This window comes from Mesoplodon mirus, assembly GCF_964341445.2.
Source record: "Mesoplodon mirus genome assembly, chromosome: X".
Classification (NCBI taxonomy): Eukaryota; Metazoa; Chordata; class Mammalia; order Artiodactyla; family Ziphiidae; genus Mesoplodon; species Mesoplodon mirus.
Window position 1 is genome coordinate 138,849,680 of NC_138981.1, and position 101,593 is coordinate 138,951,272.

At 55.7% G+C, this 101,593-nt stretch overlaps 5 protein-coding genes across 9 annotated transcripts; 3 read left to right on the forward strand and 2 right to left on the reverse strand.

Moving 5' to 3' along the window:
- Positions 1–11,689: 11,689 nt before the first annotated feature.
- On the forward strand, positions 11,690–24,599 carry PLXNB3 (plexin B3; the record flags this gene model as incomplete). Its single annotated transcript, XM_082610883.1, has 33 exons — positions 11,690–12,724; positions 13,142–13,321; positions 13,963–14,091; positions 14,177–14,277; positions 14,806–14,935; positions 15,097–15,253; positions 15,342–15,450; positions 15,530–15,644; positions 15,757–15,882; positions 15,977–16,093; positions 16,377–16,470; positions 16,553–16,722; positions 16,967–17,118; positions 17,398–17,503; positions 18,216–18,346; positions 18,600–18,776; positions 18,890–19,082; positions 19,203–19,433; positions 19,519–19,913; positions 20,077–20,177; positions 20,256–20,479; positions 20,615–20,793; positions 21,056–21,122; positions 21,389–21,716; positions 21,828–21,931; positions 22,018–22,156; positions 22,483–22,661; positions 22,826–22,986; positions 23,202–23,349; positions 23,761–23,825; positions 23,894–23,969; positions 24,092–24,166; positions 24,455–24,599. The coding sequence occupies 33 exons, from the start codon at positions 11,690–11,692 to the stop codon at positions 24,557–24,559; spliced, it is 5,799 nt and encodes a 1,932-aa protein (XP_082467009.1). The 3' UTR covers positions 24,560–24,599.
- A 1,769-nt stretch (positions 24,600–26,368) lies between these two features.
- Positions 26,369–30,805, forward strand: SRPK3 (SRSF protein kinase 3; the record flags this gene model as incomplete). Its single annotated transcript, XM_082610885.1, has 15 exons — positions 26,369–26,490; positions 26,562–26,692; positions 26,811–26,919; positions 27,050–27,137; positions 27,437–27,524; positions 28,091–28,197; positions 28,280–28,445; positions 28,551–28,576; positions 29,037–29,166; positions 29,250–29,489; positions 29,582–29,682; positions 30,060–30,167; positions 30,238–30,307; positions 30,388–30,480; positions 30,621–30,805. The coding sequence occupies 15 exons, from the start codon at positions 26,369–26,371 to the stop codon at positions 30,803–30,805; spliced, it is 1,764 nt and encodes a 587-aa protein (XP_082467011.1).
- Positions 30,806–31,113: 308 nt separating this feature from the next.
- On the reverse strand, positions 31,114–39,410 carry IDH3G (isocitrate dehydrogenase (NAD(+)) 3 non-catalytic subunit gamma). Of its 2 annotated transcripts, XM_082609670.1 has the most exons (12): positions 39,275–39,410; positions 35,664–35,702; positions 34,952–35,049; positions 34,514–34,626; positions 33,296–33,356; positions 33,063–33,195; positions 32,800–32,933; positions 32,438–32,540; positions 32,200–32,346; positions 31,768–31,862; positions 31,624–31,684; positions 31,114–31,320 (listed from the first exon to the last, which is right to left on the reverse strand). In XM_082609670.1, the coding sequence occupies exons 1-12, from the start codon at positions 39,353–39,355 to the stop codon at positions 31,219–31,221; spliced, it is 1,167 nt and encodes a 388-aa protein (XP_082465796.1). In that variant the 5' UTR covers positions 39,356–39,410; the 3' UTR covers positions 31,114–31,218. The 2 variants fall into 2 exon arrangements, with proteins under 2 accessions (XP_082465796.1, XP_082465797.1); XM_082609671.1 differs by lacking the exons at positions 35,664–35,702; positions 39,275–39,410 and adding an exon at positions 35,309–35,438.
- A 250-nt stretch (positions 39,411–39,660) lies between these two features.
- Positions 39,661–43,581, forward strand: SSR4 (signal sequence receptor subunit 4). 4 transcript variants are annotated; one of them, XM_082609672.1, is made up of 6 exons: positions 39,661–39,795; positions 41,651–41,769; positions 42,589–42,663; positions 42,820–42,909; positions 43,135–43,233; positions 43,426–43,581. In XM_082609672.1, exons 1-6 carry the CDS (start codon positions 39,729–39,731, stop codon positions 43,528–43,530), a joined length of 555 nt encoding a protein of 184 aa, XP_082465798.1. In that variant the 5' UTR covers positions 39,661–39,728; the 3' UTR covers positions 43,531–43,581. The 4 variants fall into 4 exon arrangements, with proteins under 4 accessions (XP_082465798.1, XP_082465800.1, XP_082465799.1 ...); XM_082609674.1 differs by having other exon boundaries at positions 43,168–43,233; XM_082609673.1 differs by having other exon boundaries at positions 39,666–39,795; positions 41,654–41,769.
- Positions 43,582–46,944: 3,363 nt separating this feature from the next.
- On the reverse strand, positions 46,945–76,863 carry PDZD4 (PDZ domain containing 4; the record flags this gene model as incomplete). The annotated part of the gene is given in 10 exon segments (XM_082609050.1): positions 46,945–49,041; positions 49,208–49,318; positions 49,554–49,655; positions 50,055–50,117; positions 50,733–50,831; positions 51,229–51,341; positions 51,344–51,418; positions 52,445–52,446; positions 52,448–52,698; positions 76,804–76,863. Coding segments are annotated over 10 exon segments (2,433 nt in total). The 3' UTR covers positions 46,945–47,484.
- Positions 76,864–101,593: the final 24,730 nt, after the last annotated feature.

Below are 101,593 nucleotides of genomic sequence, written 5' to 3' on the forward strand. Positions count from 1 at the left end.
AAGAAGGGACAGGTCGGGGAGAAGGTGCTGCCTGATTAGTGCTTGCTGGGCCCAGGCCCTTGGCCCCAGCGGAAATGATGAGTAAGCGCTAGGAGGGTGTGGCTGGCTGAGAGCTCCAGACTGGAGGTGGTCCGAGGGTGCATTGGCCAGCAGAGAGGCAGCTGGTGGTTGAAGAGACGCATGGACGCGAGATGCTTGGTCTCTCATCTGTGGGGATGGGAGATAGACTGTGTTTTCTCTGAGTTTTTTTTTTTAATTTTTTTTTTGGCTGTGTTGGGTCTTCATTGCTGCGCACAGGCTTTCTCTAGTTGCGGTGAGCGGGGGCTACTCTTCGTTACGATGTGCAGGCTTCTCATTGCGGTGGCTTCTCTTGTTGTGGAGCACCAGCTCTAGGTATGGGGGCTCAGTTGTTGTAGCACTCAGGCTCAGTGGTTGTGGCTCACAGGCTCTAGAGCGCAGGCTCAGTAGTTGTGGCGCAGGGGCTTAGTTGCTCCACAGCATGTGGGATCTTCCCGGACCAGGGCTCGAACCCGTGTCCCCTGCATTGGCAGGCGATTCTTAACCACTGCACCACCAGGGAAGTCCCTTAGCTGAGTTTTGAGGTTAGGATTTGTTCCTGATCCAGGACAAGTGGCAATTTGGAGGGTTAGGAGCTGTTCCTCCATCTCTTCCCAAGATTGTGCAAGTCGTCACTACCTGATAATAAATCCTTTTTTTTTTCAACTTACAAAGCTAGAATGGTTCTGTGGTCTGCCACCAAACCCTAATTGATACAAATGGAAACAGACATACCCAGCTAATACCATTCAAAAGGAAGTTAGTGGAGAGAAATTAACATCAGACAAAGTACACCTCAGGGCACAAATCATTATTAGGAATAAAAGAGGTTGCTGCCCAATGATTAAAGAAATAATCCATTCAGAAGCATTAACCATTGTGAATGTGTGTGTAGCTGCCTAATGACAGAGCCTCAAATGTACAGCAAACAAAAAAGTAGCAGTAAAAGGAAAAATTAATAAATTAGTAAATTCACCACCGTAAATCACACTACCTCTCACTCCAGTTGGTAGCTCAAGCAGACAAAAGTAGGAAGAATATAGCACAAATTGAACACGCTTGATTAACAGACATCCCCAAACTAGAGACTACACACTTCAAGTTCACCTTGAACACTTAATAAAACCCACCATGTTCTCAGCCACAAAACAAATCTCAGCAAATACTAGAAGAATGCGTATCATACAGATCATGTTCTCAAACTGCAATAGAATAAAATCATAAATGGATAATAAAACTGAAATTAAGTCCTCCCATATGTTTGAAAATTTTAATTTACAAATTTAAATTTAAAAATACACTTCCCGGGCTTCCCTGGTGGGGCAGTGGTTGGGAGTCCGCCTGCCGATGCAGGGGGCGCAGGTTCGTGCCCCAGTCCGGGAGGATCCCACGTGCCGTGGAGCGGCTGGGCCCGTGTGCCATGGCCTCTGGGCCTGCGCGTCCGGAGCCTGTGCTCCGCAACGGGAGAGGCCACGGCAGTGAGAGGCCTGCGTACCGCAAAAAAAAAAAAAAAGTAAAAATACACTTCCCAATAACTGATTTGTCCAAGAAGAAATACAATGAAAATCTAAAAAAATGTTAGAACTGAACAACAATGAAAACGTGACATTTGAAAACGTGTGGAGTGTAGCTCAAGCAGTACTTAAGAGTAAATGTATAGCCTTAAAAAAGTAAGCTAAGCCCCAACCCAGGAAGTTAGAAAAACCACAGTAGAATAAACCCAAAGAAAGTAGAAGGAAGGAAATCACAAAGACAGCAGAAATTAGTGAAATAGAAAAAACAAAGATCAATAAAACCAAAAGTTGGTTCTTTGAAATTAGTAAAATAGACACAAGGCTCTGGCAAGAATGAAAGGAGAGGAAAAGAGGGGTAGAACCATGGATACCACAGCCCTTTCCAACATAATGAGAGACTCTGGCTTAAGCGTGGGAGCTTGGACACCTGTGCAAGAGGCTGCTAGATCACATATATTTCAATTATATGTATGTGTATATATATATATATATATATATATATATATATATATATATAGCAGCTTTATATATATGAAGCTGCTAGATGCTCACATCTTTACCCCACCTCATGCAGAAGACCAGACTTTATTCTCTGGCAAGTTAGAACAGAGGGTCTTTGGAAATGCAGATTAAAGCCACAGTGATATATCTTTTTATTCCCATCCACTGACTGACAGAAGTTAAAAAGTCAGACAATACCAAGTGTCAGCAGTGATGTGGAGTAGCAGGAACTCGTACACTGTGGTGGTATACAAACTGGTACAACCGCTCTGGAAAACAATTTGGTGTTATCTAGTAGAATTAAAGATGTACATATTTATGGCCTAACAAGGTCACCCTTGGGCACACCCTAGAGAAGGTCCTTCACAAATACCCCAGATTACATGTACAGGTCGTTCACAGGCAGCATTGTTTATAATAAGCAAAAGCCAGAAAAAACCCAGGTGTCCATTAACAGGTGAATAAACAAACCATGTTGCAGTCATATGATGGAAAACCATTCAGCAATAAAAATGAATAAACTCCAGCTAGGTGTATCACACTCAGGTGCATGTCACAAATGTAATATAGAACTAAAGCAACAGGTTACAGAAAAATACATCCAGTATGATTCCATTTATATAAATTCTAAAAATATAAAACCAAACTATATATATTGTTTAGAGATGATGCATATATGGGACAAGTAAGAAAAGTAAGGAAAGGCTAGTGGTTGCTTATGTCAAGGGAGGAACAGGGTATATGGGGCCTTCAAAGTCATTGGGAATATTGTCTTCTGGTTGACAGTAGGGACACATGTAGCAACAAAGGATACAATAAACAGAGTAAAAAGGCCTCCTACAGAACGGGAGAAAATATAAGTCACATATCTGATAAAGGGTTAATATCCAGAATATACAAAGAACTACTACAACTCAACAACAACAAATCAAATTACCTGATTAAAAAATGTGCGAAAGGACTTCTCTGGTGGCACAGTGGTTAAGAATCCGCCTGCCAATGCAGAGGACACAGGTTCGAGCCCTGGTCTGGGAAGATCCCACGTGCTGTGGAGCAACGAAGCCCATGCGCCACAACTACTGAGCCTGCACTCTAGAGCCTGAGAGTCACAACTACTGAACCCACCTGCCACAACTACTGAAGCCCGCAAGCCTGGAGCCTGTGCTCCGCAACAAGAGAAGCCACCACAATGAGAAGCCCACATACTGCAACGAAGAGTAGCCCCCGCTTGCCGCAACTAGAGAAAGCCTGTGCGTGGCAACGAAGACCCAACGCAGCCAAAAATAAAATAAATTAATTTCTTAAAAAAGATTTAAAAAAATGTGCAAAGGCCTTGAATAGACATTACCCCGAAGATTATATACAGGTGGCCAACAAGCACATGAAAGCATGCTCAGCATCACTAATCATCAAGAAATGTAAATCAAAACCACAATAAATTACCTGACACCCATTAGAATGGTTACTATTTTTTAAAAAAACCAAAAAAAAAAAACCCCAGAAAACATCAAATAGTGTCAAGAATGTGGAGAAATTAGAAGTCTTGTGCACTGTTGGTGGGATTGTAAAATGGTGCAACTGCCATAGAAGATGATAAGGAAGTTCCTCAGAAAATTAAATATAGAACTACCATGTGATCCAGCAATCCCACTTCTGAGTATATATCTAAAAGAATTGAAAGCAGAGCTATTTACATATCCATGTTCATGGCAGCACTATTCACAATAGTCCAGAGGTAGAAGCAACCTCAGTGTCCACTGACTGATGAAAGGATGAACAAAAAGTGGTCTATACACAAAATGGAATATTATTCCTCCTTAAAAGGAAGGAAATCCTGCCAGATGCTACAACATGGCTGACCCTTGATGACATTATGTTATGTGAAATAAGCCAGTCACAAAAGACAAATATTGCATGATTCCACCTATGTGAGGTCCCTAGAATAGTCAAATTTATAGACACAGAAAGTAGAAGGGTGGGTGTCAGGGGCTGGGGAAAAGCAGAGTTGTTTAAGGGATATAGCATTTCAGTTTTGCAAGATGAAAAAGTTCTGGAGATCTGTTTCACAACAATGTGAGTGTACCTAGCACTGCTTAACTGTACACTTAAAAATGGTTAAGATGGTAAACTTTCTGTTATGTTTTTTTACCACAATAAAAAAAACTGACTCAAGAAGAAACAGAAAACCTGAACAGTCCCATAATTATTAAAGAAATCGGCAATGTAATTTAAAATGTATGGCTAGAGGGGCTGGTGGCTGCAAAAACAAGGAAGGCCTAGAGAGTTTTACAGATGTATTCCATCAAGCCTTTAAGGAACTGGTAACCCTTGTGTTAGATAAATTGTTCCAGGGAACAGAAAAAGAGGACATGCTCCAAAAACAACAGCAACAAAACCAATCCAGCCAATACACCATGACAAAGTTGAGTTTAGCCCAGAAAATGCAAGGGTGGTTTAACATTAGATAATCAATTAACACAATTTAACACATTAACTGATGAGAGGAGGAACATTCTGTCATCAACTCAGTGCTTTTTCTGAATGCATTTGATAAAATTCAACAGATAGCAAACTAGGACTGGAAGGGAACTGCCTTAATCTCATAAAGGTGTCTATAAACACCCTCTGCAAACATCTTAATTAATGATGAAACCTTAAGAATATTCTCTTTGCTTCCATTCAACCTTGTACTGTCCAGGGAAGTAAAGTGAGAAAAAGAAACTGTACTTAAAAGGACTGGAAAAGAAGAAACAAAACAGTCATTCCTCCCAAATGGCATGACTGTGTAAGTAGAAAACCAAAAAGAATCCACAGGGGACTTCCCTGGTGGCGCAGTGGATAAGACTATGAACTCCCAGTGCAGGGGGCCTGGGTTTGATCCCTGGTCAGGGAACCAGATCCCACACGCATGCCGTAACTAAGAGTTCACGTGCCGCAACTAAGGAGCTGACAAGCCGCAACTAAGGAGCCCGCCTGCCACAACTGACACCCAGCGCTACCAAATAAATTAATTAATTTTTTAAAAAGTCACCTTCCTTGGAAAAACATCAAAAGAATCCACAAAAAGAATCCACAAAGAATTATTAGCCCTAATACAAGCATTTATGAGGTTGCTTGATACAAAATCCATACGCCAAAGTCAATTCCGTTTCCTTTGTTGTACACCGGACACTAACACAATATTGTAAATCAACTGTACTTCAATTTTTTAAAAAGTCAATTGTGTTTCTATGTACCAGCAACACAATCAGAAAGTGAATTAAAAAGAAGATAGCCTTTATAATGACATAAAAAAGCAAGTCCTGGGACTTCCCTGGTGGTCCAGTGGCTAAGACTCCGCACTCCCAATGCAGGGGGCCTGGGTTCGATCCCTGGTCAGGGAACTAAATGCCGCATGCCGCTACCAAAAGATCCCCCATGCCACAACGAAGATCCCTCACGCGGCAACTAAGACCCGACGCAGCCAAACAAATAATAAATAAATAAATAAAATTTTTTAAAAAGCAAGTCCCTAGTAATAACTCTAACAAACATGTGATGTTCAAGTCCTTAGGGGAAAATGTATTGAAAGGATCTTAATAAATAGAGAGAGATGCTATGCTCAGAGATGGGGAAATGATATTTTAGAGATGACTAGTCTTCAAAGGGATTCAAAATTCAACAAAATCTCCATTTACCTCTTCAAAAAAGTCCCAACAGTGTTTCCTGGAACTTGACAAGCTGTTTTTGAAACTTCTAAGGAAAACTAAAGGGCCTAGAATAGGTGACAGAATTTTGAAAGATGATGATAAGGAGGAGGAGGGGGGAAAGGAGAAAGAGAAAGGGAACAAAGGGAGTGACCGCCTCCCGGTATCAAGGCTTTGCTTTTAAAGCTGTAGTAAGTAAACCAGGGGTAGACAGGGAACTACATTCAATATCCTGCCATAAGCCATAATGGAAAAGAATATTAAAAAGAATGTATATATGTGTATAACTGAGTCACTTTTCTGTACCGCAGAAATTAACACAACATTGTAAATCAACTATACTTCAATTAAAACATTAAAATAAAAAATAAGACGGGGGGACTTCTTAACAGTGGTTAAGAATCCGCCTGCCAATGCAGGGGACACGGGTTCGAGCCCTGGTCTGGGAAGGTCCCACAGGCCGCGGAGCAACGAAGCCCGTGCGCCACAACTACTGAGCCTGCGCTCTAGAGCCCGTGAGCCACAACTACTGAGCCCGCGTGCTACAACTACTGAAGCCCGCGCGCCTAGGGCCCGTGCTCCGCAACAAGAGAAGCCACCGCAATGAGAAGCCCGCGCACCGCAATGAAGAGCAGCCCCCGCTCACTGCAACCAGAGAAAAGCCCGCACACAACAACGAAGACACAACGCAGCCAAAAAACAAAAAAAAGTCCAGCGAGGCATCACCATTTCACACCCATTGTATTGACCGAAAGTACGAAACACAAAGTAAAAGTACTAAGTCCAAGTGCTGGCGAAGATGAGGAGAAACAGAAATCAATGTCTATAGAGTGGCAGTGGGAATGTCATGTGGGCCATCAGCTTGGAAAGCGATTTCTCCACCCCTGGCAATCTCGGAGCGCACGTGCCCTATGACCCAGCGAGTCCCGTTCCAGCATCTAGAGAACCCCGCCCTCAGCAAGGCTGCCTCCCCACCCCTTGCAGGGATACTGATGGATGGATCCCATGCAGCTGGACGAATGGGCCATCCACATGGATCGGCACAGATACATCTCCAAAGGCCAACTGCGAGGGGAAGGAGCCATTGGCAGAAGGAAAACAGCAACACGATTCCCTTTGTGTAAGATGTTAAAACTCACAAAGCTTGCAAAGGTCCTTCACGGTTTCCACTGACTTCAGACTAGGGGCTGCCTGTCTTCTGCCTGGGACCGGTGGACGCGGCCCTTGAAGGCCATACACATACATACTTATCAAAAATTGTGTTGCCTGGAGACATTTATTTTCTTCTGTGGAAAGGTAGGACAAATGTTCCCAGCCCTGGGACTGAAGGCGTTTGTCTTTCCCGAAGCCACCAAGGACACGTGTGTGCTGGGGTGGAGGCCGAGGAGGGACACGGTGGAGGGGAGGGGCCCAGCTGGCCATGAGGGGGACAGTCCTTCCTGTCTTAGTGTTCAGAGACCCTCCCCCATCACTCTCCAGACAGCCTGCCTCTCCCGGAGCTTCTAGATCCCTCCATGGCCCCTTCTTGGGCATTTGGCCTTCCCCCTTGGGGGAGGGGCTGTAGCCCTCCGGATCTGCTGGGCCTTTAGGTTCAGCGTCGCTCACCTCCCCTGACGCCCCTGGTCTCCCAGTTCCCTCTTGTGACTCCCACCCACCCCCAGTGCTCTTCACCCTGAGCCAAGCTTCTCACGCTAAGACCCCACCAGCTCCATTGGCCATCTCCTCCTGCCTTGTGGGCCCCTCAGTCCTCCCCTTCACTGGCACCCCTGCTCCATAGGGAGTGATGCCCCAGCAGAAAGAGCCCAGGGATCTCCTGGATCCTTCTGTGTTCGCCGCCTACACCCTGTCCACCGCCGTGTCTCCTGGGTCCTGCTCCCCCTCTCCATGCCTACAGCCACCCCTGACCCAGGTTTCCCCCGTGCTCTCCACCCCGGGCCACCAGCTTGCACTTGTTCAAATGCAAACCTGTTTGCCAGCCCATGGCGAGCTAAGTCCAAGTTCCTCCAGACTTGCTCACCTCTGCACCCTTGAAGCCCACCTCGACCAACTTGTGCTCCAGGTAGGAGAAAATGCCCTGTGGGCGTGTCACCTGCAGGCTTGGCCTCGGGCAGTCCCCATCTCCCTTCCTGCCCAATGTCTGCTGCCGTTCATGGTTCAGGGCCTCGTGGCCTGATGGTTTAGGGCAGGGACCCGCGGTTGACTCTTAGTCTTACCACTTACTAGCCCTGTGACTTTGTGCAAGTTTCCTAACCTCGCGAGCCTCAGTTTCCCCACCCGTGAACCAGGGGAAATAACTGCACCCCCTCTGGGGTCATTGGAAGGACTAAATGAGTTCACGTACACAGAACACTTAGACCAGCCCTGGTACATTGGAAGATGACAGTAGGAGTAGCACCGTGTGGTTCAAGGTCAGCTTAAACCTCACTTCCTCTGTCATGCTCTCCATGGTGCCCTGAGCGCCCCTACACTTGACTCCCCCTCCTTGGTGACCCACAGTGCCCTCCACAAATGGGCTGTCCTGGCAGTGGGGTCTCATCTGTTGGCAAGTAGTTCTGCCCCTGAGACCCGGGAGACTCTTGGGGCAGGTGGCAGTGGGCTTTGTCTCTGAACGGTGCCAGTGCCAGGGCCTAGTCTGGCGCTCAGTCAGAGCACTTCATGGAAGGCTATGGAATGCCCGCTTACCCCCAGCCCCCCATGGGAGGGCACCACGCTCCCTCACCTCCTCCGGGCAGGTGCGCGGCCGGCCCTCTGCCATGCCCACCGAGGCCGGCAGAGGGCACCAGTGCCCTGCCCTGCGCCGTCGGGCAAAGGGGTGGGCGCGGAGGGGCTGGGCTGCCCGGGCCACCCAGGACAAGTCGGGCTGGGAGCGATTGCATTGTGGGGAGGGAGGCTGGGGCTCCTCCGGGACGTACTCTTGGCACCGCCAGCTGCTCCTCGGCCCGGCCGGCGGCCCACTCAGGTAGGCAGGAGCCGGGGCTGGCTAGGGCGCGAGGTGCAGGGGCCGCCGGGTCGGGGTGGGGGGTGCCGCCTGGGGGCCGGGAGAAGCCAGGGGTCCGCAGGCCGACTAGCCCGAATCAGGCAAAAGGGCTTAGGCGCCAGCCCCAGTCCTGAGACGACACCTCCTGATGCCTGGGGGCCCGGATCTCCCCAACCCCGGCCAAGGGGTGGCCCTGGTGCTGGGAGGTAGGGCTGCGGCTGCTGACCCCAAATGCGAGAGCTGGTGCCTCCGGCCACGGGGCAGGGCACGGGGTAGGGAAGTGGCCCGCCTGGCTCCCCGCTCCTACAGCCACCCAACTGGCCCAGCCAGGTGGCAGCGAGCCCTGCAGCTGTCACCTCACCCTGGAGCCTGCCTGCTGCTACCGCACCCCGTGGAGGAAACGGGGAGCCTGACTCAAGTACACCTGTTCCCACACCTCGGGTCACGGCCTGAGCCCTGCCGCCTTGGTGTGCGGACGGTGCCCTCTGAGTGGGGCAGAGGAGCCGGCTGCCAGCTGCCACCCCACACGTGAAGGGGGAGATCCAGACCCATCCTGGGATGGTATTTCCCCGAGCGAGCAGGAAGGGGACAGCCTGCGACCAGTTGCCAAGTCTGAAGCTAAAGGCTGGGTTCCCGCCCCCTCCTGTGCATCCTCTATGCCTCAGCCCCCTCCAGAAGCATCCTCCGCTGGCACCAGACTGTACCTGGCACGACTTTGCCAGTCCCTGGGGGTGGGGGGGCGTGGGGGGAGAAGGTCTCCCAGGCGGGTTGCCTTGGCCAGTCTCTTCCCTGCCCCCGGCCTGGACAAAGGCAGGCATTGAGGGTCAGGACTCGCCTCCAGCCAGGCGCCAAGGCTACCGAGGGTGAGGCCGGCTATGCAGGGGCGCAGGGCCCTGGCCCTCGCAGGGGGGCTCCGTGGCCCACTCTGCGCCCTTCACAGGGACCCCGGGGGGACATGGGGAGGAGCACGCTGGCTGGCATGGAGCGGGAGTGGGGGACTGGCTGTGTGGGTCTCATTTTTCTGGCTGAAGGAAACCCTGTCCCTTTGTCCCCAGATCCCAGGGGGTGTCGCTCTGGGGGTGGGGAGTGGCAGGGAGCCCCCTGATCAGAACAGCCTGGATGGGGATAGGAACACCAGATAGCGGGTCCCTGGCCTGGGCCTCTGGACAGAGGGGACATTGTTGGCGTGGAGGCAGGGCTGCCTTGGCCCGGCCACTATTGACAAAGCTGCCAGCTGTGGTGGAGCCCGGCTGCCAGGCCTCGGCACCCCCCCAGCCTCCCTCCTCCCCCGGGGTTGAGTGTGAATGGAGCCAAGCCTTGACTGTCTCCCTCCTAGTCAGGACAATGCCCCCCACAGCCATCCTGTGCCCGTCACCACTGCCCCGGGAGACGCCTCTGCTGCTGCCCTTCGCTGCGGTAAGTGCCTGAGTCCTACGTCCCCAGAGACCCCCCTCTGGGGCAGGGCAGGCAGGTGAGGAGCGCAGAGGAGCCTGGAGCCCGGGCTCCCACGCGCTGCGCCTCCAGCTGTGGGCCGTCTACCCCTCACCCGCCGCAGACACTGCCGCCGATACCAGGGTCCAGAGGAAACGGCCCTGTCCCCAAGCCAGGCCTGACCTTCCTGTCTGTATTCCCAAGATAAGGGCCCAGGGGCATCCTCGGAGCTCTCCCCGCAGCTGGCACGCCCATGGGGGCCGGAGCTGGCAGGCTGCTGAATGACAGTGGGCCCACTCCTGGCTGGCACGCGCCCACACGGCCAGCTGTGCGGGACCTTGGCTCAACTCGGGACCTGGCTTCTACCCCATCTTTGTGGCTCTGTGCCGGGGTCAGGAGGAGGGAGGCGTGAGGGGCCATCACGGCCCAGGGACTCGTGGTGCGTGTCACCTGGGCACCGCAGGAGGCTGCTGGGCAGCGGCTGCTAACGGCCCCTGGCCGGGAGGTGAGCTGGAAGGCGAAGCAGAACCCCTGATCGGAGCCTCCTCTGGAGTCTAGGGCCCCGCCCTTCCCCTCAGGGCTCAGCCTTGGGGGCGAGCTACCTCCAGTCTGGGCCCCAAATGGGTGGGGAAGGGAGCCCATGCCCGGCTTCTGGCTAGAACTTTCTTTCAAGCTCTCCTCTCCCCTCCCACCCTCTCTGGCTGTCCTCTTCTCACTCCCCCCCCACACACATTAACCCTCCCCGTGCCAGTCCCGGTGGACCCTGGCTTCCGGGGCTGATGGGGCAAGGGACAGGCCTCCCCCAACCCCCTGCACCCTGGGTTGTCTCTTGGTGTCCCCTAACTCCCCCATCCCCGCTCTGAGCACCCCCAGCTCAGTCTGGGGCCCTCCCAGCCCTCTGTTCTCCTCTGCCTCGGCCCTGGCCACCGGCCCCTTGCTTTCTCTGGGGCAGGCAGCGGGGTGTCTGGCTCTCTCTCTTCCGCTGGCTTCCCAGGGCAGGTTTTCTCTCCCACCCTCGCTGGCCCTCAGGCCCTGGTCTCTGGGCTCCTGTCCCCTTTCCCCTCACCCTCCGCCACTGGGGAAAGGCGCTCCCCGCCCTCCGCCTCCACCTCCCCACCTCTCCCCTGCCCTGCTCTCCTTTCTGTGGTCTCTCCTCTCTCTGTCACTCAGTCCTTCTATTGGTGTTCTGGTGGCTTTTCAGGATCTGCCCCCTTCAACAATCTAGATGCATATAAAGTAGAAGATGAAGGAAATTCCTCGCGCATGCGTGCACCCCGCCCCCATCTCCTGGGGACTCTCCGTCCCCCCTGTCCCTGTCTCCCTCTGACTCTTTACCTCTCCTCTCCCTCTGCTTCTCCCTGCCCCCGCTTCCTGCTGCTGTCTCTCTGCCTCTCCGTCCTTCTCTCCCTCCCCTTCTGTCTCTGTCTCTCCTGGATTCACCTTTTTCTCCTGCCCCCTCGTCCTCCATTCCCACGGCCACCCTGACTCGTGCCTTCCTGCCCGGCCTCCCCCAGGGCCCCGCGATGGCGCCCCGGCCTCCGCTGGGCACCTGCCTGCTGCTCGTGCTGCCGCTGCTGTGCCCTCTACTCACCCCGACGCGGGCACACCGCTTCCCGGCGCCCAATACCACCCTCAACCGCTTGGCGCTGGCGCCAGGCCGGGGTGCGCTCTACGTGGGCGCGGTGAACCGCCTTTTCCAGCTCAGCCCCGCGCTGCGGCTCGAGTCGGTGGCCGTCACAGGCCCGGTCCTCGACAGCCCCGACTGCGTGCCCTTCCGGGAGCCGGCCGAGTGCCCGCAGGCCCGGCTCACCGACAACGCCAACCAGCTGCTGCTGGTGAGCGGCCGGGCCCGGGAGCTGGTGGCCTGCGGGCAGGTGCGGCAGGGAGTGTGTGAGAAGCGGCGGCTCGAGGATGTGGCGCAGCTACTGTACCGGGCCGAGGACCCCGGCGACGGGCAGTTCGTGGCCGCCAACGCCGCGGGCGTGGCGACGGTGGGCCTGGTGGTGCCCGCGCCGGGCCGGGACCTCCTGCTGGTGGCCAGGGGCCTGGCGGGCAAGCTGTCGGGCGGGGTGCCACCCCTGACCGTGCGCCAGCTGGCTGGGCCACAGCCCTTCTCCAGCGAGGGCCTGGGTCGCTTGGTGGTGGGCGACCTCTCCGACTACAACAACAGCTACGTGGCGGCCCTCGCTGACGCTCGCTCAGCCTACTTCGTCTTCCGCCGCCGCGGGGCCCGGGCACAGGCCGAGTACCGCTCCTACGTGGCTCGGGTCTGCCTGGGGGACGCTAACCTCTACTCCTACGTGGAGGTGCCCCTCACCTGCCGGGGCCACGGCCTCATCCAGGCCGCCTCCCTCGCCCCGGGCGCCTTACTGGGGGCGTTTGCTGCCGGCCCGAGGGGGGCTCAGGCGGCCCTGTGCGCCTTTCCCCTGGCCGACCTGGACGCGACCATGGAGCGGGCCCGGCGCCTTTGCTACACCACGGGCGGCCGGGGCCCCGGCGGCACGGAGGAAGCCACCGTGGAGTACGGCGTCACATCGCGCTGCGTCACCCTGCCGCCCGTGAGTGGCTGGGCCCGGGCCTCACCCCTGCCCTCTCACCTGAGGCTTTCTGCACCGCCACCTGGCAGCGGCTCCCGCCTCTCCCGCGGCCTCGTGTTACCCGGCCTGCCACTCCGGCCCTGTCCCTCTGTGGACCTGCAGCATCTCTCTGACCAGGGCCAGGGCTGCCACACGTAGTCCTGGTCGAGGGCAGCTGGACGCTCTCATGTGACAATCACCTGTGACCTCTGCTTTAGCGGATGTCAAGGAGGGGCCGCTCGGTCTGAGTCTCCTCGGCCAGTCTCTCCCTCTCTGCGGGGCAACCTTGGGCTCTTCTCACCTGCTGCCTTGCCGTCCTGTGCTGACTGCAGATCTGGGCCCAGGGAAGGTACGTCGTGCCTCTTCCGGGAACTGATTCTCCCCTCTCCGCCCCTGCAGGACTCCCCCGAGTCTTACCCCTGTGGCGATGAGCACACCCCGAGCCCCATTGCGGGCCTCCAGCCCCTGGAGGCGGGGCCTCTGCTGCAGCTCAGAAACTCCATCAGCGCAGTCGCAGCCCTCCAGGCAGACGGACACACAATAGCGTTCCTGGGGGACGTCCAGGGCCAGCTGCATAAGGTAAGGGCCTGATGAAGGCGGGGCGGGCCTCGGCCAGACCCCCGGTCCCAGCCTCAATGCTGCCAGGCCGGGCCCGGCCTCAGTGGCCTGACTGCATGCGCTCCTGCCCTGTGGCGGCTCACAGAAGCCCCGTGAGCCACGGTTTCCTTCCACACCTCTCGGCCTGTGTCCTGCTGGCAGGTCGGAAAGCCAGGCCACACACTGATGGCGGGTTCTCAGATGTGTGGCTTAGGACACCTCCCGGGCGGCCCCCACTTAGGACGCCTCCCGGGCGGCCGCCGCTTCTCCAGCCGGTGACAGGAGACTCTTGCCTTTTCATGACCTGCTTGTCTCCCCACAGCTGCCCTTCCTCCCCTGGCACCCAAGGGCCCCACCCAGGGTGGCTCGGCCCCCCTAGCTGGGTGAGGCTGGAGCGGGGAGGCAAGATGGGCAGGCTGGATGCCCGTGGGCCTGCCCCACCCTCCATGGCATGGCCCGGCCACCCTGGGCCGGCAGGAAGGGGAGACAGCTCCGTGGGCCGGGATGCTCCCCGGGAACCCCAGCCGGGACAGCACCTGCTCTGAACGGTTAGCCTGTGGCCATCTTGAGAGCGGGCCTTGGCTCGGCGGGCTGGTCCAGCCCTGCCCTTGTCCTCCCCCCAGGTCTTCCTCAATGGCACCCGAGGCCAGGTGTACCACTCACAACAAGTGGGGCCCCCGGGCTCAGCCATCAGCCCCGACCTGCTGGTGGACAGCAGCGGCAGCCACCTCTACGTGCTGACTTCCCAGCAGGTGAGGGCTGTCCCGGGGGGGGCAGGTGAGCACACGAGGCCCAAGGCCCTGCAGCCACCACCTCCGTACCCCGCCGCCTGTCCAGGTGGACCGCTTACCCGTGGCAGCCTGCCCCCAGTTCCCCGACTGCAGCAGCTGCCTCCAGGCCCGGGACCCCCTGTGCGGCTGGTGTGTCCTGCAGGGCAGGTGAGTGGGGGCCGCTCCCGGAGCACTTCTAGGTGGGCCAGGAGGCCGGGTCACGTCCCCGAGGTGGGACGCAGGGCCGTCGCTGAGTTCCCCCATCCTGCCCTGCGTGCCAACCGAGAATCTGGTGGGCATACCCTTCCCCCCACTGCCCAACCTGTCCACTTCTCCTCCCCCCAGCCCCCTCTGGGCCAGGCCTCTGTCACCTCTCTCAGGTGTCCCCTGGCCCACTCCAGCTCCTCTCCAGCCCACGCTCCACACGGCAGCCTCAGGATTCCCTCACGGCAACCCTAAGTCAGGTTCACATGCTCATGTCCACAGCAGCAGCGCCCCCCTCGCTCACAGGCAAGGCCAAAGCCCGCGCATCGGCCGTGAAGCCATGTGTGCTTGGCCCCTTCCTCTCTGAGCAGAGTCCCTCTCACCCCCACTGCTAGCTGCGCTCCAGCTGGGCCGTCCTCCCAAGCCCCTTGCCGCCAGTCACCCAGGGAGCCCGAGTCCCACACAGGGACCCAACAGGCCCCTGCCCCACAGGTGTACCCGCAAGGGCCAATGCGGGCGGGCAGCCCAACCCAACCAGTGGTTATGGAGCTACGAGGACGGCCGCTGCCTGCACATCCAGAGCCTGCTGCCGGCCCACCATCCCCGCCAGGAGCAGGGCCAGGTCAGACGCCTGCCGCTGCCTGCTGGGGCGGGGGCTGCCCCGTCTTCCTTCTCTCCCGCTGCCTCTGCTCCCAACCCTCCCTGCCCTGGATCCCTCTCCCTCGGCGGGCTGGGCCCCCCAAGAAGCCCCCGCCTGCTGTGCTTTCCTCGCATGCGTCCCAGGTCACCTTGTCTGTGCCCCGGCTGCCCACCCTCACCGTGGACGAGTACTTCCATTGTGCCTTTGGGGACTATGACAGCTTGGCTCATGTGGAAGGGACCCACATAGCCTGTGTCACCCCTCCCCAAGACCAGCTGCCACATAACCCTCCAGGCACAGGTGAGGGGGCCCCGGGGCAAGGGGCGAGGGCAGGAGCCGGAGGGGCAGGAGCCACATGACCGCCCCTGCCACCACCATGCCCTCCCAGAGCACATCACCTTGCCCCTGGCCCTGATGTTCGAGGACGTGGTCGTGGCTACCACCAACTTCTCCTTCTACGACTGCAGTGCCGTGCAGGCCTTGGAGGCGGCTGCTCCGTGAGTGCCGGGCCCGGCTGCTGGGTAGGGGTGGTGACTCCCGATGGCGCCCCACCTGAGCAGCCCCCCGTCCCCCCAGGTGCGGTGCTTGCGTGGGCAGTCTCTGGCGGTGCCACTGGTGCCCCCAGAGCAGCCGCTGTGTGTATGGGGAACGCTGCCCAGAGGGCGAGAGGACCATCTACAGTGCCCAGCAGGTACGTGGGCCCAGCCTGCCGGCTTCTCTTCACCTCTGTCGTGGACCCACCCTACCCCGGGCCCGCCTAGGCTCCTCGACTCCTGAAGCACTAAGGGGTCTCCTTCCCCCAGGCGGACATCCAGGTGCGGGGCCCAGGGGCTTGTCCCCGCGTCGAGGGCCTGGCAGGCCCCCTCCTGGTGCCTGTGGGCTGGGAGAGCCGTCTGGCCCTGCGCGTGCGGAACCTTCAGCATTTCCGGGTGAGCATTCCGGTGGGTGGGGGACAGGGACAGCGGGGGAGGGGCAGTGGTCGCAGCTGACAGTGTCCAGGATGCTGACAGAGCCCACCCCCAGGGCCTGCCTGCCTCCTACCACTGCTGGCTGGAGCTGCCTGGAGAACTGCAGAGGCTGCCGGCCTCCCTGGAGGAAGTGGCCGGGGACGCCGGCCTCATCCACTGCCAGGCCCAGCAGGTGGGCAGCTGCCCCATAGCCTCACCTGCCACTGGACGCCTTCTGCAGCCCTTGCTTGTCCTGGGCCCTCAGGGGCTCGCCCCGTTCAGCCTGTCGTCACTCATGAGGCCTGCTGTGGGCAGGCCTGGGCGTGCACAGGAACGTGGTGCCCACAGCCCCTGCTGGGAGATGCGGGGGCCCTGAACAATGGCACCCATTCTGGAAGGAGCATCCTGCAGGAGGCGGGCGGGGCTCAGGGGGTGTTCCGAGCTGGGTCGGGCCTGACCCCGCCCTCCACCCACAGTTCCAGCCCTCCATGGCCCAGCGGGAGCTCCCAGTGCCCATCTACGTCACCCGGGGCGAGGGCCAGAGGCTGGACAATGCCCGCACTCTTCATGGTGAGCCTGGGGGCGGCACAGCAGGCAGGGCAGGGTGTGCAGCCCGGGGAGGCACCTCAGCGCACCACCTGACCTTTCCTAGTGACCCTGTACGACTGTGCCGTGGGCCACCCCGACTGCAGCCACTGCCAGGCGGCCAACGGGAGCCTGGGCTGCCTGTGGTGCAGCCACGACCAGCCCACCTGTCGCTATGGGCCGCTGTGCCCGCCTGGGGCTGTGGAGCCGCTGTGTCCCACACCCAGCATCCACACGGTGAGCCCCCAGCCCTCTCCCATGGCCCAGCCTCTCACCTCCTCCCCCATCCCCCATCTCGGTCTGCCTGGCCCCACCCTGCCCCCCACTGTCTTAGCTTTACCAGGGTCAGAGCAGCCCTGCCCCAGGCCCCCAAGCCCTAGCAGCTGTGTCCCACCTCGGTCGGGTTGGCTGGCCAGGCACCCCCCCACCGCAAAAGAGGAGCGGGTTGGGGGCATCCCATCACCACCCTTCCCTGTTGCAGATTGAGCCCCTGACCGGCCCCCCTGAGGGCGGCTTGGCCCTCACCATCTTGGGCTCCAACCTGGGCCGGGACTTTGCTGACGTGCAGGACGCTGTGAGCGTGGCTGGCCGGCCCTGCAGCCCTGACCCCTCTCTCTACCGCATCTCTGCCCGGTGAGGCATCCTGGCAGCCAGGGGCGGAGGGACGCCCTCCCAAGGAGGCCCTCAGAGACGGGCCGCCCAGAGAGAAGGGAGGCTCGCAGCCAAGAAACGTGGGCCCGGGTCAGATACGCCAAAGGAAGATGAGGCCGGGGGAAGGGAGGGAGGGGCTGGCAGCGAGAGGAGTGGAGGGGGTGGGCTCTGGGCAGCGGCTGGCAGGCGGCCTGTGGCTCCCGACGGGCGAGGGTCCGGCCCACGGGGGTCCTGAGCAGCTATCGGGCCTTCGCTCTCCAGGATTGTGTGTGTGACATCTCCTGCCCCCAACGGCACTGTGGGCCCAATCCAAGTGGCCGTTAAGAGTCGGCCACCGGGCATCTCAACCCAGCACTTCACCTACCAGGTCAGTGCCTACCCTGGGTGGTCCCCACAGAGGGGGTAGTAGAAAGAAGGGGCAGGAGGGCAGTGACACCTACGTGAGGATTTCCAGCTTGACCTAAGGTTAGTGGGAAGTGTCGCCTCATGTCCAGGAGGGAAGCCACGTGATCCGAGTGATTGTTCTGGCCACTGAGTGGACGGTAGGCTGGGGGCAGCGGCGGGATGGTGAGGACGCTGCCCACCGGCCGCTGTCCAGGAGGGAGGCAAGCAGCGGAAGCAGTGAGTGCAGAGGCCGCCGGATGGCCAGGAGGACCACTCCAGGACGCAGAGCTGTCAGGACTTGCTGCCCACCTGGCTGCCTGGGGGCAAGGGGATGGGGGAGAGTAGGGATGCCTCCAGGCGCCAGCCTGAGCCCTCGAGACTTGCTGGGGCCAGAGAGCCCGGGGTGGAGCAGTGGGTGCAGGGGCAGGTGCAGCACCCCAAGGAGGTGACTACTGGATCTTAGGGCTTAGAGCTGGGGGGAGGGGGGCCTGGGAGGTGCAAGCCGCGGCAGAGGACGGGGAGACGCAGTGAGGAGAGAAGAGCACCCCCTGGTGGGGCAGGGCGGCTGGCAGGAGAGCTGCGGGGCTGCAGAAGCTGGGCACAGGGCTTCCGGAGGGAGAGAAGGGTTAGCCGTGGCCCAGGAGGCAGAGCTGAGAAGTGGGCCTCCACGTGCCCCAGCTTGCCCTGTCCCCCAGGACCCCGTCCTGCTGAGCCTGAGTCCCCAGTGGGGCCCCCAGGCAGGGGGCACCCAGCTCACCATCCACGGGCAGCACCTGCAAACGGGAGGCAACATCAGTGCCTTTGTGGGCAGCCAACCCTGTCGTATGTGAGTCTCTCCTCCTGGCCCCAGCTGGTCGCTGTCAGCTGGGGGTACTCCCTACGGGCCCCAGTGTCCCCTTGCGTACAATGGGGGCGATGAGCTCAGGGCTCCCTAAGGCCCCCGTGAAAGTCCCAGGTTCACGGCTTCCGTGCCCACCCCAGGGGTCTCTGCCCTTGGTGAGGGAGGCAAAGCAGGCCTCTGGTGGGGAGGCCGGGCTGAGGCTAGAGCCCAAGATGCCAGACACCTCCCCACCCTGCAGAAGGGAGCCAGTGTGTCCTGAGGCCATCGTGTGCCACACCACGCCCCAGGCCAACCCAGGAGAAGCTGTGGTTCGAGTGGTCTTCGGCCGTGCCCAGCGCACGCTGCTCGCCAGCCCCTTCCACTACACCACCGACCCCCAGCTCGTGGCGGCAGAGCCCAGCGTCAGCTTCCGGGGGTGAGGACCTGATCCGCCTGGGGCAACCTGTGCACCCTGCCGGGAGGGCGGGGAGCCTGGACTGAACTGCGCTGCCTGCTGCCCCGGTCCTGCTGAGTGCTATCCTGGCGCAGGGGCGGGCGGCTGATCCGAGTCAGGGGCACGGGCCTGGACGTGGTAGAGCGGCCCCTGCTGTCCGTGTGGCTGGAGGCCGTGGAGGAGACGGCTGTGGCGGTGCAGCCCCGGGACCTGAACCCCAGGAGGAGCTGTCGGGCCCCCGCCGCAGCCCCCCAGGCTTGCACCCAGCTTGAGGGGGGCTTGCTGCAGGTGAGGACGCGCCAGCAGGGGACGCCGTGCCCCGCGAGGGGGTGGGGCGGCCCCCACGTCCCTGGGAGCGAGCGGGGAGCCCCAGCTCACCCTGCCTCGTCCTGGCCCACCATCTCGCAGTGCTCCACCGTCTGCTCCGTCAACTCGTCCAGCCTCCTCCTGTGCCGGAGCCCTGCAGTGCCGGATGGGGCCAGCCCCCGGCGCGTCTTCTTCGCCCTGGACAACGTGCACGTGGACTTTGCCCGCGCCAGTGGGGGCCAGGACTTCCTGTACCAGCCCAACCCCCGCCTGGCCCCCCTTAGCCGCGCCCGCCCCTACCGCCTCAAGCCAGGCCACATCCTGGACGTGGAGGTGAGGCCGTCTGCCAGCCGCCGCTGTGCAGGGGCTGCGGGCACCGGCTGGGTGACTCGACTCAGGCCCCGGCTCTGGCTTCCAGGGCGAGGGTCTCAACCTGGGCATCAGCAAGGAGGAGGTGCGCGTGCACATCGGCGACAGCGAGTGCCTGGTGAAGACGCTCACGCTCACCCACCTGTACTGCGAGCCGCCCCCGCGGGCCCCACAGCCCACCAACGGCTCCAGACCCCTGCCGCAGTTCGTGGTGAGGCCGGGCCCCAGGTGCCGGGCTGGGCGGGCGGAGCGCTGCAGGCCGGCGCTCAAGAGCCCTGCGTCCCCACCGCAGGTGCAGATGGGCAACGTGCGGCTGCCACTGGGCCCCGTCCAGTACGAGGCTGAGCCCGCGCTCTCTGCCTTCCCCGAGGAGGCCCAGGCAGGCCTGGGTCTGGGTGTGGCCGTGCTGATCGCTGCCGTGCTCCTCCTGACCCTCATGTACAGGTGAGGGGGCCGCCCTGCCGCGCGCACACCCACACCAACTCCCCTCTTCACCTTTGGAAAGCGTGTCCCACGGCAGGCCTCTGTGCAAGCGGCCATCTTGGCTCGGTGGCCTCGGCCCAGGCAGGCCTGGTCCCGTGGCTGACACCTGGCCCCTGGACCGCAGGCACAAGAGCAAGCAGGCCCTGCGGGACTACCAGAAGGTTCTGGTGCAGCTGGAGAACCTGGAGATCGGCGTGGGCGACCAGTGCCGAAAGGAGTTCACAGGTCGGGAGAGGGCGGTGGGGAGAGGGTAGAGGGCAGACCCGGGCCTGAGCTCACACCTCGGTGGCTCCTGGCCTACAGACCTGATGACAGAGATGACTGACCTCAGCAGCGACCTGGAGGCCAGCGGGATCCCCTTCCTGGACTACCGCACGTACACCGAGCGCGTCTTCTTCCCCGGGCATGGCAGCTGCCCACTGCAGCCTGCCCTCGAGGGGCCCGGGGAAGAGGGCCGCCGCACGCCAGTGCGCCAGGGCCTCATGCAGCTCTCCAAGCTGCTCAACAGCAAGCCCTTCCTCCTTACGGTGAGGGCCGCGCGGGCAGGCAGCGGGCCTGGGCGAGGAGGCGGGCCAGGCGGCAGGCGTGGGCTCAGGCGTGGGAGGATGCATGGGGCGCAGGGCTTCCCGGGGTGAGTGCCAGTACCCCGTCCTCCCGCCTAGCTCATCCGCACCCTGGAGGAGCAGCCCAGCTTCTCCCAGCGGGACCGCTGCCTCGTGGCTTCGCTGCTGTCCCTGGCACTGCACGGCAAGCTCGAGTACCTGACCGGCATCATGAGGACGCTGCTCGGAGACCTAGCTGCCCACTACGTGCAGAAGAACCCCAAGCTCATGTTGCGCAGGTCGGCCTTGGCCTGAGCGGCCCCGGCAGCAGGGGAGCTGGCTCCGTCCAGCCTTGGCCTGGCGTGGGCGGGGCTGGGAAGCCCCGGGAGGCGGGCTGGGTCCGGAGCCGCTGGTGGGGAAGCAGATGGGCATCCTGAGCGGCGAGCCGGGCACAAAGGGTGGCCAGGTGGAGAAGCTCTGCCTTCCCGCTACCGCCTGCCTCAGCCTGGAGACAGGGTGGCCCTGCAGCAGCCCCTCTGACCCGGGGCCCGCTCCCTGCAGGACGGAGACTATGGCGGAGAAGCTGCTCACCAACTGGGTGTCCATCTGTCTCTACGCCTTCCTGAGGGTAAGGGCCCCTCTCCCCTCACACCATTCTGGGGCTGCTGCCTCTGGCCTCACTGATCTGTGCCCCCATTCCGCCAAGGGGCCTCGGGCTCAAGGGTGGGGGGATCGGTGAGGGGAAGGCTACAAACACTTGCCCGGGCTGGATGTGAAGCGGAGGCTGCTGTCGTTGCTTGCCCTCCACCCTCGCTCCGTGCCCCGGGCCACCCCTCCCTGCCCACACCGCCCACCAGCCCCCCGGCTGACGCCAGCCCTTCCTGGTGGTTGCAGGAGGTAGCGGGTGAGCCGCTCTACGTGCTCCTGCGGGCCATCCAGTACCAGGTGGACAAGGGCCCCGTGGACGCTGTGACAGGCAAGGCAAAACGGACCCTGAATGACAGCCGCCTGCTGCGGGAGGACGTGGAATTCCGGCCCCTAACGCTGATGGTGCTGGCTGGCCCAGGGGCTGCTGGGGCTGCGGGGGGCAGCGCAGCGCAGCGCGTGCCCGCTCGGGTGCTCGACACGGACACAATCACCCAGGTCAAGGAGAAGGTGCTGGACCAAGTCTACAAGGGCACCCCCTTCTCCCAGAGGCCCTCAGTGCACGCCCTAGACCTCGGTGAGAACCTACCCCTCCTGCCCCGCCCGAGGCTCTTTTCACCTGTGGCCACTCGGCTCTGCCCTACGGGAACAGGCTGTGGGCTGACCGGCTTCCCTGGGTCCCCCCAAGAGTGGCGCTCAGGCCTGGCTGGTCACCTAACCCTGTCGGACGAGGACTTGACCTCAGTGACTCAGAACTGCTGGAAGAGACTCAACACCCTGCAGCACTACAAGGTGCCGGGCAGGTGGGCGCTGGGGGCAGACTCCCGCCTTGGGGTCCACCAGGGAGGGAGCCCAGCCTCTGCTCCCCTCCCCGCCAGGTCCCGGATGGAGCCACGGTGAGGCTCATCCCCCGGCTGCACAGCGGAGGCGCCGTCTCCCAGAGCCCGGCCCCGAGCTGCCCCTCTGGGGAGAGTGAGTCCCGAGGCCCAGCCATGCCAACCTGCCCCCGAGTTCGAGGCGGGCAGGCTGGAGTCCTGGTCACGCCGTCTGCCGTGTCCGGGTCTCCCCAAACCTCGCCAGCAGGGAAGCCACAACTCCAGGCTGAGCCAAGGGCCCGGGGTGGGTGGACGAGGGCGGCAGCGCGTCCGGGTCGGGGAGCTCCAGGGCTGCGGGGTGCTGAGCCGAGCGAGCCCCTGGGCTGCCACCCTGTCCTCCACATCTCTCTTACCCTGCCGCCCTCGGCGCCCCCCACCCTGCCCCAACTCACCAGGGAAGTAGGCTGGGCCTCCCTGGCCAGCGGCACGAGGGTGCAAAGGACTGAGGCCCGGCTTCTGTGCCCTCAGACGTCCCCACGCTGGAGGACGGTGAGGAGGGTGGGGTCCACCTCTGGCACCTGGTGAAAGTCACTGATGAGCCAGAAGCGGCCAAGGTGCGACGCAGCAGCCTGAGGGAGCGGGAGCGGGAGCGGGCGCGGGCCAAGGCCATCCCGGAGATCTACCTCACCCGCCTGCTGTCCATGAAGGTAGGTGGGCCGGGGAGCTGGGCCCCCGGGGAGGCTCAGCAAGGGCACCCCAACCGAGCTGGGGTGACGGAGCGGCCCCACCCACCGAGGCAGGCCGCAGCTGGCCGCGGCTTCCAGGCCCACACACGCTGCCCCCCCCCCACCGCCCATGCCCTGCCTTCTAGGGCACGCTGCAGAAGTTTGTGGACGACACCTTCCAGGCCATCCTCAGCGTGAACCGGCCTGTGCCCATCGCTGTCAAGTACCTGTTTGACTTCCTGGACGAGCTGGCTGAGAAGCACGGCATTGAGGACCTGGAGACCTTACACATCTGGAAGACTAACAGGTGCCTCGCCAGCTGCCCCCGTGCAGAGAGGACGCTGCCAGGGCGGGGGCAGTAGGGCCGGGACGGAAGCCCAGGCCTGGCGGCCTTTGCCCTGGGTTCCCGGCTGCCCCCACACGGACTCGCAGGCCAGCTCCCCGCGCAGCTCAGGGCCAGGGACCAGGCTGAGAATGGGAGCTGGGCAGCCTGCTCATGTCGCGGCTGGCCCGTGTCCCCAGCCTACTCTTGCGGTTCTGGGTGAACACCCTGAAGAACCCACAGCTCATCTTTGACGTGCGGGTGTCGGACAACGTGGATGCCGTCCTCGCCGTCATTGCCCAGACCTTCATGGACTCCTGCACCGTCTCGGAGCATAAAGTGGGCCGGGTGAGGGCAGAGGGAGAAAAGCTGGCGGGGGAGCCACGGGGACTCGGAGCAGAGCCCTGGGGGGGGCTGGGGGGGGCACAAGTGGCACAGTCAGAAAGACAGGGGGGCTTCCCAGGTGGCGCAGTGGTTGAGAGTCCGCCTGCCGATGCGGGGGATACGGGTGCGTGTCCCGGTCCGGGAAGATCCCACGTGCCATGGAGTGGCTGGGCCCGTGAGCCATGGCCGCTAAGCCTGCGCGTCCGGAGCCTGTGCTCCGCAACGGGAGAGGCCACAACAGTGAGGGGCCCGCGTACCGCAAAAAAGAAAAAAAAAAGAAAAAGAAAGACAGGGCAAAGAAGAGAAAGAAAAAAAAAAAAAAAGACAGGGCAGAGCTCCCCAGCTCCCGCTCACGCCCACCCCTGCCCGGAACAGGATTCCCCCGTGAACAAACTGCTCTACGCCCGGGAGATCCCTCGCTACAAGCAGATGGTGGAGAGGTAGGTGTCAGGGCGTCACGGATGAGGGAATGGGTGCTGCCTGCCCCTAACTCTGTCCCCTCCTCCAGATACTACTCCGACATTCGCCAGAGCTCTCCGGCGAGCTACCAGGAGATGAACTCGGCTCTGGCCGAGCTCTCGGGGGTGAGGCCCGGCCCAGAGGGTGCGCCCTTCCACACCTGGGGTGGGGGGTGGGGGCAACAGGGAAGGGGGAGGCTTGGCTCGAGGCCCGGGCTGGGGCCTCAACCCCCATGTGCTGCCCCCAGAATTACACCTCCGCTCCCCACTGTCTGGAAGCTCTGCAAGAACTCTACACCCACATCCACAGGTACTACGACCAGGTGAGGCCCGGGGCACTCTGGGGGGAGGGGCACGCCTCCGGAGCCCGGAGCCCGGAGCCCAGAGCCCAGAGGGAGGCCCCAGGAGTCTCCCTGGGGGTGGGAGGAAGTGTCCAGGCCCAATCTGGGCAGAGGAGAGGAAAGGCCCAGGTTGGGGAAGGGGCTCGGCATCCGTCCAGATTCCTCAGGGAGGTCTGGCTCCCCAGGCTGCTACTGAGATGGAGCCAGGGCAGGGCGGCAGGTGGCTGAGGGCCAGGGCCTCAGATAGGATGGCCTGCTCTGCCCTGGTAGATCATCAATGCCCTGGAGGAGGACCCTGTGGGCCAGAAGATGCAACTGGCCTGCCGCCTGCAGCAGGTTGCTGCCCTGGTGGAGAACAAGGTGACTGACCTGTGAGTTGGGCAGCAGCAGGATCTGCCATCTCAACGCATTCTCCCCCAAGACCCAGGAGGAGCCCTGGATGGAGCCGGCAACACAGGAGTGGCCGGCAGAGAGCGGGAGGGGCTCCCTGCTGCCTACCACCACCACCCCCGCCCCCTCCGCTTCCCTCCTTCCCCGCCTGGGCTTCTAACTTATAGCCATCCTTTCTCCCTCCCCCTTCCCCACTGTATTTATGTGCTTGCTGGAGCATCACATCTGGAAATAAAATAAAAATGTCTTTTTAGAAGAAGCCCAATGCCCAGCCCCACCTTCACCTGTGAGTCTCTTCAGTGCCCCAGCACAGCCCTCCCCTCGGCCCACGGCTACAACTTCTGCTACCTGAGAAAAAGAGGACTCCGAGGCCTTGCTCTCCTCCCTCCCCTGAGCCCTGCGGGAAAGGTGCCCCTGCCCTCCCGCCCCCATCTATGCCTACCCCATCCTCCCAGTCCTTTCCTTGGCACAGGGACGGAGAACCAAGTGTCCCCAATCACTGCCAGGCCCCCTCTGCTTCCTTCTGACTCTCTGACAGTCCCCAGCTGACATCCTGGATCCCCTCTTCGCCCCCCATTCCCTCCTGGGAGCAGCCAGTGTTCTTTCTAAAGAGCCAAAGTGCCCACTGGTCTCTGCCGGAACCCCACAGTAGTGCCCACAGGCTCGGGGGGCTCCTTGGCCACCCAAGGCCTCCCCTCGTCTTCCCCACCCATGCCAGCCACGGAGGTCTCCAGCCCATCGTGCTGCCTCCCTGGAGGCTTCCCCGCCCACCCCCTTTCTGGGGACCTGATTCTTCTTCCTGGTCCCTTGGATGGGGTCCCAAGGTCACAAGCTCCAAGGGCTCTCTGCCTGACCCGGACATCTCTGCCACTAGCCCACTAGAGCTGTGGGCTTACTTGCTTCCCACTTGAGGGCCCACTTGCTTCCCACTTGAGGGCCCGAGGGCGGGGCCGGGAAGGACAGCTCCCCACGTCTCCTACGTGGACATGTGCATGTGTTGGAGCCAGTGAGCAAGGCAGGGCTGGGCCGCAGGGAGCCAGGAGAGACCGTGCAGCACTAGAGTCCCAGGCAGGTAGTCACCAGGCTGTCACTCAGGCCTGGCACCTCTGGTGGGAAGAGCTGCCCGCAGCTCACGCCCCTGAACTTTGCCTGGCCAGGGCCCCCAGCAATGCTACACTGAGGGACAGGAGGGCTCCAGCCTGTCTTGGGGATCAAGGAGCCATCGGAAAAGCGGGAACCCAGCTGAGAGTGGGCAGGGAATGAGGTACCCGCGGGAATGGCAGGGATCGCCTCTGGGAAGGCTCCCCCAGGGGCCAAGCAGGAAGCCAGAGAATGTTCCCAGAGTGTCGCCGGCACCCTAGGGCATGTGAGAAGGGGTGAAAGCCCGGCCTGCCTTGCCTGCAGTGCCCTTGTGTGGCTGTCCCCATCAGCGGGCTCTGGAGTACAGAGATTCAGTCTGAGGACCAGGTCACCGCCACATGCCCACTCAACGGTCCCCTCTTGCCAGCCCTGAGGTGCAGGGGCTTAGCCTGGGGCCCGGGTCATCACATCCCAGCATGGGTGTCCCCCTTGGCCCTGGGGTGCGAGGGAGCTCACTGTGGAGGATGTGTCACACCGTGTCCGTGGAGTGGTGCCCTCTGCCAGCCCTGGGGGGGCGGGGGGGCTCGTCCTGGGGGCTGGGCCCTCCAAGGCCGCTGTCGCCGCCCCCTCCCCGCTGCATACCTTGCCCACAGCCGAGCAGCTGGGAGGCTATTTATAAAGGCGGGTGAGATCAGCGGCCGGCCGAGGCTATAAATGCGCAGGCCGAGGCTGGGCCCCACAGGAGCAGCCGCCCGGGGCGCCGGAGCCGCGGGCAGCGCTGCCAGAATGAGCACCAGCGCGGTGGGCGGCGGCGGGGACAGTGGCAGCAGCAGCAGGTAGGGCTCGGCCTGGGCGCCCGGGGCCCCTGGCGCCTCGCGCGCTCACCGCCCGCCCACCCCACCCACAGCTCACAGGCCTCCTGTGGGCCTGAGTCCTCAGGCTCCGAACTGGCCCCCGCCGTGCCGGCGCCACGGATACTGCAGGGGCTGCTGGGCTCCGACGACGAGGAGCAGGAGGATCCCAAGGACTATTGCAAGGGTGAGGCCTGGCCTCGGCGCCGCCTGGGAGGAGGGGGCCAGGGCCGGCGGGGGCCGGGCTGTCCCAGGGCACGGGGAAGGCAACATCCCCACCGCGCCCTACGGGCTCCCTTCCCCAGGTGGCTACTACCCAGTGAAGATCGGGGACCTGTTTAATGGGCGGTACCACGTGGTGCGCAAGCTGGGCTGGGGCCACTTCTCCACCGTCTGGCTCTGCTGGGACATCCAGTGAGTGCCCCCTCCACCCCCCGAGGCCCAACGCCAGCTGGGGTCCTGCCCTCGGGCACCGTTGAGGCCATGGTGATGGCCCCGTGGGTCTGGCCGGTGCCGGCAGCCGACACAGGTCTCGGTGTTGCAGGCGCAAGCGCTTCGTGGCCCTCAAAGTGGTGAAGAGCGCAGGGCATTACACGGAGACAGCTGTGGATGAGATCAAGCTCCTGAAATGTGTGAGGCGCCTCCCCTACCCACTCACAGCGCCCCAGGAGCCACCCAGGGCCTGGCAATGTGGGTGCAAGGCCTGCCGGGGCTCCGCGGGGGGGGGGGGCGGGGCTCCCGGAGGGGCAGGATCCAGCTGGCTCCACGGAGTGGGAGGACCCGAGGAGCGGGCAAGGGCGGGCCGGCAGCCTTTCTTCCAGCGGGGCCCAGCTGGAGCGGGAGGGGGGCCCCCACCCCGGAGGGGCCGCCCGGGGAGCAGCTGGCGAGGGGCAGGTTGCAGCCGTCTGTGGCCCCTTGGCTTTTGCTCCAGGTCCGAGACAGTGACCCCAGTGACCCCAAAAGAGAAACCATTGTCCAGCTCATCGACGACTTCAGGATCTCAGGGGTTAATGGAGTCCGTATCCTTTGTAGGCTGAGCAAGCAGTGTGGCAGCGCAGGGGCCAGCTGGCTCATGCCTTCCCAGCTCCTAGGGCCTCAGTTTGCTGATCTGCACGATGGGGGTTTATCCCTTCCAGTGACACTGTGAAATATCTCCATCACCACTATGGGGATTTGTGTTTCTGTGTGGGGGGCAGGGAGCGGATAACCAGGTTGGCACTGGCTATCCACGGGCGCTGCTGGGTTACCCCCAAGTGGGAGGGCCCACCTCTGTGGCAGTGCCTTCCCTTTCAGGGGGCTGTCCGTAGGCTCTTTGGCAGACTTGGGCATAGGACTGGGGATGGGCTGAGAAACCTGTCTATTCCTCCAGTGCCCTCTCCCTAGGGTGACCACAGAAGGTACTGTCCCAACTGGCACACCTAAGAGTGACAGGGACACTAAGACACTGGGATGGTAGCAATACCGGGACCTCCCAGACCCAGCTCTGCACTGCCTGAGGCTCGTTGCTCCCCCGCCCCAGCTGAGGGTGGGCAGGGCCTGTGCCCCAGCTGCTTGCCCACTGACTGCCCTTCACTCCCGTCCCAAGACGTGTGCATGGTATTGGAGGTCCTAGGCCACCAGCTCCTCAAGTGGATCATCAAGTCCAACTACCAGGGCCTGCCCGTGCCCTGCGTGAAGAGCATCGTGAGGCAGGTGAGCATCACGCGTCCGGCACGAAGAGCACAGCGAGGCGGCCTGGGGAGGGCTGCAGGAGTTCAAGAGTGGCTCTCCCCAGGTGCTGCACGGCCTGGACTACCTCCACACCAAGTGCAAGATTATCCACACAGACATCAAGCCTGAAAACATCCTGCTGTGTGTGGGTGATGCCTACATCAGGCGCCTGGCTGCTGAGGCCACAGAGTGGCAGCAGTCAGGGGCCCCGCCCCCATCCCGTTCCACAGGTACCAAGAGCCTGCGTGGGGCGGGGCGGGGCCTGTGGGCCTCAGCCCCTGCCTGAGTCTCGGTTCCTTTCTGTCACTCCATGCTCTGCCTGCCCCACCCCCCAGTCAGCACTGCCCCCCAGGAGGTCTTGGTAAGTGGGGGCACCCCTCTTCCTCGGCCTCACCTTCCTCAGCCTCTCTGGTTCCACCCCTTCCCTGCCTCTCCACCCTCCCCAGCACTCCTGCAGTGGCACTTCCAAGAGGCTGGGTGGCCTGGATGCGGATGATACGCAGAGTGGGCCACGTGCCCCAAACTGCCCTGGGTGGCTGCTGGGCTCGCCCCCGCCTCAGTGGAAGGACACTGCGTCGGAGGCTGGGAGGGGCCGGAGCTGCCCCTAGGGGAGGCTGGCACCCACAGGCAGGCCTGCTGGTTCTTCCCCAGCCTCAAGCTCTGGGGAGTGGCGGGCAGGAGGGGAGACAGGAGGTGGGTGAGGGGGCGGTGCCACGTCTGGTGTCCCTGGAGCCCCCGGGCCCGCAGGCCACGGGCAGAGGCTCGGGCTGCTCAGGGGATGGGTGACGGGCACCCCGGAGTGACCCTGGCTCTAACGGCAGACCGGTAAGCTGTCCAAAAACAAGAGGAAGAAGATGAGGCGCAAACGGAAACAGCAGAAGCGGCTGCTGGAGGAGCGGCTTCGGGACCTGCAGAGGCTGGAGGCCATGGAGGCGGCGGCCCAGGCCGAGGGTGAGGGGCCAGGGGGGCGCAGGGCCGCCTGGCACGTGCCGCAGCGGCATCTGCTCACACACCACCTCCGCCCGTCTCCCCAGACTCTGGCTCAAGACTAGAGGGGGGCAGCGGCTCCACCTCCTCTTCCGGCTGCCACCCTGGGGGGGCCGGGGCCGGCCCCTCCCCGGCCTCCTCCTCCCCTGCCCCCGGGGGCAGCCGCAGCCTCAGCCCCAGCTCCCAGACCTCAGGCTTCTCGGGCTCCCTCTTCTCCCCCGCCTCGTGCTCCGTCCTCTCAGGCTCATCCAACCAACGAGAGACCGGGGGCCTCCTGTCACCCAGCAGTAAGTCAGGCAGCGGCAGGCAGCATGCGGGCGGGGCCGGGCAGGGCAGGGCCGGGCCAGCTCAGTCTCTCTCCCTTCTCTTGCTTCCCCAGCACCATTTGGTGCCTCCAACCTCCTGGTGAACCCCCTAGAGCCCCAAAATGCAGACAAGATCAAGATCAAGATCGCAGACCTGGGCAACGCCTGCTGGGTGGTATGAGCGGGCACCCTGCTATGAAGGAGGCGGCACAGGCCCGTCTCCAGGGCTCACCGAGCAACCCGCTTGACCAGACCCCTCCCCGTGTCTGCCTCAGGCCGCAGTCCCAGGGCTGAGCCGAAACCAGCACCGGCCCCGCCTGGTCAGCAGAGCTGGGCCCACGGCAGGGGGTGGGGGGCCACAGGGAAGCGGCCAGCCTCAGCCTTAGGTCGTCTGGCCAGACCCTCGGGACACCTGGGGACGCTGAGGCTCAGAGTGAGCCCCACTGTGCTCCTTGGGTGCACGGCCCAGAGGAGGTGGGAGACGAGAGGGGGGCCAGTGAGGGGAGGCCAGCCATGGCCCCAGCTCCTCCCCAGGGCTCCCCTTGCCTGCAGCACAAGCACTTCACCGAGGACATCCAGACGCGGCAGTACCGGGCCGTGGAGGTGCTGATTGGCGCCGAGTACGGGCCCCCGGCCGACATCTGGAGCACAGCGTGCATGGTACATCCGTTTGGGCTACCCCGCCCAGAGCTGGCCCACCGGCCGCAGCCTCACCCTCTCCCCCTTCCAGGCCTTCGAGCTGGCCACTGGCGACTACCTGTTCGAGCCACACTCCGGAGAAGACTACAGTCGTGACGAGGGTAGGGGGAGGCAGGCCCTGGGCTCGGCCTCGGGGTCTCCTGGCCGCCCGGCTTCCTCCCAGCCCCCTGTCTATTCACAGACCACATCGCCCACATCGTGGAGCTGCTGGGAGACATCCCCCCGGCCTTTGCCCTCTCGGGCCGCTATTCCCGGGAGTTCTTCAACCGGAGAGGTGGGGCCGAGCGGGCTCAGGCCACCTGGATGTAGGGGGCGGGGCAGGGACCTTGGGTTCTGAAATAGGGGGAGCAAGGGGTCCCAGATCAGAGTCCTCCCTGGTGGAGCCTGACCTAAGGCCCACCGGCCTGCCCCCAGGAGAGCTGCGGCACATCCACAACCTCAAGCACTGGGGCCTGTACGAGGTGCTCATGGAGAAGTACGAGTGGCCCCTGGAGCAGGCCACGCAGTTCAGCGCCTTCCTGCTGCCCATGATGGAGTACCTCCCCGAAAAGCGGGCCAGCGCGGCCGACTGCCTCCAGCACCCTTGGCTCAATCCCTAGGCCCGGCTGGTGCTTTGGGCAGCTTGGGGCGGTCCTGGCTGCCCCCGGCCCCCAGCCCTCAGTGCCTTCAGGGAAAGCAGGACAGCTCCGCCCCACCCACCCTGCTGAGTGCGAGCTTTCTCACACCGCCCTCGCCCTCGCCCTCAGCAGGGCAGACAGATACCAGGGCCAGGCCTGCCTTTCAGAATTCGTTCTGCTCCCAACCCTCACAGAGGGCCCTCTGAATGGGAAGCGTGCTGCCTGTTTTCTTAATAAAGTGTGACTGAAACACCAGCGTCCTGGAGTGACAGAAGCACGCGGCCAAGGGCTGGGGCAGAAGTGGGTTTATTCTGGGTCCACCCACCAAGCCAATTAGGGTGCTGGGGGCACGAAGGGGATCTAAAAGGGTGGGCCAAGCCAGTCCCGGGGACGGCCTAGGCCTCCACGGCCCGGCCGTTGATGACGCGGATATGGCGGATGATGTCCTGGATGGCTTCTGACGTGGTGCCCTGGCCCCCGATGTCTGGGGTGTGCATCTGCAGGAGACGGGCAAGCTTGGGCACACAGCGGGGCTCGGCCAATACCTGTGCCCTAGCCTGCAGGCAGCCCAGGGCTGCCCACAGTGCCCCGTGGCCTGCAGGGGCTGGAAGCGCCACCAGGAGGGCAATAATACCAGCTAACGCCCCAAAGGCCCACTCTGCCTGGTACAACCCCCCACCTTGGGGGCAGCACAAAGTGCCGGGTTACCATTTCCAGCCCCTCAGTCGTCCTATCAGCTCAACCCGGGCTGGGGTGGGAGTTGGACAGGAGGCAGGTGGGGGGGGACGGGGGAGCCTCACATTTTCATTGTCCATGGATGCCAAGACGGCCTTGCGGATGGAGGTGGCGTAGGAGTGGAGCCTGAGAAAGAAGGGCAGACTTCGGTCCTCGCGGCCTTGGGTGCAGGCCGGGGGCCAACGGCCCGGCATCGAGAAGCCACTTACTTGAGGTGATCGAGCATCATGCAACTTGCCAGCAGCGTAGCCGTGGGGTTGGCGATGTTCCTGTTGGCGATACTCTTGCCTGTGTTCCTTGTAGCCTGGAAGAGGCGAGACGAAAAGGAGGGGGCTGGGAAACACAAGAACGTCGAGTGTAGACTGCATTTGTGTCAAGTGTCCAGAACAGGCAAATCCAGAGACAGAAAGCAGATGACTTCGGTGCCAGGGGCTGGGAAGGGGGAACAGAGAGTGACAGCCACAAGTACAAGATTTCTTTGGGGGGTGATGAAAACATTCTGGAATTAGAGAGTGGGGATGGTTGCACAACTCTGAATATCTTAGAAACCAATAAATAGTACACTTTCAGTGGGTGACCTAGAAGTATGTGAGCCATAGTTCACAAAAGCCAGTGGCCCTGGCACTGCTGGTGGCACTCACCGTCTCAAACACGGCATACACGTGGCCGTAGTTGGCCCCAGCTACGAGGCCAGGGCCCCCAACCAACCCCGCACAGACGTTGTTGACGATGTTGCCGTAGAGATTGGGCATCACCATGACATCGAACTGCTGGGGCCGGGACACCAGCTGTGGGGCAAGGAGGGGACAGCCAGCACCTGGAGCATGGGCAGCCCCGGGAACCCAGGGCAGGGGCCGCGCAGCATGGCAGCCTAACTACCTGCATGGTGGTGTTGTCCACGATCATATTCTCGAAGGTGATCTGGGGGTAACGGGCTGCCACCGCCCTGCAGCACTGGAGGAAGAGCCCATCGCCCAGTTTCCTAAGGGGGACGCAGGACACCAGTTTGGGCACTGCAACCGTCAGCTAGAGGGACGGGGCGCGCAGATGCCACAGAAGGCTGGGTTCTAAACCATAACCAGTGCCGTCTGCAGGATGGGCAGAATCCCATTCCACCTCCCCTAGGCGTGCACTGCGGTGAGGCCACAGCTGGGAAACGGGCAACAGGGCATAGTCCCGGGCCCCGAGTCCCAGAGAGCAGGCCCAGGCAGCAGCGCGGAGGGGCGAGGTGGGGGGCATACATGATGTTGGCCTTGTGTACAGCCGTCACTTTCTTGCGCCCACTCTCCTGGGCCAGTTTGAAGGCATACTCAGCAATGCGCAGGGACTTGGCCTCGGTGATGATCTTCAGGCTCTCCACCACTCCTGCCACACTCTGAGAAGGGGACGAGGGAAAAGAGACCCACATCCTGTCTGAGCCTGCCCTCTAGCACGAGGTTTCCCTCGGGCATGGCCTTCCTGACCACCGCCCTAGCCGAGCTCATGCCCAGCAACACGCCCCCACCTCATGCTCCAGGCTGCTATACTCGCCCTCTGTGTTTTCCCGGACGATGAGGATATCTATGTCCCGGTGCCGCGTCACCACTCCCGGCAGGCTCTTACAGTGGATGACGTTGGCGTACAGGTCCAGGCTGGTGCTAGGGGCACAGAGGGAGAAGCAGCCGGCAAGTGCAACGTCTCTCTGCTGGCACTACCCCCACTCCCGCCAAGCCCCCACCCCGTGCACCTGGCTCTCACCGAAGGATGTTGTTTCGGGATTTGTGGGATGGCGGCAGGTTATGGTTTGTTTCAATATTGCCTGCAGGACAGAAACAAGACCAGCAGGCTGGAGAGGGTGCCCCAGGCTCAGCTGTACCACCATATTCCCCTTTCTGACCCAGGGGATGTGTGCCGAGGGTGACTCCAACAGAAGAACACAACAGCTTCTGGCGGCAGAAGTGTTTCATGGAACACTCTAGCGTAACTTGCAGCGTAAACCCCATGGGGGCAGAGGGGCACGTGTGTCTGTGCATTTGGTTTACTGATAGGCTCCTGGCACGTAGCATGCACTCAATAAATACTGAACGAATGAATGAATGAACAGGGGTTGGCATCTGGCCAGAAGGTCTTGCTAGACCCTGGGCGGGGAATGACAAGGCCAGGGTCTAGCTGGACAGAAAGTGACCACTCTTGCTTACTAACAGGCTGGTGGCTAGGCTGGCACCAGCAAGGGGACCTTGGCCAGGGTTAGTGTCAGGCCCTGCGTCAATGAAGCACAAGAGCTCCAGCTCAGAGGCAGGCGGGGGTTGCCTTGAAAAGACCACAGCTTCACCTTGGCTGGGACCAGGGCACCCAGAGGGCCAGCAGCTGCTGAGAGAAGGCAGTCAGAGGGTGCCAAGTAGAGAAGGGCTTTCTCAGGGCCCCCAGGGCCGCCGGCCCTCCAACTCACACCCTGCCTGGACTTCCTTCACCCAGAGTGCCTTGGGCACCCTGTAGTTGACATGGCTGCCCCCCCACCCCCGTGACTGCACGGCCTGGGGCTCTAGCCGGGTTCATCTCTGCTCACTCACTCCTCACACAGAGCAGGTAATGCTCTAAAGTTTGCAGAATGAGTGATGGAAACCGTTTAAGGACCTGGATCAAACCAAGGCAAACTCAGAAAGGGTAAAGCTCCCATCGGTAACATCCACCGCTGTGCCAACTGGAACCAACACAGCAGGCAGAGGGTTAGAACTGCATCTCTGTGACACCTGGTTTGTGAAGAAAGACTCTGAGGGTCAAAGCTGACTCCAGCAGAGAGGGCTGCCTCAGGAGGGAAGAAGCGGGTGGAAGGGAGCCCATCCCCGGACGGGCTCCCGCAGAGCCTAGTGCCACTGAGATCTCAGAATCGCAGCATCAATGGGGCCGCAGGGACAAGTGTCAGCTTGGAGGTGAAAGGAATCACGTGCGGTGCCCCATCCTGGCCCCCGAGCTCACCCTTCAGGGCCACGCGGTTCCGCCGGATGGCCATGATGGCGTTTCGGATGTCCTCCTCGTCGGCATTGGAGCTCACATGCACCTCTTCGAAGTCCACAGGCACACACGCATGCCTGGGGCAGAGCAGGGTCAGGGCGGCGGCCCCAGGCCTCCATCTGGGAAGCCTGCCTGGACCACTGGGTGCAGAGGCCTCTCCCCTGCTGCTGCCCACCCTGCCCTGGCTCTGGCTGAGGGGAGACTGAGCCCACCTGCGCCAGCTGACAGGCGTGCACTTACACTCCACAACGCTGTTAGTGGGCCCGGTTCCACCCTCCCCATGCTCGGGCCAGCCTGGTAGGATCGCAGACACTGGGACAAAAGGCCTCCCACCACTGGCTCACTGCCCCTCTTGTCACAAAGTTCTCAGGGTCCCCCTGGCTGGGCCCAGGGGCTCTGTACCTGAACACAGACTTGACGTGCAACATGAGTTCTGGCCCGATGCCGTCCCCTGGGATCATGGTGACCGTATGCCGCCCACCATACTTAGCCGACGGGGGCTAGAAGGACGGGGAGGCCTTCAGTTCCCTTCGTCCCTCCAGCACTGACCCAGCAGGAAGGCCCACTGGGAGGCGCCAGCTTGGGGTACCACACCCCTACACCCTGCCCCACCCACCCCAGACAGGGCTGCTCACGGCGGGGGACACTCCTGGGTCACGAGGACAACAGCAGAAACAGGCCCCGTCCCCACCTGGACTCGGGTCAATCCCAAAGCAACTAAAAGCCCCAACCTAACAGGCAGATGAGAAGAACACTCACAATTGTTTGTTGCTAGAGGCGGGACAGGAAGGAAGAAGACACAGATCAGCCAAGGTTGGAGGAACAAGCTTTGTTGGGGAATGGGGCTGTTTCCCTGGGGCGCTGTCTAGCACGGTTCAGGGGAGAAGGGGTGGGCGAGCTCTGGAGACTGCACCTCAGGGGGAGAGACACAGAAGGGCAGGGAGCCCAGAGGCACGACACACACGTGTGCACACGCACACACACACCTCTGCACCCACGCCTGCCTGTGAATGCAACTGCATGTGCCTGTACACACATGCCTCTGCACACACAGACGGGCACACGTGAACATCAACACACGCACGTGCATGCACACACTCGGGTGGGTACTTACTGAGAAGCTCCTCCAGGGGGCTTCATGGGCACCTAGAACCTGGCAAAGAGAACCCAGATGCCAGTGGTTGCTGTCTAGCCCAGAAAGCCAATTTGGCAAGGGCCAACCAAGCTCCTGGCAGGGAAGGCAAGCGTCCCCACCACGCCCAGACAGGCCCTGCACCTCACCCGTGCACCACTGTCTAGCGCACAGCAGCACACAGACCGGCCCGTCGGAGCACCGCGGAGGGTCGTTACAACCCTTTACACCTCCTTCAGGTCCCTGGTCAGTTTTTTTAAAAATGTTTACATCCCCCTCCCCACCTTTTGTTGTTTCTGGTCTTCTTCAGCCAATTATTCCTGCTCAGTGATTTCCTGTAACTTGGAAAAGTTGGCACGCCAAATGTAGTACAATAGGGAAGTCGTGATAAACCACTGGGCCACAACGACCATCATTTACATCATTTTTAAAATCATGTTTTCTTACTACAAAAGCAACATATGGACAGAACTCGAAGCTCAGAAGGAAGAAGATAGCCCCCAGCCCCCGTCCACCCAGAGACAAGCACTGCTGGCACGGTGGGGAACGGCCCTCTGGAATCAGAAGTCTAAAAATGCAACCATTTTCAGCAGAATAGCAGATGCCAATCTTGCAGAAGGTTTTCATGAAGGATTGCAAAACTGCTTCGTGGCCTACATGGATGACAGATGTCCCCACCCCCAACTTGAAACAGCCGCACTTGGTCACATCGGTGCCACACCCGACAGCTTCAGAGCAAAAGCCACCCGAGCCAAATGGGACAGGTGCTCAGAGTGACCTATCTGGAGTCCCCACACTTTCCTGGAAGAAGCAGCCCATGTCCCAGCTCCCACCGCAGCAGGGCTACAGGCCCACACACTTTCCTCCCTGTTGTGCCCCACCTGGGTGCCCTTCAATCCAGAGACAGGGGCAGGGCCAAGGTCCTCCTTATTGCTTGGGAATGCCCTGCCACTTGCCTGCTGGGGCAGCAGCAGATCGTTCCAGCCAATGGCAAAGTCACTGTGGCCATTTTCCAAAGAGCCATGCCTTCCTGCTAGAAGTCTAGAAAGCTCAAGCAGAGGCTGACCGCCCCATCTGGGTCTCCCTGGCTGGTATTCACAAGGCTCCCACTTGCACAGAGCTCTGGCAGCACAGGGTTAGGAAGGGGGTGACTAATAGGACAAGAGGCCCTGGGGGTTTCTGCTGATCCATGGGGCCCCCGGGTCTGCAGCCTGACGCATACTTGGGGCTTTTCTGTTTCCCTTCTAGCAACTGTCAATATCTGGATTCATCTTATCTGTAGGCTCTCAATACAAACTTGTAGATGGTGTTTGTACTGAGACTGCCTTTCCTCCAGGAAGCCTTCCCTGATGCCCTAAGGCTGCTGAGCTGTTGGTCCCCCCGGGCTCCCAAAGCCCTACCCACCCCACTCCCTTCCCCTCAACCACAATCTCCCTAGGTTATCGCTGCTGTGCTCCCTCTCCAACCCGTAAACCCCTGAGAGTGGACTCCATGTCTGTCTGATCCCCTACTGTCACCCCAAGACCGAGCAGAATGCCTGGTCCAGAGCTGGGACACAAAAAACATTTACTGAATGAATGAGCATATCAGAAAATGAAGGAAGATATGACGGGCTTTGAGGCTAAGGAGATCTCGGTCCAAATCCTCCATCTACTACTCTTGGTGGCAAATAGCTTAACCTTGCTGAGCTTCCCACCCTTACCTGAAATCCACAGAATAGAGGAGCCTACTTTATCTGACTGCTGGAAACGTTAAGCAAGAAGAGGTATGCAAGCTGTTCAGTCACTAGAAGGGCACACAGGGCTATGCAAAAGCATACGCCCCCCCCTTTATCCCACCAGCCCCTCAGGCCAGTGTTCAAGGCTGCTGGCCAGTGAGGGGATGCTGGGCTGACCCCTACAGCCCGGAGCAGTAACTCCTCCTGGGTTTCAGCCCTGTGAGGTCTACTGGCACCTGGCAGGTAACCTGGCCGTGCCGGCGAGCCAGCACTCACACCAGGCCTGGCCCTGCATCTGCGCAACCACACCCCACCAGACCCTGGACCCCATCACTACCACCAGGGCTGAACCTCTCTCACCTGGTCCCAATGCTAGATGTTCCATCCAGCTTTGGCCAAAGACCCGGAGAGCTCTCAGGATAGTGACTTCCCTGACCTCGCTCTAGACATATTCAGGCACCTTCCTTCAGGAGGTTACAAAGGTTCTGTGAAGCTACCTATCAAAGGAGCCCAGTATGAGGCAGGATGGGATATATGCATCGCTGTCCAGCTTGTTCATCAAGCAGGAAGGTGGGCTGTTACCCTCGTCCTTTGATAGTGCCACAGAAAGGAGTCCAGAATGGTACGTGTCCCAGCCTAAGGGCTCCCATGATCCACATTTTAGTGAGGTTTCTCTCTTCAGCATGTTTCTGTTGGATCAAGTACCAATGGTGGCTGCATGTTTTCCCACGAGGTCCCAATTAGTGGGACCAAAGATCTGGGCTTCATCTCTAAAGGTTCCCATACCCAGGACAACCAGTCTCAGGGCAAGGCATTGCCCACCTAGCAACCTTTCACTGCCCCCCATCCCTGCCCCAATATGGACACAAGCACACACACAGGGGGAAGTCAGGGAGGAGATAGGTGTCCCCACCAAGATCCTACAAGAGCTTAGCTGCCAGGGACCTCTGGAAAGCCTCTGGTGAGCAAGTGGGAGAAGTCAGCATTTTAAACATAATTTCATAAACCAGAAGCTGTTACAGGGCAGTCTTCCCCAGGGATCAGAGGGGGGTAGCATGGCCGAAGACATGTCCACAAGTAGTGTCAGCAAAGTCACAGAGTTCTGGAAGGTCAGAGTTGGGTGGATCCTTTGCGACTGAGGAGAAATTGAAGCCCAGAGAGGTCAGACCTCTCGTCCCTCAAGGCCAGTCCTGACTCGATGACGCTTCAGATGGCTTCCAATCCACCCAAGGACTAAATTATCCTCATTCAAGCGTGTCAAGAGAGAGGAATCAGACCTGAATAACCAAGATCCTCAACAGAGAACAACGGAAGCAAAGCCCTCGCGGCCTCCCAACCCGCCAGCTTCAAGAATCCTAGCTCCTTCCCATTCCAGGCGCCTGCGGTGGGGGGTGGGGTGGGGGAGGCTCTGGGGCACCGGCAAAGTCCGATTCGCCACCTCTACTGGGAGAGGTGGCAAAGCGGTCCACAAAAGGGAAACTTGAAGAGGAAGGGCGGCCAGGAACCGATTCCCAAGAGGGCAAGAGCAAGGCGGGCCGGCCACGTGACCGCCTTGGGGGGGGGTTCCCACAAGGACACTAGGGAGGTGACATTCCCCCCCGGGGTCCACTCTCCCCGCCCGTCGGGAGCTCCCCCGCCACAAGATGCAGACCCCTGAGAAGCCAGACCAGAATCAACTTTGGCTAACCCCTTCACTGACAGCGAAGGTGGCCAATCAACCCTGGCCCGCAGCACTCTCCCCTCCCCTCACGGGACCCGCAGCCAATCGGGCCCCAGGGCGCTTCCAGAGCGGCGGCCGCCGGCCTAACCCTGGCGAGGTGCAAGTACCCCTCAGCGAGCGCCGCGGCTGTTCCCGTGGCCCGCTCCTGCTTCTCACCTCCCAAGGACGGCAGAGGAGGGCCGGCCTGAGCACTGCCTTCACAGCGCCGCCCGCGGCCGTCACCACCTTCAGCGCCATAATGGAAAGTGAGAAACGCCGCAGGTTCCGACTCGCAGATGCCGCTATCGCGAGAGTTCAGCGGGGCGCGAAGTCCCGGGAGGGGGCGTGGTCCTGCAGTGCGCACGCACACGGCCGCGCCGGTTTTCACGCCCTCTTCCGGCGCGGAGAGCGCCGCCGCCGCCGCCGTCGCCGTCGCCATCTTGGGGGGGAGGGCGGCCAGCTGGGCCCCTGGTCCGGGGAGGGGACACGTCAGTGCCGCCGGCGACGTCACAGGCCCGCCCGGCCCGCCGGCCCCTGATTGGCTGCTGCGGCCGCTTACGCGTCGCGCTTCCTCGTCTGCTCCTCGTGTTCAGGGGAGTCGCTCTCTTTTTCCCTCGGCAGAGAAGAGGTGATGGCGGCGCTGGCATCTCTCGGCGCCCTGGCGCTACTCCTGCTGTCCGGCCTCTCCTGCTGCTCAGGTAGCGGCCTGGCCGGAGCTCGTTTCTGGCGAGCCTCTCACCCACGACTGGTGGTGCGTGGGGGGAGGAGGGGTGCGGGCGAAGCGGGGGTCTGGGCTTTCTTCCTCAGAGAGCAGGTGGTCTCTGGTCGCGGCAGCCGAGCCCACCACGCGCTCCTGCACCACACACGTTTACCAAGCAGCTGGGCTGCTGGGAGAAACAGCCTAGTCTGTTCCTCGTCTGCTCCCGCGAGGAAGAGTCCCAGAGCCTCTCCCGTGCGCCTGGCCCCAGCTCCAGCAGGAAAAATGACACACGTCCCTGCTGCCACTCCAGGAGCTCCCGGTCCCGGAGGGGGGGTCAGACAGGAGCAAAGCTCTGCAGCGCCGGGCGATCGGAGCGAGAAACTGGGCCGGTGGGGAGGAGCCACCTGACCCGGTGCGGTGGGGCCAGGCCTCTCCAGGAAGAGAGCTCTGAGTGAAGAGGGAGCAGGGACGGTCCAGGCAGAGGGGCCCGGAGTGCGGGCGAGTTAGAAAGGAACTGAAGAGGGAAAGATGAGTGGGCCTAGAGTGCCTAGATCAGGCGGTTGATTTGTTTCCCCTGAGTCCTTGCTATATCCTTATAGGGTTTTTCAGCGGAGTCAGATGGCTTCACATTCTTGAGAGGTTGTTAACACTTAGGGGCAGGGTTGAGGTCAGACCGGAGTCCAGAAGTTTGTTTAGGAGGCGGTCCTTGCAGGAGCCCACCCCGGGCCCGGGGGCCTGGACTGGGTCAGGGCCACTTTCAGTGCATTCACTTTACCTGCCCTACTTCAGGCCAGCGCTCTTGATGCCTGCAGTGTTTCACCAGCCTAACTGGCCTCCCCGCCTGCACCCTGCTCACCTGTTCCTCAGGAACTCCCCCACGCTATAGCCAGTGATGCCTGGAAAGGACAGACCTAACTATAAAGCCCCTCTGTGCTCCCCCGTGTCCACAGGAGAAAGGTCAAGTCTAGCAGAGCGTGGAAGGATCTGGGGGATGTGGCTCCTGAGAACCACCTCCCACCCATGTTCCCAGGCATCTTCCTCCCACCATTCCAGTCCCACAGCCGCCTCTGACTGCTTCAGCCTAAGTCACGGCCCTGCCCGGACACCACATTTGGAGAGCAGTTGGCGCCTTGTGATTTAGGAAAGGCACCTTTCCTTCCCTTTAGCTTCTAGCAGTGTGGCGATGACTACGGCAGCATCCTTTTTCTCAGTGCAGCCCTGTTCAAGGGGACAAGTTATGCTTTTGGACCCAGACTCTCTGCCATTTCTTTCCCTCTGGAAACGCTGGGGCCAGTCGTAGCCTTCTGTCAACTGTCTGGGGCAGAGACCCTTTCCTTCATATCAAAAGCCCCTGTAGGTTGCCAGCAGCACCATGCTTTGTGCAGAGGACGCCTTCAGTAAACTGTCCAGAGCCATGCATGGCTCTGAATTGAGGTCAGCCTGGCCCCCCCTGGGCTTCTAGGGTGCTCCAGGGCAGACTGCATCCCTAAACCATTGCACGGCTTCCCTGTCTGCAGGTCCAGGCACAGACTCGAGTTGTGCAGTGAATTCATGCAGCATGCCCCCGCCCCCCGCACACTCACCTGTTCTGCCTGTACGTTGAGGTTCCACCTGTACAAAGCCTTCCTATCTCCCTTCCCCTGCCTTCCTTCAAGGCCATCCCACCCCTCTTTGACACTGTACTTCTGACTGATCATTTGGATCTGTCTCCCAGACCCCACCTGGCAGGGTCCAGAGGGCCCTTTGTGTTCTCAGCTGATGAGCTCTGGGAAGTGGGGTTAGGGTGGCCCCTTCTGCCCCTAAGCCAGCAAGCACAAGCCAGGCCTTAGCCGTTCATCTCTGCCTCTCCACAGCAGAGGCCTGTGTGGAGCCCCAGATCACCCCTTCTTACTATACCACCTCGGATGCTGTCATTTCTACTGAGACTGTCTTCATCGTGGAGATCTCCCTGACTTGCAAGAACAGGGTCCAGGTGAGGCAGTGGGGATTCAGCCAGGAGGGTGTGGGGGCGAGAGGTGAGCAGTGAGCCTGAGACCTTGGGCCCTCACTGGTAGTGGATGGGGTCAGACCTGGGGGTCTGTGTGGACGGGGAGAATCAGGGTTTTGATTCCCAGGTGTAGGAGAGATGAGGGCACAGCCAGGCCAGATTCTAGCAGATATTTAAAGAACATTCCCCTCACCTGCCTGCTCTGCTGCATCTATGTGCGGTGATATAGACAGACACCTTGCTGTGTGTGGAAAGAGCATATGTGTGAAGGGAGAGACAGCCAGGCTCAGCCCCCAGGCTCCTGCGTCCCTTTACTGGTTGCTCTTTGCCGAAGTGTGTGTCCACATGTGTGTTTCATCATTTCAAGACCAAGCAGCCCTGGCCTCAGCCTCTGCAACCTAAAGGCCCAGAGAAGGAAGGAAGTTGGGCCCTTTTAGGTACAATCTTCCTTAGGCAGCTCACTGGGTGTCCGCGACCGTGATACCCCCTTCCAGGCTCAGAGAAGAAACAAGAACATTTCACTCATCCTGCCCCTGTTCAGTTAACAAGCTTACTGTGGGTTAGGGAGGCCAGGCATAGGGGAGATGTGGCCCCCAAGGAGGGAGACAGACGTGGAGTGTCGTGGCAGGCTGGCCTCCGTGGTTCCCGCGCGGTACCCCCGCCAGACACACCGCAGTCCCCAGCTGTGCCCGGCGGCCTCCTTACCCACACACAGGCCAAGGGTGCTACTGTGGGCGGCAGGGCGGGGCCTCACCGGCAGCCAGAGAGGGGAGAAGGTGACTCTCCTCTTATCCCCTCCCCCAGAACATGGCTCTTTATGCTGACGTCAGCGGAAAACAGTTTCCTGTTACCCGGGGCCAGGACGTGGGCCGATACCAGGTAAGAGATGCTGTGATGGGGTCACTTTCGCGGGAGGCCACCCGTTCACGGGTGTGGCTTGAAGACCGGGCCAGCAGGGCTGGGGTTCTTGAATTCGATGCGCTGGCCGTGGCTCCATGTGCGCTGCCCACCCCCTGCCGAACACACCCCACCCAGGTGTCCTGGAGCCTAGACCACAAGAGCGCCCACGCAGGCACGTACGAGGTCAGATTCTTTGACGAGGAGTCCTACAGCCTCCTGAGGAAGGTGAGTGTCCCCGAAGGCCACCCAGGCCTGCGGTAGGGGGGGCATAGCCCACTGCCCCAGCTGGCTCCACCCTGAGGTCCCCTCTCTGACTTGGAGCAGGATGGCCGGTGGGTGCCTTCCTGCCCACCCACCCCACCTGGCCCTGTGCCTTCCGTGTCGCTCCTTCACCCGCGTTTCTCCTTCCACGACTCTGGCCGGTGTTCCTGCCTCTCCCACCCCACCCAGCATCGCCCCCTCACCCCAGCACCTCCCTCACAGGCTCAGAGAAATAATGAGGACATTTCCATCATCCCACCTCTGTTCACAGTCAGCGTGGACCATCGGGTGAGTGGCCGGAAGGGGCTGGCCCGGCCCAGGGGAAGGAGGGAGCAGGTGGCAAGCCTCGCCTTTTAGTGAGAGCTGGGGGCTGAGCCAGGTGGACCAGTGTGTCTTCACGCCCCAGAAGGAGGGTGGCTGGAGTGGCTGGCCTTCTCACCCGCCCTCCCCCGAGAATGACTTTGGTCTCCTTTTTTGCAGGGCACCTGGAATGGGCCCTGGGTCTCCACCGAGGTCCTGGCCGCTGCCATCGGCCTGGTGATCTACTACCTGGCCTTCAGTGCCAAGAGCCACATCCAGGCCTGAGGGTGACACCCCCCACCCCGCTTGCTTCTTTCAATAAACAATTACCAGCTATCCCAGCACCAGGGCTGTGTCACACACACACACACACGGGCAGAGCTGGGTGACCGGCATCCCTCTGCCTGCCTGGACGGCACAGGCACTGAGTGGGGGCAGGTCTGGAGGTCCCCTTCCTCCTTGTGTACGTTTGCTTTACTCTTGGCCATTGTTAGCACTCCCTTCTCAGCCCCCAGTGAAGCCTTCGGGACCTAATACCCAGTGCCCACCGTCTCCCAGGGCTGCCTGCCTGGTTCCAGGTGGGGCACGGGGCTGTCTCTCCCCTCCGCCCCCCAATCTCTGGCAAAGAGGGGCCTTGTTCTCCTGCCCTCGCCCAGCCTGCCTGGGCCCGCTTAGGGAAGGACCCTCTGACCACCTGCCATTTCAAGGGCAACTGCCCAGGGCAAGTGACGTGGGGAGCTTCCCCGAAAGCCAGCACTGAGCAGTGCACGTAGCCACAGCCCCTCCTGGCCTTCGGAAGGGCTCTCGTGCTTGGAGTCCTGGGCAGGAACCACACACTGAAGTACTTCCTGTGCTTTTCCCGGGGGGCACAGCGAGCGGCCCTGTGGAGCTTATGCGGTCGAAGCTACTACAGGTAGCTGTCCAGGGGGCTGGTCCTTCCAAGCTCTCCACTCCAGCGTCGTGCCTCCCAGGGTGCTGTCACCTCGTGTCGGGTGGGGCACGGAGAAAGGCACAAGAGAGAACCCGGACCCCTGGGCCTCCAAGGAGCCCATCGTGAGCCCTTTCCAGTTCGGCTGTACCTTCCCTCCTAGCGGACCCTCTCTCAGCACCTGATGTTCTCGAGACACCGGGCGGGCGTCCCTGTGCAGGCTCCATGCTCCACGTCAACCCGCAGCCCTCCCACCAGCCCAGTTTCCCTGCTACCACCTAATGGCTGGAGAGGTGGGGGGCCCTAGGGTTCAAAGGGGCTGCATGCAAATCCCAGGGGAGCCCTTTCGCAGCTGCACAGGTTTGCTCAGCTGTGACCAGGCTTCCTCCAGGGTGTCGGTGAGGGGTCATTGGGATCAGCGTCCAAAGAGAGACAGCTGTGTGAACAAGTCTCCAGGGAGGCTGCACCCAAAAAGGAGGCTCAAAGCCTTCGTGAGTGGGCGGGGGTCTCCTCTGGGCTTTGTCCTCCACGGGAGTGTGGAGGGACCTGCCTGGGGACCTCCAGGCTAGGGGATGCCAGCCGTTCCCTGCCCCACACCCTCAGTCCAAGCGAAGCGGGTCAGCATGGGGTGGCTGGCAGGAATAGGGAGGCTCTGGGGAAGAGCCCCGTCCTTGCTCCCAAAACGGGCACAACAGGAACCATGGGGCCCCTGAAGACCAAGCCAGGCGAGAGCTGCTGGCTGAGGCTTTCTGCATTCCAGACAGGGCTGCTGGGAGCTCAGGTGGCGCCTGCTGGCTGAGCACTGCTCCTCCTCCTATTAAGGGGGAAAGTGGCAGCTGTTGGCCACCCAGCGGCTCTTTTTGATCCCAGCTCCACCACTCCACCCAGTTAAGTCACTGGTCCAGTGCTGTCACTGGTCCAGTGCGCCGGTTGCCAAGGGCTTCCAGATCTCCTGGTGTCAACATCTCCCCAGAGCCAGTGAGAGCCAAGCCCCAGCACCAGCTTTCACATAGCCAAGGGACCCCAGGATCCAGGCCTCTCCTGGCCCCCACCCCAGAGCAAAAGTGAGGTACTTCTAGAGCCATCAAAGTGAGCCCCCAGCAGCCAGAGAGGGATGCTCAGGGAACAGGTGGCCTTAGTCTCCAACTCCAGCCAGTTTTCTGCGATGGGCTGGGTCCTTGGAACCCCATCCTTCACAGGAGCCTATATGGAGTGTGCCCTCCCGAGGAACCGGGCTGGTCACGAGTTGATGTTCCTAGCCCCCAGCTCCAGAGGCCTCTGAGGGATAAGGAAGGTGGTGTCTCGTGTTTGTCCCTTTTCATCAACAAGCCCTTTCCTCCCTTGAAGCCACTGGTGTTCTGTGTGACATGCTGGGTCTTCCCTCCCAGCTGTTCAGACAGCAGGGCACTCAGCTTCTGGGAACGCAGGCTCAGGTTTCTTGCTCACGCCAATCTCAGCAAACTAGCAAAATTAACAAGAGGTCTACATTGCTCTTTCAAGAGAATTTTTAAATGTATCCTCACCCACTTAATGTGCTGGCAGCGTCCTGTGTCTTTTCAGGAGACTGAGCGCCTACTCAAGGGCTCACCACACAGACGGCACCCCTGGAGTTGCCAGTCTTTGGGGCCTTGGCCCCAGCCAGGACTTAGCAGAGTTTCTGGCATTGAGCAGGTGCCCAGTGGTTTGCTCTGCTGAATGGAACCGCTGAGAGTTCCCGCAGCCACCTGGTACTCATCTGGTCAAAAGACACTTCTTTGCATCTTCTGAGGGCTAGGCACTGTGGGGTCCCCAAACAGGGAAGGAAGCTTGTGCCTTCCAGAAGCCTATTGGCCCGCTAGGGCATTCCCTGAGCTGCATGGCAGGGAGAGGGTGGAACCACTTCTCTATGACTCTGACCAGAGCAGGGGTGTTGGCCTCATGCACGTGCCAGCTCCAGGCTCAGTCGCCAGTCCTGAGACAGGTCTCTGCCATCCTTCCTGCACCTGGGCACCACCCTTGTGACCGTGGCAGACCTCTGAAATGATTCTCGTGGCTCTGTCCCTCCTCCCAGAGTGCTGGAGGCTGACTTCGGAACACCTTGCTGTTGCTCAGCTTTCCCCTGACCCGCCTGCCCCCCCGCCCCCACCAGCCCCTGGTGCTGGAGAATGAACACAGGAGGCCAGGAGTCACCCTCGAAGGCAGCTTGCTTTATTCTCACGATGCCGGCAGGGGGCGGGGGTGAGCAGCCTGTCAGCCTTCCATCTGAGGCTCTCTGAGCCGGGAAGGGCCCGGAGGCCAGCTCTCACTAATGCACAGGTCCCTGAGGGCTGCCTGGCCCACACTGGCAAAGTGGGGCACAGGGCATCTTCTCCCCAGTCAGCCCACCTGGCAGGGCCCGCCTGTCACTCAGCTCCAGGCCGCTCCCTAGCTCTGCGTGGGTCGTGTCACCAAGGTCTGCTGCTACTCACGGGACTTGGCTTCTGGACCCCTCATACCACTCAGGAGAGAAGCCGAGCTCCAGAAGGCGTCTGGCACAGCCCTAGGCTCGCTTCCTTCTTCTTGGACGGACACTGACCCTTCAGTCCCCGCAGTCGCCGGGAAGGAGGTGACCTCCAAGGTGAGCCTGGCAAGCCACATCGGAAGCTCCCAGTCCCCACACCTCAGAGCGGAGGCCACCTGCAAAGCTGCTTCCCATTCTTGCCTTCATTCCCCCACCTCCCCTCCCCCCTCCCCCTCCCTTGCTTCCCCCCACCCCACCCTCCTTCCCAGCTATCACTCGGGGATTCCACCTCTGTCAGGCTGCCTGAAGGAGCTGCCAGCCCTCAGAGCAGGTCCACAAAACAAACAAACCAAAAAAACAACAATTGGCAAGCACAGAAAAGGAAAAGAACCACAAAAATCAGGGTTGCCTTTGTCTACAAGTAACGGACATTCTCTTGTGCTTAGGACAGTCTTCTTTGCCTCTTCTTTTCAGTGGACTTCCCTGTCCCCAAGTGCCCGCGCTGAGAGCACTCTGGAGGGAAGTGCATGTGTCTGTGTGCGTACATGTGTCTGAGCTCGTGTCACACACACACACGCCTACGGCTGAAGGGGGGACCGATACGGGTCTGCCCCAGGACCAGCTGTTGATGTGGTCGCTGTACTTGGGGAGAAGGAAGTCACCGATGGAGAGAAGCGTCCCTCCTCCTTCAGGGGCTTCTGTCTGGTAACAAAGTCCCACGCACACACACAGACACACGCTAGAGTCTACGGGAGAGCAGAAGACGGGGTCCCGGCAGGCTCAGTGGACCTGGGCCAGGGCGGAGGACCCGTGCCCCGGAGCACAGCTGGGCTCAGACAGTGGTGACAGAGAGCAGAGGGTTGTAGACCCGCTTCCCATCGGCTGAGCGCGTGCCGTGGGCCAGCATCTCCTGGATGGTGATCCAGTTGTCCAGGATCTTCTTGTTCCGCTTCTTCATGGTTTTGCGGTGGCTCAGGGCGATGATGTTGAGCTCAGCCTTGCTGTCGCCGCTCTGCTGCTCCCGCAGGCACTCCAGCCGGCTCTGCATCATGAACTCGCGCCGCTTGCGCTGCTCCCGGGCACGGAGCAGGTGCTGCTTCCGCTGCTCTTTGCTCCAGTAGCGGCCCATCTTCATCTCGCTCACCGCGTCGTCGTCGGTCGTCATGCCGCTGCGCTCCTCCCGGATCTTCAGGGCCCGGGCCTTTAGGAGGCGGTCCCGCACGGGTCGCTTGGCCACATAGCGGGTCCCGTCGCTGCGCACCTTGACCTTCCACTCCATGCGGGGCGCATCGGTGGCCACCGCCGCCACGCCACCCACCCGAGGGCCACTGGCCAAACTCAAGGGACCGTGGCCCAGCTCTTCCAGACCGCGCGGCGGAGCCAGCTGCATGCAGCTGTTGTAGTGCTCGCCTTCCTGGCCCTGGCCACGGTGGCGCCGTGACAGGTAAGGGCTGCCTTCGGGGCCCACGCGCTCCAGGGTCACCCCCGTCTTGGGGCCGCGGCGGGCCCGCTCCCCTAAGTGCTGTCTCCGGCCCACCTCGGGATCCCGGGAGAGGGATCGGAACGTGGCGGGACTCCCCTGTGGAGGGGCAGCCTTGGGGTGGGCGGCGCCAGGGGGTCCGGAGGGGGTCCGGTTCAGGTTGGAGTTGTCCCCGGCGGTCGCCCGCCTCAGGGGGTTCTCGGGCAGGGGTTCCGCCAGCAGCGGAGTGCTGCGGCAGCTCTCACCCGTGTTGTAGGCGCTGGTGCTGTCCTTGTCCGACTTCTCAGGCAGCTCGGAGATGTCAGACAGCTCATGCTTCTTGGGCTCCCCGGCCCCCAGGTCGTAGAGGCTCTCCTCCTCCAGCAGCCAGGCCTTCATGCAGCGCTCCCGCAGCTGTTGCATCTTCTGCGCCCGCAGGATGTTGCGGCACTTGAACTCCAGGTGTCGCAGCTCCTCCTCCAGCACGGCCACCTCGTGGCCCACGCTCTCGTTGCGGTTGACATCCAGGGCGCCGTTGCCGCCGGCGGCGCGGGGAAAGAGGAGGCCCAGGGGGTTGCCATTCTCCAGGTGGCACTTGATCTCTAGCAGCTCGCGGTAGCGCTCGTACTCCTCATCCGTGAGGCCCGGCACGTCGCCGCCACCCAGCCCTGCGCCCTCGGCCAGCAGGGAGTCCATGCTAAAGTGGAAGTCGCGGCTCTGCAGGGCGTCCCCTTGCAGGCCAAACTTGCGCAGGGGCCCGGGCGTGTTGGCGGTGCTCAGGGGCTCGTCCCCTAGCAGGTCGTGCTCGGAGCTCTCCTCGTTGCGTGTGCTCTCATCCGTCCGGCCCACGCCGCTGTCCAGCTCCTGGCTGTTGCTCAAGCCCGGGCCCGCATCAGGGGCCCCTTTCTCCTCTTCGTTTCCAAGCTGGAGCTGGAAGATGAGCCCCTCTCAGTCTGGGACCCACCAGTGGGGGCGCCGTGGGGGGAAGGATGGAGATCGGAAAGGCTTTCGGGTCTGGTCCATCTCCCGCAGCCCCCCAAGCCTCTCCTCCGTCTTGCCCTCCTGCCCGCCCTCCCCGCCCTTCTTCCTTCCTCACCTGCTGGGCAGGGGGGGATTTCAGCTTCTGCGCCTGCAGGTCCCTCTCATTCTCAGAGCCAAAATCATCCAGGAAGTCATCCCGGTCACTGTCCTTCCACCGCTTCGCCAGCTGCAGAGACAGGCCCGTGCTGTCCCCACTGCCTTAAGGACCTCCGCAGACAATGACCCCACTTGCGTCTAGGTCCCAGCCCCCTCAGCCATCAGAGGCCACAAAGGGAAATGGGCTCCGGACACCCACCCTCCATCAGTGCCAGGTTGCTGGCATGTTTGCGCCCTAGTCGGCAGCTTTCAAGACAGAAAGCCCCACGTCAGGGGACCCAGGACGCCCTACTGGGCACACACACCTGGCTCTCAGGCCGGGCCACCAGCAGGGAGATGTTGGTATTCTCCTCCTGGCTCAGGATGGCCACTGCTTCTTCCCGGTTCTGGACGTCCACACCATTTATCTGTGGCAGGCCAAGGGACAATCAACGAGGACACCAGGGCTGGCTCTGGGGCAGGCTCCAGTTGAGCTACAGGGGTCCCCTCGCAGGGAGCTCCGAAGCGAGCACCCTGGGCCAGGACAGGCTCTCGAGCTCTGGCAGGATGGAGACAAGTGGAAGGTGCCGGGGGCGAAGACAGCCTGACCCACACAAGAGCACATGTGCTGGTAAGGGGCCCAAGCAGAGACGCCAGCAGAGCCCGCAGGCACACGGGAGCCACCTGCGTGGTTGTGCAGGAGGGAGATGAGTCCTAGCCCTGGTTTCAGGCATGGCGGGACGCCCGGCATCGGGCTGGGCTCTGAGCAGGAGAGAGCTAGAATTGGCTAAGGAGAGCTGGGGGCGGGGCCTGCCTGCCCTGCTCACCTGGATGATGCGGTCTCCCTCGCGGATGCGGCCGTCTTTGGCTGCGATGCTGTTGGGATTCACCTGCAAGGCACGCGCATCATGGGGACTCGGCCCCCTCCCTAAGGTGCCCGTCTGGTAGGAAGGGGCAGCCGCACCTCAGAGGCCCCAGTGTGAACGGAGGGCTGATTTTTTGAGCATGGCAAAGTATGGGAAAGTACCCAGCACCTGCCAGACGGATGGCGGAGAAGAACCCCTGTGATTAATTACCAGCAGGGCTCCTGAAGGACGTGGCGGGAGAACACAGCCTGGCCAGACCACATCCTGCCTTACCCCGCAAGGCCCCACTGTTCCACTACGGGCACGGGTCTCCTGGGGACGACTGCCTGGCTGGACACACGGCGAAGCCGCTGGCTGCCCTGGCCTCGCCGACTGGCAGCCTCCCTGTGACGCTAAGCTGCCTCCTTTTGGGCAGCCTCAGAGCCCTGGGCAGCGTGGCAAGGCTGTGAGCATAGGATGGCATGGGAGTCTTCATGTGCCACACCCTGCCTCAGCACCTGCCACCGTGCTGCCCCGGCCCCCTCATAGGCGCTGTACAGATGGGCATCCAAGTCCAGCTGTCATGTCCCAGCACACAGGAAGGCGCATGGAGCGCCACTGCCTTCTAGAAGGTTCCAGTCCCCCGTCCCGCCTTCATACCTCTCCAACGTAGATGCCCAGGTCCTCCTCGTCATCCGTGCGGTAACAGACCATCAGGCCCAGCTTGTCCCGGTGGCTGGTTTTATACAGCTCCACCTCCTGCCACAAGGGGGATGGACAAGCAGAGGGAGAAGCTGCAGGGACGGCAGCATCCGCCCAGCCTAACCCCCGGGACCGTGTCACCTGAGCTGAGTTTCCAAAGGTCTCTCTTACCATCCCAAATGGCACGAGTGTCCTGTGGTGTCCCCTACCGGGAAATGCCCAAGACACACACAAGACACACACGACGCACAGCATACAGACATGCGTGGGACATACTCACCAGCACACACTGACAGAGGGACATCACCCGTGCCCTCCCCAACTCAGCCCAGTTTGGCCCTTGAGCCCTTGAGCCACGCGTGGGAAAGGGCCGCGAGGCCCAGCCGCCTGGGGGTTCGGGAGCCAGGCCTGAGCTGGGCTACGGGCTGGCGCCCAAGGCTGGCCACCAGCTCACCTCATACTCCAGCTCTTCCATATGGTCTGCCTCTTGCGGGCCGCCCTCCATGAACTCCGCCGGGTCATAATACTCATGGCTGATGGGGGGGCTGCCCAGGAGAAGCGGGGCGTCAGGCCAGCCATCTGCTCCCCTCTCTCCCTAGCCCCGGCTCCCAGCTGGCGGGTCCCAGTGCACTCGGCATGGAGCCCTGCTCGGGGTGCAACCTCGGGAGGTGGCGGCCCAGCTACCTCTTCTGTACCCCCTCCTTCTGAGCTACATGCATCGATGCAAAGACCAGGAATATTTCTTGAACAGGAGTGCGAGGGCATCTGCAGCGAGGACCCAGGTATGCCTAGCTCTCCCCGCCCCGCCCTGTCCCATCCCATCCCACCCCATCCTGTCCTGTCCGCTAGCTCAGACTCCTCTAACCATGCCAGCCAGCAGGGACCGACTTCTCCAAACTGCGGATGCCCCTCCCACCTGGCACTGGCCCCACTCATGCAGTGCCCCCAGGAGTTATCCAGGCCCTGGAGGATTGCTGGGGAGTGGAAGAGGGCCCAGTCTCTCTCCAGGGGCGGCCCTCCTTGCCCCGAGGCTAAGCTTGGCTACTGCCAGCCCCAGGCCTACCTCTCTGTGGAGGAGGGGATCCCGGGACGACCTCCCTGCCGCCCGGGGTGAGTCTAGCGAAATGAGTCAGCGTTCACACAGTCATGAGCCACCAGGCCCGGATGAGAGGCCCTTCTTCCGAGCAGGCCAAAGAAAGAAGCCGAAGAGATGGAGGAAGTTCAGAGCAGGGAGAGGAATGGGACAGACAAGGATGCAAGAAGATTCAAGGGGTGATGCTTGTGAGGCAGAAGACGATGGGGCGGCAGAGGAGGAAAAAGGATAGAGGAGGAGCTGAGGACCTCAACCTTCCGGCAGCAAAGTCCCGGGACGGTCCTCCCTTGGCCCTGGGGGTAGATACAGTGGGGAGCCTGCATGTCAGGACCCCCAGGCCCATTCACCAGCTGCTGTCCAGCCAGAGGCTAGAGGCCCAGAGATTCCTGAGCCCAGGGGTGAGACGGTCAGCTCTGGAGGCCAAGGAGCCTGCATCCTGCCCGGGGGCAGCCAGTCGGGGTCTCTCTGCCACGCCCAGAGCTGCGACAGTGTGGCCTCTGGGTGGCACGGGGCAGCCACCCCAGGTGGCTTGCCCTCTCTGGAGGCAGGGCCCGGGGCCCTCCTGAGGGCGACTCACAGCTCAGACGGGACGTACGGCTCCAGGATGACCATGGGCGGGGTGGGTGGGCGCAGCTTGCCCAGCGCCATGATATGCTCGAAGGTGATGTCGGTCTGAGTGCCACTGTCCACCAGCTGCAGGTCGTGGGAGGAGCCATCCCCCCGTAGGCGGGGACTGCGTCTCAGCACCTGGATCACCAGGGGCTCCTTGGAGGCACGCAGGGCCTCCAGGGTCTGCTCCTGAGACAGCTTGGAGAGCTCCTTCCCGTTCACCTGCAGCAGAGACATGACATGTCCCCGTGAGGACCCGCTGAGGCCCTGCTTACCCCTGGGCGCCCTCATTCCCAGGTGAGCCCCACTTCTCAGCCCTGCCCCCACATGGCGCCACGCCCCGAGGGCCGGGGAGCCTCGCCCTAGATACCCTTCGGCCGTCCTCCTCCTTCAAGCAGCACTGAGGCCAGAGCTGGTGTGAGAAGATCACGGGGAGCCCCCTTGGCAATGACCGAGCATCTGCTGGGATCATCCAACATATCAAGGTGGGAGGGAGACCTTGACTCCCTTCTGCCGACAGGAGTCAGTCAAAAAATGGGTTCAGGTGGAAGAGTCCAGAAGAGCAAGAAGGCTCAGAGGACAGGGTCTCTGTCCTCAAGGCAGCAACGACTCACCACAGAGAAAAGGCCAACACACACCAAGCCTAAGAGAGGTGCTGAGGAAGTGGCCCTTACAAGACCACTGTTGTCCCAGTCTTCAATTCTCACAGTGCCATCCCCTCCCCGGGAGTCTCCGGAGAAGGGGTTCTTCACAGAGATGCCCAATGCAATTGCAAGATCATGTCTTCCGGGCTGCAAGGAACAGGCCAGCCCTGGATGTCATTCCAGGAAGACGGGCTGTCAAAGGAAAGCACAAGGAGTCCTAGGGACCCCTGGCCAGCCAGTGGCTCCTCTGCTTCATGGAACCCAAATAATCACCTTGCTGCTACTTGGTTATGTCCTTGTAGATAGTAGTTTCAGTTTTTAGGTTCCCCTCTCTGTAATCTTCACATGGTCAGAAAAGATTTTTTAAATCAGGTTTGTCTAATTATAAAAAAAAAACAGTTTCGTTGTAGAACATTTGAAAAATACAGAAAACCGTAAGGAAGAAAACAAAAATCACCCACCATCTCAGGGATGTAAAAGCTGTGAATGTGTTGGCATATTTCATTCCTGCTCTTTTTTCAATTTGTGACTGCAGGCGCCCCGATGCCTGGAGCACGCCAGGGTGCGCGTGGACCATCCGTTATGTATTGGCTTGGTCCCTACTGTCCATCACTAGTGGTTTTCAATTTCACTATAAAGAAGTTTGCAGAGACACAATTTTTGTATGTTCTGTACCTATTTTCTATGTATATCTTTGTGTAATCTATGGTTGTTACGTTAGAGAAATTTTCCAAAAGTGGAATTATTGGATCAAAGGGTATCAAGGAAACAGCTTGTCGACCAAGAAGGTATTAGTTGGAAGAATGTGGTCAGCACAGCCCAAGAGGATCAGGACAGCCGGAGAGGCTGCAGTTATAAAGCGGAAGAGGGAACGGAGCCCGCGGGGCCTAGTGCATGGGAGAAAAGGGCTGGCTGCTGATGTGTATTTGGGGAGGCATGTGAAGGGTGGACTGGCAAAGGCTGGGCATCAAGGGAATGTGAGGACTGGCCTTGAAGCCCTTAGCAGAGCTAAAACTGTCAGGAAATGCTTGAGGCAGCATTAAACACAGCCAGTATCGACCTTTCAATGGAACAAACTTACAACTAAATGAATTTTATTAAAAACAAAGGCAAAAGCAAACACGCATGTTCCTTATATAAACACCAATATTTAACATTTAACTCAACCCTCACGATTCATTAAGAAAAGGAAATTCAATAATGTCGGGCAGATGTGACTACAGGAAAAACTACCTCCAATGAATCTGGCTGCTTTCAGAACTTTGAATAAAAGAGAAGTCAGTTTTACTGAAACCATTTCCTCTAAGATCAAGAACAAGACAAAGTTCTCCACTCTCACCACTACTATTCAACATAGTTTTGGAGGTTTTAGCCACAGCAATCAGAGAAGAAAAAGAAATAAAAGAAATCCAAGTCAGAAAAGAAGAAGTAAAGCTGTCACTGTTTGCAGATGACATGATACTATACATAAAGAATCCTAAAGATGCTACCCGAAAACTACTAGAGCTAATCAATGAATTTGGTAAAGTAGCAGGATACAAAATTAATGCACAGAAATCTCTTGCATTCCTATACACTAATGATGAAAAATCTGAAAGAGAAATTAAGGAAACACTTCCATTTCCTATTGCAACAAAAAGAATAAAATACCTAGGAATAAACCTACCTAAGGAGACAAAAGACCTGTGTGCAGAAAACTATAAGACACTGATGAAAGAAATTAAAGGTGATACAAACAGATGGAGAGATATACCGTGTTCTTGGATTGGAAGAATCAACATTGTGAAAATGACTCTACTACCCAAAGCAATCTAAAGATTTAATGCAATCCCTATCAAACTACCAATGGCATTTATCACAGAACTAGAACAAAAAATTTCACCATTCGTATGGAAACACAAAAGATCCTGAATAGCCAAAGCAATCTTGAGAAAGAAAAATGGAGCTGGAGGAATCAGGCTACTGGACTTCAGACTATACTACAAAGCTACAGTCATCAAGACAGTATGGTAGGGCTTCCCTGGTGGTGCAGTGGTTAAGAATCCACCTGCCAATGCAAGGGACACGGGTTCGATCCCTGGCCCGGGAAGATCCCACATGTCACAGAACTACTAAGCCCATGCACCACAACTACTGAGCCTGTGCTCTAGCACCCATGAGCCACAACTATTGAGCCCACATGCCACAACTACTGAAGCCTGCGTGCCTAGAGCCCGTGCTCTGCAACAAGAGAAGCCACGACAATGAGAGGCCACACACTGCAAAGAAGAGTAGCCCCCACTCGCCGCAACTAGAGAAAGCCTGCACGCAGCAACAAAGACCCAACACAGCCAAAAATAAAAACAAATAAATAAATTTATTTTAAAAAGACAGTATGGGGCCTCCCTGGTGGCGCAGTGGTTGAGAGTCCGCCTGCCGATGCAGGGGATACGGGTTCGTGCCCCGGTCTGGGAGGATCCCATATGCCGCGGAGCGGCTGGGCCCGTGAGCCATGGCCGCTGGGCCTGCGCGTCCGGAGCCTGTGCTCCGCAACGGGAGAGGCCACAACAGTGAGAGGCCCGCATACAGCAAAAAGAAAAAAAAAAAAAAAAAAAAAAAAAAAAAAAAGACAGTATGGTACTGGCACAAACACAGAAATATAGATCAATGGAACAGGATAGAAAGCCCAGAGATAAACCCATGCACATATGGTCACCTTATCTTTTTTTTTTTTTCTTGCGGTATGCGGGCCTCTCACTGTTGTGGCCTCTCCCATTGCGGAGCACAGGCTCCGGACGCGCAGGCTCAGCAGCCATGGCTCACGGGCCCAGCCGCTCCGCGGCATGTGGGATCTTCCCGGACCGGGGCACGAACCCGCGTCCTCTGCATCGGCAGGCGGACTCTCAACCACTGCGCCACCAGGGAAGCCCTGGTCACCTTATCTTTGATAAAGGAGGCAAGAATATACAATGGAGAAAAGACAGCCTCTTCAATAAGTGGTGCTGGGAAAGCTGGACAGCTACATGTAAAAGAATGAAATTAGAACACTCCCTAACACCATACACAAAGATAAACTCAAAATGGATTAAAGACCTAAATGTAAGGCCAGACACTATCAAACTCTTAGAGGAAAACATAGGCAGAACACTCTATGACATAAATCACCGCAAGATCCTTTTTGACCCACCTCCTAGAGAAACGGAAATAAAAACAAAAATAAACAAATGGGACCTAATGAAACTCAAAAGCTTTTGCACAGCAAAGGAAACCATAAACAAGACGAAAAGAGAACCCTCAGAATGGGAGAAAATATTTGCAAATGAAGCAACTGACAAAGGATTAATCTCCAAAATTTACAAGCAGCTCATGCAGCTCCATATTAAAAAAACAAACAACCCAATCCAAAAATGGGCAGAAGACCTAAACAGACATTTCTCCAAAGAAGATACACAGATTGCCAACAAACACAGGAAAGGATGCTCAACATCACTAATCATTAGAGAAATGCAAATCAAAACTACAATGAGGTATCACTTCACACCAGTCAGAATGGCCATCATCAAAAAATCTACAAACAATAAGTGCTGGAGAGGGTGTGGAGAAAAGGGAACACTCTTGCGCTGTTGGTGGGAATGTGAGTTGATACAGCCACTATGGAGAACATTTTGGAGGTTCCTTAAAAATCTAAAAATAGAACTACCATACGACCCAGCAGCAATCCCACTACTGGGCATATACCCTGAGAAAACCATAATTCAAAAAGAGTCATGTACCAAAATGTTCATTGCAGCTCTATTTACAATAGCCAGGACATGGAAGCAACCTAAGTGTCTATCGACAGATGAATGGATCAAGAAGATGTGGCACATATATACAAGGGAATGTTACTCAGCCATAAAAAGAAACGAAATTGAGTTATTTGTAGTGAGGTGGATGGACCTAGAGTCTGTCATACAGAGTGAAGTAAGTCAGAAAGAGAAAAACATACACCGTATGCTAACACATATATATGGAATCTAAAAAAAAAATGGTTTTGAAGAACCTAGGGGCAGGACAGGAATATAGACGCAGACGTAGAGAATGGACTTGAGGACATGGGGAGGGGGAAGGGTAAGCTGGGACGAAGGGAGAGAGTGGCATGGACATATATACACCACCAAACGTAAAATAGATAGCTAGTGGGAAGCAGCCGCATAGCACAGGGAGATCAGCTCTGTGCTTTGTGTCCACCTAGAGGGGTGGGATAGGGAGTGTGGGAGGGAGACGCAAGAGGGAGGAGATATGGTGATATATGTATATGTATAGCTGATTCACTGTTATAAAGCAGAAACTAACACACCATTGTAAAGCAATTATACTCCAATAAAGATGTTAAAAAAGAGAGAGAGAAGTCAGTTTTTGAAATAAAATGCCAAATATAGATGGTGATCATCATTATAAATATTTTCTTTTGTTTTTAATCCTAGAGTGACTATCTTTTGTATCTTAAACTACCATGTTTCTTCAGTCCCTTGGAATACTTATTAAAGAATCTCATTGTGTGAACTTTAAATAAATAAATAAAAATAAAAACAAAGGCAATGAGTCCTCCAAGCTCATGGCTTTCTCATTATTTCACTACACTTTTATCTGGTCTAGTGTGTCTGGAAGGAGACACCATAGGACGGTGTGCGACTGAGCATGTCTTCCCATCCCCGCGTTCAGTGACATCGGGCTGGTGGCCATGGTAGGAGTATTTACACCACAGAAATCGACAAAGGCTCCAAATGAGGGCTTTGGGTTTCAGAACATTTACCGGCTCCCCACTGCCCTTAAGTCAAGGGCCCCTGTAAGAAGCAGAAGGGCCAAGGGCCAAGAGCTGTGCTCAGGATCTTTGACCGGGGTTGGCAGGGAGTGGGGGGCGTTTCACATTTTCACCATGTGCAGTGGGACACTCAGGTGACACTGGGAAACACAGGGATGTATTTCTCCCTGGAAACGTTACCCAGCAGCAGCGTTGCTATGGAAACTGGGCCCAGGCAGTGGGAGGGGAGTGCAGGGTGGTCTGGGATGTCAAGAGGGGGATGGGCACAGAGCAGATCGAGGCCACCAGAGTGATGCCCCTGACAGCCCAGCAGCCTTCCCCTTGACCCACGTGGCGCCGAGCAGAGGCAGACCTCTGGGTGTGGAGGCTTGGAGCTCCTGGGCCACTCCTGCAGCAGTCACGATGGGCCCCAAGAGCTAATGAAGGTGTGTGGGACCAGGACAGGTAAGACAGGAGCCCTCCCAGAAAGGGTGAAGGCTACCAACAAGATGGGGAAATGCGGGGCAACGGGCAAGGCAGTGCGGGCCCCGGCACTCGGTAAGGATCCAGTATTCTGGCCCTTGTCCTCACTCACCCTACGGCCATGAAGAAGAGAAAGACTCGCGTGCACCGGCAAAGCCACCATTCAAATGGCCCTGCTCCAGTCCCAAAATGTCTGAACCCAGGCCAGCTTTCCTTCAGAGTCTCCCTCAAGCTAAGGCCACCGTCTACACATGCCGGGGGGCACTCCCCACCTACCCAGCTGCCACTGCTGTAAACCCACACCAAGCAATTCAAAATGGATCAAAGTCCTAAACGGACTGAGCTTTAAAACTACCTTGGAGGCGAGAGAACAGTGTCTTTATGATGCTGAGATACAGAAGCAATTCTTTCTTTCTTTTTTTTTTGGCCATGCCTCACGGCATGCAGGATCTTCGTTCCCTGACCACGGATCAAACCTGGGCCCTGGCAGTGAAAGCAGCAGTGAAAGTGACGAATCCTAACCACTGGACGGCCAGGAAATTCCCTTAAGACAAAACATGGGCAAACAAGAATGGAAAAGATAAATTTGACTATGTTAAAATGTAAAACTTCTGGACAACAAAAGACGCCATAACTACAGTGAAAAGATAGGACAGGCTAAGAGAAGATCCTTACAAATGCACAGAACTGATACAGGATTATCCAGAAAAAAGAACTCCTACAAAACACTGGGAAAATACAGAACTCAGTAGGAAAACAGGCATTCCAGGAAAAGGAAGCCTGAACCCACCCATAAGCTTGAATTGATGCCCCTTCGGGACGCTGAGAAGTGAGCAGCGTCATCTTAATAGCTGAGCACTAGAAAGAGCTGAGGGTCAGCGTTGGTAGAATGGCTCCAAAAATTGTTGTATAGTCATACATGTGGTTTGTGACAACACACCTGCTTATGAATAGCACACATAGTAGAAAACGTGCCTCAGATGACAAACCTGGATCCCCGCGGACAGAGGAGGAGGGGAATGGGGTCAGGGGTGGGAAAAACACTGAGGCCAGCAAGGCCCACATCGAGGCTGGGGGCAGTACACGCGCGTGCTGACATCATTTTGGATGCTTCTACTTTCCCAAGTTCAGGATGCTTATACTTTCCCCAGCTCAGGAAATATTCCAGAACATCTCCACGTGGAGGAGAAGCCAGGGGGAGGGAGGCCAGCTGGGGAGCTCTTGTCACGCATTAGGATGTGGAATGGGTGAGACTTGGGGACGTGGGAGCACAAAGGTTTCCGGCCCGGGTGGCTATAATACTGGCTTGGATGCCAGGACTATTATTACTAATAATAGCTACAAACCATTCACTAACGGGCGACCGCGCCCCATTCTGCTCTGAGTGCTTTACAGCCAGTACACTATGAAACACGCACTACGGGTATGTCCACCTCACAGGTGAGGAAACTGGGGAGGTTAAGGGATTCACCGGACAGGCCCACCACGGTCAGCATCTCAGGCTGGTGAGGGGCAGGGAGCATGCTCAGCCGGGACAGCTTCGAGAAGCCCCCTCCTTGCTGTATATATAGTAGGGGCCGGGGGCGTGTGGGTGGTGGGTACCCATGGGGGGAAGGGTGCGGAGGAGTGGGGTGAGAAGACAGGGCCTCGGCTGAGGTGGGGGGCTCTGGGCTGTTGGTCTGGGTAGGGGCGTGGGCTGTGGTGGGATGGCTTGGTGGCAGTGGGGGTAGGTCTAGGATCCTGCATTGGACCCTCTTCTCCTTGCAGAGGGTCTTCTCTGGCGCCCTCCCCTCGCCACCTTCCCCCTAAGCACTCCAGCCAAGCTTATTCATTTCTTGGGCTCCCTACTCTCGCCCGCTCACACACCCTTCTTCTTGCCGCTTGGACACCTGCTCATCACCTCCCGCCCCCCTCCTGTCACCCACACTCACTTAAGGCCAGGTGCCCAGGCGTGTCCATTCCGAGCCCAAGAGCCACTCAAGGCCTAGCAACCACCCAGGGAGAATGCCGAGCAGGGGGTCTGAGGGTGACTCGCCTTCCATCAGGCTCTGGAGGCCACCCGAAGGCCTGGCCGGATACACTCACACCACACCTCGCATGGACCTGGGCTCAGCTTCACCAGGAACCCTTCTGGTTCAGGGAGAGCAAATACTTGCTCGCTGAGCCCATTGTCAGGAAAATCAATTCGAACATGCTGCCCAAGGGGACCGCCCTGTGGACCACAGCTCCAACCCAGACCCAGCTGGGCTGGAAGTCACTTTGCTTCCACTGAGGACTCTGCAGAAAGGTGCGCTTGCCTTGCCGGGGGGGCGGGGACCTGCGCCTCAGAGGCGCCTCTTTGCCCAAATGTGGCCCAGGTGGCCCTCCCCCTCCCCTCGCTGAGGGCCTGATTCCCGTTTACCTGGAGATCCTTGCCCTGGAAGCAGCTGCGAGCCTGGGCTGGGGCGCGGGCTGGACAGGTCCCTGGAGTAGCAGCCGCCTCCAGACCCCCCCGCACTGCGACCCCATCACAGACCACACACTCTCAGTCTGAATGTTACCCCAGAGCATAAAACGGTAAACTTGCTGGAGGAATCTGTCAATAACTATAAAGAACCTTGAAAATGTTCATCATACCCTTTGATCCAGTAAATTGACTCTAAGTAATAGATCCTAAAATAATCAGAATCGATATTACATGAATCACAAGGGTGTTCAGAGCGGCATTCATGATGTTTTTTATGGCGGTAAAATACACCAAACGTAAAATTGACCATTTTAACCATTTTCAAGTGTACAATTCAGTAGCATTTGGTGCATTCACATAGCTGTGCAACCATCACATCTATTTAATTCCAGGATATTTTCATCCCCTCAAAAGGAGACCCCCTGCCCATTCTCTCCAAATTCACCCCAGGCCCTGGCACTCACCAATCTCCTTTCTTTGCCTCTAGACATTTCATAAATGGAATTCTACAACAGGTGGTCCGATGTGTCTGGCATCTTTCCTCAAGCATGTTTTCTAGGTCCATCCATATTACAGCCGGCATCAGCACTTCATTCCTCTTATGGCTGAGTAATATTCCATCATATTCCAAACTACTGCATTGTGCGGAGAGACCGTTGATACCTCAACAGACATTGGTTTGCTTCTACCCTTTGGCAGCGGTGAACATTTGTGTACAAGTTTTTGAGTCCCTGTTTTCAAATCTTTGGGGCCATATGGTCATTCTACATTTAACTTACTGAGATACCAGCATTATTTTTAATGCCCAAAACTTTACAACAGTCTTAAGCACAAGTGTCTGCCTCGAGACTTCCCTGGTGGTCCAGCAGTTAAGACTTTGCGCTCCCAATGTGAAGGGCCTGGGTTCAATCCCTGGTCAGGGAACTAGATTCCGCACGCTGCAACTAAAGATCCCGCACGCCGCAGCTGAGACCCAGAGCAGCCAAATAAATAAATTTTTAAAAAGTTTTAAAGGTGTCTGCCTCATCGAAGTGTACAGCTGCCCTACCAGAGTTTTCCAATAACAAGCCTGTTTCTCAAAAAAGATATAAAATGGCATGTGAACTATGACGATTGCCATGTAAAGTATATGTTTATGGAAAAAGACTGGGAAAGAATATATAAAACATTGTTCGAGGGAAATGGAAATCTGAGAATTTGCTTTTTTCCAAACTTTATATACCATGGCTAAATTGTTTTTTGAAAAAATGTTTACAAACTTCAAAAAAAATAGCATTGGTGACCCCAGTTCTGAGAGCGTGGATCTCAGCACGTGGGAGGCAGCTGACAGGTGAAGGCGGGGAGGAAGGTGTGAGCCCACGGAGGCTTCATGATGCTACAAATGTGCCAGCTCAGAGGTTGCACGGGGGCTCACAGGGCTTTGAAAACTATTTGTAATGGATGTGCCCCTTATGTATATTCATTGGTACGTGTGTAAGTATAAATTATCACACAATATCTTCTTTAAAGCCTGGAAGGAGGGACTTCCCTGGTGGGGCAGTGGTTAAGAATCCGCCTGCCAATGCGGGGACATGGGTTCGAGCCCTGGTGCGGGAAGGTCCCACATGCCACGGAGCAACTAAGCCCGTGCGCCACAACTACTGAAGCCCGCGCGCCTAGAGCAACAAGAGAAGCCACCACAGTGAGAAGCCCGTGCACCACCACAAAGAGCAGCCCCCGCTCGCCACAACTAGACAAAGGCCGCGCGCAACAACGAAGACCCAACGCAGCCATAAATAAGCAAATTTTTAAAAAAATACAACAGGGCTTCCCTGGTGGCGCAGTGGTTGAGTCCGCCTGCCGATGCAGGGGACACGGGTTCGTGCCCCGGTCCGGGAGGATCCCACATGCCACGGAGCAGCTGGACCCGTGAGCCATGGCCGCTGAACCTGCGCATCCTGAGCCTGTGCTCCACAACGGGAGAGGCCACAACAGTGAGAGGCCCGCGTACCGCAAAAAAAAAAAAAAAAAAAAAAACCAACAATCTAGCCTGCGCTCTGTTTCCCTGAGGCCCCAGGCTCGGGGGCAGTGGGCTGCTTTGTGCTTCTGCTCCTGGGCAGCCCCTGCAGGCGGTACAGCCTCTGGGCTCAGGCCCCTCGGGAGCAGTGGCGATGAAGTCACGTCAGACTTCACATCCAGATCCGATCTGAGGAAGCTCGGGACGTGCTTTCTGGCCCAGCTGTCCCCAAGACGGAAGGGGCAGCTCCCAGGAGCCTGGAGACCCGGAGGGAATGAAGGAGGCCAGATGGGGGCAGAGCCTTCACCCCAGGACCTCCGGCCTGGAAGGTGGGGGAGATGAATCACAGCCTCCACCCCTAGGAGAGGTGGCCAGGAGGGTCCCATGCCCACCCCACAGAGCATCAGGAAGCTGGTTCTGCAAGGCTGGAGAAGGGCCTTGTCATGGGGCTGCCAGCTGGTCTCAGGCCTGGGACAGGACAGAGCAGACACCCTCCCGCCCCCCATTTCCCCCATGCCCCTCCCCGTCACAACCACCCCCCACTGGCTCTAGGACTGCCTTCGCAGAGAGGGTTCTGCGGGTGGCCGAGGAGTGGGCCCTGAGCTCCCCCAGCCCAGTGTCTGAGCAAAGGGCGGCAGGAGGCCCCTGGGTGTGGATGCACTGACCCACGAGGTGCCAGCCTACGAGGTGGGGAGCACAGCCAGCAGGCCCCCAGGTCTGCCTTCAGAGGGAGGCCGTGCCCACCCCAGCCCCTCAAGGTAGGCCAGGCCCTGGGGCAAGGCCCCTCACACCAGCGGAGGGCAGGTGCCTGTGGTGGCAGGGAGTGAGGTGAGGGTGGGAGGGGTGTGGGAGAAGAGCTGAGATACAGCTGGCTCACAGCTGACACACAGCTGACACACAGCTGGCTCAGGGACTGCCTCAACCCAAGCTCCAAAGGAGGACTGTGAGGCAGTGCAGTGGGTATGCGAAGGCCTTTCGAACAATCCAGGGTGTTGGGGGGTGAGCAAGGAACAGAGGGCCCCCAGCGTCAGAGGCTGAACCCGGGCAGGGAGTCTGGGTGCCTGGGCCACTTGCCACTGCTCAGGCGCTGAGGGGGACCCTGGGGGACACCCAGTCCCTTATCCCCAGGGGGCCGAGGACAAGGGATTCCTGGCACAAGCCCATGCTGTGCTGTCTCCCCGGGGCTTCTCCAGGGATCAGAGAGACATGGGAAAATGAGCCCAGGAAGGGAGGGGGAGTGGGATTTCCTCGCCCCCTCACCCCCACCCCGCCATGCCGGGTTGCCCTTTCGGAAGCTGAGAGGCAGCCTGCTTCAAGCTGTGGGCAGAGGCTTGAGCCTGGTGGGATCCAGCACACAGCCCCTCCCACAAGGGTCCTGGTTGGAAGGTAGGAGGGAAAGGGGGGGGCAAGGCTGCAGCTCAGAGGGTCCACGGCAGAGCGCAGGAGGTGAGGTCAGTACATGGGGTGTCGGTGCACCAGTGACCCTTCCAGTCCCTGGTCAGCCAGGAACCACTGGAGGGAAGAGGGCATGTGTCCCCGAACAGGGCATTTGAGGACAGGCCCACTGCTGGCTCAGAGCCCAGGCTCACCGGGCACCGGCAGAAAAGGACGAACAACCTTGGGCAAGACAGAAGTGATCCCCACGTTATTTGGGGAGACCAGTGCCAGGGCAGAAATGAGCGAACAGAGCCTTGAGTTCGGACGGGGGCTGCTTTAGATAGAACGCACAGGGACAGCCTCTCTGGTGACATTTGAACTGAGACCTGAAAGATGACAAGGAGCCAGCCACGCTAGGGACTTCGAAGAACACTGCAGGCAGTGCTAAGCCCTACGATGGAATGACTTAGCGCTTGCTGGAGAATAAGGCACGTAGGGGACAGGGCGGAGGCAGGGGACAGACCGGCAGACAACTGCAATGGCTCAGCTCAGGGGGTGGTAGTGGAGACGGGGCTGCCATGAGCTGCTGCTGAGCTGCGGAAAATGACCAAGGAACCGTGAGGGAAGAGGGACAACGAACAAGCACAGGAGAAGATGCTCAGCGTCCTTCATCACGAGGCAAATGCAAATCAGAACCGCAGTGAGATATCCCCTCGCACCCACTAGGATGGCTGAAATACAAACACAGAAAATAACAGTTGATGAGGATGTGGAGAAATTCAACCCTCACACACTGCTTGTAGGAATGTCAACAGCAGTGGACGTGGAAAACTGTCTAGAGTTCCCAGATGACCCAGCAGTACCACGAGAATTGAAAACAGGCACCCAAACAAAAACTTGTACACAAATGTTCATAGCAGCACTATTCTTTTTTTTTGTTGGCCACCCCGTGCAGCTTGCAGGATCTTATTTCTCCGACCAGGGATTGAACCAGGGCCCCAGCAGTGAAAGTGCTGAGTCTTAACCCCTAGACCGCCAGGGAATTCCCAGCAGCACTATTCTTTTTTGTTGTTGTTTGGCTCTGCGTTGGGTCTTCGTTGCTGCGCACGGGCTTTCTCTACTTGCGGCGAGCGGGGGGCTACTCTTTGTTGCGGTGTGCGGGTTTCTCATTGCGGTGGCTTCTCTTTGTCGTGGAGCACGGGCTCTAGGCGTGTGGGCTTCAGTAGTTGTGGCTTGTGGGCTCTAGAGCGCAGGCTCAGTAGCTGTGGCGCACGGGCTTAGTTGCTCCGTGGCATGTGGGATCTTCCCGGACCAGGGCTCGACCCCATGTCCCCTGCATTGGCAGGCAGATTCTTAACCACTGCGCCACCAGGGAAGTCCAGCAGCAACCTACATTGTCCACCAACAGATGGATAAACATAATGTGGTAACATCCACCCAGTGGATTATTCCACCATATAAAGGAATGAAGTCCTGCTACCTGCTACAACGTGGATGAAAACAGACCAGCTGAGTGAGAGAAGGCAGGCACAAAAGGCCATGTACTGTATGATTCCAGAACGGGCAAATCCATAGGGACAGAAAGTAGATGAGTGGTTGCCAGGGGCTGGGGAAAGGGAGAATGGGGACTGCCGGCTTAATGGTGTGAAGTTCCCTTCTGGGACGACGCACATGCTCAGGAACTAGCCGGTGGTGACAACTGCACCACCCTGTGATGTACGCAATGTCACTAATGGCAAACTTGATGCCATATATCTTTTCCCACAACAAAAATTTAAAACTGCTGCCCGGATCCCGAGACCACCGGTGCCCTTACAGAGGTGAAGACCACTGGAAAAGACGCAGGGGTGGGGGGGAGGGGCGGGACCTGGGGAACTTGTTTAATCAATGCAAATCTTGATCTCTGATTTGAAGTTCCTGAGACCTGCAGACATCCCCAGTGTCCCCACTCTACTTACACGTATCCCAAACCAAGCCACCAAACCAGGTGTCATATGACCACTGCTACTGAATTCGAGCAGGGATTGATTGTTCTTGACTTAAAATCATGAGATGGAGGCTATCACCTGGGGATTGAGTGTAGCAGAGGAATAAGAGGCCCAAGGAGACCCTAAGGCACCCTGACATCGAGCAGTTGAGGAGACACAGAGCTTAAGTCAGCCAGAGACAAGGAAAGCTAAGGAGGGAACCTGGGCAAGACAGCGCACCAAGGCCGGGGAGGATGGATTGGATCAGGATGCAGAAGGGTCCTCAGGATTTGCTATAAGGGGGAATCGGGGAGGGGGACACCCAGCCGACCTGTATAGATAGACTCAGCCTTTGGGAGCTTTTGCAGAGAATGGGGTGGAAGCGCCTTGGGGCTGTGGCTCGGGGTTGTGGGAGAGTGCTAACGTTTGGGTTTTACCAGGTCAGACGCCTGAGAGCGTCTGAAAGCTTGATGGGAAAGGTAGGTTCAGAAGAGGAAAAAATTTTAAATGCCAAAGAAAGCGAGGAAAAGACCTGCAGAAGGTAAGGCAGTAAGAGAGGGGAAGGGAACACGGGGGCAGGAGGGAGGGACACGGCGGGGGGGGTGCAGCAGAAGGGATATGGGTGTCAGGTGAGACATGGGGGCTGACTAGGGGTACATGGGGGCAAGAGGGGACTCGGGGACAAGGGGTCAAGCAAGAGGAACGCAGGAAGCTCCGTGGGCAATCGCGCTCCCGCAGGGGCCTGGTGGGCGAAGCTGGAGGCACGGCCCCACCCCAACCCCCGCTGCGGAGCGGCGGCGCCCAGGGAGGCGGGGGGCGGGGCCCAGGCTCGCTCGTCCCGCCTCCCCGGGCGCGGAGCCGCAGACAAAGAGCGCGCGGCGGCGGCGGCGGCGGCGGCGGCGGCGGCGGCGGCGGCGGCGGCGGCGGCGGCGGCGGCGGCGGCGGCGGCGGCGGCGGCGGCGGCGCGAGCTAGGCTGGCCGCCCGTAGGCCGCGTCTCCAGCGCCAGTCTCCAGCGCCAGCAGCCGGCGCAGCCCGACCAACCGGCGCGAGTCCTCCGCCCCAACCTCTCCGTCCCCCCTCCGTCCCCCTTCCGTCCCCCTTCCCGGCCGGGGCGGGTCTCCGGACCCCGCCCTAGGGGGCCTGGCGCGACTGGGCCGGAGGCTCCGGGTGGGAGGTCCTCGCCGTACATGTTGCCAAATGCTCTGATCGGGAATCTCTGAGCGGGCGAGAAGAGGGAGGGTAGGCTGAGAAAAGAGCCCTGGCCCGGGTAACTGGGGGTCCCGCGGGCCCCACGGCTCCCCAGGAGGTCTAGGGACCTCCCCTTTCACCCAGGGTAACGCGAGGGGGAGGGGGTTAACGACACAATTCTAGGGGCGCCCACGATTGGGGTGAGTCTCCCAACCCCACCCTGCGGATTGGGAAACCTAGGCTAGGCGAGAACACAGACCGGAAGTTAGTCTCTGCCCTGGCGCCCCGTTCCACCCGCTATCTCAGCTCTGCTGTCGCGAGTGTGCAAGGAAACCTTGGACGCAGCCGTGTCTGGCTCAGCGGGACCGAGAAAGAAGAAGCCAGGCAGGCTCTGTGCGCTCCCATCTTTTCAGTGGCCCAGCAGAAGTCCTCATTCATGTGTTCCCATCTCTGGAGCTTAAAAATTGTCAACCCACAGGAACGTTGGCGCATCTGACCGTGGACATCTGCATTCCCCTCACCCGGCTCTCCCCCGAGTGCACATTCCACCGCACCTGCTCCCTGCTCTCTACACACACACATTCCCAAGCAAAATGCTGGCACCAACGCTCTCCACACACCCCCACCCCCCGGGAAACCGCGACACCCTTAATGTGCTCAGGGATTTAACACTGACGCAGTCAGCACCTCTGCATCTCTCCAATTGTACTGTTAATGCCCTTATAGCTGTTTTTTTTTCTTTTTTTTTTTTTCAGATCCAGGATCCAGTCAAGGATCACACACTTGGTCACTAGGTCTCTAGTCTCCTGTAATCTAGAACAATCTATGCATTTAAAAAAAAAAAAACCTTTCATGACACTGACCTCTTGGAAGAGTCTAGGGCACTCGCCTTGTAGAAAGTCCCAGTGTGGATTTGCCCGCTTCCTTCCTGGTTAGATTCAGCTTAGGTGTTTTGAGGACAGCACCGCCCAGGACAGGCTATGTCTTTCTCCCTCCCCGCACAGGGAGAGGAGGGGCAGGGGGCCGGGCTGCCCACCGTTAGGGAGGCTCGGTTTGATCACCTGGTGTCTCCCTTGTAAAGTTGCATTTTCCCTCCCTAATGCACAAGTAATCTGGGTGACACCTTGAGACCCAGTGACTATCTTTTCCCCAACAACCTTTATCTAACGGTTTTACCATCCAAGGATGATCCCCAACTGGATGAATTGCATTGGTGGCTGCAAAATGCCTTAATTTGTTAGAATTCTAGCAGGGACACAGCACTACACGCCAACATGTGACTGGCCCAGTGAATGGCATGCCCCCAGTTGAGGCTGCCTGGACAAGCCATACCGTCCACCCCCAGAACTCTGTGCCCACTCTTTCTGCCCAGGGGCAGGAGCGAGAGAAGGAAGAAGCACAGGAAGCCTTCATCTCAAAGGACTTTTTAGTAGTTTGGGGCTGGTGTGTGTATCTGGGTACCCATGTGAGCTGCCTGTAGGTTGGTAAGGATGTGTGTGATGGGAAGAGGCTCGGTTAGTTGCACGTAGCCTGGAAGAACAGATTATGTCCCTTGGGGCCCCACCTGGTCAATTATCCCTGGAAATTGATTTGATAGGTGTGAGATGAGGCCTCCCCCCTCTTATTTGTAATAAACTCACTTCCTAGGTGATATTGACATAATTTGGGGCTTCACTGATTTATCCCAAGTCCTGAGCGAGGTCCTAGCTACTCAAAGTGTAGTCTGAGGACCAGCAGCATGGGCATCCCCCGGGAGGTTGTGAGTAATGCAGAATCCCAGGCCCCACCCTGGACCTGCTCAAGCAGATCCTGCATTTTAACAAGGGCCTCAGGGCAGAGTCATGCTGGCCCAGAGCACCCCCTTGAGGAACCAGGGAGGACTTGCACACACCTTGACAGGATTCAGACCACAGGCAAGTGCTTCAAAGGGTCTCTCCTCCCCGCTCTCACTCCACAAAGGGGAGTGGGTGGGTGGTGCCCATGGGGCAAGCAGAAATCTGATCCACCTGCCCTGGTCCCCTGCCTTTCCAGGGAAGAGCAGGCCTCTCGGGCACCTCTGAAGTCCTGCCTGCAGAGAGAGGCTGGGAATGAGGGATGCCCCACATGCGGCCAGTATGGAAAAGCAAAGAACTTCCGGAGGTCATCATTAAGATCAGTCTTTGGGACTTCCCTGGCAGCGCAGTGGTTGAGAATCTGCCTGCCAATGCAGGGAACACGGGTTCGAGCCCTGGTCTGGGAGGATCCCACATGCCGCGGAGCAACTAGGCCCGTGAGCCACAACTACTGAGCCTGCGCGTCTGGAGCCTGTGCTCCGCAACAAGAGAGGCTGCGGTAGTGAGAGGCCCGCGCACCGCGATGAAGAGTGGCCCCTGCTCACCACAACTAGAGAAAACCCTCGCACAGAAACGAAGACCCAACACAGCAAAAATAAATAAATAAAGGAGTTCCTTAAAAAAAAAAAATCTCAAACCCTTTAAAAAAAAAAAAGATCAGTCTTTGGGTGTGTGCTCACAGCTTCCCAGGCACCTTGGATGATGATGGAAAACGTCCTCCCACCCACCCACCTCTGGGCTAACCTGGCTGGCCCAAAGGCAAGCTCCCTGTGTCGCAGTAATCAAAATGATATCCTTTATGGAGTGCTTTTCATTTTCACTGCTCAAAGCAAGCATGAGGAAGAGACAGATTGCGCTACAAAGAGGCGAGACGCCTGTCACACCCAAAGCCGGCTCTGAGCCGCAGCTTCTAGATCTTTCTTCTTTTGACTTGGCTCACGTGCAAAAGGACCAAATGTGCCTCCACCTTGGCATGTGTCCATCGCCCTAAGTAATCTTATACGTTACACTTCACAACTCAGGGCGCCTCTGTTTTTCTCCTCCTTCTTTCTTACTAGAAAAACCCTCAAAATAATATTGGACATTCTTCTGTCACTGGACATTAATTGTGACATGTTCATGAGGAATGCCTTCTCCATCCAATTTCCATGCCTTAATGCCTGACCAAATGGCCTGATGGCAGCAACTCCACCCCCACCCAAATGAGATCCCAGGGAACCCAGTGCCGCTGATTTCCCAATGGCAATGACCCCGGGAGGCAGGCGCTCTTTATTCCCATAGAGCAGGTGAAGAAACTGAGGCACTGAGCCAGTGAGCCGTCGAGTATCCCCACACCACACTGTCTTCCCTGGCAGGGATCCTGAAGTAGAAGGAAAGAAAGACCCACTCAGCCCCACCAGGGGCTCCTGGTGGGCTAAGAGCTCTCACGTGCTTTTCTTCCTTTGGTAGGTGTACATGTGTTTCTTGTTTTTAAAGCTTTACTGGGGTATCATTGCCATATGATCAACTGCACATATTTAGAGCGTACAGTTTGAAAAGTTTTGATATAAGGTGTACATATACATCTGTGAAGCCATCACCACAATCAAGATAGTGACCATTTCCATCATCCCCCAAAGTGTCCTCGTGCTCCTGTCTGTGCTCCCTCCCTTCCACCCATCCCTGCAAATACTTTCTGTCACTATAGATGAGTTTGCATTTTCTAGCATTTTTCTATCAATGGCTCAGACAGATCCACGTCATGGGGGTCATGGTGTCAGAGAGAAGGACACAGGCCCGGCAAGCAGGGACAGCAGGAAAGGCTCTCGGAACGTGCTTCTGTGGTCTCAGTGTTAGGTGACCAGGCTACCTCCCTTTCTGCCCTTTATGACCTGGCTTCTTCCTCTTCCTCACAATATGCATGACCCTCCCTCACTCAGGGTCATTTCCAGATTTTTCAAGCTCTCCCTGTGCCCCTCCATGCCCCCAGCGCCCACACTTGGTTAAGTATCCTTGGAGGACAAGACTGGGATAACAGAAATGGAGCTGGGGTTCTGACATGCCTCACTTAAAGTGCCTGTGATAGACCACGTCAGTAGAATCAAGGGCCCAAAAACCACAGGATCATCTCAAGAGCCACAGAAAAAGCATTTGACAAAACCTAACAACACTTCATGATAAAAACACTCAAACTAGGAATAGAAGGGAACTTCCTCAACCTAGATGTCATAGATGAAGAGCATCTATGACAAACCACAGCTCACTTCATACTCAGGGGTGAAAGACTGGAAGCTTCTTAGATCAGCAGCAAGACAAGGATACCCACTCTCACCACTTCTATTCAACATTGTACTGGAGGTGCTAGCCAGAGCAAATAGGCAAGAAAAAGAAATGAGAGGTATCCACGATGGAATATTACTCAGCCATAAAAAGGAACGAAATTGGGTCATTTGTAGAGACGTGGTTGGATCTAGAGACTGTCATACAGAGTGAAGTAAGTCAGAGAGAGAAAAGCAAATATCATATATTAATGCATATATGTGGAACCTAGAAAAATGGTACAGATGAGCCAGTTTAGTTTGCAGGGCAGAAATAGAGACACAGATGTAGAGCACAGACGTATGGACACCAAGGTGGGAAAATGGTGGGGGCGGGGGTGTGTGTGTGATGAATTGGGAGATTGGGATTGACAAATGTACACTAATATGTACAAAATGGGTAGCTAATAAGAACCTGCTGTATAAAAAATAAATAGAATAAAATTCAAAAAAAGAAAAGAAATGAGAGGTATTCAGATGGAAAAGGAAGTAAAACTATCCTCTATTTATATATAGGAAATCCTGAAGAATCCACTCAAAACAACTATTTGAGCTAATAAATGAGTTTAGTAAGGTTGCAAGATACAAGACCAATATAAAAAAATCGATTGCATTTCTATACAGTGGCAATGAGAAAAATGAAAAGGAAATTAAGAAAACAATTCTACTTACAATAGCATCATAAAGAATAGAGTACTCAGGAATAAATTTAACAAAAGTGCAAAATATTGGCGAAGGAAATTGAAGACTCAGGGAATTCCCCGGCGGTCCTGTGGTTAAGACTCTGCGCTCTCACTGCAGAGGGCCGAGTTCAATCCCTGGTCAGTCCCTGGTTGGGGAACTAAGATCCCACAAGCGACGCGACAAAGAAATTGAAGATCCAAATAAAAAGGCATCCCATGTTCATGGGTAATACTCTCCCAGATTCAATGCAATATTCAATGCAAATTCAATACATACTTAATGCAATATTCAATACAAATTCAATGCAATTCCTACAAAATCACAGCTGGTTTTTCTGAAGTTGACAAGCTAATCCTAAAATTCATATGGAAACTCAAGTGACTCAGAATAGACAAAACAATCTTGAATAGTACAAAGTTGGAAGACCCACAATTCAAAAGTTACTTACAAAGCTCTAGTAAAAGCAATGTGTGGGGCTTCCCTGGTGGCGCAGTGGTTGAGAATCTGCCTGCTAATGCAGGGGACACGGGTTCGAGCCCTGGTCTGGGAAGATCCCACATGCCGCGGAGCAACTAGGCCCGTGAGCCACAACTACTGAGCCTGTGCGTCTGGAGCCTGTGCTCCGCAACAAGAGAGGCCACGACAGTGAGAGGCCCGCGCACCGCGATGAAGAGTGGCCCCCGCTTGCCACAACTAGAGAAAGCCCTCGCACAGAAACGAAGACCCAACACAGCCAAAAATAAATAAATAAACAAATGTGGGGTTAAAAAAAAAAAGCAATGTGTTACAGGCATAAAGATAGACATTTCTCCAGAAAAGATATGCAAATAGCCAATAGCACGGGAAAAGATGCCCATCAGGAAATGCATATGATGTCCCCTCAAACCCAGTAGGATGGCTATAATAAAAAACGTGTGTGGGGAGGGTGTGGAGAAACTGGAACCCTCATACACTGCTGGTGGGAACATAAAACGTAAAATTGTGCAGCCCTTGTGGAAAACAGACAGCTCCTCAAAATACTAGACACAATTACCATAAGATCCAGCAATTCCATTTCTGGGTATATACAAAAAAGAATTGAAAGCAGGGACTCAAACAGATATTTGTACACTCATGTTCACAGCAGCACTGTTCACACTAGCCAAAAGGTGGAAATAAGTCAAATGTCCATCAATGGATGAATAGATTAATATTATGTGGTATAGCCATACAATGGAAAATTACTCAGTAATAAAAAGAAATTTAGTACTGATAACATGCTACAACATGGATGAACCTTAAAAACACGATAAAGGAAAGAAGTCGGACAACAAAAGGTCACGTATCGTATGGTTTCATTGAGATGAAATGTCTGGAACAGGCAAGTCCATAAAGACAAGTAGATTAGTGGTTGCCAGAGCCTAGGAGGTATTGGGGGAAATGTGACTGCTAATGGGTGCGGAGTTTCTTTTCAAAGTGATGAAAATGTTCTGGAATTCGATAGTGGTAATGATTGCACAACTCAATGAATATACTAAAAAACCACTCAATTGTATGTTTTACAGGGGTATGTGAATTACACCTCAATAAAGTTTGTTTTTTTTTTAAGTGCTGTGAACTATCGGGAGAAAAGGGTCTGGAACTCAAGACTAGAATAAGAGACTTGGGACTTCTTGACCTGGGTGTCAGAGACCTCTGGGGATCTAGGAAGGGGCCCCAGGGCGCCCCAGCAAAAGGAAGCCACATGGCAAGTGGTGTAGGTGTACTTGTGCATTTCTCTGGGCTGAACTGTATCCCGGTGGGGTTCCTTATTTTGGTAAGGTGCAGAGGCCACAGGTGGGTGTGGACAAGCCATGGAGAAGCCTCTCTGAAGCTGAGAAGCACCAGAGTTTAAGCGGGGGGCAGGCAAGGGGTCCTGGAAACTGACTGGTCTTCTGGGACAAAAGCTTCCCTCCCCTCTGAAAAGAGGCTGGGACCAGGAGAAGCTCCCTGCTGCGCCTGGGACGCCAGCCCCCAGACCCAGAGTCATCTGGGATAGTTAATGGTTTTCCCTGCTCTCCAGATTTTTTTAAATTCAATTCGTTTTTGTCTTCCCTTTTTTTTTTTTTTTGCGGTACGCGGGCCTCTCACTGTTGTGGCCTCTCCCGTTGCGGAGCACAGGCTCCGGACGCGCAGGCTCAGCGGCCATGGCTCACGGGCCCAGCCGCTCCGCGGCATGTGGGATCTTCCCAGACCGGGGCACGAACCCGCGTCCCCTGCATCAGCAGGTGGACTCTCAACCACTGCCCCACCAGGGAAGCCCCTGTCTTCCCTTAATTTTAAAGGATAGTTCCTTTTTTAAAACTGCATCCATACTGTATAGCACAGGGAACTCTACTCAGTACTCTGTAATGACCTATATGGGAATAGAATCCAAAAAAGAGTGGATATATGTATAACTGATTCACTTTGCTGTACACCTGAAACTAACACAACGTTGTAAATCAACTGTACGCCAACAAAAATTAACTTAAAAAGATAAATTTAAAAAGTAAAATAAAATAAAACTGCATGCAGTCTCGGATTCTGTCCAAACTTCTGCAGGAGCTTTAAAAGGGAGCAGCATCCCCGGGGACTGGTCAGTGAGGGCTGCAGATGAGGAAAAGCAGAGGCGGCTGGCCTGAGGCCGCCCTCCTCCTGGGGAACTACTTGCCCAGGGCTTGGGGCTCTCTCTCCAGGAGAAAAGCCTGGCCCGGGACTTTCCAGCCCAGGTTCACCTCAAGCCTTCCTGCGACATGAAGCCTCCCTGAGGGCCGTCCCAGCCAGACCTGTGGCAGCCTCCCTGCCACTGCCCATGGGGAACCCGAAGGGTCACAGCAGCGTCGCCTCCCAACCATGGCTCATCTCGGGCCTGCAGTGCAGCGCAGGTTGCCCTCCACTTTCCACACATCCCCAAGGGACTGGCCTTTAACGAAGCACTACATCAATCCCTCTGGGAGGAAGTCAAGAGCCAGCCTCTTAGGATTCGCTTGCCATTTGATAGAATGATTCCAAGAAAGGAAGCAATGAGGACGGGATCCCACGGCCTCATCAACAAACCAGTCCACCTCCCGCCGGTAGCCCTGGTGCCCACTACTGGGATTCCACGGGACTGCTCGCGGTCCAGGCTGGGTCATTCCCGAACCTGATCCCATGATGGGGAATGGCAATGGCCAGGCAAGATTTCCAAACAGCTGGAACGAGAGATGGGAGGAAGCACGAGGCGGGGTGGGGGTGGCGGAGGCGGAGAGAATGGCAGAAAGAAGGCGGAGGGCCGAGAGCGGGGAAAGCAGAGGGCCCGCGCGTCCCGGGAGACCGGCCCGAGAGAGCGGACGAGGAGCGCCGCCAGGCTAGGCAAGATTCCCGTCCTGCCCTCCTCCCCTCCAGCCCAGGACGGTCAGAGGCTCTCAGCACGAATGCAGCACTCCCACGGGCTCCCCAATCCCCACCGCGCCCCGGCTGACGCCTGTAGGGGTGCCCCCTTTTCTTCTAAGGAGACCCCATTCCCCCAGCCAACACCTCTCCGACCTGCACTTGCTCCCCAGTCCGGACCAATAAACCCAGAGTAGAAACGTATACCTTGTCTGCGCCCGGTCTGCCCCTGAGTCCCGACTCCCTCTAACCTTGAACTCCCTCCACAGAGCCCTGCGGGCGTCTCAGACCACGCCACCCGGGACATTTCTCTGGACAGCTCTCAGAGCGCACACAGAAAGTACACACACGCAGGGCCGGAGGAGCCTCCGCGAACACACAGACGGGGCACAGGCACGCACTCACGAAGTCACGCCACGCACAGGCAAGGAAGCCGAGCTCCGGGTCCGAGAGCGCGACCTGGAGTCTCCCCTCCCTCCCCGCCGAGCACTGCCCGGTACACGCCCCCCACCGCCCAAGACCCCAAGGCCCTGTGGGGCCTAGGGCAGGCCGGGCACCGACTCCCGCAGACTGCCCTTCTGGCAGACCCGGCGACAGCCACTCACCCGAGGCTCCCAAGGGCTGGGAGCCCACCGTTTGTCTGGGCAGGGCCGGAGCGGAGAGTACGTGCGGGGGTAGATGCCTGACCCTGGCCAGGCGGCGGCGGGGTCCCAGGGCGGCCCGCGCGCTCCAGTACCCCTGGCCCACGGGGACCTGGATTTGCCCCACCCGGACCTGGATTTGCCCTGCCCCACCCCACCGCGCCGCGGCCGCCCCGCTCCCTCCTCCGCCCTAGGTCCACCGGGGCTAGCGAGTGCAGGGAACGGAGGCCGTTGCTATGCAACCCCCATCCCGCGCCGGCGCCGGCAGCAACGCGTTTCCCGGCTCCCGGGCCCGGGGTGTATGCGCACAGGACCTGGGCTGAGCCCAACTTCCCGACCCGGGCCGATCTGGACCCAGGGCTCGCGTCCCAATCAATGTACTCCGGGCGAGCCAGGGAAGCACCCCGCACCCCTACCCCCGCGCAGGGACCCCCCATCTTTGCCTGGTTCCCACGGAGCACCAACACGCAGCAGCCCCAGAAACTGAGGGCGAGGATGGCTCCCTACCTCTTCCTCTTCGAGCCCTCGTGCCCCTCCACCCGGCCCTCCACCCGGCCCTCCACCTGGCCGCCCTCCCCCCGGGTCAGCTCTTCCCCAGGTGTCGCCCACGCCCCTCGCCCCAGCTGCCCAGCCGCCCTACCTGAAGCATCACTTTGTACTGCTCCTCCGGTTTCTGGACCACGCACATATTACATCCCATGGTGCTGGCCGGCGAGGGAAGGAGGGCGGGAACGGGAAAACGCCTTTCACTGGCCCGTGCGCGGGACCTCGGGTCCCGGCCCAGGGCCGGGGGCCATACCCTAGCGCGGGGGGCGGGCTGCCTAGCGGGGGAGGGGGGCACGCCCCCAAGGGGGGGGCAGCTCCACGCCCCTCGGGTTAACTCTTAGCTGGCTGAGGCCAGGCGCGGGCATGCTCCCTTGCACCCGGCCAGGAAAAAAAGGGCAGCGGGGGATGGGCGGGCGCGCCGGGCGTTGCTTGGCTACGGCCCCCCAGGAGGCGCGGGGGCGCGCCAGGCCACTGGGGACCGTCAGGGGCCGTAGGCCGCGCGCCTCCCCGCCCGCGGGGCCCGCCGCTGCCGCTGCCGCTGCCGCCTCCGGCTCCCGCCCATGGCCACCAGCCCCGGGAGCCCGGCCCTCGCGCTTGGCGCCGCGGCCCGGCCAGCCGACTGGGGGGCGGCGGCGCGGCTGCGGCCCCCGCCCGCGGCCCAGGCCCGCGCCCGCGCTCCCGCCTCGCCCGGCCGCGCTCCCGGCGCCTGCTCTCGGGCCCGCAGCCGGCCCCGCGATCTCCAGCTCCCGCCCGGGACGACGGGCACAGCGCGCGCGCCCGCGGAGGCGGCGGGGGAGGGGCGCGGGGACCGGGCGCAAGCGCGCGGGAGAGTGGAGCTGGGCTGGGTGGGAGAGCGAGCGGCTGGAGGCCGCGGGAGCTGGCGCGGAGAGCTGTGGGCGGGGCCTTGACGGGGTTGGAGGGGGTCCCCGGTTCCCCGCGATCCCCGGCGTCCGTCTCCGAGCACCCGGCACAGTTTGTGCCGCCCGCCCTGTACCAGCCCGGGAGAAGGGGATCCTGTTTGGAGCAGCGCCTCCCGGGTTCCCCCAGAGAGCTCAGGGCCTCGGGAGGGGGGCGCGATTTCAGACCCTTTCCCAGTTCCTCCGCGCCGCATCCCGAATGCCTCTAGCCCTCCGTCAGGTTGCCCTTTAATGAGTGCTCCTCTCCTTCAACTTAGCCGTTCTCTCGTTGTCGTTGGAATGGACACCTTTGTTAAAATTTTAAAACAAACAAATATTTTTTAATAAGAAGGAGAAGAAAAAGAAAAAAGCGTGAGGTGGGGTGGGTCCTGGGGAGAGCCGACTAAGGGGCTTGGGATGCCCTGGGGCCCCGGCGCGCATGACTGGGCCCCCTGGGTCCGCTGCCTACCTGTGTCTCTCAGCCACAGCCTGCGCTCAGGCACACCGCTTTAACGTTCCCTCCATCTCTACCTCTTCTCTCCACAACCTGTCCTGCTCTCTTCTTGGACAAGCCTGGAGAGGGAAAGCCTGGGAAGCAGCATCGGATTGAGGGCTGGGTTCCCATGGGGTGCCAGGAAGAGCTGCAGAGCCCAAGCCCTCTGGCTGCAGATCACTTGATTAAATTGTTGCATGCTTCATTTCCAGGCTTTGGCAAGTGATAAAATCATTAACCACACAGGGCCGAAGGCCCCTCCAAAGCCCTTCATTCCTCCCTGACTCCTGGTTTAGAGAACAGGAATCAGGAAGGGTGGGCCTGCCTGGAGTCTGGAAAAGGAATGTGGGTGTTCCAAAAAGCAGACCTTGAGACAAGACAAGGGCTGGTGTACAGGTTGCATATGTCAGAAAGTGGTCTCAGGGGAATGAGAGCCATTCTAAGCATACATTATCAAGTTGGTTGGCACTTGAAGCTGCTAGGACTTGACTCTGCTAGGGGCTGGCTGGATAGAATTGCCTGCCCCGGACCCAAAGAGGAGACTGACACACCACAGAAGACCACGAGCCCGGTGGCTTAAAACAACAGAGACGTATTCTCTTCATAGTTCTAGAGTCTCCAAATCCAAAATTAAGGTGCTGGCAGGGCCATGCTCCCCCTGAAGGCTCTAGGGGAGGGTCCTTCTTTGCCTGTGCTTAGCTGCTTGGTGGCTCTTAGCCATCTTTGGTGTTCCTTGACTTGTAGCTGTATCGCTCCAATTTTTGCCTTCATCTTCATATGACCTTCTTCCCCATGTGTCTACCCTGTGTCTGGGTCCAACTTTCCTTCTTCTTTACAAGGACACCAGGGAGTTCCCTGGCGCTCCAGTGGTTAGAACTCTGTGCTTTCACTGCCGTGGGAAGCCATGCTGCGTGGCAAAAAAAAAAAAAGAAGAAGAAAAGGCACCAGTCATTGGACTTAGGGCCCACCCAAATCCAGCATGACCTCCTCTTAGCTTGGTCACATCTGCAAAAACTCTAATTCCACATAAGGTCACATTCACAGGTACCAGGGACTGGAACTTGAACTTTTGGAGGACGTAATTCTACCCACTACACATCAGCAAGTCCAGATTCCGAGCCCGCAGAAATGGACTCTGCCTCTTGGTGGGAGGAGCGACAAAGTCACACTGGATAGGAACGTGAGTGTCTGTGTAGACCCACATGGGAGGGCTTTGTGGACATTTTGCCATTGACCGTACCCTCCTCCATCACCCATTCTAGATTTTCCTCACCCTCAGAAGGCATCTCCACGGGTCTAGGTGATTTTCATGGAGGACTGAACCAGATCTTTATCCACCACAGGTCAGAGCGTTTCATTGCTTTCCCCTTGTCAGGCCACCAGCGTGCAATCGCCTGTTTACAAACACCGAGAGACACCCTAGCGAATCCGTGTGTCACGGACATACTTCTTGCTGTCTTGCTAGCTTGTGATGTACCAGGATCCACTGCCCTGCCAATACAGCAATCTCTTCTTGAGTGGATGGTCCCTGGGTACGAGGAGCTCACAGTGACCAGATGGTAGGTTTCATTTCAAGTTCTGCAGAGCCCTTACCGTGAGCCCTAATGGAAGCAGTACCCGCCACCCCAGAAACCAGGACCTCTGGCTCAGGAGGGCCTAAGATTTCAGAAATGGGGAGCACAGATTCCCCAGATGGGTCACTGGGAATCAATGGGAGAGCAGCCAACGCTACTCTCATTCCTTGGTTCACAGCACCATGGATTCTATCTACTGGGGACACAGCACCACAGCACTATGTATTAACCATTAACTCAGTGCATTCGTCACGTTATGAGGTAACGCTCCCCAGCCCCACAGGGTGTATTCCCTGAGCTGACATCTTTGCTGAGCAAGACCACTGGCTCCCATGGTCATGTGCCTATTGTCACACCTCCTTTCTCGGAAGAAGAGTCCCTTACTCTGAAGCACTGTTACGTGGCATACTACGTAAGCCCTCAGATTGCTGGCAGACACGCTACGCACAGGAAGGCCAATCCACATCTGGAGTACAACCCATTACCGCCCCTTCCAGTGTGGAAGGAGCCCAGTGTAATCACCCTGCCTCCAAACAGCTGGCTGGTCCCCTGGAGGAATGGCATCACATTGAGGGCTGAGTACTGGTCACTGCTCCAGCGGGTTGGGCGCTCAGTGGTGGCAGAATCAGCCTCCTTGGTGAGAGGAAACCCTAACTCTTGGGCCTTGGCAGAACCTCCAGCCTTTCCACTGCGGCCACTGCCTTCATGGGTCCAGGGCACCGTGGAGAAAGGCCAGCTGACCTCCGCAAGGCAGAGACACAGGACCCACACCCTCTTCCCACGCACCCCTTTCAGTGTGCTAGCTAGCTCCCAGGCTCTTCTCCAAATCTTCTAGTCTTTGACTGTGATATTGTGAGTTATGATAAGAAATATATATACTTGGTCTTTGTCCCTGTTTCTGGCACAGAGCTCCTAAAACTCTTGGAATCTCCTAAGTGATGAGAGCTATAAAAGTGTCTTTATTAAGTGAATGAGGTGACTTTGGGACCCCACCTGAGGATGGGGGATGGTTGCCAGGGGAACCAACCAGGTGATTAGAGGGTTGGGATTTTCACTTTCTCCCCCCCCTGCGCCTCTGGGGAGGGGAGAGGGGCTGCAGGTTGAATCAATGGCCAATGGCCAGTGATTTCATCAATCATGCCTGTGTGAAGAAGCCTCCATGAAAACCCACCAGGACTGGGTTCAGAGAGCTTCTGGGTTGGTGAACACATGGAGGTGCTGGGAGAGTGGCCCCTGGTGAGGACGTGGAAGCTCCGGGCCCTTTCCTCAGGCCTCGCCCTGTGCATCTCTTCCATCTGGCTGTTCCTCAGTTATATCCTTTTATGATAGTCAGTGATCTAGTAAGTAAAGTGTTTCTCTGAGTCCTGTGAGCTGCTCAACCAAATTAATTGAACCCTCAGAGTGGGTCGTGGGAAGCTCCCATCTATAGCTGGTCAGTCAGAAGCACAGTTGACAACCTGAGCTTGCAGATGGCATCTGAAGTGGTGGGGGGCAGTCTCATAGTCTCGTGGGACTGAGCCCTTAACCTGTGGGGTCTGATGCTATCTCCAGGGAGACAGTGTCGGAATTGAGTTGAAGTATAGGACACCAGCTGGTGTGCAAGAATTGCTTGGTGCTGGGGAAAACCCCACCCCCACCCCTTGGAACTGGGTGCAGAGCCCTTTCTACTGACCCAGTCTTACTCGCCCTGGGTCCCTGACCAATCAGTTAAGTTGTTTTCCATGGACACCTTTAACTCAGGCCATAGCTCTCTCTACCAAGTGGACGGCCAAGTGTATTGCTCACTGGGGGGATTTCCCTCACCTCTGTCCCCGAGGGCCACCCTGAATGGGACCATAGTGAGACAGCAATCCAGTTTTATTAGTACCAACGTAATGCGGTGACCCGTCCATGAGCCGGGCCTCAGTGCTTCCCCGCCACGGGTTAGTCACAGGGAACCTCCGCCCATGAGCCCACAGGTGTGAGCTGAGGAAGAGTACAGTGTGACATGTGGGGTCTTGACTACCTGTCCATGTACCTGACCCATGTAGCCTTGGGCCCCAGTTGGGCCTGGTCTGGAAGGTGCGATCTCCATTGGATCGTTGCTGTGTCTGCCAGGCCGCAGGGCTCAATGGGTCTGCCAATACTCAGCTCGTGATGGGCAGCTCTGGTTACACAGGCACTTGATACCCTGGCACCAGGCTCTAAGTCTGGACCACGGCCCAGTAGCATGACAGCAGCTGCTTTTTTTTTCTTTTTTCTTTTTTTTTGGCTGCGTTGGGTCTTCGTTGCTGCATGCGGGCTTTCTCTAGTTGCGGTGAGCGGGGGCTGCTCTTCATTGTGGTGCGAGGGCTTCTCATTGCGGTGGCGTCTCTTGTTGCAGAGCATGGGCTCTAGGCGCGCTGGCTTCAGTAGTTGCAGCACATGGGCTCAGTAGTTGTGGCTCACAGGCTTAGTTGCTCCACGGCACGTGGGATCTTCCCCGACCAGGGCTCAAACCCACGTCCCCTGCATTGGCAGGCAGATTCTGAACCACTGCGCCACCAGGGAAGTCCCAGCAGCTGCATTTTTGAGTGGTGAGTAAGTCTGCCACAGAAGATATGGCCTTGCTTCAGACCTTTATGGGTCTGTACTGGGATCCTTCTACAGAGGCTTCCCACAGACTCCCCCCAGCATCATTATCTACCATGGACAGATCCCCTTGAGCCTTTAGACTGGCTGCATCTTATAGCCCTAGTGGCCTAGCAGCTTGCACTGCAGCCCAGATCTTCTGCAGGGCCCTTTCTTGCTCTGGACCACTCTCAAAACAAATGACACCTGTGCATCTCAAGACCTGCTTATAGACATTCTACCAATTCAGTGATCTACCCAGCATCATGCCAAATAAACCCCTTTTCTTGCTTAAGGTAGAGTCAGTTTCTTCCTGCAATCAAAAAGTCCTAACATGCAAAACCCTCTGAGAGTGTGGGAGAGGAAGATCAGAGACAGTCGATCGATCAAGGAGCAGCTACTTTAATCTGAGCTCAGCAATTCAGCAATGAGGAGGAGGGTGGAGGGATGCCCCAGCACGGAAGGAGGGCAACAGGTATGGCAGGCAGCCAGGCTGGAACAGAACAGCCGGCTCAAGAGACAGACATGGTGAGGGCAGTCGCCACCATAATCTCCATGGCCATTGCAGCATTCTTTAACCTGAAGACCAAATACCAAGGTGAGCCAGCCCAGGTTCTTATCTGGATTGGTCCTATCCTGTGACTCTGTGTTTCTTTCCCTCCATGCCCTGAAGCTTGGTCCTGCGGAGGACACCATGTCACCCCACAGAAAGTTTGCACTCCAGCTCACCCCTGATTGCTGCAAAGAGGTCAGGAAGCCAATCCCCTATTTTTCCAGTGGATGTACGGTCCCTGCCTGGTCCTCACCCCAGCCCTGCCATATGCCCAACTGGGAAGCCCTGTTTCCCAGTAGTCACTCATGACCTTGTCCACTGACATCCCCAGAAGGGAGCTCCCAGGGAAGCAGAGGCCAGACCACAACCCAGAAACTGTCCAGCTTCTCATCTCTGGAGAGTCTGGACTCTTTGCTGTCTGTCATCCTAGAATGAAGAGATTGCACTCTCCTAATTCTTTGTGTTTGCCACTCTATTTTCCACTGCTCGTGTCTTTGGTGTTGTAAGCCAAAGAAGTCATCACCAAACGCAAGGTCACCTAGATGTTCCTCTAGTTTATCATCTTCTAGGATTTTATAGTTTGGCATTTCATGTTTAGGTCTACGATTCATTTTGAGTTAATTTTTGTGAAAGGTATAAGGTCTGTGTCTAGATTCATTTTTTTGCATGTGGACGTCCAGTTGTTCCAGCACCATTTGTTGAAAAGATTATCCATTCTCCACTGAATTGCCTTTGCTCTTTGTCAAAGCTCAGTTGACAGTAGTTGTAAGGGACTATTTCTGCTATTCCATTTTGCAAAACTGAAAACCCTGTTGATGACATGGAGGAAGCAAATGGTGGGCCCAGGGGGCTTCTCATGTTCTATATGAGAACATGTCTTGGCTCATGGGAACATAGGTATTTGCTTTTCTAGTTTTGTTCTGTTGTTTTGTTTTTTTAATTCAGATGCACAGAATTGGATTACTCACTATCCACCAAATTTGTCCACTCAAGGCCCACTTTCATTTTGTTTATTTTAAAAATAAGCTTATTAACACCTACTAAGCCAACACCCAACCCTGACACAGGACCGTTACCAGTAACTTATGTATACCATCCTGACCCCGCCTCCCCCATGCCACACAGTGACCAATAGGCCACAGTTGGATTTATCATTCTCTTGCTTTTTAAAATTGGGAAAAAATATGTATAACACAAAATTTGCCATTTTAACCGCTTTTAAGTACAATTCAGGGGCATTAATTACACTCACAGTGTTCAACCATCACCATATCTCCAAAACCCTTTAATCGCCTCAAACAGAAACTTTGTACCCATTAAGCAATAGCTCTCCCTTCCTGTCCCTGAGCCCCTGGTAACTTCTATCTACTTTCTGTCTGTATGAATTTGTCCATTCTAGATATTTCATATAAGTGGGATTGTATAACATTTGTTAGTTTATTAGTATTATTTTTTAATTTATTATTTTTGTTTGCATTGGGTCTTCGTTGCTGCGCACGGGCCTCTCATTGCGGTGGCTTCTCTTGTTGCAGAGCATGGGCTCTAGGCGTGCAGGCTTCAGTAGTTGTGGCATGCAGGCTCTAGGGCGTGCGGACTACAATAGTTATGGCTCACGGGCTCTAGAGCGCAGGTTCAGTAGTTGTGGCACACGGGCTTAGTTGTTCCATGGCATGTGGGATCTTCCCAGCCCAGGGACTGAATCCATGTCCCCTGCATTGGCAGGCAGATTCTTAACCACTGCGCCACCAGGGAAGTCCCACGACTGGCTTACTTTACTCAGCATAATGTCCTCAAGTTTCATCCATGTTGTAGTGTGTGTATCAGAACTTCATTCCTCTCTATGGATGAATGGTATCCCATTGTACGAATGGACCACATTTATTCCTCTAGTTATCTCTCCATGGACGCTTGGGTTGCTTCTCCTTGTTTTATCATATATGCTTTCAGTTTAGCTTATTTTTGAACTTTATGCAAAAACTATCTCATCTGTAGTCTTCTGTGACTTGCTTTTCTCCCCTCAACATTATATAACTAAGACTTTTCCCCATGATGTTTTTTGTAGCTATAGGTAATAGGTAACAATAGGTAATAGTGCATAATTTATCTACCCATTCTCTTGTTGAAGGGCATTTCAGTTGCTACCAGTGGGTTGTGTGCAGTCTCCTAGTATAGTGTATGGAAGTTTCTCTTGAATATGTGCACATATTCAAACCAACAGATGAGGCCTAGTTGTTTCCCAAAGTGGTCCCGCCAGCGCACCCTCCCACTAGCAATGTATAAAAGATCCTTTGGGATCTACATCTTCTTCAACTCTTGGTATTTTTGCCAGGCTTGTGGGTGGAAATGGTCCCTCACTATGATTTTGCATTTCCCTGATTACTGATGATGGAAGAAATGTTCACATACTGAGGTCTGGGGAAGTCATTCTGGCTTATGCATGAGTGCATTTGAATTTGAGGCTAACTAAAACAGCCTGTTTGTGGCCTATCGAACATACGTTGTCCATCTGCTTTATTAAAGAAAAGGGTGGGGCCTCCCTGGTGGCGCAGTGGTTGAGAGTCCGCCTGCCGATGCAGGGGATACGGGTTCGTGCCCCGGTCTGGGAGGATCCCATATGCCGCGGAGCGGCTGGGCCCGTGAGCCATGGCCGCTGGGCCTGCGCATCCGGAGCCTGTGCTCCGCAACGGGGGAGGCCACAACAGTGAGAGGCCCGCATACCGCAAAAAAAAAAAAGAAAAGGGTGCATTGACCAGAAGTAAAGAACGTCAGTGATAAAAATATGAAATGCCTCCCCTCCTAGAACTCCTTTGATTTGATAAGACTCCCTTCCCAGGTGCCAAGGCCATACGGACTCGCTGTGTACGTGCTGGTCTGTTTTTTTCTTTTTTTTAAACCTTGAAGGAATGTATCCTTGACTTGTTTGATGTTCTTTGTTCTGACAAGTTCTAAAACTGTGCTGAAAACCATGCCTCTCTGGAGCAGTTTCTCAGAGTTATATGAGAGGCTGTCTTCCAGGCTAGAGTCCTCAGTTTGGCTCAAAAAAACCTCTTTTCTATTCCTATTATAGATTGTTTATTGATTATTTTCGTCGACACTAGTGAGGCAAATATTTTCTTCCGTGGTTTCTTGGCCATTTGCATTTTCTCTTCTATGCTACACCTGGTTTTGACTTTTGCCTTTTTTTGTATTGTTTTCTTTTTCCATTTGCTTACTGATTTGTAGGAATTGTTTGTATATTCTGGATACTAACCCTTTGTCAGTTACAAATATTACACATATTCTCTCTCAGTCTGTGGCCTGCCTTTTCACTTTCTTGAAAGAGTCTTTGGTAAACAGAAGTTCTCAATTCTAATGTAGTTAAATCTACCAAAAAAAATTTTTTTTTTAATATATTTATTTATTTATTTATTTTTGGCTGCATTGGGTCTTTGTTGCTGCGCGCGGTCTTTCTCTAGTTGCGGCGAGTGGGGGCTACTCTTCGTTGCGGTGCTCGGGCTTCTCATTGCAGTGGCTTCTCTTGTTGCGGAACACGGGCTCTAGGGCGTGCGGGCTTCAGTAGTTGTGGCTCGCGGGCTTAGTTGCTCCAGGGCATGTGGGATCTTCCCGGACCAGGGCTCAAACCTGTGTCCCCTGCATTGGTAGGCAGATTCTTTTTTTTTTTTTTTCTTTTTTTGAATTTTATTTACTTTATTTTTTTATACAGGAGGTTCTTATTAGTTATCCATTTTATACATATCATTGTATATATGCCAATCCCAATCTCCCAATTCATACCACCACCACCACCACCCCACTTTCCCCCTTGGTGTCCATACGTTTGTTGTCTACATCTGTGTCTCTAGTTCTGCCCTGCAAACCGGTTCATCTGTACCATTTTTCTAGGTTCCATATATATGCGTTAATATACAATATTTGTTTTTCTCTTTCTGACTTACTTCACTCTGTATGACAGTCTCTAGAGGCAGGTGGATTCTTAACCACTGCGCCACCAGGGAAGCCCCCAGAAAAAATTTTTTTAAGGATTAATGCCTTTTATGTCTGGTTTAAGAAGTCTTTCCGTACCCCAAGGTCAAAAAGATACTTGCCTATATTTTCTTTTCTTTTCTTTTTTTTTTTTTTTTTTGGCGGTACACGGGCCTCTCACTGTTGTGGTCTCTCCCGTTGTGGAGCACAGGCTCCGGATGCATAGGCCCAGCGGCCATGGCTCATGGGCCCAGCCGTTCCGCAGCATGTGGGACCTTCCCGGACTGGGACACGAACCCGTGTCCCCTGCATCGGCAGGCAGACTCTCAACCACTGCGCCACCAGGGAAGCCCTACCTATATTTTCTTATATGAATTTTAAAGTTTCCTTTTTGACATTTAAATTGTTATTTGCTGGGGACTTCCCTGGTCGTCCAGTGGTTAAGACTCCACGCTTCCAATGCAGGGGGGCGTGGGCTCGATCCCTGGTCAGGGAGCTAAGGTCCCACATGCCAGGGGACGTGGCCAAATAATTAATTAAATAAATAAAATTGTTATTTGCTAGGCAAGCCCCTGCTCATTCATCTTCTTCAGGGGTGTTTTACCTAGTCTTGACCTTTGCTGTTTCGTAAAGCCAACAATAAACCAAATATATAAACCTAGTAAAGAGAGTATAGAATGAAAACTTTTGAAGACAAGTGCAAAAATTCTAAAAAGATAAGCGAGTAGATTCCAGCAATATACCAAAAGAACGAGATATTATGTATGACCAAGTAAGATCTAGTCCAGAAATACAAAGGTAGTTCTGAAGCAGGAGATAGATGGGCCCCAGGCTGAACAGTTTCTCCCCTGTGGAGGGAAACTCCATAATAACAGAAACTCCATAAAAACAGGATGGTGGAGGAGGCTGGCCCTGCCCAGATAAGAGATAAGAGGCCACATATTCGCATTCCCGAAGTCAAGGAGACCTCCCTGACTACACATTCTCAGAAAGGCTCCTTGGAGGTCAAAAAGGGAGGGGGTGCCACCCCATAGTACGTAACGCCAACTATCCATAGGCCTCTTCCCTAGAATCCATCTTGGCTAAGAGATGCATACGTACACATGGGAGGACCCTGAGTTATACCAAATATGGACTCAGAACCAGGCAAAGCAAGACGACTGGCCAGAGGAAACCTGGAAGAAATGCCCCATAAAAGTGATTCAAACCACCACGCGGGCGTGACTCTCTGAGCCCGCCCGTGTGTCTATCCACACGTACTGTACTCTTTTTCCTCCTAATAAACACTTTACTTGCTTCACTATTTTCCTCCTCTATGTGGAAATTCACCTACACAGCTGACGGGCCAGGGCCTTGTCACTGGCCACTGGTCCCTGGTGGTCTGGTGGTTAGGGTTCAGCTCTCTCACTGCCGCTGCCTGACCTCAATCTCTGGCCGGGAACCAAAGCCCTGCTTCAAGCCGCTGCAGGCCGAGGCCACCGGAGATCAGTTCAACATTAGAAAGTCTTTTCATAGAAATCATTACTCAGCAAATTAGAGGAAACAACTTAATCACATCAGTCGGTGCTAATAAGGCATTTGATCCAATTCAACGCTCATTCCTTTAAAAAAGTACGAGGTAGATCTTATACTAGTGAAATAAGACAGAAAGAAAAAGACAAATGCCATATGATATCACTTATATGTGGAATCTAAAATATGACACAAACTTATCTAGGAAACAGAAACAGACTCACAGCCATAGAGAACAGACCTGTGGTTGCCAAGGGGGAGCGGGGATGGGGGAGGGAAGGATTGGGGGTTTGGGATTAGCAGATGCAAACTAGTATCTATAGGTTGGGTAAACGACACGGTCCTACTGTATAGCACAGGGAACTATAGTCAGTATCCTGTGATAAACCATAATGGAAAAGAATATGGAAAAGAATGTATATATTCGTATAACTGAATCAATTTGCCATACAGCAGAAACTAACACAACATTGTAAATCAACTATACTTCAATAAAATAATTTTTTTTTAAAAGTGCAAGGCAGTGAGACAGCGTTTTGACTCTTCTGGTGATATCACAAAAGCAGTAAGTTGCATGGAACCCCCCCAAAAAAAACTTCCATTTTCAGCAAAACTAAGAGACAGATCTCCTCAGCCCCAAGGCAGTTAGAATTCGCGTCGTGCAGAGTCCACAGTGAGGCGGCCCCACCCTGGCGTGTCCCAGATAGACCAGCGCACTCTGTCCAAGTAGCGAGATGACTCTGTGATGGTAACCCTATGTCCCTAACTACAGCAAGAGCTATAGAACCTGGGGAACATTGGGAGGAGGCGGACCGAAGCCACACAGGGGATACTTGCAATTAAAGGGTAAAGAGCGGAGAAAAGCAGCCAAGGGGCAGAAAATCTCAGAAAACACCAGAAACAAAATACACTTCTGTAGGTGAGGGGCTCATCCTGACGTAGTAATCCTAAAGCAGGAGCTTGGAGATGGGGGTCAAGAGAAAGGAGAGAGCAGAAGCCACGCTGCGGGGGGAGGGGCAGGGTGCAAGGAAGACTTGAAGAATAGCAAATTGGCCCAGTGCCGGCAGAGCTCAGAAAACACTAATTTATCAATATCTTCTCCTACGGTTAGTGCTTTTTGTGTCCCAACTAAGAAACCTTTCCCAACTCCGAGATCATAAAGATGTTCTCCTGTCGTCTTCTACAAGTTTTGTTATTTTGCCTTTTATTTTTAATTTCCAGTACAACTGAAATTGATTTTTGTGTATGTTGTCAGGCAGTGGTCAAGATTTTTTTTTTTCTTAAAAGAGAAGAAAAAGACTCTTCCAGGTTGAAGATGCTCTGTAGGGTCTAATCACGAGGTCCAGGTTGGTTTTCCAGATTGTTATTTTTAACAATGCCAGGAAGCTGACCAAAGTACTCTCTTCCTTTAAAAAGACACTGCATTGAGATGCAAGTCTCTTTGCCGCCAGGGCATTTGCTTCTACAGACTGGGTCTTGGGCACTTTTAAGTTTTAAGCGAAGTCCTCCAGGAGTAAATGCATCTCGTGAGTTCCTGGGGAGGGGGTGTGGTGGGTGCCCTCGCTTTGACTATGCTCCACTCCTCTAAGCACTCAAGTGCATTGAGATGCAAGTCCTTCTGAGGGCGGAGGCATTTGCTTATCCATATTGGGGCTTGACCATTTTTCAATTGTAAGGGGGCCGTTGGAAATTCTCTGGGCCAGATCACAATTCCTTCCTGGAGGAAATGCACCTCCTGAGTTCCTGGGGGAGGGGCTGCTGTGGAGTCTCTCGCTTTGGCAAACTTCAATTGACCCTTCCTCTCCTTGCTGCCTGGGGTCCCACCTTCTCTCAAAGTCCCCTCAGCCCCCATCTTTACTGCTGCTGCTGGGGAAGGCTTTGCAAAAGCACCTCTGTTCTTGGGAAGGGTGGTGACCCAAAGGGATGTGGAAGGTAAATGCTTCTTTACCATCTTTGGGTCTCTGGCTGGGCCTGAGAATAAAACTGACACAAGACACATTAACAGGAGGCGAGCATACACATTCTATTAAATGTTTACATGTACCTGGGAGCCTTCACAAGAGAATGAAGACCCAAAGAAGTGACCAGAACGGGAAGCTTTTCTACCTTTTAGACACAGGCATGTTGCATTTGTGAAGAATTGACAAGAGAAAGGGGTTTGGGCTTGGGTGGCAAGTAGTAAAGAAACAAGTCGGAATACTAGGGTGAGACTCACAAGGTCTGTGCAGACTTCCAGGCCCTCGCGCCCGTCCCTGGTGCACGGAGCCACTTTCGTGGAGGCGGGCTAGCTCCTGCTCTCAGGAAGAAAAAGGCTCAGTACATTTATGACCTTTCACTTTCCTGCCTGGTGGTTACAACTGAGGAAAAGTTCAATGAGAAGACTTTTTTTCTCCATGTGGATATTCAATGAACGCATCTCCATTGAAGCAAAAGTTGCCCTTTCTCCCTGGCTGCGAAGTGTGTTGGAGAAACATAACTAAAAACAAAATCTCCCAACCTGGAACACCTCTCCACAAAAGCAGAAAAGATAGAAAACGGTGTAAAAAGCCTGAAAACAGAATGATCTGTGCAAACGCAGGCACCCTGCCCGAGGGATGCGGAGACAGAAGGAACATCTCCACAGGGGTGGCCGACAACAGCCCCGCCCCCCACCTCCCGCACTCGCTTTTGCCATTTGGAGTCTGGTCGGCTGAAGTCAGACCCCTCTCCTTTCAGGAAGCTGGGAGGTCTGCAGGGCCAGCGTCTTCCTTAATTACAATTCAAAAAGACGCCCCCAGACCCTGGAGGGGGGGAAACATTCCTGAGTTGTGAGAATGACCGGACGCTTATTTAGCCATTAAAAAGATTTACATATATTTAAAAAGACAGAGGGAGAAATTCTGAAAGAAAATGTCTAGGAAGGGGAGCCTCTCACCTTATCTTCTCCCAGGAGAATTAAGGCTCTTACTCTTAATTTGTATTTGTCCTTACAATCGCCTCCCTGTGTTCCTATGAAATAGTAACATTACAATATTTCATTATCTCCATTGTCCTCTTAACTTTTTCTGGGCAAGGGACAAGTTGCAGATGCCTAAATAGCCAGACGTAAAAATACGAGGCAAAACGATTATCAGAATTACAATAGGATGACAGACACCATGGAGAACTGTATGGAGATTCCTTAAAAAACTAAAAATAGAGCTACCATACGACCCAGCAATCCCACTACTGGGCAGATACCCTGAGAAAACCATAATTCAAAAAAAGAGTCATGTACCCCAATGTTCATTGCAGCACTATTTACAATAGCCAGGGCATGGAAGCAACCTAAATGCCATCAACAGAGGAATGGATAAAGAAGATGGGCACATACATACAATGGAATATTCCTCAGCCATAAAAAGAAACGAAATTGAGTTATTTGTAGTGAGGTGGATGGACCTAGAGTCTGTCATACAGAGTGAAGTAAGTCAGAAAGAGAAAAACATATACCGTATGCTAACACATATATATGGAATCTAAAAAAATTTTTTTAAAAAGGTTCTGAAGAACCTAGGGGGCAGAACAGGAATAAAGACACAGACGTAGAGAATGGACTTGAGGACATGGGGAGGGGGAAGGGTAAGCTGGGACGAAGTGAGAGAGTGGCATGGACATATATACACTACCAAACGTAAAATAGATAGCTAGTGGGAAGCAGCCGCATAGCACAGGGAGATCAGCTCGGTGCTTTGTGACCACCTAGAGGGGTGGGATAGGGAGGGTGGGAGGGAGACGCAAGAGGGAGGGGATATGGGGATATACGTATATGTATATATAGCTGATTCACTTTGTTATAGACACAGCAAAGCAAACACAACAATGTAAAGCAATTATACTCCAATAAAGATGTTAAAAAAATAAAATTTAATTTAAAAAAATTACAAAAATTACAAAATTACAATTACAAAAATTACAATTTCACAATTCAGTACCATATTTGCCTCGGAAGAGAACAAGCTTTAAATACATCATACCAATGGGGAAGGGTTAAATCAGATTCTTGGGAAGCAACGCGCATTTTCCTTCTTCATAGATTAATTTTACTAGCTGTTATGACCTCTTTATTAACTGAGCTTTCGAATGGTTAACTATTTGAGTATTATTTTGAAGTTCCTTACAAAGTCTTGTCCAATCCAAGTCTAGAGTAGCTTAACTCTGGAGTTTTATAATTTAAATTTTTAATTAAGAGTTTTTCTTATAAGGCCCAATACCTTTCTCCTGAGTTTTCATCAAATATATAGGTAACATCATATGTACACCAATTTAGGCCCCTCTGTAATTGTTCTATCTCTCAAATACTGTGTCTCATATGTGGAATACAAAGACACCCATGGCCATCATCCAAGTCTTAGGTGGCACCAATTCAAGGACACAGATGGAACTTCCAGTGTTTGACGTCCATGGCCGTATTTGTTTTTAGTCTTGGGACAAACAAGTCCCTTGGGCCATTTTTTTCATGCATCAGTCCAAATCAATAGTATTATAACGTTAAGTCAACTACATCTCCCTGAATAAAAGTCAACCTTTGTTTATCCCTCCGTACTGGGATTGGGGGAGCTTGTGTCCGAAAGTTAATCAAGTGATATTAGACCTGTCTTTTGGAGCCTCTGTCTGCAATGCCAGATTTCTGTTTGTCTATTAATTAGATTCTTTTCTTCTCAACACCATCCTTTCATCTCTTTTGGAAGTCGTGGCCCAATACCTAACTGTTCCTTTAAATATCAATAGTCCTGTAACTTTGAACTAGTAATGATATCCCAGTGCTCTTCTATAGCTGATTGCTGCTGGACTATTCTAGTGAAGGTCTCTGAGATCTTGGTGGGATGATTTTTTTCCCAGTATTAAACTATTTCAAATTTTTTAAATGTAATTATCTTTTAATTTTTTATACAATGTTTAAAGGTTACACTCTATTTACAGTTATTACGTAATATTGGCTACATTCCCCGTGTTGTACAATACATCCTTGTAGCTTACCTTACACCCAGTAGTTTGTACCTCCCGCTCCCCCAGCCCTATATTGTCCCTCTCTCCCCACTGGTAACCACTAGTTTGTTCTCTTTATCTGTGAGTCTGCTTCTTTTTTGTTATACCCACTAATTTGTTGTCTTTTTTTTTTTTTTTTTTTTTTTTTTGCGGTACACGGGCCTCTCACTGTTGTGGTCTCTCCCGTTGCAGAGAACAGGCTCCGGACGCGCAGGCTCAGCGGCCATGGCTCACGGGCCCAGCCGCTCCGTGGCATGTGGGATCTTCCCAGACCGGGGCACGAACCCGTGTCCCCTGCATCGGCAGGTGGACCCTCAACCACTGCGCCACCGGGAAGCCCTGTTGTCATTTTAAATTATCTACTTTTTAAATATTGATTTTATTTATTTTTTTGGTTGCATCGGGTCTTAGCTGTAGCATGTGGGATCTTTTGTTGAGGCATGCAGGATCCTTTGTTGGGGCGCGTGGGCTTCTTTCTAGTTGTGGCCTGCTGGCTTATTTGCCCTGTGGCATGTGGGATCTTAGTTCGCCGACCAGGGATCGAACCCGTGTCCCCTGCATCAGAAGGTGGATTCTTTTTTTTTTTTTTTTTTTTTTTTTTTCTTTTTGCGGTATGCGGGCCTCTCACTGTTGTGGCTTCTCCCGCTGCGGAGCACAGGCTCCGGACGCGCAGGCCCAGCGGCCATGGCTCACGGGCCCAGCCGCTCCGCGGCACATGGGATCCTCCCAGACCGGGGCACGAACCCGCATCCCCTGCATCGGCAGGCGGACTCTCAACCACTGCGCCACCAGGGAGGCCCCCAGAAGGTGGATTCTTTACCACTGAACCACCATGGAAGTTCCTGTTGTAGTTTTTAGATTCCACATATAAGTGAGATCATACAGTATTTGTGTTTCTCTGTCTGACTTATTTCACTTAGCATAATGCCTTCCAAGTCCATCCATGTTGCTGCAAATGACAATTTTTCACTCTTTTTTTTTAAACCAATTTTTTAAATTGAAGTATAGAAAATTTCATTTTTTTTTTTTAATTGGCTGCGTTGGGTGTTTGTTGCTACCTGAGGGCTTTCTCTATTTGCAGCGAGCGGGGGCTACTCTTCGCTGCAGTGCATGGGCTCATTGCGGTGGCTTCTCTTGTTGCGGAGCACGGGCTCTAGGCGCACAGGATTCAGTAGTTGTGGCTTGTGGGCTCTAGAGCGCATGCTCAGTAGTTGTGGCACATGGGCTTAGTTGCTCCGCACGTGTGGGATCTTCCTGGACCAGGGCTCGAACCCGTGTCCCCTGCATTGGCAGGCGGATTCTTATCCATTGTGCCCCCAGGAAAACCCCATTCTTTTTTTTTTAATTGAAGTCTAGTTGATTTACAATGCTGTGCCAATCTCTGTTGTACAGCAAAGTGACTCAGTTATACACATATAGACATTCTTTTTTTTAATATTCTTTTCCATTATGGTTTATCACAGGATATTGAATATAGTTCCCTTTGCTATACAGTAGGACCTTGTAGTTTATCCATTCTAAATGTAATAGTTTGCATCTACCAACCCCAGAGTCCCAGTCCATCCCTCTCCCTCCCCCCCAACCTTGGCAACCACAAGTCTGTTCTCTTTGTCTCTGAGTCTCTTTCTGTTTTGTAGATAGGTTCATTTGTGGCATATTTTATTTATTTATTTATTTATTTATTGCATTACGTGGGCTTCTCACTGCTGTGGCCTCTCCCGTTGCGGAGCACAGGCTCCGGACGCACAGGCCCAGCAGCCATGGCTCACGGGCCCAGCCGCTCCGTGGCACGTGGGATCCTCCCGGACCGGGGCACGAACCCGTGTCCCCTGCATCGGCAGGCGGACTCTCAACCACTGCGCCACCAGGGAAGCCCCTGTGGCATATTTTAGATTCTACATATTAGAGATATCATATGGTATTTGTCTTTCTCTTTCTGACTTATTTCAGTTAGTATGATAACCTCTAGCTGCAGAAAATTTCATTCTTTTTTATAGCTGAATAGTAGTCATGTATATATGTAGTATATGTGTATATACTACATATATATATACATATACCACATCTTCTTTATCCATTCATCTATTGAGGGACACCTAGGTTGCTTCCATGTCTTGGCTATTGTGAATAGTGTTGTTATGAATATAGGGGGTGCATGTATGTTTTCAAATTAGAGTTTTGTCTGGGTATATGCCCAGGAGCGGGATTGCTGGATCATATGGCAACTCTATTTTTAGTCTTTTGAAGAACCTCTATACTGTTCTCCACAGTAGCTGCACCAATTTACATTCCCACGAACAGTGTAGGAGGGTTCCCTTTTCTCCACATCCTCACCAACATTTGTTATTTGCGGTCTTTTTGACAATGGCCTTTCTGACAGGTGTGAGGTGATATCTCATTGTGATGTTGATTTGCATTTCCCTGATGATTAGTGCTGTTGAGCAAACTATTTCAAATTTTAAACCTCTTACCTTTTACAAGCATTAGTTCTACTAGGTTCCCAGTAAAGTGGGTCAGGGAGAACTTCCTGCGCTTAACTTGGCAAATTGCCTGTAGAGGATTCTGCTGATAAATGACACGTCTCTTTGCTGTGCTTTGAATAATTTCATTAAAAAATTTTTTTTTAATTTATTTAGTTTTGGCTGTGTTGGTTCTTTGTTGCTGCGTGCAGGCTTTCTCTAGTTGTGGCGAGCGGGGGCTACTCTTTGTTGCAGAGCACGGGCTCTAGGCACGCGGGTTTCAGTAGTTGTGGCATGTGGGTTCAGTAGTTGTGGCTGGTGGGCTCTAGAGCTCAGGCTCAATAGTTGTGGCACACGGGCTCAGTTGCTCCGCGGCATGTGGGATCTTCCCCGACCAAGGCTCGAACCCGTGTCCCCTGCATTGGCAGGCGGATTCTTAACCACTGCACCACCAGGGAAGCCCCAAATAATTTCATTTTTTTTTAGTGGACATAGTAAGAGTCTAGTACCTTTAAAATTCCTCTCTTAGATGATTTTTGTTGATGACACAACAACACTAACCAGGCAAATAGGGATTGTGGTATAAGAACGATTTTGAATTCCCATAGCCCAGACTTCTTTTAGCCCCCTTTTCAGTTCATTTGCCCATTTCCTTCCGTGGAGCTTTTTTTTTTTTTTTTTTTTTTAATGAACAAAAGCCTCTTATTGTAAAAAACGGAGCTCCTGTGTTTGGAGTGTGCCATGTTTTACCAGCAGCTTTGGCAGCTCTAGCCAGACAATCCTGGCCTTTAGCAACTTCCTCCTTCTGTCCTGTGTGAGCTCTGCAATGATTTATTGATATCTGAGCAGGCAGTTGTAAAGCCTCTAACGAATCAACTATCAATTTTTCCATGAGATATTTTAGTTCCCATGGAATCCAAAAATCCTCTATTTTTTCAAATTCACCCTGTGGTTTGGCCTGATACCAAACATATAGTTATTATTTATATGTTGTATATAAACTGTATATATAAAATATGTATTCATTTTAAGTCCAGAACCAAGAATTGCAGCCCTAGTCACTGACATTAACTTGTCTGCTTGTTCAGGCTTAATTGCAGACAAAACACAAACATCCACGGTTTTATGACAAGTCACCACAGTACAGGAAGCTTTAGGTGGGCCGCTTTTGTTTCTAAATTTATTTTATTGAAGTATAGCAGCTGATTAACAATGTTGTGTTAATTTCTACTGTACAAATCAAAGTGATTCAGTTATACATATACATATATATACATTCTTTTTCATATTCTTTTCCATTATGGTGTTTTATCACAGGATATTGAATATAGTTGTTCCCTGTGCTATACAGTAGGACCTTGTTGCTTATCCATTCTGTATATAATAGTTTGCATCTGCTAATCCCAAACTCCTTCCCTCCCCCACCTCAATCCTCTTGGCAACCACAAGTCTGTTCTCTATGTCTGTGAGTCTGTTTCTGCTTCGTAGATATGTTCTTTTTTTTTTTTTTTGGCTGCACCTCGCAGCATGAGGGATTTCAGTTCCCCAACCAGGGATCGAACTCGTGCTCCCTGCAGTGGAAGCGCGGAATCTTAACCACTGGACCACCAAGGAAGCCCATGGACGAGTTCATTTGTGTCATATTTTAGATTTAAGTGGGCCACTTTTATCCCAAGTACATGACCCATGAGTAAACGTCATCAAATGTGCGATATGAATAGGAATATCGGATGAATCAGGTTGAGGTTTTCACAGTTTGGAACCCCCAAAGATGGGGGAGAAACTGGAAGCCAATTTCAGTTGTTCAAAAGCCTCTTCAGGTTCCAGAGACAAAGCAGAGACTGGGAGAATGTCCATGCAGTTGCTCCATCTGAGGTTTGGTGTGCTCTGCAAAAGCTGGAGGGAATCCACTGTGGATTATACTGCACTAGCCCCCAAACTGGCTGGTTATTTTCAGTCGGAGTAAGCTGTTTTATCTGCAAAATGGGCCGACTCCTAGACTCTAACACTCTATGGCCGGCAACTGACAACAGATGCTCTAAATATTTGACCTGAGTTTAGCAAGATTGCAATTCGTCTGGTGAGGCTTATGTGCTTATTCAGGGAGAAATTGTAAGAAAACCCAAAAGCAGGCAGATTCTTAACTGTGCCACCAGGGAAGTCCCTCAGTCTTACTTTTTTAACCACTCTCATAATCTCTGCCTTTTCATTGGTCTGTTTAATCCATTTACATGTGATGGTTAGGTTTAAGTCTATCATCTTGCTATTTATTTTCTGTTTGTCCCATCTGTTGTTTGTTCCTTTTCTCCTCTATTCCTGATTTCTTTTGATTAATCAAATCTTTCTGGTATTCTATTTTTTCTCTGCTGTTGGTTTGTTAGCTCTAATAACTGAGACCACTGGTTCTGCTCAGGAGCCCCCTCTTCCTGCACCATATTCTGGAAAGTACCTCCAGGCAGAAATGCAGGCTGCTCGTAGCAGTCACCACATTTGTTTTCCTTCTGATCACAGTCCTGCGCTGCCTGTTGGCCAGCAAGTCATCTATATCCTGAATAACCTTAGAGCTCTCTGGTGGACACATCTCTCTAAATTTTCCCATAAATGCATAGAGACAATAATAAGAGAGTGTGGAGCTTGCTTTGGCAGCACATATACTAAAATTGGAACGACACAGAGAAGATTAGCATGGCCCCAGCACAAGGATGACAAGCAAATTCGTGAAGCGTTCCATATGTAAAAAATAATAATAATAAGAGAGTGTGAAACCCTCGAGGAGTCCCTTGCTATAAATATTAGACTTTTTCCATAAGCAAAAGCAAACAAGAATTTAGATTCATCTGCTAGAGGGACAAGAAAGAAAGAAAGAAAATGCAGGACAATGATCAGATACAGAAAAACTTGTGCAGACAATGGTACCAAAGTCAAAGGAGTTGTAGGAGTTAATGAAACAACAAATGTATTCTTTGAGCTCTTGTACAAATCTATGTAATGGTTGATTATTTTTACCAAATTTACCTTCCACTATGGGATGAATGTGTCTCCCCCAAAAATTCATATTTTGGGGACTTCCCTGGTGGCGCAGTGGTTAAGAATCCACCTGCTAGGACTTTCCTAGTGGTGCAGTGGTTGAGAGTCTGCCTGCCGATGCAGGGGACACGGGTTCGTGCCCTGGTCTGGGAAGATCCCACATGCCGCGGAGCGGCTGGGCCCGTGAGCCATGGCCGTTGAGCCTGCGCGTCCGGAGCCTGCGCGTCTGGAGCCTGTGCTCCGCAATGGGAGAGGCCACAACAGTGAGAGGCCCACATACCGCAAAAAAAAAAAAAGAATCCACCTGCCAATGTGAGGGACATGGGGTCGAGCCCTGGTCTGGGAAGATCCCACATGCTGCAGAGCAACTAAGCCCGTGTACCACAACTACTGAGCCTGTGCTCTAGAGCCCGTGAGCCACAACTACTGAGCCCATGTGCCACAATTACTGAAGCCTGTGCTTAGAGCCTGTGCTCTGCAACAAGAGAAGCCACCGCAATGAGAAGCCCACACACCACAACAAAGAGTAGCTCCTGCTCTCTGCAACCAGAGAAAGCCCGTGTGCAGCCACGAAGACCCAACGCAGCCAAAAATTAAAAATAAATAAATTAATTAATTTAAAAAATTCATATGTTGAAGCCCCAATCCCTGATGGGATGGTATTTGGAGGTGGAGACATTGGGAGGTAATTAAGTTTAGATGAGGTCATGGGGGGGGGCCCTTATAAGGGATTAGTGCCCTTAAGAGAAGAAGAAGATAGAGATCTCGATCTTTCCACCCAAAAGTGCATAGCAAAGGCTGTGGGAGAACACAGTGAGAAGGGAGCTCATGACAGGAAGTGAGCTCTCACCAGGAGCCACATCTGCTGGCATCTTGATCTAGGACGTCCAGCATTCAGCACTGTGAGAAATAAATGTCTATAGTTTAAGCACCCTGCCCCTGATCCCAGGTCTATGTTATTTTGTTATAGCAGCCCAAGCTGACTAAGGTATCTTTATTTTTTACTGGAAGTGTGGGAATTTAGGGGGTGAGTGCCTTCTAAAAATTATCCCTTGTTTTTTGAATTCTTTTATAACGTGTGTGTTATATTCCTTCTAGTTGAGCTCTTCACAAAGGATTTTGTTTTACACATGACTATGGCTTATCCCTTTAGTAAACTATTTGTATTGTTTCTATATCTCGAATTTAACTAACATCTTTATTCTCTAGGGTTCAAAAGATGCAACAATTTGTTTCAGCTTGGGGTGCTTTTCCAGCACGGTGTGACATGACCACTTCTGTCATCCCCATTTCCTTTCAGAAGCCACAGAGTAACCAGATCAGGTGCTTTTCGCACCAGGAGCTACACAGACACTCCCTCTGGAGGACAGAATATGGCAGCCTCTAAGTTGCACAGCAAGCCCCTCTCCCCAGCAGGTTTGTGGTGATTCCAGAGGCAGTGAGAACACACATTCCTTGGTCAGAAAAAGTATCTGTGTGGGAACTGCAGAGGGAAAGGAACAGCAGCCAGTATTGGTGGGAAGCGAGACATTTCTCAGGAAGTTGCAGAATAAGCAGCACCAGTATCTGCCAGAAAAGGCAAGGATGGATTAGCCCCAGGAAAGGAGGAAATGTTATTGACACAGAGGTTCCCCACTTCCCTTGTCTCAAAGTCCCACGGTCTGTGAGCTTTGAGCCGTCTGCCAAGTGTTTCCTAGTTGAGGGTCTTGCCCTCTAGGCTCTTCTGATTCTCTGGTCCCTGCAATTCCTGCCTCTTCCGATCTCTTTCTCCAAAATCCCTCTGCCTGGGAGTCTTCGGCTTCTTCAGATAAAGATATACAGGGTCTTTCTTCTTTTCTCCCCCTTACAGGTTGGCCAGAGTAGAGATCACTCCCTTTAGAGAGTTCCAACTGAGCAGCTGCCACTGCTTCATGCTGCCAAGTGCTTCAGCAACTTCTGGGGCTTTATTTGTTTATTTTTTGGCTGCGTTGGGTCTTCATTGCTGCACATGGGCTTTCTCTAGTTGTGGCAAGTGGGGGCTACTCTTCGTTGCAGTGCACGGGCTTCTCATTGTGGTGGCTTTTCTTGTTTCGGAGCACAGGCCCTAGGCGTGTGGGCTTCAGTAGTTGTGGCTCACGGGTTCTAGACCGCAGGATCAGTAGTTGTGGCACACGGGCTTAATCGCTCCATGGCATGTGGGATCTTCCCAGACCAGGGCTCGAACCCATGCCCCATGCATTGGCAGGCAGATTCTTAACCACTGCACCACCAGGGAAGTCCACTTCTGGGGCTTTAAATGGTAATATCAGGTGGCCAGGAAGGCATGTGGATGACCTCAGAGTCCTGGGTAGCTTCACAATGGCATCAGCCTTGCTGACCATCTAAGTAGGAAGAGCTCATTTTCCTCTCACTGCGACAAGAAAAAGGTAGAATTATATTGCATTTTGCTGTCCTTTCCAGTACTGACGTCCAACAGCTTAACACCTTATTAATAACAGAGAGACAACAGGAAAATCTCTAAATGCTCGGAAACTAAACAACACACTTCTAAACAATCCATGGGTCAAAGAGGAAGTCCTGAGGGAAATTTTAAAAGTCTATTGAGCTGGATGAAAATAAAAATACAGCAGAGCCAAATGTGTGGGACAGCTAAAGCAGTGCTGAGAGGGAAATTTATAGCACTAAAATGCATACATTAGAAAAGACAATAAGTCTCAAATCAATAACCTGAGTTCCCACCTCAAGAGAGTAGAAAAAGAAGCACAAAAGGAACCTAAAGCAAGCAGAAGGAAGGAAGCAATAAAGGTAGGGCCAGAAATCAAGGACAATGGA

Coding starts and splice junctions, on each gene's coding strand:
- IDH3G (XM_082609670.1), bottom strand. CDS start 39,355: ATGGCGCTGAAGGTGGTGACGGCCGCGGGCGGCGCTGTGAAGGCAGTG. Junction 35,703..39,274: donor TCCTCTGCCGTCCTTGGGAG/GTGAGAAGCAGG, acceptor TCTCTTTGCCAG/GTTCTAGGTGCCCATGAAGC. Junction 32,934..33,062: donor ATAGCAGCCTGGAGCATGAG/GTGGGGGCGTGT, acceptor TCCCCTTCTCAG/AGTGTGGCAGGAGTGGTGGA.
- SSR4 (XM_082609672.1), top strand. CDS start 39,729: ATGGCGGCGCTGGCATCTCTCGGCGCCCTGGCGCTACTCCTGCTGTCC. Junction 39,796..41,650: donor CGGCCTCTCCTGCTGCTCAG/GTAGCGGCCTGG, acceptor GCCTCTCCACAG/CAGAGGCCTGTGTGGAGCCC. Junction 42,664..42,819: donor AGGACGTGGGCCGATACCAG/GTAAGAGATGCT, acceptor CACCCCACCCAG/GTGTCCTGGAGCCTAGACCA.